The sequence below is a fragment of the Cyprinus carpio genome, chromosome A1, assembly GCF_018340385.1.
Source record: "Cyprinus carpio isolate SPL01 chromosome A1, ASM1834038v1, whole genome shotgun sequence".
NCBI classification, from domain to species: Eukaryota; Metazoa; Chordata; class Actinopteri; order Cypriniformes; family Cyprinidae; genus Cyprinus; species Cyprinus carpio.
Window position 1 is genome coordinate 16,867,341 of NC_056572.1, and position 121,896 is coordinate 16,989,236.

General features: G+C 39.5%; 2 protein-coding genes, 1 long non-coding RNA gene and 2 pseudogenes across 4 annotated transcripts in view; 1 reads left to right on the top strand and 4 right to left on the bottom strand.

Annotated features, from left to right (window-relative positions):
• The window catches only part of LOC109064624 (vitamin K-dependent protein Z-like), a 38,206-nt gene extending 4,346 nt beyond the window's left edge, over positions 1 to 33,860 (bottom strand). Inside the window, 7 exon segments of the mRNA XM_042751789.1 lie at positions 1 to 39; positions 3,493 to 3,624; positions 3,744 to 3,857; positions 4,183 to 4,207; positions 32,529 to 32,613; positions 32,615 to 32,687; positions 33,854 to 33,860. The exon segment at positions 1 to 39 is cut by the window's left edge and continues 26 nt beyond it. Of these exon segments, the coding sequence (XP_042607723.1) occupies positions 1 to 39; positions 3,493 to 3,624; positions 3,744 to 3,857; positions 4,183 to 4,207; positions 32,529 to 32,613; positions 32,615 to 32,687; positions 33,854 to 33,860 (475 nt within the window).
• An 80-nt stretch (positions 33,861 to 33,940) lies between these two features.
• Positions 33,941 to 36,919, bottom strand: LOC122142294 (annotated as a pseudogene).
• Positions 36,920 to 41,008: 4,089 nt separating this feature from the next.
• On the bottom strand, positions 41,009 to 43,565 carry LOC122142448 (annotated as a pseudogene).
• Positions 43,566 to 51,680: 8,115 nt separating this feature from the next.
• LOC109065585 (coagulation factor VII-like) lies at positions 51,681 to 118,286 on the bottom strand. 2 transcript variants are annotated; one of them, XM_042753537.1, is made up of 8 exons: positions 118,160 to 118,286; positions 55,765 to 55,928; positions 55,407 to 55,431; positions 55,192 to 55,311; positions 54,823 to 54,963; positions 54,531 to 54,655; positions 54,285 to 54,405; positions 51,681 to 52,444 (listed from the first exon to the last, which is right to left on the bottom strand). In XM_042753537.1, exons 1-8 carry the CDS (start codon positions 118,242 to 118,244, stop codon positions 51,885 to 51,887), a joined length of 1,341 nt encoding a protein of 446 aa, XP_042609471.1. In that variant the 5' UTR covers positions 118,245 to 118,286; the 3' UTR covers positions 51,681 to 51,884. The 2 variants fall into 2 exon arrangements, with proteins under 2 accessions (XP_042609471.1, XP_042609555.1); XM_042753621.1 differs by lacking the exon at positions 118,160 to 118,286 and adding an exon at positions 56,036 to 56,182.
• Positions 102,694 to 103,576, top strand: LOC122142520. Its single transcript, XR_006158652.1, has 2 exons — positions 102,694 to 103,103; positions 103,332 to 103,576. It is a non-coding gene; the product is annotated as an uncharacterized LOC122142520 (long non-coding RNA).
• Positions 118,287 to 121,896: the final 3,610 nt, after the last annotated feature.

Consider the following 121,896-nt stretch of genomic DNA (forward strand, 5'->3'; position numbering starts at 1 on the left):
AAAAGCTGGACATCTCTGTCGTCCCACATGGATTCTGAACTGAGAGTGTGGACGATGTTTACGTGTACTGTACATTTATGCATTTAGCAAACAATTTTATCAACAGTGACTTACAAAAAGGGGAAAAAAAGCAATTAATCAAAGAGCCAACAATATTTGTAATATACAAACACTGATTTATTATAGAGCTGGATTATGAAACAAGCTAGAGAAGGGGAGAAATGCAGAGAAGAACTGTGCAGTGAAGAGTCCAGTGAGAGATTAAATAGCCATAATGAGTGCAGTGAATGTGTGAGCTTCAGTGATTTAGCAGCCATCAAGAGAATGTCAAGCTGTTATCTTAAAATATTCCAAGCGTTACTCATTCTAATTGCATTTTTACTAGTAACAATTCAGTTAGAGAGCTCTACAATTACATTCTTACTGGTAACAATGAGAATTAGAGAGCCCTCTAAATCTATTTTACTAGTTATAATTACAATAAGAGTCTTTCTCTCTCTCTCTCTCTCTGTCCGACATTAAGCAAAAAAATAATAATAATTGTGACATTATTTTGAGGTATTTTTTTCATGAGCTTATAGGGATACTCCACCCCGAAATTAAAATTTTGTCATTAATCACTTACCCCCATGTCGTTCCAAACCCGTAAAAGCTCCATTCGTCTTCGGAACACAATTTAAGATATTTTGGATGAAAACCTAGAGGCCTGTGACTGTCCCATAGACTGCCAAGTTAATAACATTGTCAAGGTCCATAAAAGGTATAAAAGTCATCATCAGAATACTCCATCTGCCATCAGACATGCAATCTGGGATATATTAAGTGACGGGAACACTTTTTGTAAGCGAAGAAAACAAAAATAACAACTTTATTCAATAATTCCTTTGTCAACAGTCTCCTCTGTGTCTCTCCATATCACTGTATGCTTGACAGAGGGGTCTCATCTGCATATCATTTCCATGCTTATTCCCACCAAGTGACACCATGTTTAACACCGAGACATTAAGGAAATATGAGATAGGGACTATAATGCCATTTGTGCCATACACATTAATTTTAATAGCTAAAAATTATCCAGTATCATTGTTATATTTTATAATAAATATATGAAAATATCCATAAAAAACAAAATGGTTTTGTTTAAAGTTGTTCTCAGATATATTTTAGAATAGAGTTGATATCATTATTTTACACTGGCCAAATAGTATTTCAATTGTTTTAAACAATTCAAATAAAATTAAATGTACGCAGTTTTGCTGATGAACATATTTTAGCTATTTTTGTTAGTGCAAACAGATAGGCCCATATTTAATGCAGTGTAAATACAATTGTCTGATTCAGCTCGTCACTGACAAAGTATTTTAAAAAGGAAACGTGCAAATCTTACCCTTTGCTCCTAGTTATATCCTTCAAACATAGGCTAGTGGTATTTTTCATTATGTTGTTGAGATGCATTCACACGACATCAACACCTATGTGCAGCTGCGGTTGTACAGTAAGTTATTATCATTGGTCATATATCGGACAATGGACCGTTCGACCACTGAATCCAACACTGTCCACCATAATATCTAAGTAAGTGGGCATCATTGATCATTGTTCTCACTAAAATATTTCTCATAACATGTGATCTGTAGTTTAGTTTAAAGATGAATTATTGTGCACCTATAGCACTCCTCGTTGTCATTAAAACATAGCATACCACAGGAAAATTATGTAGCCTATTGTTAATAAAATTATGTAATTATTTTTTTTGTAAAATTATGTAATTTTAGTGTTTATCTTCATTAATGCGAGTGGAGTATTTGATGTAAATGTGTATATTTTGTGCGCATGCATGTTTCTATGCCCATTTTGTGCGTACGCAACATTTATAAATGAGACCCCTGGAGCTGAACACTCTTAAAACAGTGGAGATGATAGTGGACTCCAGGAGAAACCCCCCTGCACTCCCCCCACTCACCATCATAGACAGCACTGTGGCTGCAGTGGAGTCATTCCTGGGAACCACCATCTCTCAGGACCTGAAGTGGGACAATCACATTGACTCCATTGCTAAAAAGGCCCAACAAAGGTTGTAATTCCTTCGCCAGCTGAGGAAGTTAAACCTGCCACAGGAGCTGCTGAAACAGTTCAACTCAGCCGTCAATGAGTCTGTCCTGTGTACTACAATAACTGTCTGGTTTGGTTCAGCTACAAAATCAGACATCAGAAGACTACAGAGAACGGTTCGGACTGCTGAAAGGATTATTGGTGCTCCCCTGCCCACCCTTCAAGAACTGTATACATCCAGAGTGAGGAAAAGGGCTCAGAAAATCACTCTGGATCCCTCACATCCAAGTTACCCCATCTTTGAACTTTTGCCATCTGGCCGGCGTTTCAGAGCCGCAAATACCAGGACAGTCAGGCAGAAGAACAGTTTCTTCCCCCAGGCAATCTACCTCATGAACAGTTAAATGTTCCCCACTCATGCAATAAAAATGTGCAATATCCTTATATTTATTTGTTACCCTCCATCCTAGCACATCCCTGCATCTTACTCAATTCTATTCCATTATCATCTATAGCACAACTGTTTACACAATTAATTCATTTGCAATTTTTTTTTTTATTATTATTATTTTATTTTATTTTTGTCTGTGTTGTTGTGTACTGGAAGCTTATGTCACTAAAACAAATTCCTTGTATGTGCAAGCATACTTGGCAATAAAGCTCCTTCTGATTCTGTAATAAATAAATTAGAGAGCTCTCTAATTCAGTTTTTACCAGTAATAATTCCAATTAGAGAGCTCGCTAATTTAGTTTTTACTAGGAGGAATTCTATTTAGAGAGCTCTCTAATTCAATTGTTACTAGTAAGAATGGAATTAGAGAGCTCTTTATTTCCATTACAGAGATCTGCAATTAAACATATCTTCAATTATAAAGCTCTGTAATTGCATTTTTACTAGTAAGAATTTAATTAAAGAGCCCTCTAATTGGAATTGTTACTAGTAAACATTGAATAAGAGAGCTCTCTAACTGGAATTATTACTAGTAAACATTTATTTAGAGTGCTCTCTAATTGGAATTGTTACTAGCAAGAATTCAATTGTAGAGCTCTGTAATTGTAATTCTTACGAGTAAAAATTTCATTTGTAGATCTCTGCAATTAAAAATGAATGGAAGTAAATGGAGACAAATGACTAGAAAAAATTAATTTGTAGAGGTCTCTAACTGGCATTGTTACTAGTAAGAATTTAATTGTAGAGCTCTCTAATTGAATTGTTACTAGTTAAAATGCAATAGCGACCAGTAATGCTTGGAATATTTGAAGCTAAAATGGCTTGCCATATGTGCGAGCTTCAGTGATTTCTCAGCCATTATGAGTGCAGTGAGTTAGCTTCAGTGATTTACCAGCCATCAGGGGTACAGTGAGTGTGTGAGCTCCAGTGATTAAGCAGCTGCCACAAGTGCAGGTGCAGTGAATGTCTGTGCAGTGATTGTCAGGTACCGTGAGGTGAGCAGCTCCTGCCGTCACTGTTAAGTGTATATCCCCTTGCACATAAGCAGCGGTATGAATCAGTCATCGGTTTGCAGAAGTGCTCACATGCTAAAGTCCCAGCTGACGGACACTGGGATTTATCTGCAAAACATCATCATGAAGCATCTGACATATGACCCTCAAACACACTGAATGTGCCAAACACAGCATATCTCACATCAAATGTTTATCACTCTCACTTATATAAATATCACATTCACCAGTTTGACAGTTGGTGCCGCTGTACATCTCTGCACATGTGCATGTGTAACCACCGATCCCATCCCTGCATGTGCCGCCATGTTTACATGGGTTTGATTGGCACTGATCTCCATCTGACAACATAAAGAAATATTCATATTTATTACAACTACAATAATACAGCAGCTCCAGAAACACAGAAAAGAGAATGACAAAATACATGTAAAACTTTGTAAACTAAGAGCAATTAAAGAAAGAAAATGCAATAATGTACATGTACGAGTAAAGGATTAAACAATCAAAATAGTGTAAAAAGGTAAAAAAGGTAAAATAAAGTAATATGTGCTATTAATTATAAATAATATGAAAAGGTTTGTAATTATTTATAAATTCATTTATAAAATGATAGTTTCATTAAATTCAGTCATAGTATAATTAAACTTTCTGAAGGTCACTTACCATAGTATTTGGTCCAGAAATCATTCTTTAAAGGGAAAAAAAGATTTTTAATGAGTGAGACTGATAACATTTCAGCTGCATTTAGTTAAATATTTTTAAACTGTGAAAACGTCAAATATTCCCAGAAGAAACACATGTGATTAATTTATATTTAATGTCTGGATGTTCATGTGATGAAGATCTAACAGTGTTCATAAATACTCATTCAGTTTCGACGGGAGAGAAGGGCTTTCTGTGGCATTATATTTTGCATGGCACAGTGCTCAAATATTTCCTAAAGATTTTTTGTTTGTTTTTTACTCTCAATGTCGCTTTCATTACAAATGAAAATAAAGTCAAACTTAAAAAAATATTAATAAGGTTAAAACGTGTATATGTTTTAATGTGTCTGCAATCACATGATTTTGATGACACAAAATTCACATGGAGAGCAGGAAGTGAAAAGCAGAATGGATGTGTTCAAATTCCCTCTGTGTGCGCAACTTGAGAGACTGACTTGATCGGCACATGGGAACATGGTGAAGGAAAGACACAGTGGCGGGTTTAGCGACGACTGTGGTGTGAATGAAGAGAATGAAAGACGTAGCATAGAAGAAGAAGATGATTTTGCAGATTTGAATTGCGGAGAGTGGAATCAGGTAGAGCTGACATCTCACAAACGAAAAGACAGGCTCAGATTCGGAAGAAATCGGGGGAGAAGGAGGAAGGAGTAAAACAATGCAGACGGAGGATGAGTACATACATTGAGTTATGTTTACATTCGCAATGGCCAAAATGAGTAATCCTACGCGATTATCCAAGGTTCTCAAAAAACATTTGGAAACATTAAATCTGCAAAATACCTATCAAGCAATCGAGTGCTTGTGTTCTGTCTAAACAAAAAGCAACAAGAGATGGCTATTAAGATAAAAGAATAGGGAGGAATAGGAGTGAAATGCAATGTGCCATGTGAGGAGAACAGAATTAAAGGGGTGATATATGGGGTTCCAGTGTCACTAACTGATGAGGCACTAAGAAATTAGATTACAGGCATAAAGGTAACAGAGGTTAAACGGTTGACATCAAATAGGAATGGGAAAAGAGAAATGAGTACAACTGTAGTGATAGATATGAATGAGAAAATTCTACCAGTAAATGTTAAAATCGGATTCCTGAGTTACCCTGTGCGCCCTTACATAAAGCCTGTACTGAGATGCTTCAATTGTCAACATTTAGGACATGTGGCAAAAGTATGTAAATGAAAGAAAAGATGTTGCAAATGTGGAGGGGAACATAACAATGGAGAATGTGGAGTTATAGTTTGACCTAAATGTTGTAATTGTGGAGGCTATCATAGTGCTGCATATCTTGGGTGTATAGCACAAAAACAAGCAATGGAAGCAATGAAGTATAAATCAGTTCACAATATATCTTATGCACAAGCAGTGAAGAAAATCCAAAATGATCAAGGAAACAAAATAATTGATGGAAACATCAATGAACAGGAAATTACAAGCAAAGGGACAGACTAGAATATAAATAATAAAGATGCAAATGTGCTTATAATCAGTAAAGTAAGTTTCATTGCATTTATTGCTGAAGTAATTAACTGTACAGTGCAAACAAACAAAAGGACTGAAAAACTGAAAATTATCATTTCTGCAGCTTCACGTCATCTAAATATAACTGATATAACAGAAAATTCAAGCTCTTTTAGGTCAGTCTGAGAATAATGCTAATTCTCAGGAGGCACCAGACAAGCAAAAGCTAAACAAATAAAATGCCCTTTAGGATCATACAATGGAATGCTAGGAGTTTATGTGAGAATAGCCAATAGTTCAAAAGAATGATCCATGAGCTAATAAATCTCCCAAATGTCATATGTGTTCAGGAGACTTGGCTTAAACCGCAGTTGGACTTTGTCATTCCAGGGTTTATATCCATTAGGAAAGATAGAACACAAACAGCTGGTGGGGGTTGTGCAATATTTGTGAAGAAAGGGGTATCACATAGGGAAGTAAATATAGATACACAAGATGAAACCATTAAGGTGGAGGTTTGGACTTCAATAAGAAAACAAACAATAATAAATTATTATAATCCTTGTGGACAGTTATCCTTGTTAGAATTAAGCTAAATTTGGAGTAAGGAAGAAGGTATAGTAATATGGTGTGGGGATTTTAATGCAAATAGTGTTACATGGGGAAGTTCAAACACAGATAAAAATGGCACAGTGGTGGAAGAATTTATGGATGATAATTTTTTAGTATGTGTAAATGATGGGAGTGGAGCAAGGTTCAGTATAAGGGATCAATAAAAATCATGCATAGATCTAACATTAGTGTCAGCAATTATAACAGATAAATGTCAATGGAAAGTACTAGATCAATCGACAACTGGGAGCGATCACTATCCAATAATTAGTACAGTAGGAGCAGAAGTACAAAGAGATATGGTATTTGAACAGCAAAGATGGAAATTTGAGAAAGCAGAATGGGAGAAATTACATTTTATATGTAAGACAGAGCTGTTGGGATTTAATATGGAAGAGGATATTGAAGAGTGTTCAGAGAGATTGAGTTAAATTTTAATCAGAGCAGCAGAAGAATCCATTCCAAAAGCAAAAGGAAACACAAGGGATAAAATGATTCCATGGTGGAATGAAGAATGTTCAAATGCTATTAAAAGTAGAAATAAAGTTATTGATCCCTATTAATGTCCCTCAGCCAGACATTAATATGGCAAGCCCGCCAAATGTTAGTGTTGCCCAAGTGTCGGTTCCAGCCCCAGTGTCTGCTCCTCATAAGTGCCTTCTAGAGCACCCTCCAGTGCCCGCTCCTTGAAAGCACCTTCCAGAGTTTGCTTGTGTGTTGGCCGAGGCCCCAGAGTTTGCTCCAGTGTTGGACCAGACCATGCCTTTTCCCCCGATTGTCCTAAGGGACCTCCAGAGTGCCCCCCCCCTGTTTGATGTTATGTGGCGTGGGGTCATGCCTTCCCAAGGGGGGTGTTATGTCAGACTCTGTCCCGTGTTTTGTGTGTGTTCCTGTCCCCATTGTGGTGTTTGGTTTCATTCCAGGTGTTCCTAGTGTGTTTCCATTTTATCCCAGGTGTGTCTCGTCTTCCCATTGTCATGTCCTGTGTATAAATAGTGTTCAAGTTGAGTTTGATTGTCCGCTGTTAAACGTCATCCTGAGTTTGTCTCCCTTGGTTTATGGAATTAAAAGTCAAGTTAAAGTATTCTCCAGCGTCTCCTCATTCCTCTCTGGTGTAGCATGACACCAGGAAAAGATGCATCAATAGCTGGGAATTACAGGCCAATAGCACTTGCATCTAATTTTTGTAAAATAATGGAAAAAATGATCGTTAATAGGATCACGTATTCGAGAGTAAGGGAGTGTTAGCACCTTATCAATATGGTTTTAGACAACGTTGTTCAACATTGGATGCATTAATAAAGCTGGAGACAGATGTCAAGAAAGCTATAATAATGAAAGAGGATTTAGTAGCAGTTTATTTTGATATTGAGAAGGCATATGACATGATGTGGAAAGAAGGTTTACTACTAAAATTGGGGAAAATTGAAGAAAGGAATTTATAACATTTTTTTTTTTTTTATTAGAACGGTTCAGGTGGGAAATAAATTGTCACAGAGAGTGTGGAGAATGGGACACCTCAAGGGAGTGTGATAAGCCCTTTATTATTTAACATTATGATTAATGATGTTTTTGAAGAAGTGCCTCCAGGAATTAATACGGCTTTATATGCTAATGATGGAATAATGTGGAAAAGGGGAAGAATTTTATCTTTTAATTTGGATAGAATTCAAGAAGCAACAGAGATAGTAGAAAGGTGGTCTTTAGAATGGGGGTTCAAATTTTCATTATCCAAAACATATTACCAGATATTTACCAGGAAGAAAATTAGAGAAAATAAGCAGCTTAAACTATATGGGTCTACATTAGAAAAAGTATCTAAATTTAAATATTTGGGAATGTGATTTGATAATAAATCTCGGAAAGTCCACATAGATTATATTTTAAAGAAATGTAGTAAAGTATTAAATTTAATTAGAGGGGTTGCAGGATATATTAATATTGGGGTGCAGATAAGCAATCATTAAAGGGTATTTATATTGGACTCATGAGATCAGTTCTCGATTATGGATGTATTATGTATGAATCTGCATCTACAACGTTATTAAAGAAGCTAGATATTATGCAAGCTAAAGCACTAAGATTGATTCTAGGAGCAGTTAAGACAACACCAATTGCAGCATTACAAGTGGAGTCCTAAGAAATGCCTCTATAATTAAGAAGACAAAAACTAGCCATGCCATATTGGATTAATCTTCAGGGCCAAAGAGAGGATCATCCTGTAAGAGAAGTACTTAATGAAAGTTGGGAAACAGTAAATAAACCAGGTAAAGAATTTGCATGGAAAATAAAGAAATTGATTAATATAACTGGAATAGAATCAAATAAATTTGCTTCGGTAATAGTAACTCCTCCAATTGCACCTTGGTTATTAGAACAACTTGAAGTTGACATAAACATACATAAAGAAATTAAGCGAATGGGGGAGGTGTTTAATTTAAAAGCATATGTTAAAGAATACATAAATAGTAAGCATTATTCATTTCTCCAAATTTACACAGATGGATCAAAGAACATAGAAACTGGAAGGACAGGTGCTGCATTTTTCATTCCAGAATTTCAGGTTAGGAAGGCTGGAATAATTATGGATGGTACTTCTGTATATACAGCAGAGATGGTAGCTATCCTTATGGCATTAGATTGGGTATATTAAGTAAGACCAGATAAAGTAATTATGCTCTGACTCGGTCCATGTATGTTTGGTCATTTGATTTTCTACTTAAAAAGAAATAAAGAGAAATGACAAACGGTTTGACTTACGTTTTTTAAGAAATGGAAAACGCTTCTCTCCTGTTGAAAATGAACTGTGCTCGCGGTTTGCCGTGTATTGGTGCAGTACAGAAGGGATGAAAGGGCCATTTCAGCACCGCCCACACATTCAAAACAAATATTAAAGCATAATCTCATTTTTTACCCATAAACAAAAATACAAAAAATCCAGTTAAATTTTTCATTTTCCGTTTCTTAAACAAAACGAAAAACGAAAATCAAACCGTTTCCCATTTCTCTTTATTTCTTTTTAAGTAGAAAATCAAATGACCAAAAGGTACATGGACCTGACTCAATGGCAGTTCTTATGAGTTTACAATCATGGCAATTAAATAGAAAATAAATTTTATCAGAAATCATGATTACACTATATAATATTAAACAGATAGGGATAATTACTCAGTTTATATGGGTACCTGCACATGTGGGAATTCAAGGTAATGAAGAGGTAGATAAAATGGTTAAAGAATCCTTAAATATGGATGATCCAAGTATAAATATTGCGCTCAGCAGAACAGAAGGGAAACAGTTAATATTAAATGCATGCAATATTGTATGGCAAATATAATGGGACTCATGTCAAACAGGTACAGTAGGGCATTATCACAAAGTACAAAGGAGTATAAAGAGAAGAAAAATCATTCATTGCATAAGTAGAAGGGAACAAGTCATTTTAACACATATACAAACAGGACATACAAATCTTAACCAAACACTATACATTATAGGGAAACATAATACTGGTCTATATAATGTTTGTTTAACAGAGGAATCAGTGGAACATGTTATGATGATATGTACAGCATATGAAAGAGAAAGGGATTAACTTAAAGATGAATTACAATCCTTAGGAATTAAAGAATTTTCAATAAGTTGTATTCTGAATGATGGTCCAAATGCAGGAAAACAAATAAGTGCAATCATGAGATTTCTTAAGAATTGTGGAATAATGAACAGAGTATAAGATTTAGGTGAGAAACAGTACATTCCCTTCACACTCCATGCACCTGCAATGTGTTTCGTATGCACCTATGAAGTTGGTTCGCAACCCACCATAAAACCAAAAGAAGAAGAAGAACTCGAGAGTGCGTTCCAAACAGTATATATTGCCCTCCAAAGGGCACTTCGGAGTGAAAACAATCATAGCTGCCATATTGAAGGGTTGTTCCAAACCGAAGTGCTCAAAACTGGACACTTCAAAGGGCCCTTCGGAATGAAGAATTTCGAAGGGTACAACTGATGGACACTTCGGGCTCCAATGATCCTTTGCCTAGATTCTTTGCATGGTGATGGCACCTCCAAATGGGCACATGATGATGACGCAGAAGGGGACTTCAAGAAACAGTTTGGTCCTCTACACCCTTCAACCCTTCAACCCTTCAAAGCGCTCACTCTATAATTTGGATTTAAGAATTACAGTAGAGTAATTATGGTGAAAACTTAAGTAAAGATTTATTATTTATTCATAATTATCATAGTATTTTACTATAAAAATTATTATAAATATATTTATGTGGGGTTGGGTTCACTTCTACCATTGCTTCTACCACAAAAGACTGCTTTGTAAGTAATCTTCCTGATGTATCCCAATTCCTTAGCATATCCAAAACCTCAGAACAACTTGATGGTGTAACAGAAACTATGGACTCTCTCTTTTCTAGCATTTTAAATACAGTTGCTCCTTTACGCTTAAGGAAGGTTAAGGAAAACAGTCTGACACCGTGGTATAATGAGCACACTCCCACCCTAAAGAGAGCAGCCCAGAAAATGGAGCGCAGCTGAAGGAAAACAAAACTAAAGGTATTTCGTATTGCTTGGCGGGAAAGTAACCTATCCTACAGAAAAGCATTAAAAACTGCTAGATCTGATTACTTTTCGTCTCTTTTAGAAGAAAACAAACATAACCCCAGGTATTTATTTAATACAGTGGCTAAATTAACAAAAATAAAGCATCAACAAGTGTTGACATTTCCCAACATCACAGCAGTAATGACTTTATAAACTTTACTTTACTTCTAAGATCGATACTATTAGAGATAAAATTGTAACCATGCAGCCATCAACTACAGTATCGCATCAGACAGTGCACTATAGATCCCCTGAAGAACAGTTCCACTCATTCTCTACTATAGGAGAGGAAGAATTGTATAAACTTGTTAAATCATCTAAACCAACAACATGTATGTTAGACCCTATTCCATCTAAGCTCCTAAAAGAGGTGCTTCCAGAAGTCATAGATCCTCTTCTGACTATTATTAATTCATCATTGTCATTAGGATATGTCCCCAAAACCTTCAAACTGGCTGTTATTAAGCCTCTCATAAAAAAAAACACAACTTGACCCCAAAGAACTAGTTAATTATAGACCAATCTGGAATCTCCCTTTTCTGTCCAAGATACTAGAAAAGGTAGTATCCTCACAATTATATTCCTTCTTAGAGAAAAAATATATCTGTGAGGATTTCCAATCAGGATTTAGACCGTATCATAGTACTGAGACTGCTCTCCTTAGAGTTACAAATTACCTGCTCTTATCATCTGATCTTGGTTGTATCTCTCTATTAGTGCTATTGGATCTTAGTGCTGCGTTCGACACTATTGACCACAACATTTTTGCATAGACTAGAAAACTTTGTTGGCATTAATGGAAGTGCATTACCATGGTTTAAATCATACGTATATGACCGCCATCAATTCTTAGCAGTAAATGAAGAGGTATCATATCGATCACAAGTGCAGTATGGAGTACCTCAAGGCTCAGTGCTAGGGCTGTTACTCTTCACGCTTTACATTATACCCTTGGGAGATATCACCAGGAAACACAGTGTTAGCTTTCACTGTTATGCTGATGATACTCAGCTCTATATTTCTTCGCGGCCTGGCAAAACATACCAATTTGAAAAACTAACAGAATGCATAGTCGATATAAAAAGCTGGATGACGAGTAATTTCTTACTGCTAAATTCTGAATAAACAGAGGTGTTAGTTATAGGACCTAAAAACTCTGCATGTAATAACCTAGAACGCTGTCTTAAGACTTGATGGCTCCTCTATCAATTCTTCATCATCAGTTAGGAACCTAGGTGTGCTATTTGATAGCAATCTATCCTTAGAAAGCCACGTTTCTAGGATTTGTAAAACTGCATTTTTCCATCTCAAAAATATATCTAAATTACGACCTATGCTCTAAATGTCAAATGCAGAAATGTGAATCCATGCGTTTATGACCTCAAGGTTAAATTATTATAATGCTTTATTGGGTGGTTGTTCTGCACGCTTAATAAACAAACTCCAGCTAGTCCAAAATGCAGCAGCTAGAGTTCTTACTAGAACCAGGAAGTATGACCATATTAGCCCGGTTCTGTCAACATTGCACTGGCACCCTATCAAACATCGTATAGATGTTAAAATCTTGCTTATTACTGATAAAGCCCTGAATGGTTTAGGACCTCAGTATTTGAACGAGCTCTTGTTACATTATAGTCCTCCACGTCCGCTGCGTTCTCAAAACTCTGGCAATCTGATAATACCTAGAATATCAAAATCAACTGCGGGCGGCAGATCCTTTTCCTATTTAGCGCCTAAACTCTGGAATAACCTACCTAACATTGTTCGGGAGGCAGACACACTCTTGCAGTTTGAATCTAGATTAAAGACCTATCTCTTCAACCTGACTTACACATAACACACCAATACGCTTCTAATATCCAAATCCATTAAAGGATTTTTAGGCTGCATTAATTAGGTAAACCGGAACCGGGAACACTTCCCATAACACCCGATGTACTTGCTACATCATTAGAAGAATGACATCTACGCTAATATTAGTCTGTTTCTTTCTTATTCCGAGGTCACCGTAACCACCAGATCCAGTCTGTATCTAGATCAGAGGGTCACTGCAGTCACCCGGATCCAGTACGTATCCAGCCCAGATGGTGGATCAGCACCTATCCTCTACAGCCCTGAAAGACAGCGGAGACCAGGACAACTAGATGAGCCCCAGATCCCCTGTAAAGACCTGGTCTCAGATGACCACCAGGACAAGACCACAGGAAACAGATGATTCTTCTGCACAATCTGACTTTGCTGCAGCCTGGTATTGAACTGCTGGTTTCGTCTGGCCAGAGGAGAACTGGCCCCCCGACTGAGACTGGTTTCTCCCCAAGGTTTTTTCTCCATTCTGTCACCAATGGAGTTTTGGTTTCTTGCCGCTGTCGCCTCTGGCTTGCTTAGTTGGGGACACTCCATTTATTGCGATATTCTTGACTTGATTGCAAATTATTGCACAGATACTATTTAAACTGAACTGAGCTGAATGATGACATCACTGAATTCAATGATGAACTGCTTTAACTGTCATTTTGCACTATTGACACACTGTTTTCCTGATTAATGTTGTTCAGTTGCTTTGACACAATCTGTTTTGTATAAAGCGCTATATAAATAAAGGTGACTTGACTTGACTTGACTCCGGAGGGTAAACCCTTTGAAGGGATTAGGGCATAGGGATGAACCCTTCCGAATGGAACGCAGGGTATTTTTGTGAATGTATGACACTGGTTGAGTTTAGTTTCCTTCTTTCCGCTGTTACTTTTTGTTTCACTCTGCCATCTCATGTAGATGTAATGTGTGTCATTGAATGTAAGTCGGTTGTTCTTACGATTATAAGAGACATATGTTCATGTTGTTATTGAATGCTCGTTAATGTAGTAGAATTTGTGCTGTTTATGATGCCGTAATATCCGATATATTATTGATTTACACGTTGATTTACGTTTGATTTGCATATGTTTGCCGTGCTAGTCTCTGTATATAGTGTTATTAATTTGTTTGTGATGCATGCCTAGCAAGTAAGCTGATGTATATTTCATTCTGTTTATTTCAGATAAAACCACATTGCTACATCTGTATCACATTGTGAATCTGGCATATTGCCCATTTGTGCCACTACTGTCTGTAGCCCCATTTCCGCATCTCTAAGCCACAATTAACGTCTGAAGACTACCTCTCAGATCCTGATCCTCTCAGATCAGGGTACTAATTTCTGGGGAGATGAGACTGAACTGAGGGAAGCCTTTAGGGAGATGAAGCCAAGACTACAGGAGCAGCTGGCTAGCTACCAGATCACCTTTAGGATGAACCCTTCCACCATGACCTTGTGTACCATTCAAATGTGCACTGGCTAAGTTTTGGCAATGTGTTTCACCATGTCTGGGAACTAAAAGGTGATATAGCAATGTTCTTCAGTACGGTAGATAAAACTGATGACTTCCCTGAATTACAAGACAGACTGTCTGGCTGACCTCGCATTTTGTGTCGACACACTTAGGCATTTGAACGATCTCAATTTGAGATTTCAGGGAAAATAGTTTTATGCGCATGAACTGTACAGCAACGTGAAAGTGTTCAAAGCCAAACTTGTATTGTTCTCCAGACAGATATCCAGCTGAGATTTCACTCATTTTCCTACACTGTCTCGCACTGAGAGGTACAGCAGCACTTTGATCGACCTGCATGCAGAATTTTCGTGCCATTCATAGACTTTGCAAAAATTGAGACTGTGCTTGAACTTGTCTCATGCTCCCTATCTTTTGAAAGTGAGAAAGCCCCACCAGACACACAACTGGAACTCATCGACATCCAGTGTGACAGTACTTTGAAAGAGAAGTTTCAGACAGCAGCAGTTATCTGGATAACAAAATAAATAAATAAATAAAAAATAAACAAATCCCAAACATTAAAAAGCATGCCCAAAGAATGCTTGTTTTATTTGGATCCACATGTGTGTGAACAAATCTAATCATAAACTACAACAAATACCAGATTGAGATTGTCTGTTTTAAATTTGACTCAATAATAGATATTAAATAAGAACTGCTGAATGTGTTAATGTGACAAATATTTCTGTGAAATAATATTTTTTTCATGCATACATCCAGTGTAAATAAAAGTTATTTTTATCAAGGATTTGGTATGTGGCCCTTCACTTGGTTTGCAAAACTTGATGTGGGCCCTCTGGTCTAAAAATTGCCCACCTCTGATGTACAGGGTATGTGGCCGTTGGTCCTGTTAGCAGCACATTAAACAAAACTTTTATTCGAATTCTGAATTGATTATAGCCTAGAAAGCCAGCAAATATCGCTTTCATATAATCACTAAGAAGATAAAATGAAGACACTCACTTCAATTTATCGCAATCTCACAATGTTCTATTATAATCAATTAAACTCTCTAAGCTGCACATATAATATCTTATTTACATTGTGTTTACGTGTGGCATTTAGCATTTAGTGAATTCTGACTGTCTCATGCTGAATGTGTGAGAGTTGTCAATCCTGTATATATTTACATATTTCTTTATTAATATCTTAATATATTATTATATTTTATATTAACCATTTGCACATACAAGCATTATTCGACTCGGCTCCTCCCGACCGCAGATGCAGGTTTACAAGCCACTTTTAGTTTTTCCTGCTTCATTCAATCAATTTCCCCCCAATCCTCCTATTATGAACAACAATTTTTTGTACATGATAAAAGCTCCTTGTTGTTTCTTGGTTTGACCGATTTGAGCATACATAAACAGCGCAAAACATAGGTATTTTGAGTTTCTGCTAGCAATTCCTATATAGAAAAAAATCACTTCTTCTTCTTCTTCTTCTTTTATGGCGAGTGGCATCTAACATTAAGGTGCATTACTGCCACCTACTATATAGGAGTGTGGACCAGAGTGACAAACAGAAACTTAAAAAAAAAAAAAATTAAATAAAAAAAATTCTTTGTATTCTATTAATTAATCCAGTTACCCTCAAGAATAAAATTAAAGAATTATAATTTCCTGTTTGACTGAGTATTTGTTTTGCATCGAATATCTCCTGTCGTGACCTTCTGAATATTTCTCTTTCTGTAATATATTTTTGGCAGTGACATAGTACATGTTTTACTGATTCCTCCTCCTGACTACATTCACACAGGCCTGTGAGATGTTTTCCAATGAGATATAATGTCTTATTTAATCTTGATATTATATTTGTTCTTCGCCCTGTCATACTTATCCTTCCCACTTCCTTCTGGATGGTATAAAGATGTAAGCTTGTGTTTCCCTGGTTCCATTTATCTTGCCATTTGCTAAAAATTTTACTTTTAATTATTGTCTTTATTTCTGTTTTGCTAAATAAAATGTCAATTGTATTTTCCTGCCTGATTGCTTCCTTTTGCTAATGAATCTGCCGTTTCATTGCTTTTAACTCCCCTGTGAGCGGGCACACATATAAATCTAACCACTTGTGAAGTCTGAAAAGAGTTTCATATATTTCATTAACTATGTCTTGCCTACTCCGGGATGAAAATGACTGTAAGGATAATAACGCTGAACTTGAATCTGAACTTGAATTTAATTGTTCTACCCAGTGCAGAGCTGTTGCAATTGCTATTAACTCAACTGTATAAAACTACCAGGTGATCTGATGTTCTCCTATTGATCGATACTTGTAAATATGGAGTGGTAAATACATATGCTGTTCTTTCTGTAGGATCTTTGGATCCATATATTGCTACATAATTCTGATACAATGTTTGAATCCTATTCTCCACCAACACTGGTAGATTTCCTGTATCTTTGAATAGATGACTATTTTCAAAGTAGATACAAATCAACGGATACTGAGAGAAAGAACCATGGAGGAGTTTTACTGTTAATGGGACTGTAGGGATGTATGTTTCTTGATCTAATCACATTTTTCTTAATATATCCACTGAGACCTATGCAAAACATTTACTATTACTCTCACTCTCCCAACATGGGAGAAGTACCTTGGTGGTTGGGTTTCTAGCCTCCGAATGTCCTTTTAAATTTGCCCAATAATTCATCATTAGCTGTTCCCATAAGAATCACATTGGCATTTCCCCATCACCAACAGGAGTCGACTTGACCACACCACAACACATCACAATATCAATGCTTGAGCTTGTACTACTTTTAACTTTTGAAAATGATGTTTTTGCTGCCGATCCATATACAAAACTCGCATAATCCAATACGGATTTAATCAATGCTGTGTGTACGTTTTTCATTGCACTTCTGCTCGCTCCCCATTCCAATCCAGATAAACACCTCATAACATTTAACACCTTCTTACATTCATTGAATATATGATTGTCCTGTCCAAATCAGTTTGGCATCAAACCACACTCCCAAAAACTTTAAATTGCTCAATTATTTGTCCATACATTCTTAACTCCATTCCATTGATTTCCTTTTACTTTCTGGTAAATATTAGTGATTAATTTTTTTTTCTACTGAAAACTTAAATCTCCATGAGTATGACCATTTTTCGACCACATTTATTTCCTCTTGTATCTTTATTTTAATGTGACCAACGTTCCTTCCCCTTTTTCCATAATGCTCCATCATCTGCAAATAAAGACAGACTATTATCAGGTGGAACTTGAAAAAAAAAAAAAAAAGTCATTTATCATGTGCAAAAAAAAAAAAGCACTGGACTAATGACACTACCCTGAGGGGTACAGTTATCTACAAATACATCCTGGACAAGGCTGTACTGTCAGAGAGTTTGTGTATAAAAAGGCGCTCGACCAAGAAGATGCATAAATCACAGGTACTTTATTTAAAGCCACTAACATAAACCCAGGAGAAAGACTTGGACTCTACAATCAAATGAAGAGCTTCAACACCAGACGAAGACTGGGGAGAAACTGAGGACTTAAATAGTGCAAGCAAACAAGAACTAAACAAGCAGCACCTGAACAGAGTACTCAATCAATTAGTAACCAAACAAAATGGAAACAATGAGCAAGGAACAAAGGGGAGCATGAACTAAGTAACAAACTAGAAAGCTGATCAAAACACACACACACACACACACACACACACACACACACACAGAACGTGACATATCACCCCCCTCCCAGAAGGCGGTTCCAGGGAGGCCATGGAGGTGCTAGCCTTTCAGGAGGCCATGGAGGAGCCTTCGTGGCCTTGTCCAGGATCCCCGGCTCAGCCACTATGGCAATGGATATACGCCCCTCCCCCCCACACAAATTTTCTTGGGGAAAACTAGGTGCTTCCATGCCCGAAGGGATTATGGAGGGCACTCTCAAGGAGCGGGCACTGGAGGATGCTTTGGAGGAGCGGAACTGGCTAATGCAGGAGGATCAAGAGACGAAGGAGGGCTGGATGGGACCAGCTGAGGCGAAGGAGATGACGGATGGCTGGGCTCCTGGTTGAGCTCTGGAGAGCATTCTGGAGCTGCCACTGGTTCTGGGCCGAGGACTAGAGTGGTTCTGGGAGCTGGAAACGGAGGAAGGGAAGCGGATCTCAGCAATGACCGGACAGATGTTAAATCCTGGGTCTGCAACTTAAGCGCTGTTGGAGTGAGCTGGCGAGGCACAGTGTTTCTCAGAAAGACATGAATGGACGGGCTCTTATCTTTTTTAACTTCCTCTACCTCAAAGTTAGAGCTGTTTAAATACAGGATAAGATTGATTAATGCGACCAAAGAGAAAATCACATAAGGGAGAACTACAACGAATGATATTCTCGTCCAGTCATAACTGAAAACAGACACATAGTGAGGCATCAGGCCAGCTCACCAGCTCTATGAATTCCTCCACATACATCTCCAAATGCTGACCACCCTGCCAAAGCCACCATAGCTAGTTCTCAGCCCAGTTCATCTTGTTTGTAGATCTGATATTCCTCCTTATAGCTTGGTCTGGGTATTCTGTCAGAGAGTTTGTGTAGAGATAGGCGCTCGGCGAAGAAGATGCATAAATCACAGGTACTTTATTTAAAGCCACAAACATAAACCCAGGAGAAAGACTTGGACTCTACAAACTAAGACCTTCAATACCAGATGAAGACTGGGGAGAAACTGAGGACTTAAATAGTGCAAGCAAACAGGAACTAAACAAGCATCCCCTGAACAGAGTACTCAGTCAATTAGTAACCATGGAAACCAAACGAGCAAGGAACAAAGGAGAGCATGAATTAAGTAACAAACTATAAAGCTGATCAAAAGACACAAACAGAACATGACATGTACCAATTCTAACTTGAATAGATCTGTCGTATAAAAAAATCTTTAATCCAATTACATACTCTTCCTTAAATTCCTATTTCATTTAACTTAATCATTAGTCCCTCCTTCCAAGCCATGTTGCATGCTTTCTCAAAGAAAACTGCCATAACCGATTCTTTGTTTACCTGTGCCTTCTTGATTTCTGTTTCCAAACATATAACTGGGTCCATAGCTCCTCCCCTCTCCTGAAGCCACTCTAATAAGGTTATAAAAGTTCTTTTGTTTCCAAATAAAATGTTCTTCTTTCAGTAATCATTATTTCCATTACTTTGCCTAAATGCGATGTTCAAGCTATTAGCCTATAGTTTACTGGTTTTGAAGGATTTTTTCCTGGCTTCCTAATAGGAATAATCACTGCTTCTTTCGAAGCTTAGGCAGTTTCGCCATATCCCACACTTTATTATATAGACCTAGGAGTTTCAAAGCTGCTAAAGTACCTAGATGTGTTAACATTATATAGCAGATTCCATTTTCCCCATGATGATGTTAAAGGGATACTCCACTCCAAAATGAAAATTATGTCATTAATCACTTACCCCATAAAAGCTTCATTCATCTTCGGAACACAATTTAAGATATTTTCGATGAAAATCGGGAGGCTTGTCACTGTCCCATTAACTGCCAAGTAAATTATACTGTCAAGGTCCAGAAAAGTATGAAAGATATCATCAGAACAGTCCATCTGCCATCAGTGGTTCAACCGTAACATTATGAAGCGATGAGAATACTTTTTGTACGTAATAACGACTTTATTCAACAAATCGTCTCCTCTGTGTCTCTCCGCATCACGTAGCACCATTTTGGAGAACACCTGCTTACGCTCTTCTGTGTCAGATGGATTCACTGACAAAATTCCCTTGTCATCCATAAATCTCAATATGATTTTGAAATCGCCCTGCCTGCTCACTTACCTTGTTTCCTTCTCCAATACCTCCACTGCCTCTTATTTTCCTTCGACCTGGCTCCTGCTAAATCATCTCCTCTCTTCTCCTTCATTCTCATACTTCCCTGGCTTATATCCATACTATCATCTCCTATATCAGAATCTCCCCACTCTGGAGTAATCAATTAGGCCGCTCAGGTATGGCCCGCATTAGCAATCATTTTTACTTCATCATCAACAGTGATCATAATCCAATAATGATGAAGCAATATTTAATATCAAGAAAAAAACTCAGACTTCAAAAACATCTCAGAGGATAAACAACAGACCTCTGCCTCTGATGAGTAGCTATTTTTGAGAATTGAAACCCCTGATGAATTGCCCAGCTCCTGAAAATGAAAAGCTCCTGATCTTTTTAAAGATTCATATGACCCCAAAAAAATAGTGATTTTAATATAAACTTTTGCACTTTGTTCACCTTGTGGGGATGGGGAAAAGACAGAAAATGTATTTTCGATCAAAACATCATGTCAAACAGCCGTCTTTGACCGTACCTCATCTGCTTTTTCAGCTTTTCGCACGGTTTTTAAATGCCGTTTACCAGGTAAAGGAAGTTCAATTAATAAAAACAGTCTCCTGATGCTTGATTTTTAAAAGCACAAACAAGTTCGGTGTGAATGACTTGTTCATTCAACGCACTGCAGTTTTAAAGCCCTCATTACTGGTTCTGGCCAGTAGGCCGTGGTGTCAGTCGACAGATTTCAATAAACCGTTATTGATTTAGAGAGCTGACAGGGTAATAATAGGCCTAAAAATGTGATCAGCAAAATTAATAACATATCTAACTTCTTAATAACTGCACATTTTACACAGTGACTTTGTAAATGTATAGTTTTGATAGAAAATGAAATAAAATACTTATTGATGCTCTCCTCCAAACTTTGCATGTCTTCAGGGCTCCTGCTGGTTTTATGAAAATAAATTTAAGAATTTTAAAGACCTTTTAAGACAAAGCAAATACATTTTAAGGAACACAACGTGTTTTGAAATCTGAAAATACAAATCCTTACAGATATCCATTACGTTTTAATTAATTTTACGAAAAATAGTTTAAGGCTTGAATGTTTCTACTCACAAAACACTGATTAGAATGTGGAAATAACTTACTGTATCTTCAAAAATTATGTTCTTCCTTTTTACTTGTTTGCAGTGCAAATCTAATACATTTATCTGTGAAGCAAAATGACATTAGATGAGAAGTCTTGTTTTTCTGAGAAATTGATCAAAGTAAAAATTGAGTTTATGATTATAACAAGAACAAATATCTGCCAGTGGGCTCAGAAAATTCAAAGGGAAACAAGTTTTCGTTCCCCATTGGCATATTTTCATTTTGCATCTCAAGTAAATGCATCTTGATTTAAGGATGATTAGATATTTGTAAAAATTAGGCAAAAATACTGAGGAAGATATATATATATATATATATATATATATATTTTTTTTTTTTTTTTTTTTGCAGTGCATGCAAAATTTAATGTTATGAATGTAAGACTTTCTGCTCTGATTTAAGACCTTAATTTGAGGAATGGCTCATTTTATTTATTTATTTATTTATTTATTTATTTATTTTTATTTTAAGATGCACAGAAACCCTGGTTCTTTCAGAAGCTGTGTTGTATAGAAAAAAAACTCTAGATTACTGAAACTGCATGTTGTTTAGATGCAGTTTAGGCATTCATTACCTACACAATTCAATTATTTTATTAGCACCCCCAACAAATTGGAGTTGCTACTGCCCTGATTCAGGAGTGGACTGGGGCTAAAAAATGGCCCTGGACTGTCTGGCACAAAGCGGCCCACCACACCGGGTCTGCAACACACCACACCATAAACTTACCAGCTCATTATGCACAGAGCAATTTTTAACACCACTTACTAACATAAAAATATAACACAATACATAGGGTGACCAAACGTGCCATTTTCCCAGAACACGTCCTGGCCAGGATTTCTATATTGCCTAAAATATCCACGTTTTGGCTTTGTTTGTGCTGCGCAGACCAATTGTTGTATGACAAAGTACCGTGAGAGTTCTAGAGAGCAGACAGCTTCTTGTGCTTTTGAATTGTTCTCACGTTACTTTGATGTCATACACTGATCGGTATGCTCATTGCTGCTTCAAGTCGAACACTAATATGTACACGTATTTGCATCGTTTGACCATTCTCTGTAGATCCCACCTTCTCACGCACCACGATTGGTCGATTGCGAAAAATGTCTGCATTTTACAGGTCAAACGATCATTACCTTCATTAAGTATGAAAACAGGAAACCAAAGCCAAAACCTGGATATTTTAGGCAATATAGAAATCCTGGCCAGGACGTGTCCTGGGAAAATGGCACGTTTGGTCACCCTAACAATACAGAAATAAAATGCTATCTATTTTTTTTTTAATTAAAATTCTTATCAACATTAATGATTAACTGGCATACTTTTTTACATTATAATTGGTCGTTCCAGGTGTATATGACAAATAGTAAATAATTTAGAGAAATCTCTTTTAGAGGGACAATTTAATATCTCTAAAGTTAAATGCCTACCATAATATAAGACCATATGACACCAATGCTCTTCTCTGCCCTAGAAGACTTCTCTGCCCTAGAGAATGTGGACTGTTTGTATGGTACCTTTCTATTGGTCCTTCAGAAATCATTCTAATATGCTGATTTGCTGCTCTAGAAAACATTTCTGATTATTATCAAAGTTGAAAACAGTTGTGCTGGTTGGAAAATGTGATACATTATCATTCAGTCTTAGGGTAATATATAAATATATAAAACAAAAACAGTTTTCAGTATTGATAATAATAATAACCAATAGTAGTAATTGATCACAAATAATAACAATTTACAATACATTTAGTCATTTAGCAGATGCTTTTATCCAAAGCGACTTACAGATGAGGACAATGGAAGCAATCAAAATCAACAAAAGAGCAATGATATACACAAATGCTATAACAAAGCTCAGTTATCTTAACGCAGTAAACATAGCAAGGGGTTTTTAAATAATATAATAAATAAAAAGAAAACAGATAGAATAGAAAAAGAATAGAGCAAGCTGGGACAAATGAGAAAATGAGACAACCAGAGTCTCTAGCTAAGGAGAAATATATGAGCACAGTGTGTGATGTTGTTGAGATGTCTTCTAAAGCTTTAAAAGAGACACATGTGAGAGATCCAGAGTCTCTTGCTAAAGAGAAATATCAAAGCACAGTGTGTAAGGTTGTTGAGATCTCTTCTAAAGCTTTAAAGAAGATAATTTTGACAGTGTGAGATTGTTAGAGTTTTTGTCTCGGGAGACAAGTTTGAGAAGCAGGAGATTCAAGCAAAAATCTCTATTTGATCTTAAAGTAACCTCATTTATGTCTAGGAGAAATATTTGAGATGTTAAAGAGATCTCACTTTTGACTTTTCTTTCCTATGGGTCTGTCTTTAACAGAGTTCTAAAATCTGAAATCAAAGAACCAGTTTGTTTTGGGGCTGATCCATACACAACACATGAGTGGGAAGCCATAGTGCTGTCATATTTGCGCAAAATAGGGATGCCAGTTGAACAACAAGCTGATGAAGTCATGAGTAGGATTATGGGGCGGGCATGTGAAGTTGTGAGGGTGGGCTTGTGCAATAAACCCTCTATTGATTTGTCCAAAAGACAGAACTTGTGTTATGATGTAGATTTTTGTGGGTGCACTCTTGTCATAAATTAATCTATTACTTTTCCTACATCATTTTTTAACAAAAGACATTGGTAAAATATCTATTTAGGAGTCTTAGACCTTTCCAACGATATATAGTTTGTCATGATTAGATTAGGATTTAATTGTAATAGTGAAGTAAACTTAGGCGTTCCACAGAGGGGACGGGTGACAGTTAAGAGGTTAAAGAGACAAAATAAGAAGACTAATGATCTGTCCCATGAGCTCACTGTAATGTTTATCAGACATTTTCCAAGATCCTTAGCTTTCACTAATTTTTAAGGGCAGACTGTTTGAGCTGTGGACAGCAGCTGATGTCCATACATGTAGAGAGAAACGATGTAGCTCTGTGTCTAGAGTGCCCCCAGTCCCCAGAAGCAGAGTGATGCCTACTTCACCATGTGAGGTGTATGGAAATATTGGCCACACCACCCATTTTCACTGCAGAGCAAATCATCTGTGTTTTCTTTGTTACAAAGCAGGTCATTCACATGTAAAGTGTCCTAAAGCCAAAGCCTGCATAGCTGCCGATAGGATGACTGAGTTGTATGCTCTTCCACGTACGGGAAACGAATAGGCCTGCATGTGGAGGGGTTGAGTGTAAGGCCAAATGATGATCCCCATCGTTGGATTGTGGAATCTGTAAATATAAGTGTATGTGAAGAGTATAGTTCAGAATGTACAGTTGTCTTGTAAAATACACAGAAACTTGAGGCATACTGTATGAGGATCTTTTTTTCCACTTCAGTGATTATTGGTGGAAAAGTTGAGGCGTAAGCATGCTTGACAGTGGGTCAATGGCTTGCCCCATTAGCTCCAAGATCTTGCCCCAACAGATGTGTTTTTAGTTAGATGTGGAGGCACCAGAAACAAACCCTTTAGGAGTGTGTGAGCTGGACATGGATATGTACAGCTGTCACGTCACTGTTTCTAGTCAATGGCCAAAGTGATGATCCAATTCTTGGTAGTAACGTCTTGAAACATTTGATTCATCAGTTAAAAACCTCTGCATATTTACTAATACGTGTGTCTGGACTGTGAGAATAACACTGAACAAAACAAGTTACTTGACCTGCTAGCCAATGTGGAGAAGTGGAAAAATGGTACTGTCCCTGATTTCGTGGGAAAAGTAAAAATCAAAAAGGCAGTGTCACTTGAGCCCATGACTGAAAACTTAGTTTGGGACAGACTGCAAAGCACTCATGACATCTCAGCTGGCAGTGTTGTCATTTTGGAGCCCACTAGAGTAAAACCAAGGCCAAGGTCAGTGCTGGTTGGAAGAACAGTAGCCTTGATATGCAAGGATGGATGGGTCCCGCTAAAAATGAAAAGTCCTTCTGAGAAAGCAGTGACTTTGAAAATAAATTCTACACTTGCTGATGCTTTTCCTTGCATAGCCTTGCAGGATTTTGACAGCTCTGAATTTCCTGATGGTTGCTCATTTGATCTAGAACAAAAAGTTCAGAGAACAGCTGATGTTTTAACTGACAGACAGGATAAGATGAGTGTATCAAATACTCTAAGCTTACCTGTCAAATCTGGACTGAATGACTCTGCTGATCGCACAGCAGTCTTACGTGACTTGGGCTTAGCTGACTTAGATGTGGAGTCTTGCGATGTGTCGGCAGACTGCAAAGCAAAACTTGTTCAGCTTATCTCTCAGTACCATTCTATCTTTTCCAGACACAAGTTGGAATGTGGAAAAGCAACAGGCTTTGTTCATCGCATTCGCCTGATGTGACGACAAAACCCCTTCGGTTGCCATATCAATACCTTGCTCCAAATCAATATGACAAACTTTTGCATGCTTTGAAAGAAATAGAAGAACAGGAGATCATATGGAAATCTAGTAGCGAGTTTGCATCACCTCTCGTCCTAGTTTGGAAGAAATCAGGAGATTTGAGAATATGCACAGACTTTTGTTGGATTAATGCTCACACATTCAAAGACGTGCATCCCCTTCCCCATCAAGCTGCGTTGGGTGGAAATTATTATTTTTCAACTATGGATCTCACATCTGACTACTATATAATGTAGAAGTTCATGAAGATGACCAGAAATACACAGCATTTATATCATCTTTTGGGTTATATAATATAATCGTTTACTGCAGGGGCTGTGTAACAGTCCAGCCACTTTCATGTGGATGATGTTGACGATATTCGGGGATCAGAATTTCAACAGCCTATCATGTTTATCTCTATGACGTCCCAGTGTTTGCACCCACCGAGGAGCTGGTGTATTGTGGTCTGGAAATTGTGTTTAAAGCATTTGAAGGCTCACAACCTCAAGCTTGCTCTGAAGAAATGTCATCTCTTGCAGAGTTTCTGTAAAATTTTTAGGGTCACATCATCAGTGTGGACAGTATTGCTTCCGATCCTGAAAAAGTCCACGCCATCGCTTCTGTCACTGAACCTAACATTGTTCAGGAGGCAGACACACTCTTGCAGTTTAAATCTAGATTAAAGACCTATCTTCTTTAACCTGGCTTACACATATCACACTAATATGCTTCTAATATCCAAATCCGTTAAAGGATTTTTAGGCTGTATTAATTAGGTAAACCGGAACCAGGAACACTTCCCATAACACCTGATGTACTTGGTACATCATTAGAAGAATGGCATCTATGCTAATATTAGTCTGTTTCTCTCTTATTCCAAAGTCACCGTAGACACCAGATCCAGTCTGTATCCAGACAAGATGGTGGATCAGCACCTAGGAAGGACCTCTACAGCCCTGAAAGACAGCGGAGACCAGGACAACTAGAGCCTCAGAGACAGATCCCCTGTAAAGAACTTGTCTCAGACGACCACTGGGACAAGACCACAGGAAACAGATGATTCTTCTGCACAATCTTACTGTGCTGCAGCCTGGAATTGATCTGCTGGTTTTGTCTGGTCAGAGGAAAACTGGCCCCCGACTGAGCCTTGTTTCTCCCAAGGTTTTTTCTCGATTCTGTCACCGATGGAGTTTTGGGTTTCTTGCCTTGCTGTCGCCGCTCTGGCTTGCTTAGCTGGGGACACTTCATTTACAGCAATATCATTGACTTGATTGCAAAATGATTGCACAGATACTATTTAAACTGAACTGAGCTGCATGATGACATCACTGAATTCAATGATGAACTGCCTTTAACTGCCATTTTGCATTATTGACACACTGTTTTCCTAATTAATGTTGGTTCAGTTTGCTTTGACGCAATCTTTTTGTGTTTAAAGCACATATATAAAATAAAGGTGGCTTGACTTGACTTGACTGAAGATGATCTTATGGTTGTAGGTACTAATGTCCCCCTGCCGGCAGAAATTAAGATCTTTTCTGGGTATGGTAGTGTTCTACCAGCAGTTCATTGAAGAGTATTCGGCTATTGCCAAAACATTGTTCAATCTTACTACTGGAACTAAAGGCTCCACGTAAAAAAACTGAAACGGCGAATGCATCAGTGAGAGTTGTCTTCTTCAGATTGGACTGAGGAGTGTAGGCAATCTTTTGTACAACTGAAGAAAGCCTTGCTTGAAAAAGTTGTGTTGTCCCATCCAAATTTTGATGAGCCATTCTTGCTTTCAATTGATGCGTCATGTAATGGATTCGGGGCAGTTTTGTCCCAGCTTCCTGCTGGTGGAACAGTAGCTAGGCCGGTTGCTTTCACAAGCAAGTCACTTACCTATGCTCAGTCATGATACCCTGTGCATAGATGGAGTTTTTTCGCCATGAAATGGGCTATCTGTGACAAATTCCACTCACAGATGGGTCTACTCGCCCCTTCAACAGTACTCCTGATACCATACAGTTAAAGTCCCCTTACCTGGCACAATGTCAAAGCAGGTAGTGGAATCTGTTCTGCACTCTTGTAGGCATAGCAATGAAAACATCAAGTCACATGCCTTGTTGCTGCCTCACCTTCTGCAAGCAATAATGCCATCGGAATCACCACACATTGATGTGCTGTCCCATGAACATCTAATTAAGGAACAAAAGGAAGACAATATCTTGATAGTGATTTGCTTTGTTGAAAGAGGATGGAGACCAAATAGGAGAGAGTGAATGAATGAGCCAACAGCTGTCTTGAAACTTATGAAACACTGGGGAAAACTACTGACGAAGAATGGTGTGTTGTACAGGGTTTCAAAGAATAGTATCACCAAAAGGAAAACCTACCTGTATGTCGTACCTGACGCAGTTAAAACCATGGTGTTGAAAGGTGTTCATGACCAAGCAGGACATCAAGGTCAGCAGCAGACTCTGTTTTGTGCTTGGCAAAGGTAATTTTTGGTATGGCCTATAGAAGGATGTGAGAGAGTACGTGAAGTGCTGTCGTTGATGTGTGATCAGCAAGACACCAGAACCGGAGGGGTCATGCACCGTTAGAGAACATCATTATGACATTGCCCCTTGAACTCATTTGCATAGACTTTTGGTCAACAGAGGACTCGGCCAGCCAGTGACTGGATGTTCTTGTTGTAACAGAACACTTCAAAAAAATGGCTAATGCCAAATCCAAATCTGTCTGCCAAAGCAGTGGTGCATAAACTGTGGCATAACTACTTTTGTGAAGTCCAAAAATAGATAACAACTCCCTATCATCTGATGGGTAACGGAGCATGTGGGAGGATGAACAAGATGCTGGGTCATATGATATATGCTCTGCTGGCAAAGACCAAGAACAAATGGCCGCAAGTACTCAAAACTCTAAATTTTGCTTATAATTGCACCATCCACAAAACCACGGTTATCCTCCTTTTCCTGTTGATGTTTGGGAGGATTCTGCGGCTGCCCATTGACCTTGTATTTGAAACTGTTCTGGACAGTCCCTGATGTTGTGAAACTATGACGATTACATCCAGGCTCTACGGAGAGATTTGAAGGAGGCAATGCACGTTGCACGGGCATCTGCTACGAAACAGCTTAAGAGACATGCTGAGAGTCAAGGGAGGACCAATTGATGTTGGTTATAGAATTTTGCTTGCCAACAAGGGAGCATGTGGGAAATGGAAGCTTGCTGACCTTTGGGAGGATACAGTATACACTGTTGTTGGATTTAATGCAGACAGTAATACCTACAGAATTCAGCACAGTCGTAGTGGTATTGTGAATACTGTACATCTTAACCTTAAAATACCAGTAAACTTTCTTCCACTTCCTGATGATGACTTGGAAGGAGATACGACCGAAACCACATGAGTGTCTCTGATAGTATTGATTATGTGGTTGCTAATGTGTCTGAAAATACTTCTAATTACAGGACACAAGAGTGGGTATCACAGCTACCTTCTGATGGCACGAATGGATGCAGGCATGGATGATGTGGAGGAAGCTACAGATGTTCTTGAGACTATACAAGCCTTTGATACGGCTCAGTCCAGTAAATTAGAGCATGATGTGATTGACAGCTCTGATACCACCCAGCTGAGAACTGAGGGTTATGATGATATGAGGGTATGAACAGGAGTGTACCTGAATCCATTGCAGAGCAAGTTAAAATATATGCTTCTGTTTTCTTGAGTGCTGCGATACCTAATGCTGCGATACCTTGTAGAAGCTAATTCAGTGTCTAATATAAGTGGTTGATACTTTCCTGCTGAATGAAGTCGTATGAGATCCAGAGTTGTAGAGACTGTTTAAAACCAATTCCGAGACTGATTGAGATAATGAACCAGCAAAAAGTCTCTGGGGTAAACATAATTATGTTGCTTGAGTTTTATATGTTATCTCATCCTTTGAAGTCTTTCTACTCAGTAACTTGTGTGCCCAAAATGTAGGAATTGTCATTGTTTAGCTAACATGTAATGGGCATGTTTGTCTAAGAGTGTCTAGGGCAGTGGTTCCCAATCCTGGTCCTGGAGAACACCCAACACTGCATGCTTTTGGTGTCTCTCTTATCTGACATACACAGTTGAGGTCTTGGAGTCTTCACTAATGAGCTGATGAGTTTAATCAGGTGTGTTTGAATAGGGAGACATCTAAAATGTGCAGTGTTGGGGATTCTCCAGGACCAGGATTGGGAACCACTGGTCTAGGGTATTGGCCTCCCTTTTTCCACTTTAATTCCTGTGGGGAATAGTGTCTACACTGAATTGAACTGACAATTTCAAGTTTTGAACAATGTTATATATTTTTTTCTTCTTCTCTCTTCCTATTACTTTATATGGTTCTTGAGGTTATGTACCTGATGTTATATTGTGGTCAGTTTTTTCACTCGTCATTGTTATAGTACAATTTTTTTTGCATATATGTTTTGGAAGCAAGTGGAAATCAGCAGGGGGAGTGTAACAGGGTCAAAAAGGTGTTTCCGCTTGCTACACTCATTTTCATGTATGGTCCCTTTAATTGCACTCTACCTGCACCCAGATAATGAACTAGTTCCGGTAGGGTCATTTAGATTCGTGCCAGCCGAGAGAGTGAATGGCTGCGGTGAGTGCTCCATGATAAAAGTATATTGTATTAATTGTATAACCATCTTATGGACTAATATTAATATATACGTGTGTTTAAATTAATATTGTATGATTTGTGTTCATGGTACATTATATTTGTGGTAACATCAAGTTTGTTCACCTCATTATAGAACATGCACAAGGGTGATTTGCAAATCTGATCACCGCTGTTTAATATGTTGTCAACAGGTACATATTTCTCAGTTGTGTTGTTGTATAACTGTTTATATAAATTTAAGTAATTTAGATTCGCGCCAGCTGAGAGAGTGAATGGCTGTGGTGAGTGAATGCTCTTTGATAAAAGTATAATGTATTAATTGTAGAACCAACTTATGGACTAATATTGATATATATGTGTGTTTAAATGAATATTGTATGATTTGTGTTCCATGCTACATTTTATTTGTGTTAACATCAAGTTTGTTCACCTCATTAAAGAAAATTATAGTGATTGGCGAATCTGATCACTGCTGTTTAATATGTTGTCAACAGAATAAAAAATCTGTCTTCAAGTGCGAATTGGTATCCCATACTGAGTTTTACACAACACAACGCAGAGATGACCCATTACATATGACGTTTTTTCACTGCATGGAATGGCTCGGTATGGTTCACTTTTGGGGGGGTTTCCCCTGGGTACAGTACCTGGTACTTGGTAATTTTTTTAGTGCCACCTCGGTTTGAAGTTCCAATGGTGCTTTTCCACTGCATGGTACAACTAGGCTTGGCACGGCTCAGTACAGTACGGCACAGCTCGGCACAGTTTGCTTTCCACGGCAGTTTAACCTTTTCAGTGGTGAGTTTAAAATATTCTAGCCGACCCCCCAGAGTGCGTTTTTTTTAAGACGGCCGTTATTTTAGAACGTTCCCCTTACTGTTTCCATGGCGACGCGTCAGGCTTGTCACGTGACACACCGCGTCTACAATAACACTGTATGACCAGATGGATCGCTTTTATTTCGTTTGTTCCTTTTTTAATTTCAAATATTCACAAACTTGCATACCATGTCATGAACAATCCGATATTCCGATTCATAAATATGTGTAAACGAGTGTGTTTGGTCGTTTAAAAAACCGTTCTAAATGATCTTGATCGTGATCTGTAATGTGAGACGGGCGCCGCCATGTTTGTTCGTGCTGCAGTTCAGAGAGTCCTGTCAGTCGGATTTACAGCACGTGAATTCATCAATCTCTCCTGAAATACAAGTAATAAGTGGCCGGTGAACTGGGTGAAGAATAGAGTGATCTTTATAGTTACTTACACTATGTGTATCTGATATGAATAAAAAACATCTGCAAATTAAATTTGAATGGATTATTATTGTTGCTTCCATAGACATATGCGTGTATTTTTAAAACTCTAAATGTATTGTTTTTCTAGTATTTATGTGTATTTAAATGTCTGAAACCTAAGATATGAATTATGTGGTTAAGAACACTATATGACAAGAGCAGTGCACGTCTGTCTCTGGCTCAGCGCCAGCCAACGCGCGAAAACGCAGTTTGAATTTGGCAGTTATGCGACGTCACCGAACGTTCTAAATCCCATATGTGGGACCATACGCCCAGGGGCACGGAAATAAGAATCCCCTATTGGGGGACCGTCCGCTCAAAAGTTTAATATCGCTTTAGAGTGGGAGGGATTATTCACTATTTAAATCTAGTTTACAAGTCACGTTTTGGTAACATTACTGTTCACTTGGAACCTCAATCGAGGTGGTACTAAAAAAAAGTACCAGGTACTGTAGCGTACCATGAAGTGGAAAAGCGCCACAATTGAACCGTACCATTACCAAAATCTGACATATAAACCCTGCTGATCACGGATTGGCCGGAGAGAGAATCATCACTACCTGCGTCACTGAATTTGCGAAACAAACACAACAGAGCCGCTAGATTTAAATCAGCACAGCCAGCGAAGATCAAACGCAACAGTTTTGAACGAGCACACCTTTTTTTAACAACCAAAAATGGCTGTTTCGTTGTCTGTTGAGGAAGTACAGACATTTCTCTCGTTGATAGCAGAGTAGCGGATCCAGCGAGAGCTTGATGGGGTGACATGGAATGGAAAAGTTTTTCACGAGTCGCGGCAGTAGAGGAGGTGCAAACAATAAGAACATGTGAATAATTCCGCCCACACTAAAGAGGGACTAAACTGCAGTGGAAACGCAAACTGAGCCGAGTCATACCACGCAGTGGAAAAGCGCAATATATACACTGAACAGTGATGTGTGGTGTGTGATGATGATCATCAGATGCCGTACTGTCTTCTGGTCGTTCTCAAAGTATTCTCTGGCCTCTTCTTTATTGCATCTTTCCTCAAAGCACTCGCGCTACAGATTCCCGTAGAATTTCCAGCAGAAATGCATTTGCCCGTCTGGAGCGCAGCAGTAGCACATTTGCCCGCTGCCGGGATCGAAACACTGAAACACACCGTGGACTTCAACAAACATCACACTGTGCATGCTTGAAAAATATTCACACCATCTCTGTGGTTTGAGGAACACTAGCAGTGAATGTCCAAATCAAACTGGTTTAAATAGAGCAAAACTAGGACCAGGAACAAAAAGTCCAGTGTGACATACAGTTGACAGTCGATATCTTACATGTGTGTTGATCTGCAGTTATGATACATGATGAACGATCAGGATAAAGAACAGCAGCCGGCAAATGAGTGATTCCATCGCAATCAATCAGCAGCAAGAAGATTCCAATGCCAGTTAGTCTCATCACAATGATCAGCTGCTTTTCTGTAGCCCCGCCCACAATCAATAGGGTCAATAACATAAGCTCCTCTCCAAAGAGCGTCTTCCTCAGGATACATGTCTAACTGTCCTGTACATGACTACAAAATTTAACACACAGGATGTTTCAGAATATGACGTCAGCGCATTGATGATTTCAGCCCATTAACACGCTGTGATTAAACACTGTTAAATGAGCAAGTCATATTTATTCATTAATGTGTTTCTATTTGATGTCTAAATGGTAAATTGCGAAAATTTCTGTGTTTGAAGAGACTGTGTGCTTAGCACTGTGTATCTGGACTCTAGACTGTCAACACGACCTCTGAACTCTTCATCTGTTTGTTTGTGAAAACCTCCACATACGGTTCGCAGCTTAATTTCTCGTCAAGAAACACATTTGACTTTATATAATACAAACATGACAGAAACAGCTTATCAAATCAAGCATCGTGTAAATTAAAACTGTGAGACATCTCATTTGGATTATAGTCAGCATGAAACAGCATTGACAAACCAGTTTGGTTAGATTGGTATATAGTTACAGTAAATTGAATGATTAAGAAGCCAAACATGTTTTTCTGTAGAATAACGTCACGATGATGAATAATCAACATGAATTAAGACAGTAAAAAGTGTTGATTTACATTGATGTCAGACTCTTCTGAAGCAGCTTTCACATTTGTCTGAGTTTTGTAGACGCTGTCAACTTTATTTCTTGTCAGGAAACACATTTGACTTTATATGATAGAAATACAATAGGCTAAAAACAGTTTATAAAATCAAGTGTCGTCTTTATTAAAACTGAAATCTCATCTGGATGACAGTCAACAGCATTGACAAACCTTCCATAATGTGACATTTTTACAGACCAAAACAAGATCTAACTAGAAATAACATTACTTTATCAATAAGGATTTTTATTATATTGTTCATAAACCAGAGTAAGTTATGGTGCATTCAAGTCCTCCTGGAAAATTTGTATAAATGAGTTGGAAAAGCGTAATTATGTCATCAGCTGCATTCATGTCACTTTGGTCAGAGCAAAATGGTGACGTACAATATAAAATTCATATTTATTTAACTAAAACATTTATTCTAAAACATTATGAATAAAAATATGCTTTGATAGTGTTTTTCTTTTGTAAGTTGTTATTCAATTTATGAAGGCTCTATAAATTCAAATATTCAAATAGTAACGTATTTTCTATCGTCATTGTCAAGGCAATGGTATTTTATACATGCAACTTAGTTTTATTGAAAACATATCAATTTGAATTTGTTTTAACAAATTTTCCATCAATACAGATGCTGCATCCAATGCATCCTAAATATTTTCTCACTGTTGACCCAACTCAGATCAAAGAAAGTTAGAGTTTTTCCACTCATAATTACAATTTTGTGTGCATTCAACTAATAAATACAAACTATCCAACATCACTTGAATGCACCATTTATACATGCATATAAAAGATTATTAAGACAAACAGAATAATGACATTGATGAATCAAAATGAATTAAGATAGTAAATAGTATTGATTTTTTCTTTCGACTCTCTCGTATGGGTGTCTTCTGAAGCAGCTCTCGCTTTGGTCTGGGGTTTTAGAGAAGCTTCCATCTGTGGCATGACTTTTGGACATGGCATTATGGATCCACGTGATGTACTTGGAGACCTGCGTGTAGACGCCGTACTTGCCCTTCCGTGCACATCCTTCACCCCAGCTCACCACGCCTGTGACGAACCATGTGTTTTTTGTAGCGTGTCACATGTGGCCCACCGCTATCACCCTGACACGCGTCTTTCTCCTCTTGGTCGTATCCGGCACAAAACATGGTGGGTGGAGATTTTAAACTTACTGGACTCAATACACTTGCTGCGGTCGACGTATGGCACCGTTAACTTCTGGAGGATGGTGGACTGAAGGCCGCCCTCACGCACGCGACCAAAACCACTCACCATGCCATCCTCCTGATGCATCAGTACACGCTCAGCGAAGTCGTGCTCTGGCAGGCAGGCAGGGATGATGAATTTGGTGAATTTGATGGGTTTTGCTGAGCTTGATGAGAGCGATGTCATTGTGGTAGGTGGTGTCAGCCATGTAGTTCTTGTGAATCAGAATCTCGTCTACATCGTGCGTGACCTCTCGACCCTCATTGACCAGCGTGTCAAACTCACCTGATAGGAAAACACAAACAGGAATATCTCATTTGTTTATCCTAGATCGATGTAAGGGTAGATGGAGACTTTTTACTGAATTCTGCATGATGTTTCTCCTGATGTCTAGTGACTCATTTGGGTATGCTTTTTTTTCTTTCTTTCTTTCTTTTTTTCTTTCTTTCTTTCTTTCTTTATAGATAAATGAAAAACCAGCATTAATTTAGTATCATTGAGATACTGTTATAGTATTTAAAGGAGTCATGAACTGAGAAATCAAATTTCCTTTGACCTTTTAACATATAACAAGTCAATACACTATAAAAAACATTCAGATCTCAAAACTTTCTTGTTAGTTTAAACAGCATTAATTTTTCACAAAATTTTTGAAGTCTTAAGGACATATAAAGTCGTACCTAAAACCACGCGGGTGGAGAGTGACTGATTCATGCAGTGAGCGGCCGACAAGACAAAGTACTCATTTAAGATGGTGCCACCACAGAAGCCAGTGTTGTCTTCATTAATAAGAAGAGCCTGAGAGAAAGTTAGATGTCAACGATATCACAACCAAACTGGCATATTTCATATTTCCAAAAAAGGTTTCATGCAAAAGAAGACTAAAACTAAGAACAACCCAATTATAAGTCTCTACCTGCCATGGACACTCTCCAGGAAGACAGTCTACACCATTCACGATTCGCGTGTTTCCCCCAGATGATTCAGGCAGAATTGGTTCCTCCTCCACTGGATTGATGATCTCCGGCTCGAAGAGGCCAAACATGCTGTTTGTCTCATTGCTGGGAGGGTTTGTGAAATCTACGACAGGCTCGACGGTGGTCACTACATGCATCTCCTCTTCATTCTCAGTGCTGTTGATGTGTATGTTGTTTAAGATGCTTCTGGTCTTCTGAAGATGGACGGTTGCCACATTTAAAAAGGATCTAAAACAGAATTTTTTTTGAACTGAGGATAATTGGTGGATAAACATCTCTCCTACATCAGAACATCATTTACCATTAGAAAGACACGACTTTCCCATTAGAGGCCAGCTGGTAGCCTTTAGCACATGAACAGGTGACGTAATTCTGCTCCACCCTGCAGAAATGATCACAGCCTCCGTTTTCACTCTCACAGAGCGCAAGAATAACTGCAAGAAGACACACAGGAGAGAAACTCAACAGCATTGACGGTTTGATGGTCTGTTGTGTGATTACTGAACAACATGAGGCTCTTTACCAATCTCACAGTTGTAGCCCTTAAACCCTTGTTGACAGAAACAAGTGTATGACCCGATCGTATCTTTACACTCGCCGGCATTGAGACATGGGTGGGACAAACACGCATCTCCATCTGAATAGACAAACACACAAGCCCTCACATCAAGACTGACTTTACCATTAAAACAGAACTGAACCAAAGGATGTTACAGCTCATCACCAAAATACACGTGCCAGAAAATCATCCTGAGATTAAAACAGAAGAACATATCCATCAGATGAAATAAACACCTGCAACATGGCTCATGCACTTTGATTTATTTGAACTGCATTAATTTTGATGTTTGTCATTCATTGGAGTAGACCCTTAGTAAGCTTAGATGCCATATTGAATTTAACAAAGATAAAAACGAGGCTGTGAGGGATAGACTTACAGTACTTATGATGGCACTTGCTGTATAAAGGTCATAGATTATGTCATTTCAAAAAACTGCTTTTATGTAGTGTTTTTTCAATTTTTGGGGAAAATTGTACCCATCACTAGCTATCTGTCCATCCAACAGTTGCAAATTTTACTTACGTGTGCAAAATTAGAATATCGCATAAAACATTTGCAAATCCCATATATTTCAAAAGAAAAGAAAATAGTCCCTTCCTGGGAAACTGGCACCAAATCTGAATCATGCTCCATCATGAGACGGCGTTCTGAATGTTAACTTTAAAACAGATCCTCTCGCGCTAATTTGTCCCGAGGACTTGTTTCTGACTCTGGATTTGAAAGACATACTTTCATATCCAGATATCCCCTACCTGTCACAGACCGTTCTTGAGGATTCACATTCAAGGGTATGGCCTATCCAATATATAGTCCCTTCTTTCAAAGTATGCGGAAATCGGCTCTTTCCCTACTGAGACAGATGGAAATCCGCATTTTGAACTACCATCAACGACTGGTTAGTACTAGCCAGTCAGAAAGGGGACCTATCACTCACAGGTCACTGTTGCCCAACCATCTGCAACACCTTGGGGTTGAGAATCAATTTAACCAAAAGTATTCTGACTCCCAGAAACTAGTCATGACAGATGGCTCCAGTTTGGGGCTGGGGAGGACTCTGTATGAGGGCAATCCGGCATTCGGCTCCTGTTTGATCCACGAGCAAACGCCTACACATCAACTGCCTTGATGAACAATGATGAACTGCCTTTAACTGTCATTTTTCATTATTGACACACCTGTTTTCCTAATTAATGTTGTTCAGTTTGCTTTGACCCAATCTTTTTTGTTTAAAGCGCTATATAAATAAAGATGACTTGACTTGACTTGACTTGAAATGATGGCTGTTTTTCTGTCCCGAAATACCTTCTGGCCAGCCTTAAAGGGGCACCACCTCCTGGTCCGTTCAGACAACACGACTGTGGTAGCCATATATCAGTCGCCAAGGCAGCCTCAGGTCACACGTCCCCTTTACAGGTGACTTGGTGTCTCCTGTTTTTGGGCACAGAGCAAACTCCTCTCACTAAGGAGGAACCAAGTTTGGTTCCCAGGGATGATTCAGCTGCTGTCAGCAGCCCAGTTGGCGATACTGCTGCTGAGGAGAGACCCTCTCTCACAAGGACAGGGGGCAAAATTTGGCATTCCCGTCAGCCATAGCTGTGGAGCTTCCATGTCTGCCAGCTCCCCGCGAGAGTCACCAATCCCATTTTAGAGGCTAGAGCGCCGTCTACAAGACATCTCTACGCTCTCAAGTGGTCAACCTTCTGTGGCTGGTGTTCAGTATGAAGCCAACACAACATGAAGTGAACGTTCGAAAGGGAACGCTCCCGTTACTGATGTAACCCCCCGCTTCCCCCTGAGAAAAGGGAACGCGCATTGCCGTGCTATAAGCTGCATGTGAAACTATGACGGTTGCTGCTTCGGTTGAGTGATTCTAATGAAATGGCGCTCTGAGCCGACTTATATAGAGCGCCACTGGTTTGTGCAGCTACACAAATGTTAACAAATCAGGCTTCAGTACCAGGCTAAACAGGCTAAACAGGAGTTTTCCCCCTACTATGCAACTCAGGGAACCGAGACTAAATCAACAAACATAAAATCACCAACCACATCATTATATTGCATTTAGATCATGTGATACAGTTCTGGAGGTGATTGTATACCAAATCATTTTTGCAACTCTCTCAATCTCTGCTCTGGTTAGTCCAGTTATCTAGTCACGGTGATCTGTTTCGGCAAACGTCACATTATGTTCTTTTATGGACATCAAGGAGTTTATTTGGTAAATTTGTTTCCATCCATAGATTATGCACGACTTCTTAAACCGACTACTGTATAAAAAATTAACCAACTTAATTGAGCGTGTCGCGGCAAGTTTTTTTTTTTTTTTTTTTGCATTTCACAATTCAGTATTTATTACATTTTTTTTTCAACTGTGATATCCAAAAATTTGCATTAAAATGTAGGTGGATAGAAACAGCTTTATGTTTGCGACCATTATGACTCTGGTATTTTTTGACTGGGTCCTAAAGCTTAGGTGTTTTGTATATTATGATTTTCTGATTGTTTTCAATAAAATTATTTGAATCTTCAAAAAATAAAACCACGCATGAAACCGAATAAGCAAGCCACTGACCGTCTTTTTCATAACATCCTCAAAGATTTCTCATGGCTTCCTCATAACTGCCAGCTTGCTCCCTCAACACCACTCAGCAACGCTCCCATGTTTCCCTTTTTCATCTCGCTCGAACATGGTGTTCACGCACCTCGCTGCGCCGGCTCAGGACCCTGACTGGCATCTTGAGTATGGAGAAAGACTAGAGAAACACATGACATCATCATTATCATCAAGCCTTCCTCTACCAGAGGACTGACAGCAGCAGACTTAGTGCCAGAATAGCCGAGTGTTAGAAATACACCAAACCCATTAATACAGATAAACTCACTCTGACATTGATTAGAGACCTTAAATAACAAACCTTCAGGTCAGAAACAGAGAAATATGAGTCATTCTGAATCTGCAGTCTGTTCATTCAAGACAACACTCACCTTCTGAGTTCACACAGTGTATTAGAAAGGACAAAAAAAGAAAAGAAAAATTCCAGAAGACCCAAGACATTGTCGTTTGTCAGCGTTCAGCGACTTTTCACATTAGAAGATCGTTCACAAAACAAACAGAAGGTCAATGAACTGAATGCTGGAAAGAGAGACACAGGAACAGGGGGAGGTAGAAACTGACACGAGGACAAAGTGAAAAAGCACCAACATTGCTCAAATAAAGAGGCAACTGTGACGTTGTTTAGTCACTCACGACCTACAATGTGTAATATTTCAGTTTAGAGCTATCATAAACTACATGAATCCTCTCTGATGAATTTCATGACGTTCTCTGACACACAAACACAGAAATTTGAGAACCACAGCCAAGCAGAAGCTTATCAGGGAATAACTTGGCTCTCTGTTTCTCACACCAACTAAACATTTGACTCGTCAGAAGACATGAGCTATAGTTTGCAAGAAAGACAGAATTTCAGACATAAGTGCGGCAGTCCCTCATCTGAACCATTTCGAGTTAATGTCAGTGATTCATAAAGTGTCTAATGGTAATGCATTTTACATTTATTTATTTAGCAGATGCTTTTATGCAAAATAACTTACACAAATGAGGTAATACAAGTGAATGATCTTAAAGAACTGGTGATGCAATGGTGGTGGTAAAACAAGTGAACAACCTGCCGTCTTTGTCAGTTTTAAAAATCAGCTAAAGATTTTCTGTCCTCTTATAAAGGTCACAGAGATGAAGATGAGCTGTTAACTTTCTTTTATTGGAATTCATCTGAACTTTATCTGTATTTATTCACCCTTATTTTTCGATGTGGTCAAGCAAGCTGTTTCTGTCAGACTTCTGCTTCATTAGCCGCGGTAGGGAAATAACAAGAATAAAAAATGCAGTAAAAGGTAAAATTGTTTGTGAGACAACCCAGTGTGTTTATAATTAAAGACAACACATAAAAATAATATGATAAGACACACCCAGTTTGCAATATTAAGCAACAAAATGAGCTGTTTTGTAAGCTAAAAATTAGCTTGGGGGTTTAGCGGATGACCACCATGACAGCCAGACATATTGAAATTTTACAAATGGCTGTGCGTGCTCTTATGGGAAAAATAAGGTGGATAGAGACTAATATAATGTAAACAAAATGTGCGTGACCCTGTGTCGGGTCAGATGTAAGATGTTCTGCACATTAGACCAGAGCAAAATCTGCACATAGAAAATCAATGCACGTTTCAGTTAATGACTAACTGTTCCTCAAACATGCCTGAAATTATCCTCTAAAATACTACACACATGAAGATCAGATGCATGAATGAGAAAGCACACGTAAAACTCAGAGTAATGGTTTTTATTTCAAAGGCTCATCACATTAACCTCTGGTAGAGACATTATTCTGTGAGTTGGATGGAAATCCACCATGATATTCAGTGGCATTGATGGGTGTTTTCATAAACCATCTCAAGCCATTTCAAAAAGTTGGGCCATATTTTTGTGGTGTAAATCCTATACGTTCCAGGGCTGACTGCAGCCTTTTACCACCCCATGACACAACACCTGTCAGGAAGGATGTTCCCTCATAGCGTGTGACGAGCGGGACTGCCCATCATGTCCTCTGCAGGACTCGTGGCTGCCCTCAGTTGTAACCCGCGCAGAACCATGTTTGTAGTGATGTTAACGCCACTCTTCACTACACACTGTGCTGTGGGAACAGAGGTACAGGCCAGCCGCTGCAGTGTGTCAGATGATGGGGTCTTTAAGGCCTTTGGACGGAGGGATGTGGTCCCCTGGAGTTTGTCGCTTTCGCTGCCCCATCCGCTAATCGTGTGGAAGCGGATGGCCTCAAGCTCATTCTGTGCCAGGTGTGGTGTGGGCAGGCAAAACAGACACGGCGTACACTGAGCGCTGGGTTCTTCAGAAAGCTGTATAAGGGGCAAAAGTCGCTATCCAGTGACACAGGGTCATAGTTCTCATGGATAATCACAGACGAGTGACATTATACGCCTCCGATCCGAGCCGTCCATAAACATCCAGGTCATGATCACCTGAGGACAAACCAACTTTATAGCTTTACAGCTGGAAAATGAAGTTGTTTCACTGTTATTTTTGCCTGTTTATTTTTTGTGAAGCTTGCTTTTAAACCCTGGTATTGTATAAAGCAGTGGTTCTGAATTCCAGTCCTGGGGACCCCTTGCTCTGCACATTTTGCATGTCTCCCTTGTTTAACAAACCTGATTCAGATCATCAGCATCAAGAGATCTGTGAACTGAACTGAGTGTATCAGTATAGAGAGAGACATTAAAAAAAATGTGCAAGAGCAGTGGGGTCCCCAGGGAAGCGGAATTGAGAACCCGGTGGTAATATAACAGCACCTAACTACAGAAAGAACACTGTACAAACTTGACTTAGGCAAACAACCATCAATTGACCAGAAAAAAACTACTTGCCATATACGCTTGTACAATAACACCATCTTCTAAACTGCTTTGTATAGTCACATTCTTTATTGAACACAGCGTGAGCCAGCAGTTATGACCCAGTTATCATTCCAGTCGCAGAGACGCGCTCGCGCTCACACAGACTCTCACCAACTTAGATGCCAATCTATTTGGCAGTTCACACCTGAGACACATAATACACTCATCAATCATTCAGTAATTCAGTAAATCAATTGATGTGCTGTGGCACATTTACAGTTCACGCCCTGCCAAGGACAGTGACCTCTGGGTTACATCATGAATTCCACCCAATTCAAACTCTTTTTGGGAATGAACGGATAGCTCTTGGCTGAAGTGGAACCTTTGGACCACTCACATGGATATTCAACTGCAGATTGATACCACATAACATGATTTGAACATAGAAATAGAATATTTGGCAAGAGAAATGTTGAATGTTGGCTTGACAAACAGCTTGGCTGTTGGAGTTAGCCTGTTGACTCAGTTTTTATACGCCTTGTATCCAGTAATTTTGAACTACTTTGCAAGTTTGGAGATATCTGAACGTCCTGTTAAAGTTTTTTGTCATTTTTTATTCTCTGAAAAATTCTCAAACGGCTCATAAACATAGGACTTGACTTTTCCCACCTTCAGTCAACACAAGACATCCCATCAGCTCCCAGAGTGTATGGGTCCTGCGGCGCATCTGCATGCACGTCTGGGTCCGGAAGCATCACAGAACTGCTCACAGCCCACCATTCACATACTGACCACTTAAGCGTCTCTCCCTCAAACCCTATTCAAAACAGGCAACGTTATATGACCTGCTTGCTTATTTCACACGTGGTCTTGATGTTCACGTACCCTTTTCACAGTATTTGCCCTCAAAGCTCTCCAGACACAGGCAGTAGTAGGTGTTGGCTAGATAGATGCATGTGCCATTGTGTCTTTGCATGGATTGGTCAAGCAGGGGCTCCTTAGCTTATTTAAACCTAATTACAAGCATAAAATTCACCAGCAAACATTTGACATGGAATCACCTACATTTGGAAAATGTTCATCATGAACTGAGCTGAAACACATAAAAGCAATAAAAAAAACTGACCGATCAGAATCCAACGTCAAAGAGATTTAGCATTTAGAGCGACAGACGACAAAACTGCAGTGCACTTTTAATAAACAGAATATTACTGTGTGTTGGTGTCGCTGGTATCATTAGCCTACAGTCAGTGGCGTGCACGTTCTAACTACCGAGGGGGACCCTCCGTGCCCTTGGAATGCGCATCTGTGCACAGCACTGATTACACATTGTTCTTAGTGTGAAAGGGCTTTAATACTGTATTATTTTAATATCGTTGCCACTTTCATCAAAACAATAATAATAAAAATAAAATGTCAGAAATAAATTTATATGACTACGTTTAATTTGACACTAAAACTCACCGGAGTAACTCAGCCAAAACTGCTTCTGCAAAAGAGAAACGGAACATTTTCAACGTTTAAAAAATAAAATATCAAATGAATAACACAGGATTGAGAATGACGTAACGTTACCGTCTTCTCGTCATCCTCGAACACCTCGCGCGCTTCCTCATAGTCGCAGATTTCTTCAATGCACTCGCGCTGAAGATCCCCCGCGCTTTATCTCCTCGAAGAAGCCGGAGTTTGCGCGCCTGACGCGCTGCAGCACCGAGCTGGGCGTCATCTTTATCAAGAAACACTGAAAAACAACAAGAACTAAACTTTGACACGCACATCATTTAACAGGTTGTCAGTAACGATAAACGAGCGACGTGACACTCACGAACACTCCCGTCACTGTGCGCAAGCAAGTTGATCTGAGCAGTTTAGCTCGTGTCGCGTCGCTCGCGGTTCTTTCAAATATTATTTTGCCTTCTTACCACCGCTTGATCCGTGAAATATCAGGACAAACACTAGCACAACAGCACGAGTTTTCATGTTCAAGCAGACGCGAGAGTGCTCAACAGTTTCCTCAGACCACTCGATTCGGTGCAAAGGGGCTTGATTGTACTGAGGCAGATGTGAGACTTCACGAGGTTCAAGACATTCAAACAAGCCCCCCACCCCCCACATTCTACTTTTCAGACTTTGATTTAAAAGTATCATATAGACATTTTTATGTTAGAAAGCATGCATTACAAATTAGTCAAAGTTTAACTATTAGAAAATTGTATTAAGTATTTTTCCGATGTCATACAAACAATAAAGAGGAGGATGATACGTGTAAACACACACACACTGGTTTCCATGTTTTATGGGGATATTTTTTATTTATACCAAACAAGGTCATAATCATATCTAGAACATTACATTATTGTTTTGAGAAAAATATTGCGACCAGATCACTATGGTAATGATAAAGGAACTAAATTAATACGATTTTTTTTGTAAAGTAGGCTAATAAATCAACTGCAAATAATATTTTTAGCCATTTTAAAATATGCACCCATTCAATTTGAGTTGAATTCCTAATATCTTGAAAGCGCAAGACAGACAAATGCTATTGTCGTCACAATAATTATGAATTACATGAATCATGTAAATGTCAGCCCAACTTTCAATTCAAAACAGCGGAATTTGACAAAAAAAAAGGAGAGAAAAAAAGAAAGTCGAATAGTTTACATCACTGATAATACAGTTTTGCCGACTGTTGCTATAGTAAGTAATTCTTACATTCAACATTAACAGCAAGTCAAAAGGGGTAAGCTTTCAACTGTACAACCTATGCATTTTTTTCTTCTCTTTTAGAACATTAAAACTGTTCAGGTAATTTCAGTGGTAGGCTATGATACATATTAATGTATTAAAATCATAAATCTCAACTCCCCGTGATAGTGCGCAAATATTTCGGCCAGTTTTCACTCGTTGTCAGCCTCTGCTTTTCTGCAACAGACTGAAGCCTCCGTGTGAATTCAGCGTGCCTTACATTCAGTTAATAAATTAAAAAATAAGCTTTATTTGCATTGGCCCATGGAAACTTTAATGAACACACTTGACTTGGCAAAAAAATCGCAGGGGACAAATTTATGTTTTATTAAAAAAATGTGCGCGCACACACATTATGTTAATAAAAGAAATATGCTGAAATATGCTGCAATTTTCTTGAGTTATTTTATGATTGTTTGGACAGTCTCAAGCTCTATCTTAAACTTCTCAAAATACAGTCAGCTTCAGATTAGTTTTAATCTATGCACTCACAAAAAATAACGTAATCTTTATCTAATTCTGATTGGGTGAGCAAAACTGATTTGCCTGGAGCCGGCCCTGGGATATTCCATAGGCGTAATGGTTTTTATACTGTACAAAGTGTATTTTATTCCCCTAACCCTACCCCCAAGGCTGGACTGGATTAAAAAAATCAATTTTTTTGGTCCAGGTGGCCCACAACCACTTCGATATACACTATACCAATCAAAAGTTTTTGAACAGCAAGATTTTTAATGTTTTTTTTTTTTAAAGAATTCTCTTCTGCTCACCAACCATTTATTTGATCCAAGATATAGCAAAGCAGTAATATTGTGAAATATTTTTATTATTTAAAATAACTTTTATATTTGAATATATTTTAAAATGTAATTCATTCTTGCGATTTCAAAGCAGAATTTTTAGCATCATTATTCCAGTCACATGATCCTGCAGAAATCATCCAAATATTCAGAAAAAAAAAAAAACATTTATTATTATTATTATTATTGAAAACAGCTGATTATAATTTTTTTTCAGGTTTCTTTGATGAATAGAAAGTTTCAGAAGGACAGCTTTTATCTGAAATATAAATTTTTGTAACATTATAAATGTCTTTATCATCACTTTTGATCAATTTAAAGCATCCATGCTAAATAAAAGTATTCATTTTTATCACCACCCCCCCCCTCAAAAAAAAAAAAAAAACTGACTCTTTTTTTGAATGGTACAGTATTTGTATAATGTTACAAAAGCTTTTTATTTCAAATAAATACTGATCTTTGGATCTTTCCATTGGATCTTTCTTACTGTTCAAAAAATTTTGACTGGTAGTGTAGGCTATTTATGTAGCCCATGTATCACACTCATATCACAACTTGTTTTGGATAAGAATAAAATGTCAAAGTACGACAATTTACCGTCTTTTTTAATTTAAAATAAGCTTTATTTGCATTGGCCCATGGAAACTTTAATGGAACACACTTGACTTGGCAAAAAAATCGCGGGGGACAAATTTATGTTTTATTATTAAAAAAATGTGCGCGCACACACATTATGATAGGTTAGATGCCTGCTTCTGTTGCGAGTCTCTATCAAGAACTTTACTGATTTAACTACTCTCTTGTTCTCCTTCTGCCTGGCTCTTTGGCCCCCATCACTCACCGCAGATCAAGCCTGTTCTTGAAAAACCTGTTGTAAAAAATGTGGGAAAAGCCGATGAGGAAGAAGGTGGGGGTGAAGCGATCTTTTTATAGGCGGAGCAAATAGGCTACTTCATCGCTCCGTCTATAGCGCATTGTGATTGGACGCTTACACTGGAGAAAAACAATAAGCCACTGGCTGCTTGCAGTCCCTGCGTGATGGTCCTTGGACAGAAAGAAGAGAAAGAAAGAAGACAAAAAACAAAAAAAAAAACATTCTGTCAGCCCCTTAGGGGCGTCGGCCCACCGGGCCCGTTATGCCTGATTACCAATTCAGCCCTGCCTTCCCCTCACACAAAACTTTCTGGATTTTTTCGATTTTCAACACTCTCAAAATGATGTGTTAACACATTTTTTGTTTTGACTATTTTAACACACTTTCAGACATACAGACTTTACTGGTAAATTACCGTAAAGAGATCATGTGTGAACCAATTCTTTTCAAAAATAGAACCGGTAAATTCTTTCCTGCAATTTACCAGTAAGTTTGCTCTGTATGAACGCAGAATGAAGATTACAGGTATTAGCACGTACAAATTCAGAATGCGCTGACTTACTGTAAGACATCTGCTCTGAGCAAACAGGCTTGTTTTGAGCTGTGGCTAGCCTCGCCTGAAATTTAAACAAAGAGTAGGTGGCTGCAGTGAGGGGTGGAGTGAAAGAAGTGCAGTCAAGATGGGTCCTGACCTCTCGAAGTGGAACAGACACCTATGAGATCAAAGGCGGATATCGCGTTATTCACACTCATGCGCTGTGTTGCTGATAAACATGAATTCCCATCATGCTTTTGTTCAGTGCAGCTGGGGGAGAGCAACTGTGCTCGACTGCACGGCTGTCGCAAGAGATTTTTACATTTAGTCATTTTGAATTACAATTGGGGGATACATAAAGCGATTCTTCTTAAAGAGGGCAAACAAACACAGGAAGTGCTTGTAATACCAAGTTTTAGACATTTTTCAAATAAGTACAAGCTAGAAAGAGAAACAAAACTAGAGGTATTTCATATTGCTTGGCGGGAAAGTAACCTATCCTACAGAAAAGCATTAAAAACTGCTAGATCTGATGTGTTGAAAACAAACATAACCCCTGGGTATTTATTCAATACAGTGGTTAAATTAACGAAAAATAAAGCATCAACAAGTACTGACATTTCCCAACAGCACAGCAATAATGACTTTATAAACTAATTTACTTCCAAGATCGATACTATTAGAGATAAAATTGTAACCATGCAGCCGTCAGCTACAGTATTGCATCAGGTAGTGTGCTATAGATCCCCTGAGGAACAGTTCCACTCATTCTGTACTATATGAGAGGAAGAATTGTATAAACTTGTTAAATCATCTAAACCAACAACATGTATATTAGAACCCATTCCATCTAAGCTCCTAAAAGAGGTGCTTCCAGAAGTCATACATCCTCTTCTGAATATCATTAATTCATCATTACCATTAGGATATGTCAAAAAACTTAAAACTGGCTGTTATTAAGCCTCTCGTTAAAAAAACATAACTTGACCCTAAAGAACTAGTAAATTACAGACCGATCTCTAATCTCCCCTTTCTGTCTAAGATACTAGAAAAGGTAATATCCTCACAATTATATTCCTTCTTAGAGAAAATGGTATCAGTGACAAATGACCTGCTCTTATCATCTGATCGTGGTTGTATCTCTCTCTATTAGTGCTATTGGATCTTAGCACTGCGTTCGACACTATGGACCACAACATTCTTTTGAATAGATTAGGAAACTTTGTTGGCGTTAATGGAAATGCATTAGCATGGTTTAAATCATACTTATGTGACCGCCATCAATTTGTAGCAGTGAATGAACTGCCTCACCCAAGATGAGTGTAAAAATAGATTTTAATTATGAAATATAATGGTTTATTTAAAAAATATATTTGCCAAATGCAAAGGCTTTTGTAGCATTAATATGATGCTACTATAGCAACAGTTTAGGACAGTCCATTTCACAAAGTCACATTTCAATTGTTACTCTGACACAAAATTGCACAAGCAGTGCAAATAAGAAAGCAGCACTAAGTAAGCTATGATGAATTCTTTTTCATGTTTAATAGAGGGCTAGATGATCATAGTTTGTTAATTATTTTGCTGTATTGTTATTGTTTGTTGCTGTTCAAGTTGTTCTAACTTAAAATGATGCTTCTGTCAAATGGGTCGCAATGAATGTAGGCTATTATGTCAGAGAATCGGTTTGCAATGAGCTTGTGTATCACTGTAAAGCAGACACAATTAAGTATTTCTGGTGGTATCAATTTGTCTATATTTATGGTAAAACTGCTGCCTAAAACTGCTCACATTTTTATTTCCTGGATGTCAGATTTTTTAAATTAGTGGCTATGCGATTTTGTTTTATTCAATACTCTACCATCTGTATTTGCTAAGTAGCTTTTAATAGGTTAACTTACTCAGAACGCATTTTTCATTCCACTGCTGTACTTTTCCATTGTATTTTAATGTAAATGCGCTAACCAAGGTCTTGACTGCTGTGCTCTCGTCTCAGGTCTTAAGCAGCTTCTCGCGCATAATTCTCGTGCATAATTGACTTGTTTGGCATTGGTGGGAATGCCCACAAAAATGTCATAACCGTTTATGCCGTGGGGGAAAACAAACCATTCGAATTAATGCGTGGAGACCTTGTTAGGTGCTTGATCTTTACATTTTTTGAAGATTTTGTTTGATTTTTGCTTGGTGCAGTGCCAAAAAGTTGCTGTGTGGCGTTCTGTACCTCTAACAAGTAAAAAAAAAAACCTGATCTGAAGATGTATATGACTGATAAACAGACGGACTACCAGAGGTAGCACTGAACGGGTAGCACAGATGGCTACACTACTTACTCTGCAATGATCTGTCATTAGTCCTGTCCCCCTGCACGGCTTACAGTAACCCTCCTTCGCATCACAATCAATCAAATCTGACTCCCTGAAATTTTGTGATGTCAAAAGCGCCTGCTAAATGACTAAATGTCATAATCTACTAAAACATTTATTTCATGTTATTATAAACAATCCTTTATGAAAATTAGCAATGGTATTACTATAGAAAATGTGTAGTAGGCTAGCCAGGTGTTTTTATTACCAGTTATAGCCTATAACCACAGTTTTACTACAAATACCATGGTTAAACTATTAAACTATGGTTAGTGTAGCAAACGTTTTTACCATGGTTTAACTAGTAACCAATAACCATGTTTTTTTCATAAAATATATAAAATTATAAATTTAATATACTTAATTTACTTCAAAAAATTGAAAAAATGATTAGGCAGCCGCAGCACACACCACATTAGAATAACGCTGCACATTTCAAGGCACTTCAGTGGACCTTAATGTAAGGCCTACCTGTTTTATCAATGTTAAAAATCTTTTTAATATATCAATAAGAAATTACGACAGGCTTTTACTCAAGTCTTTATCACTTTATTAAAATTAAGCAAAACAACAAATGTTTACTTTTCACAAGCAGTCTTGTTCTCAAAAAAGGCTTGTAGTAAGCGGTCTATTGCTCAGTTAGGTAACAGAAAATATCGGGAAACGACACCTTAGCTATTCCGTTTAAACAGTCCGACCCAATTCGGCTCAGTTATGCGTATGTTGCTCTGTCGAGCGGCAGAAATAATTTTATGTAGGCCATTCTGAGTCAATACCATGATTTTCCAATGAGGGGGAAACGATTGTTTTCCCCCACGCCGACTCCACCCACACAGCTATGACGCGACACCGAACAAGTCAATAGCCTACATCATTCTAAAACACGGCACTAAAGTTCAAAGAAATTCAGCTTCTAAAACATGTCTCTAGACCTTGAATTTATTAAAAAAAAAAAAAACCTTCCACTGACTTGCCTCGCGACCAAATCTCTATCTGTTTGAACCCTGTATTCTAATAGTTGTAGTAATATCGGTCCGACAAATACGTGAATGGGCCACAAAAGTTTTTTTTTTTTTTTGTTACTTTTAATCTGTGCTATGTCATCACCCCCTTTCGTCACCCCCTCATCAGTGCTGGCACCGGCTCTGATTATAGGACCTAAAGACTCTGCATGTAATAACTTAGAACACTGTCTAAGACTTGATGGCTGCTCTGTCAATTCTTTGTCATCAGTAAGGAACCTAGGCGTGCTATTTGATAGCAACCTTTCCTTAGAAAGCCACGTTTCTAGCATTTGTAAAACTGCTTTTTTTCCATCTCAAAAATATATCTAAATTACGACCTATGCTCTCATTGTCAAATGAATAAATGTTAATCCATGCGTTTATGACCTCAGGGTTAGGTTATTGTAATGCTTTATTGGGTGGTTGTTCTGCACGCTTAATAAACAAACTCCAGCTAGTCCAAAATGCAGCAGCTATAGAGTTCTTACTAGAAACAGGAAGTATGACCATATTAGCCCGGTTCTGTCAAAACTGACTACTTATTAAACATCATATACAGTAGATTTAAAAATCTTGCTTATTAATTATAAAGCCCTGAATGGTTTAGCACCTCAGTATTTGAACAAGCTCTTTTTACATTATAGTCCTACACGTTTGCTGCGTTCTCAAAACTCTGGTAATTTGATAATACCTTGAATATCAAAATCAACTGCGGGCGGCAGATCCTTTTCCTATTTAGCGCCCAAACTTTGGAATAACCTACCTAACATTGTTCGGGAGGCAGACACACTCTGTCAGTTTAAATCTAGATTAAAGACCCATCTCTTTAACCTGGCTTACACATAACACACTAACACATTTCTAGTATTCGAATCCTTAAAAGGATTTTTAGGCTGCATTAATTAGGTAAACCAGAACCGGGAGCATTTCCCATAACACCCAATGTACTTGCTACATCATTAGAAGAATGGAATCTACGCTAATATTAGTCTATTTCTCTCTTATTCCGAGGTCACCGTAGTCACCAGATCCAGTCTGTGTCCAGATCAGATGGTCACTGCAGTCACCCGGATCCAGTACGTATCCAGCCCAGATGGTGAATCAGCACCTAGAGAGTACCTCTACAGCCCCGAAAATCAGCGGAGACCAGGACAACTAGATGAGCCCCAGATACCCTGTAAAGACCTTGTCTCAGATGGCCAGTTGAGTCCTCTGCACAATGTGACTTTGCTGCAGCATGGAATTGAACTGCTGGTTTCGTCTGGCCAAAGGTTGACTTTATTGCACAGATACTATTTAAACTGAACTGGATGATGACATCATTGAATTCAATGATGAACTGCCTTTAACTGAAAAATTAGTGTTTACTAGTTTTTATTTAGTTTTTAAATTAGTGGCCAAAAAAAGGACCATTGTCAATATGTATGAAACACAGAAGTTATTTTCAAACTAAGCGAATTGTGAATTAGTATGACCAACATGAACATTAGTGAAATATGCAAGGGGGTACATTTTTGCATTTTTGTATTTTGCAGCAGTAAATACAATTGCACCTTTAAACACACGAATATAAACCCAATAAGCATAGATAATTTACATACTATGGAATTATTGTTTTGTTAATGAGGTAATGATGGATAAAAATATCAAACATATAGAAGAAAATCAGACATGATCAGACATAAATAGAGGATTCGATGTGTTTTAACACTTCATTGTGTTGCAGCTGTAGAATTGGCCGTTAGTTCATGGATCCATTGCAGGTAGTTGGAGACACGCGTGTAGATGCCATAGGATCCCGGGCGGGCACAGCCTTTCCCCCAGCTCACGATACCCAGCAGGAAGGTGGTGTCCCTGTAGCGGGTCACCAGCGGCCCACCGCTGTCACCTTTACATGAGTCCTGCTTACCCTCGATGTAACCGGCACAAAACATGTTGTTGGTGAGCGTCACTTTGCTGCTCTCGACGCACTCCTGTGTGCGGATGCGGGGAACCTGCAACCGGCGCAGTAAGCGTGATGTGGGCCCATCCTCGCTGCGTTTGCCCCAACCACTAACCGTGTGCTTGCTAACTGCCCACAGCTCGCGCTCTGCCATGTCTCGCAGTGGCAGACAAACAGGAACGGCATAGGCACTATAGACGATGGGCTTGTGTAGATGCAGTAGGGCAATGTCATTATCTGAGGTCTCAGAGACGTAGCCAGGGTGCATGAGCATCTGTTCCACCTGGATGACCTGTTCTGTGCCTTCATCCACCTCGATGTCATGCTCACCTGAGTCACAGGACAACAGACAATACACAATTGAGCTACACATGTAGAGCTGTCACTAAATAGAGTGCTTCAGCCGTGACATTCACATATAACTGAATGTCAGGGATTTGGCTAAGAACGATGCACGATATATATTTTTTCATCATCGATATCGCGATGTGCACTAGTATAGTGATCGTTAATCCATATGGTCCAGGTACCAGAGTCGTAACGCAGGTGATTCTTGGATTTATTGCAAAGTTTAACCATTATACAATGAAGGTTCATCATTTGCAAGTGTTTTAGGTCTTGTCGGTTTTAAAACATTCAAGCGATATTAATCCATTCGAGTGAGCAGGGCCGGAGTCGAATAAATTTTCAGCCCTGGAGTTTCATGCCTTAGACCGGCCCACTGTTTTTTTTTTCTTTTTTTTTTTTTTTTTTTCATCTATTATTCGCTTGCATATCTCCTAAAACTGAGGTTTTTGTTTTTGTTTTTTTGAGCAAGGTGCCACTGTCAGGGGAGTCAAAAGATAATTACATCATCATTAGGGTTGCCAATTAACTTCAGAAATGGAAAATAAGGGCTAATTGTGATTTTATTCTTTTATTCTTTAATAAAATAGTGTTTATTCTTGTAGAAAATAAGTGTTTAATCTTTAAGAAAAAAAGAGACAATCCAAATATTTGTACTGTACATTAATGTAGGCTCATATGTGCCTGCATTTAAAATGTTCTCAGAAATATCACATTTACTTTGCTTAACCCATTTATGTACAATTATTCAATAAATAAATAAATAAATAAATGCCATCATCCTGAGTTAATTTTACCATTATAGAATTGTAACTTTACAAGGGTAGTAATTTAGGAGTTGAAAATACTGTGAAATTACAAATGGCATGGAATTTGAAAGCATAACAACTGAAGGTCTATGAAACTATAAAAGGTCCAAGTGTAAGAATAGGCTACACTAGGTTTTTTTTTGTTTGTTTGTTTTTTTTAATGTATTTTTTTCTCTCTCTCTATTTAACAGCATTAACTGCAATGAAATATGTCTTCCTTCAGGTAGACTAAAAGTTTTCCTGCCTTGCTAAATGTTGGGCTCATGATCAATAAGTTACATTGACCCAAACTGGTGGACCAAAACATGGACGGTGAACCAGGGTGCAGTTAGCGTGAGTCGCGCCTGCTGTGAAGCGGGAGCAGCCGGCAGAGTATTCCGCTTGGACTTAACAATGATTTCAGGCAAAAAGAATGATTAATTATCAATTGAGAATTTGTTATTATTGTGGTCTGGTGAAAATAATAATATGGCCTGCGAGAAAAAAAAATTATACAAAAAAATCTTTGCTCTCTTATATTTATCTATGCTTGTAATTTGTTTGTTATTTTCTATGCTGATTTACTCACCTACAAAATCACCCTTATTGATTTTTTTTTCTTTCAAATAGAGCTATTCAAATCATCTAGTGATTTTTTTTATTATTGTTATTTTAAACATTTTAATATTGCAATATATATTGCAGAAAACAAAATATCGCAACGTGAGCCTTAATTTGGTTACACTTTATTTTGATAGCCCACTTTAGACATGCTACTTTTACAATTAACTAACTGTCAACTAACTCTCATTAGAGTTTTTAGTAGACCGTTAGGTTATGGTTAGTGCTAGCAGGGTAAGCTGATGTACTTGAAAAGTTACATATAGTTAGTAGAATATCTAAAGTAGACTATCAAAAACAAATAAATTATGCTCACATTAAATTTGGCACGCCTTGAAGCTGCAGTTGTTGTGATCTCATGATGTTTGCATACGTATAATATATTCATTCACAACCTGTTCCTGAAGTGACTGTACCTGCGACTATCTTGAGAAACTTGACATTGAGTTTTTCTAAACAGTGTGCGGCTGTGAGGATCCATGTGGGTTTGTAGATCACACCTCCACAGAAACCCTTCTGCCCATACTTCAACAACACCTGTCCATCAAAACACACACACACACACACACACACACACACACACACACTCACATACAGATAATTGACAGTAAAGTCCAAAATAACTCAGGAATGGTGGACTCTGTGATGGTAACTGCTAATACCTGCCAGGGACAGTGTCCTTTAGGACATTCGGCTCCACCAACGATACGAGATCTCACATCGACCTGAAGGTTCGTAGCAGCACCTCCACCCTGAAGAAGAGGAACCTTCCCACACGGAAAAGCCTCTGTAACAATGAGCTTGAATTGATTAGCATACAGAATGCATGCTGAAGACATTATCTGACTACATAGAATGGTAAACACATATTTTGCCTATATTGATGGTGAATTATTGTGCCTAGCTAGCTTTCACCTGATTCACAATTATCAATGTGTTTAGTGATATTCTCACCAATTGGCAGGCAGTTCTGACCATTTGACCCTAAGAAATATCCATCAACACAGGAACAGTTACGCTGACCATCCTCCTCTGTGCAGAAGTGCTCACAATGCCCGTTATCATGCAGGCAGGAGTCAGGAATGTCTTTAATCACTGAGGAGTAAAAGCCAGAAAATGTTCTTGATCCTGAATCAGGAATTAGTTTGTTCCTTAACTTCAAGGACCTGGCTATAATGATACTCTTTATGAATGTCAAATTCTGTTCATAATAGGCACTACTATGAAAAATGTAATTAATTAAAAAAATAGATGAATTGACTAAATAGCAGTACTATTGTGTGTAAAGTTCCATTAATGTTGCATTTGAACTGATGCTCTTACCCTGCTCACAGTTGCGTCCGCTGAAGCCTGGCACACACAGACACATGTAGGAAGACTCTCCGTTCTGGGTTCTGCAGAGCCCGTTATTCTCACATGGATTTGATTTGCAGTGATCTTTAACTGCATACAAGCACAAAGATTCATCTTAAACTATGCAGAATGAAGGACAATGTCATGAAGATATGGCTTTATCAAAAACAATTTCAAAATCTCACCATTGTAGATCTTCCAGAACTCATTCTGTATGGAAACATTAGTTAGACATTAGAAACATTATGTATATATAAATACACACACATACATTGTTATTAAATATATGTATGTGTGTGTATTTATATATACATATAAATATACACAGTACACACACACACACACACATTATTTTGGATGCGATTAATCATGATTAATCAATTTTACAGCACAATAAAATACATAGACTTGTGCAGTTTAAGGTCAAGTTTACCATCACATTCAAATAGAGAATATTAGTTTTCTAGACATCATATACTATATATCAAACCTGGTACAATACTGTCAGTCACTGAATGTGTGTTTTTCACATGTAATACTGACTGTAGCCTCTGTGTGTTCAAACACCTCCCGTGCCTCCTCATATGAACACTTCTCCTCCAGACACTCCCTCTCCAGATTACCCATCTTCAGCTCTTCAAACCAGCCAGAGTTTGCCCGTTTGGTCCGGAACAAAACCCCATGAGCCTCGTCCTTCCTCACGAATACTGACAACAACACGCACACATAAGACTGCATTATAATCAACAACACTACCATTATACATGTTACTGGATTTAGTTGTATAATGTGGATCGGTAGTTGGTTTAGTTACCTGTTGCTGAATGACAGCAGTAAACACCAAAGAAGATAAAAAGCACTGACAGGAGATGCATGTTGACCAGTGGTTTCGTTTATCTGATCATGTCTTCTTTTGCAGGTTCAAAGGTCTAAAGTCTAAATATTCTCCACCTCTCAAAGTTTGAAAACCCTCCCTTACTGAACCACAAATATGCCAGGACACAGGACAACATTTTAAAAAACTTATGCCAATATATGTGCATATTCCAGTGATACATTATACAACTTTCATAATTTTTTGCCATCCTTTATCATATATATTCACTTACATGTGTCTTTAAGTGTCCTTAAAGGTAAAGTGTGTTTTTTCTGCACCAAAATGAATTGCACATTTTCTGGTGTTTACCAGTGCCAATGGCTGTTTCTCAATTCCAAGAACGCAAAGAACGGACTTGCGTTCTCGTGGAGACCGGTCTTGCTAAGCTTCCTTGGAAGACACGAACTCGGAAGGACGCGAGAACACACCATTACGAGTATTGAGATGTGCTGTGTTCTTGCCTAACGGACCGCATAATCACAGCATAAGCAGCGGCCAATGAACCATAAATATAACATAACATTACAAACAAATTTCATAACTTATTAAAACATTTATACTATTATAGATATCATTTACATATAATTGTATAACGTTTTATTTTACAGTGTTATTTGTTTAACTATGACTATGTTAAGATTCATTTTATTGTGCCAATAAAAAATACTGCAGACTTTCTCCAGGTCTCATATCTTTATTAAAATTAAGTAAAACAAAACGATAAATGTTTATTTTTAAGAGCCGTCAAGCATTTGCGAGAGCGAGTTTAAAGCTTACAGGCTTTCGTACACCGGCCGCGCGCAGCGTCTTCTGTGATTTCTAACGGCTCGATTCTATCAAGTCCGCACTCGATGCATCCTCTATCAAGAACCACATCCGGGCACTTCCATGCGTCCTCTGTACTTGCGTTCTTGAGAATTGGAATTGAACTTCGACGGTTAATGATGACGTATAGCGAGAACACAAGGACGCAAGATCGCTAAAGAACGCATATTGAGAAACAGCCAATGTTTTCTCCACAATGCTATCCACGTTATTTTCTCCGTAAGAGCAGGTGCAGCCATTTGTAAATTTTAATGTGTCTGGCTTCTGGTGTCATCCGCTTCCAGCTATTTTAAGCTGCAAACTGGTGTTTCTTACCATTTAATTTTAAAGGGGTCATATGATGTTGCTAAAAAGAACATTATTTTGTGTATTTGGTGTAATGAAATGTGTTTATGCGGTTTAAGGTTAAAAAAACACATTATTTTCCATATACTGTACATTATTGTTTCTCCTCTATGCCCCGCCTTTCTGAAACAAGTCGTTTTTTACAAAGCTCATAGGTCTGAAAAGCGAGGTGTGCTCTTATTGGCCAGCTATCCAATGCGTTGTGATTGGCTGAATGCCTCAAGCGTGTGACGGAATGTTACGCCCCTTAGTATACTGTGATGCATGTCCCGGTTAGAACACTACGTGACAAGACAAAACCGGTACAACCCATTACAAACAAGTCATTTGTTGCATCCAGTGGGGACATAATTATGCATTATAATGATTTACAATGTGTTTTTACGTGTTGCGTTGCATCGCGCTGCATAAACATAAAACCATGTCTGCATTTCTGATCGGAGAAAGACAAACAACAATTGCTACTCTACACTGCTCAAAACTCGCATTTGAATCATCAGTGGCAAATCCTTTACATGTGTAAATGTATTTACAGACTGTGAGTCAGAACAGCCGGCATTGTATTCTTATCTCCCAGGATCAGGAAACAGTCCTCCATAAAATGTGCTGCACACATCTGAATATTTGGGTTGAACTGTTCTGGAACAGTGTTGTAAATACACCTTAAACACTGATTTCTAGTTGTGTACTCTTTTGGAAGGCCAAACAAAGTATTTTCACTTTCAAAACGAAACAGCGTCTTCACGACATGGCGCCGGCGGCAACAGCGAGAATCAAAGGTTACGGCTTTTTTCTTTGCATGAACATTTGCCACTTTATGCAAATCTTCCCACATTGTGATGTAGACATGTGGGGGCGTGTTTAAACAAGGAGGTCATGGACGAGTCTTAACTTTTATAAAGAATATCTATTTGGGTTTGGGACTTTAGCCTTTGCAACTTTACAGATCTTCTTTATGCACCAAGAGCTTGTAACATTTCATAGAGAAAAGAAAACTTGAAATCGCATCATATGACCCCTTTAATGTGTTGTCTTAATTATAAACACACTGGGTTGAAGCACAAACACAGAGAACAGGTTACTTCCGCATGGAAAAATAAGGTGGATAGGGTGAAAATCATAAGTCTAGCCCCAAACACACGATTGGTTGAGACAAATGTTCACATGTTGGGCTGTGCAAAAAAATCATGTTGTCACAGTGTTTCACTTTTCAGGAAATCAAACTAGCAATGATTGACTTAGGGGCCATTTACACAGAACATGCTTTTGCATTCCACTGCGCTACTTTTCTGTTGTTTAAACAGAAATGGAAGTGTCAGCGCAAGTTCTACTAGGAAGACTTAATGCCACGTCACATTACAATTAGATCTAGCCAATCGGCACTTAACACGAGGAATATAGAAGCCCTCTACTCACATTTCATTGTGTTTGCAGATACTGCCGCGAAGTTTCTTGCTCAAACTGTCTCTTGACTTATTGCCTGACTTTCCCTGGGTTACTTGCATATAGTCAAGTTTGTCTTCTGCAAACTATTGCGATTTTGACATTCGAATGTCTTAAGTCTCTCCTGTTGCGTAGACCATTTCTGCAAAGAGGTCTTCTCTGTCTATTTCTGCATGAGCTTCCTCTGAATAAGAGCATGAACGTAAATGGACACATTTTCTTGCTATGCTCAAACACAAAGTTTTCCCAATACACAATATATTGACTAACTAAGAATTTCATCATACTTTCGTCTAATCTGTTATTCTTTTACTATTCTCAGGACATATTTAAGGTGATTAGCTCTAGCTTAGCTATGTGGCATTAGTCTGTTCTATTAAATAACTAGCTGGCGCTCTTTCTGTGTGGTGAGCATTAAAGTATTCTATCTTGGAACTTGCACTTGTCAAGGCCTTCTATAGTCTGATGTTTTTATGTACTTCCTATCTATAGATGACTTCCCCTCTGGATTTCCTTGTAAACTTCATCAATGTTTGGACTTGGGAGGTTATAATTACTACTATTCTGTTAATTTAGTTTGTGCCCCGTGACTTTAATGTCCTGGACAGTGTATGCTCACTCATAACATCTGCTTTAAAGTTCTGCAAAAATCTTTGTGTAAGGACTTTATGCTTTTACAGGATTCAATAGCTATTGAAATTGGCTAGTAAAGCATCATTGTTCATCATGTAAAGCGTTCTTATCCTTCTGCAAGGGTAATGTATCAAGATTTATTTTTCTATCTTTGTCCTAGTTCCATACATAACTACTATTTCTTTAACTTGTATTTCATGCAATCTGGTTTCTTTGAAGGTTCACTCGTCGGGTTCCCGTGGTTAAATGAAGTCTATCAAGCTTTTGTGGGAGATAAGCTAGAGAATAGTTCTGTTTTACAGTTCCGATATTAATGCTTGTGTGTTTTTACGCTTTCTGCATAAAACTTTATTACCTTATTTGATCATTTTACTAACCTTGGCGTTTCATTACAATGCAATCATTTAGATTTCACGGCTGCAGATGCAAAGAACCGTGACTCTCACCTCATCTTTACACAGCTCACTCTTTGAACTGGCGCTATTATGAACGCAGGCTCCATCAAGCGGATGTATATGTGGTCCTATTGCATTTGCGTTCTAGGTAAGATTCGGCTCAAAGCTCCGCAGGCATATTTAAAGTCAAGGAAGTTGCTGTATTTTCAGCTGAAACGGAATATTGAATAGAGGTCATGGGTTTTGTTTGCGCTCCTGGTCTCTGTCTCTCACTCATATCAAACTAACGGCTGGAGGGATGTGTTTAAGGATATTCTGCCCAAGCTGTCAAACTGCTCCATCAGAAAAGGAATGCCATTCCAGAGCGAAGTAAATGTTCAGATTTTGATTAAAGATTACGAAGACAAACAATTTGATTAATTGTTTACATCAAGACTAGCAATGTGCGCTAGTAAAGCAAAGTCAATTTTGGATTTCATGCAGACTTTAAGTTATAATCAAGGCTTGTTTATTTTGTGCATCTACTGGTGTTGTCTCATTTCGTTTCCTCATACCTATTGACTTCATCCTACTTGACTGTTGCGGCCTTCACATTACACAGACTATTGTGGCACTTTGCATAACTCTGCTATGGTGGTCATCAGGTAGGTTTGTCCATTACTGTTTATGAAGTTCGGCCTATGGTGGCCTTCACATATCACAGCCTATCAGGGACTTCACTTAACATTTGAGTATCTTTTCTTTTTATGGTCATGCTGATCTGGCTCATTTTTTATTTTTGGGGGGAATAGGTTCCTCTGTGGGTTCTGGTGTGCAGGAGTCTAGCCTAAATAATGTTTATGTATCGTATACATGCTCTTAAGTCACTGCTAGAACCGTAATTCTACCTCTATCAATTAACCTAAACTAATAACCTTTCTTACTCAATGCAGTGGTTTAGATTTCCTGTAATCTGCCATCAAGCTGCTATGTACATGATCGTCCTCATCAGATGTCCGTCAAGATCAGACTCTAAACTATTTCAAGTAATGCTCAAAGTACAGTATAATACTCTTAGCAAACTACTAGTGCTGATTACTTCTCACATGCTCTCCATGTCCAGTTTATCATGGTTTTTTTTACATACAATGGCCTATCGTGGTCATCTACACACAAGGCTTTCACATCACATAGTTTATAGAAATGTACGTTGCCTATCAACGTATTTGCAGCCCATCAGGCCTTCACTTTACATGGCCTATCGAGGCTCCACATTACTCGCCCTATAGCGGCCTTTGCTCAATTCGGCCTATTGTGACCTTCAGGTAAGTGACTATTATTGTCCTTCACAAAATTGGCCTGTGATGGCTTTTCTCATTACATGAACTACGCTGTCTTTGCATTAAATGGCATAATGAGGCCTGTCATTAGATGGCTCATACAGTCATTCGTTTATAAATATGTATGCATTTTGTTAAAAAAAAAGTGTTTAAAGTAAATTAAGCAAATACTGGTGGTGGTGTCACACCTATTCATTACATCTATTCTTTCACCGCTTCTTGCAGGCTACCGTCATGGCCTTAGCAGCTATACTCCCTACAGCCTCTTGCAGCCGTTCTCTCATGGCCTATCAGGGCCTTTCTCTCTGCGGCTGGTTCAGCTCCATGTAGTCACCTTTAGAAGCTGCGGTCTGTCACCGCTTCTATACACCGGCCACTACTGCTGTTGGACTTGGAGTTCAAACATCAGATATCAAGCTACTAGGAAGATGGTCATCCTCCGCATTTGAATCCTACATTAGACCTGAACCACTAAACATCTCAAGGAATATCAAGCTGTCTTCAAGGTAATCTATATGCAATTAATGGTGGTGGTACAATACCTCTTCATATAACTCCCAACAACCTCTATGATTTACTGTGGCTTAACTTGGCCTTTCTTTCTGTGGCCTGTCTTTTGTGGCCTTCCCCACTGTTACCCATCTCGTGGTGTTTCCCACCATGGTCTAATTATATGGCCTTCCTCTCTGTGCATACTGAGGCATTTCATTCTACGGCCTCTTGGCTTTCTCACTATGGCCCATTTGGGCATCTCCATCCGTGGCCTAGCTAGGCTTTTTCTCTGCGGGTTTCGTGGCTTTTCTTTAAGGCCTATCAGGGCCATTCCCAGTGTGGCCTTTTCTGTGACCTAGACTCAGCCTCAGATGTCACGCCCATGGACCGTTGGCTAAACGTCTGATGCATATGGGACATAAAAGTGGAAACACTTCAGGAGTGTTGAAGTCATCATCGGATTGGTTAAATTCTACAGGTGTTCTGCGAGACGTGTGTCAGGTTCTTTAATGTTCCGCTGGAAACAAAGATTACCGTGGTGCCAAACCCCCCTACAAAAGAAGGCCCCCATGTTAAACGCTGGATTTTTAAAAGTATGTGAAATTATTTAAAGTTCACGGCATAGAATCTTTAATGTCAAAGAGTTTTACACACCAGTATGTTATTGTGGTGACATTTCCATGCCTCGAAACGTGACTATAAACAAAACAAACCGTGATTGGTTGTTTGAAATGTTGGTCAAATGTCCTCACGGGCGGGCCTTGTCGAATGAAAGCTGCCATGAATTCCAGACCTTCAGTCTGGCTACACGAGACTAATCGTGGCTAAATCTCAGTATGGCCTATCCAGCCTCTATCACTGTCTGGCCTTTCATGGCCTCTATCCAGCCTATTGTGGTTCTATCTGGCCAATCGTGGTCTCTATCAATATCTGGCCTTTCTTAGTCTCTATCACTGTCTGGCCTGTCGTGGCTCTATCTGGCTAATAGTGGTCTCTATCAATATCCAGCCTTTCTTGGCCTCTATGACTACCTGGCCTATGGTGGCCTCTATCACTGTCTGGCATTCTTAAATACTTTAATAATCACTTTAATTTTGACTGATTAAATCTTATTGTTTTTGTCCATATGTTCTAGGATCTTGTAAGAAGTACTTCATCTGGTGGGTATTTAATTTTCTTCTTAAAGACCCAACTTTGTCCTACACTCATCTAAAGAGACCCACGGCACCTCCAGCCTCTGAAGAACCAGAGATGGCAGACCGGGTTGTGCAAGGCGACCCCATTCGCTGAATGTGGACATGCGAATGGCTCCTATGGTGCATCCAAATGTGCCATTAGCAGGAGGAAGGCTTACAGGAATAGCAAAGGGGTCGAGTGTGATGGGGCTGAGCAGACGCAGCAATGCAATGTCACTGTCAGTGCTGGAGTGGTTGTACCATGGGTTGATGAACACTTTAGACACTTTCCTTATTTGTTCTGTTCCTTTGTCTTTCCCATGGCTATGTTCACCTACAGCAGAAGACAAAATGAGACTGAAAGGAAAGTTACAGAGAACTACAGAACACTTGACATGGACAATGAAAAAATGAAAAAAACTCTGGGAAAAAGTCAACAGAAACAGCATTATATGAACAACAACAACAACTCATAGTTATGACATATTACTATGAGGTTACTTCCTGAATTTACAGAACAGCAAAAGAGTGAAGAACAATTAAGAGATCAAACTAGGATAGGTTGCAACACAACTACCTGTTGAATCCACTGCCATTTTAGTTGTTTTATTATGACATCACAACTGTCAACTGGTCAACAAGTCACAGCATTATTCCAGTTTCTTCCCAGTGCTAATTCAAAGTTTCTCTTTGCTCTGAATTATTCACAATTATTTTTTGCAGCAGAACAGACTTAATTTAATTACTACTGATGTGTTGTCGACTGGTCGGCATAATCATTTCCCCCCTCGTTCAAAATTTTACACACATTTTAACTTAAAAAAAAAATTGGAATAGCCAAAAGTGCAAACTAGGCCTGAAATGGTTTAGACTTTAATTGAAAATATTTAAATTGCAGGCTGAAGTTGGCTTAATGGAGTGGAAGTGCAAGTTGTGTTCTGCAACTTCAAATACCCGTGTCAGTACGAGACTTGGACTCAGTTGCAGGTGCCCAAAAAGGTAAGTTTATTTAACAGGCTTGAATTTCAAAAAGGGAAAAAAATAAAATAAAAAAAAAATAAACAAAAAACTATCCAGGTACAGGGCAGCCCAGAGCAGATCAATAAGTGCCTCCTGGACGAATTCCACTAGGAAAATTCACCAAAGCAAGGCCAAGATAAACTGGTGGTGCACTGGCAACAAGGACGAAGAAGAGCCAGTGACAGCGATCGGTGATTGTGAGCAAGGAAAGGGCTGGAGAATTAGCTCTGTCTGAAACCGGGAGAAAGAGGGAAAAAAAACAAAACTAAAGGATGAAAACAAAACTGGCACGATCTCTGTGCAGGCAAAACATGAGATGTGGGCGGAGCTAAGACATCAACGAGCACAACACGACGATCTGACAACAGACAGCACACGTAAGGAGACTAAATAGAGAAGGAGTGATTAACATAATGCAGAGCAGGTGATTGTGGCCAATAATAGGATAATAGTGAAACAAGAGGGCGGAGACGGGCACCACGATGACACAGAAGCACATGGTAAGTGTAAACAACCACACACACACGCAATAAGAGAAAAAACAGACAGGTCAGCCCGGGGACGTGACATTACCCCCCTCCCCTGGAGGGTCCCCTGGCGCTCCAGGGAAGGAACCTCCACACTGCCGGTAGAAGTCCTCGATCAGTGACCGATCCAGAATATCCCGAGCCGGGACCCAAGTCCTCTCATCCGGACCATATCCCAACCAGTCCACCAGATACTGAAATCCCAGACCTCCACGTCTGACATCCAGCAACCTTCTGACAGTCAAGGCTGGGGAACCATCCACTAGACGGGGAGGGTTAGTAGCAGATGAGTTAAGGTGAGAATGAAACACAGGCTTGACCCGAGAAACATGAAAGGCTGGGTATACCCGACCAAGTGTGGGAGGTAACTTGAGCTTTACCGCCACCGGACTCAAAACCTTGGTGATCTGATATGGCCCCATGAACCTGGGGGCTAACTTGCGAGAAGCCACATGGAGAGGAAGGTTCTTGGTAGATAGCCATACTCTCTGACCACATACGTAGCGGGGAGAAGGAATTCGGTGACGGTCAGCCGCTGCTTTGGTTAATCTGGAAACCCGAGCCAAGGTTTTCTCAGCCTTCCTCCAGGTGCGGCGACACCTGCGGACGAAGGCTAAGGCAAACGGAACAGCAGCATCGGGCTCCTGTGAGGGGAACATAGGAGGTTGAAAACCAATGGAGCACTGGAATGGGGACATACCTGTGGCAGCCACTGGCAAGGTGTTATGGGCATATTCAATCCAGGATAACTGTTGGCTCCAATAACTCGGATTATGGGACGTCAGGCAGCGGAGAGCTTGTTCCAGAACCTGGTTTGCCCGCTCGGACTGCCCATTGGTCTGAGGGTGAAAACCTGATGACAGACTCGTAGAGGCCCCGATCTGTCAACAGAACTCCTTCCAGAACCGGGAGACAAACTGTGGCCCCCTATCAGAAACCACATCCACCGGAAGGCCATAAATCCGGAAGATGTGGTCAACCACCACTTGAACTGTCTCCTTAGCTGAAGGCAATTTGGGAAGGAGGATGAAATGGGCTGCCTTAGAGAAGTGGTCCACCACCGTCAATACAACGGTGTTGGGGCAGGAGGGGATGGGTAAGGGGTGAAGCAGACAAACAGGAGGCTGATTAGAACTCTTGTTCTGGGCGCAAACTGGGCAGGCAAACACAAACTGCCTGACATCCTGGGCCATGGATGGCCACCAGAATCACTGGCGGATGGCAGCCAGTGATCTCCGAAACCCAGGATGACAGACTAACTTGGATGAATGCCCCCACAGGAGGACTTCAGGGCGCAGCACAGCCGACACGAAAAGTCTACCCTCTGGGCACCCCCTTGGCACCTCTCTCACTCGTATGGCCTCCTGTACTCTCCTCTCCACATCCCAGGAGAGGGACCCCACCACAATTTCTTTAGGGATAATGGTTTCTAGTCAAGTCAAGTCAAGTCATCTTTATTTATATAGCGCTTTAAACAAAAAAGATTGCGTCAAAGCAACTGAACAACATTAATTAGGAAAACAGTGTGTCAATAATACAAAATGACAATTAAAGGCAGTTCATCATTGAATTCAGTGATGTCATCATGCAGCTCAGTTCAGTTTAAATGGTATCTGTGCAATAATTTGCAATCAAGTCAACGATATCGCTGTAAATGAAGTGTCCCCAACTAAGCAAGCCAGAGGCGACAGCGGCAAGGAACCCAAAACTCCATCAGTGAGAGAATGGAGAAAAAAACCTTGGGAGAAACCAGGCTCAGTTGGGTGGCCAGTTCTCCTCTGACCAGACGAAACCAGCAGTTCAATTCCAGGCTGCAGCAAAGTCAGGTTGTGCAGAAGAATCATCTGTTTCCTGTGGTCTGTCCCGGTGGTCGTCTGAGACAGGGTCTTTACAGGGGATCTGTCTCTGGGGCTCTAGTCCTGGTCTCCGCTGTCTTTCAGGGCTGTAGAGGTCCTTTCTAGGTGCTAATCCACCATCTGGGCTGGATACATACTGGATCCGGGTGACTGCAGTGACCATCTGACTTGGATACAGACTGGATCTGGTGGCCATGGTGACCTCGGAATAAGAGAGAAACAGACTAATATGAGTGTAGATGCCATTATTCTAACGATGTAGCAAGTACATCGGGTGTTATGGGAAGTGTTCCCGGTTCCGGTTTTCCTAATTAATGCAGCCTAAAAATCCTTTAACGGATTTGGATATTAGAAGTGTATTAGTATGTTATGTGTAAGCCAGGTTAAAGAGATGGGTCTTTAATCTAGATTTAAACTGCAAGAGTGTGTCTGCCTCCCGAACAATGTTAGGTAGGTTATTCCAGAGTTTGGGCGCTAAATAGGAGAATGATCTGCCGCCCGCAGTTGACTTTGATATTCTAGGTATTATCAAATTGCCAGAGTTTTGAGAACGGAGCGGACGTGGAGGACTATAATGTAACAAGAGCTCGTTCAAATACTGAGGTGCTAAACCATTCAGGGCTTTATAAGTAATAAGCAAGATTTTAAAATCTATACGATGTTTGATAGGCAGCCAGTGCAGTGTTGACAGGACCGGGCTAATATGATCATACCTCCTGGTTCTAGTAAGAACTCTAGCTTCTGCATTTTGGACTAACTGGAGTTTGTTTACTAAGCGTGCAGAACAACCACCCAATAGAGCATTACAATAGTCTAACCTTGAGGTCATAAACGCATGGATTAACATTTCTGCATTTGACATTGAGAGCATCGGCCGTAATTTAGATATATTTTTGAGATGGAAAAATGCAGTTTTACAAATGCTAGAAACGTGGCTTTCTAAGGAAAGGTTGCTATCAAATAGCACACCTAGGTTCCTAACTGATGACGAAGAATTGACAGAGCAGCCATCAAGACTTAGACAGCGTTCTAGGTCATTACATGCAGAGCTTTCAGGCCCTATAATTAACACCTCTGTTTTTTCATTTAGCAGTAAGAAATTACTCGTCATCCAGTTTTTTATATCGACTATGCATTCCGTTAGTTTTTCAAATTGGTATGTCTCGCCAGGCCGCGATGAAATATAGAGCTGAGTATCATCAGCATAACAGTGAAAGCTAACACTGTGTTTCCTGATGATATCTCCCAAGGGTAACATGTAAAGCGTGAAGAGTAACGGCCCTAGTACTGAGCCTTGCGGTACTCCATACTGCACTTGTGAACGACATGATACCTCTTCATTCACTGCTACGAATTGATGGCGGTCATATAAGTACGATTTAAACCATGTTAATGCACTTCCATTAATGCCAACAAAGTGTTCTAGTCTATGCAAAAGAATAGTGTGGTCAATAGTGTCGAACGCAGCACTAAGATCCAATAGCACTAATAGAGAGATACAACCACGATCAGATGATAAGAGCAGGTCATTTGTAACTCTAAGGAGAGCAGTCTCAGTACTATGATACGGTCTAAATCCTGACTGGAAATCCTCACAGATGCCATTTTTCTCTAAGAAGGAATATAATTGTGAGGATACTACCTTTTCTAGTATCTTTGAAAGAAAAGGGAGATTCGAGATCGGTCTATAATTAACTAGTTCTTTGGGGTCAAGTTGTGGTTTTTTGATGAGAGGCTTAATAACAGCCAGTTTCAAGGATTTTGGGACATAACCTAATAACAATGAGGAATTAATAATAGTCAGAAGAGGATCTATGACTTCTGGAAGCACCTCTTTTAGGAACTTAGATGGAATAGGGTCTAAAATACATGTTGTTGGTTTAGATGATTTAACAAGTTTATACAATTCTTCCTCTCCTATAGTAGAGAATGAGTGGAACTGTTCCTCAGGGGATCTATAGTGCACTGTCTGATGTGATACTGTAGCTGATGGCTGCATGGTTACAATTTTTATCTCTAATAGTATCGACTTTAGAAGTAAAGTAGTTCATAAAGTCATTACTGCTGTGATGTTGAGAAATGTCAACACTTGTTGATGCTTTATTTTTCGTTAATTTAGCCACTGTATTGAATAAATACCTGGGGTTATGTTTGTTTTCTTCTAAAAGAGACGAAAAGTAATCAGATTTAGCAGTTTTTAATGCTTCTCTGTAAGATAGGTTACTTTCCCTCCAAGCAATACGAAATACTTCTAGTTTTGTTTTCCTCCAGCTGCGCTCCATTTTCCGGGCTGCTCTCTTTAGGGTGCGAGTGTGCTCATTACACCACGGTGTCAGACTGTTTTCCTTAACCTTCCTTAAGTGTAAAGGAGCAACCCTATCTAAAATGCTAGAAAAGAGAGAGTCCATAGTTTCTGTTACATCATCAAGTTGCTTCTGAGGTTTTGGATATGCTAAGGAATTGGGATACATCAGGAAGATTACTTACAAAGCAGTCTTTTGTGGTAGAAGTGATGGTTCTACCATACTTGTAACAAGAAATGGAATTTACAGTTTTAGCTATATGAAGTTTGCACAAAACTAAATAATGATCTGAGATATCATCGCTTGGCTGCATAATTTCAACACCATCAACATCAATTCCAATGTGATAGTATTAAATCTAGAGTATGTTTTCGACAATGGGTAGGTCCTGAGACGTGTTGTCTAACCCCAATAGAGTTCAGAATGTCTATAAATGCTGATCCCAATGCATCTTTTTCATTATCAACATGGATATTAAAATCACCAACAATTAAAACTTTATCTGCAGCCAGCACTAACTCGGATGTAAAATCAGCAAACTCTTTAATAAAGTCTGTATGGTGCCCTGGTGGCCTGTATACAGTAGCCAGTACAAACAACACAGGGGATTTGTCATTAACATTTGTTTCTCTGGATAATGTTATATTAAGCACCAATACTTCAAACGAGTTATACTTGAAGCCTGCCCTCTGAGAAATCCTGAAAACATTGTTATAAATTGAAGCAACACCTCCCCCTTTACCTTTGGGACGTGGCTCATGTTTATAACAGTAATCTTGGGGTGTAGACTCATTTAAAATAATGTAATCATCAGGTGTTAGCCAGGTTTTCTGTCAAACAGAGTGCATCTAGATTATGATCAGTGATCATATTATTTACAAAAAGTGCTTTCGTAGAAAAGGGACCTGATATTCAATAAGCCAAGCTTTATCATTTGTTTATCCGTATTGCATCTGTTTTTTATTTGTTGAACCTCAATTAAATTGTTGCTCTTAAATTGGTTTGGACATTTTTTGTATTTTCTAGCCCGGGGAACAGATACAGTCTCTATAGTGTGATATCTAGGTGAAAGAGTCTCTATGTGCTGAGAATTAACTGACTTCTGTGACTGGAGGCGGCTAGCAGACGGTCGGTTTAGCCAGTCTGTCTGCTTCCTGACCTGGGCCCCAGTTAGTCAAGTACAAACTCTAAGACTATGTGCCATATTTCTAGAAAGAAGAGTGGCACCACCCCAGGAGGGATGAAGACCATCTCTTTTCAACAGGTCAGGTCTGCCCCAAAAGCTTGTCCAATTGTCTATGAAACCTATGTTATTCTGTGGGTACCACTTAGACATCCAGCCATTGAGTGATGACAATCTGCTATGTATCTCATCACCACGGTAAGCAGGGAGGGGACCAGAGCATATTACAGTGTCTGACATCATGCTTGCAAGTTCACACACCCCTTTAATGTTATTTTTAGTGATCTCCCACTGGCGAAGTCGAACATCATTAGCACCGGCGTGAATAACAATCTTACTGTATTTACGTTTAGCATTAGCCAGCACTTTTAAATTTGCTACGATGTCAGGCGCTCTGGCTCCCGGTAAACATTGGAGTATGGTGGCTGGTGTCTCTATTTTCACATTCCGTACAATAGAATCGCCAATAACTAGAGCACTTTCATCAGGTTTCTCAGTGGGTGCATCACTGAATGGGGAGAACCTGTTTAATGTTTTGATCGGAACAGAAGAGTGGTGTTTAGACCCACGACTATGCGCCTCACAGTCACCCAGTTGCCCTGCTGCAAAGGCCCTGTTACCGAAACCGAACAATGTACAGGACTCCCTTAGCTAGACGCATCCAAAGCTGTATCTAGAGCCCTCACATTCTTACTGTCCTCAATTAAAGTTTGGATGCGTGTCTCTAAATTCTGAAATCTTCTCTGTCAGCCTAACTATTTCCCTGCATTTATCACATGTGAATCCCTAATCACCGACAGAGATAGATAAACTATACATGTGTTAAGCAGTGCAAATAACAATAGCAGGAGAAGCCATTACTCACCGTGCTTGATGAAAGGTTCTTACCACAGTTGTTTGATGAACTTGTGAAAACCGGAGAGAGAGAGTAACGAGAGAGAGGAGAGGAGGAAAGAAAACAGCGATAGGCACAAATGGAAATGCTAATGACAAGCTAACGAGTGCTAACGCGATGCAGGTGCACTGCACTCGCGGATTTAAAATAAAAGTGAACGATCAAATTAATCAGATTAGATTGATAGATAATATCAGAAATATGGTGGGAATTAAGTTATATTTTATCACTTTAAACAACAGAGATTGATAGTAATATAAAGATTCTACAGAAAAACAAAACTACACGGAGCTACGATCACAAAACAGCAGCACGGCAAGCAGGAAGCAGGAATAACACTGTCCAGGAATAACACTGTTCTATTGATGCACCTGTTCTCTTCTTATCCCTGAAAAGACGGGAGAGGGCATCGGGCTTTACATTTTTGGAGCCTGGGCGATACGAGAGAGAGAAGTTGAACCGGCCAAAGAAGAGTGCCCATTGGGCTTGGCATGAACTCACCCTCTTGGCTGAATGGACGTATTCCAAATTCTTATGGTCCGTCCAAACCAAGAAGGGCTGTACTGATCCCTCCAACCAGTGATGCCACTCACCCAAGGCCAGCCCGACCGCCAACAGCTCCCGATTCCCTATGTCATAATTCCGTTCTGCTGGGCTCAGGCGGTGAGAGTAGTAGGCACAGGGATGTACCTTCCCATCTCTGGGGGACCTCTGAGAAAGGACCGCACCTACTCCAATCTCCGAAGCATCCACCTCCACAATAAACTGACGTTCAGGGTCTGGAAACGAAAGAACAGGAGCAGAAATTAATTGGGACTTAAGGTCATTAAAGGCCTCCTGAGCTTTCAAATTCTACCTAAATGGTACCTTAGTGGAGGTAAGAGCTGTCAAGGGTGCAGCAACCTGACTAAAGTTTCTGATGAAGCGCCTGTATAAGTTGGAAAATCTCAGAAACCACTGCAGTACCTTGCGTGACTCTGGAGGTGGCCACTCGGCTACGGCCCTTACCTTAGCGGGATCTGCTTTGATTCCCTCTGCCGAAATGATATAGCCCAGGAAAGGAACTGACTTGGAGTGGAAAACGCATTTCTCCGCTTTAACATATAGCTGGTTCCCCAGCAGCCGTTGTAGCACCTGGCACACATGTTGGGTGTGTACCTGAAGTGAAGGAGAAAAAATTGAGAATGTCATCAAGGTACACAAAGACAAACTTGTTAACCATGTCTCTCAACACGTGAATGCTGGGGCATTTGTCAGGCCAAAGGGTAGCACCCGGTACTCATAATGTCCCGAAGGAGTGATGAATGCTGTCTTCCACTCATCCCCCTCTCGAATCCAAACCAGATGATAAGCATTATGGAGGTCCAACTTACTGAAGACCTTGGCTCCCTGCAAAAGTTCAAAGGCAGATGACATTAAGGGCAGGGGGTACCTATTCTTAATGGTAATGTCATTCAGACCTCTGTAATCAATACAAGGGCGCAAGGAGCCATCCTTCTTCTTAACAATGAGACTGGCATCAAGGGACTCTCTAATTTATTTGTCCATAGCCTCTCTTTCTGGACCATATAGGGAATATAACGATCTTGACCATCTTGAGATGATCCAAAAATTTTCAATCATACAGATATTCTGGACAAAATTAAAGAAACAAAAGTGGCACTAAACAGCCATTATGTAAGCCACCAAGATGGTTTGTACTTCAAAGAGAACACATTCTTGTCTTCAGATGAGTTAAAGATAACACTTATTTTGTACACTGATGATTTCGAAATAGCCAATCTACTTGGAACATCACGCAAAATACACAAAATCTTTTCAGTATGCTGGACGCTTGCTGATCTTCCCAGTAAATACCGATCAGCCCTGTATGTGATACAGCTTGCAGCTTTATGTAAAGTGGATGAAATAAAGAAATTTGGCTATGAAAAAGCACATGGTCCTTTGTTGAGAGACCTCTGTATCCTTGAACCTTGGTAAGGTACTTCAAGGTCATGTGTGTGATGTCTGATAATCTTGCAGCCCATGATTTGGCAGGCTTTTCAAAGTCTTTTAGAGCAGAATATTTTTGCAGATTCTGCACAGCAACACAAGCTAAACTTCAGACTCACGAAGTTACAAGTGGGGAGTTCAGTCTCAGCATAATAGTGATGTGCATGCTGTAATGCATGGGGATAGTCAGAGTCAGAATGGTGTTCAGGCAGATTGTGTCCTGAGCCAGCATCTAGAGCATTTTCATACTGTCACCGGCTTTCCACCTGATGCCCTCCACAATCTTTTTGAGGGCATTGTGTCCGTAGAGCTCGCCCTGTGTATCGGTGAGATGATCCGTCGCAAATACTTTACCCTTGAATATTTGAACGAGAGAATTCTATCGTTTCCATACCAGCACACAGACAAGCTTGACAAACCTCATAAAATACCACAGACCTTCGTTGTAAAGAAAAGCATTGGTGGTAATGGCCATGAAAATGCCACATTGCTTAGACTGCTCCCTTTAATTATTGGGAATGCAGTTCCTGAAGAGGATGGAGCATGGACTGTGCTAATGGACTTAAAAGAGGTAGTAGAGTTATCGCTGTGCTCAGAATTCACAGAGGAGTCCATCCAGTATTTAGAGTCCAAGATACAGGATTATAGATAGATGCTGAAAGAAGCCTTTCCAGATTTCAAACTCCGTCCTAAGCATCACTGCATTGAACACTATCCTGACCTTGTACGCCATTTTGGGCCCCTTGTAAACTTGTGGACAATGAGGTTTAAGGGTAAACACCCTTTTTCAAGAGAGTTGTACACGACACACAAAACTTTAAAAATGTGTTGAAAACACTTGCAGACAGGCATCAATACATTGTTGCATACCATCTCAGTGCCTCAGGTCTCTTTAAACCTCAAATGTCAAATCAAATGTCTCTTCTGTAGGGGTATCATTGCTTCCAAATTTTGCCAAGACATACATTGAACAAATAACAGCAAGCAATGTTATTTACAGCACATCAAAGGTCTGCATTGATGGAACTGATTATGATGTAGGAATGTTTTTGTTTTTGGGACAAGAGGGAGGATTGCCTAAGAGCATACATCACACTACATTGAACACCTGAGATCTTACGAACTTTTCCCAAACAATATGGCTGTTCACACCCCATCAGAGCTAAATGACAAAACACCTCTCTGCGCTTACAACATTGATGGACAATTGCTCCTGACACCCAAACATTTCATATTATTGAACTGAAGATTGGTTCAAGCAGGTAAACAGATGACTGCAACATTCTCTTGGAGCTGTGCGGACCAGTAGGTCCATAAATAAACTGCCCCACTACAGCAGCTGGCCTTCCATACATCCCTTCGTTCAAGTGGTGTCCCAGTATTTGTGTTGAACAAGTGAGTATGTGGACATGTATATGTTGTGTATGTCACCTTCACTCTCCATGAAAATTTATGTGTTTTTGTCTTAGGAACCAAAAGATGGCTGCTGCCCAGAAGCATGTACTGCATGTGTATGTTGCTTGAGACACTGCCCTGAAACCTACTCTACTCGAGCGACCAAAGTCAGTGGAGGAGCTGAAAGAAAAAATGCAAGAGAGGTTCAAGCCGAGGCTGGATGTGGACTTTAGCCTGCACTATGAGGATCCGGACTTTGATGGTGATCTTTGTCTTCTTTTGGACATCCAGGAGTTACCAGAGAAGAGCACATTGAGAGTCTTCAGACCTGAAGGTGACACCTCATCTACTGCATCTACTGACACAGACATACTCCCACATGTATCTGCGTTACAGCGCCAGAAGAGTTGGCCTGATCGCTTTGTTATTCCTGGTTTTGATTATGAAATGGAGCGTATACTAGAAGAAGGAAATCATGTTTATGAAGAATCAGGAAAATTGCTGAAGTTAAAGAGGTCACAGAAGAGTGAAATCCTTAAAAAAAATGGCAGAAACGATCTACAGTTTTAAACCATACCCACATGAAAAGGAATTGGCAATGGCTGCTAAAGCTTTGATTACAGCTCATCTATGTCTCAGAATGACGGCTGGTGAAGACGGGGAGTTGGGATGGAAACGTCACATAGGGTACAAGGTTGCGTCTTACCGTAAAAAAAAGCCCAAGGCTGGGGTTGCAGAAGTAGCCATCAAAACAGGGAGGCGGAGCTGAAACAACCCCGACAATGATCACCCCCATCAAAACATAAAGAAAGCTCGAAAAGCTGAGGTCAACTACATCATCAACATACCGAAGGATCAAACCCCAGCCACTCTGGAAACAATGAGAAAAGAAATCATACATGAAGTCGAAAAGACTGAGAGAAACCAATTAGTCATAGGCAAGCTCATGAACACAACCTATGCCCTTCGTCGCCAAGAAATCGTTGGAGCTCTTGTAGCTCCACGGGTGAGAGATGTCGTGGATAGATGGCCAGCCCTACTTATGGAGTCACAGGTAAAAAAAAAAAAAAGAATCTTTCTTTATCATTATTTTACTGTTCTCCCTGTTGAGAGCAATTAATCAACATGACTCTTTAGCATGTCCACTTTGAACATGATTGATTTTTCCAATATTTAAATGGTTGTTTTAAAAATCTAAATTTTCAATAAATTCACCAAAAAGCAAATGGCAGATGTAAAAGTTGAAAACACATCACGCTGTGACGTATTTTTGCCATTCACAGTAAACAAAGTAAATATTAATTTCCTTTAGATAACATTATACAGCCTGTTTTAAATGAATGACAATTAACTTTCTATTTTGACCTTGGTTCTGACTCATCCCTAATAGAATTGCCCTTGGTTTTGCTACCTGTCAACAGAAAACTTCTTTAAAATACATTCACAATTCTGTTCCTAATTCATCTTTGTGCATTTCTGTTTAATTCTGTCCATGTACAGGTGTTTGCAGAGTTCCACCGAATAAACAACGTTAACCTGCACAATCAATTCTACAAGGAGCTGGACAGACACACGCCTAAACTCATCACCTTGTTCAGAGACAAGGCCACCAAGACTGGCAAGATAACGGAGGAGCTAGCCAAGCTCATGAGGATTTATGACCTTCAGGTGAATTTTTAACTTTGCATGATTCATAAACAGATTATTAACAGATTGTTTGCAGACAACTGTAAGAAGCCATAATGTGAATTGCCTCAACTCAAATTGTGCCCCGAGGTTAAGCGATTATGCCATGAACACAACATTGTCATCTCATCAGAGATAGACGGCTTGACACGGTATATTCTATCAGAAAGAGGAACCTTAAAAAGATACTTTATCAGCTTCAATTTGAAGAAGTCCAAATAACTACTGTTTATGTGAAATTTGATTTACAATTTTAACTACAATTTTAACTACAACTACAAAACTACAATTTTAATTTTTTCCTTTGAGTTAAAGTATTTGCAACAGAAAGTTATTAATTTTAAAAATGTTTTACTGAAGAACTGGTGACCCCAAAATACTGAATCTACCATCTATAGCAATGACCAACATAAGAATATGGAGCTATTTAACACTTTGATAAAGTATTTGCTCTGCACTTGTGTAATTACTATTGTAATGGATATTTTTTTGTCCATCTAGGAACAACGTGATGTAAATATGAGACGGGCCCTCGTCCTTCGTGCACTTCCTGTGTACCTGCGTAAAGATGCCTTCAAGTTCTTCAGGACCTGTAATGTAAGTGTACTGGCCTCACTATCAATCCCTTTGCCTAGCTATTCAATCAGCTTAAACATATGACATCACTCAAATAACTCTAGGAGAACCAGGGGGTATTCCAGCAAGTAGGTTAAGTGAAAACTCAGAGTGAACTCTGAGATGAGGGAAACCAAGTTATCCATTCCAGAGGGAAACCCTAACCCAGGACCAGCTGCTCTGAATGTAGCTTAGTTGTAGTCTATGTCCAAAGTGCTAAGTGAGAGTAATGTCTAGACATCATTAGCATGATTTGTATCCTTGAGGGGCTGAACTCATTCTTGTATTATTTGTGTTGTATAGTCAGCAGATGGTCCAGACCTCACTGACACTCCGGTGGCTCTCCTGACAGTCGTCACGGATAACACTATTGATGCGGCCCTCTTTAGCCCTGAGAGCATCTGTTTTGTCGTGGAGGATGAAATACTTGTGAGTGGTCCCACAACTCTGGCTGACTCATTTCTCCTGCTCTTTGTACTAGACCTACAGTACCCAAAGTATCTCAAGCTTACATTCACATTTATCCAAAAAGTTGTGATGTGTCTTGAGGACAACAAACCACTGAAAGGGCGTCTACTGACGCTGAAGAATGATTTGTTTAATGAGTGAATCACTCAGAATGGATTATTTGTTGAGTTGAGTATTGAGGAAGTTTTAGTTTTTTCCCCCTCTTTACAAATGTAATAATTTGCCTCTTCAACCTCAGATTTAAGATCTGACACTGTTTGCCTGTTCTTTACATTACATATACATTTATGAATTTAGCAGACGCTTTTATCCAAAGCGACTTACAGTGCATTCAGGATATACATCTTTATTTTTTACCTAACATGTGTTCCTCTGGGGGATCAAATCCACAACCTTTTGCGCTGCTAACGCAATGCTCTATCACTGAGACACAGGAACACTTCCTCAGTAGATCTTCTACCTCAGATTTAAGATCTGACACTGTTTGCATTTTCTACCTCAGATTTAAGATCTGACACTGTTTGCCTCTTCTACCTCAGATTTAATACATTGATTGCCTATACCTTGATGCACTAACTTGATGTTGCCAGTTGAAGTACAACCAGTACTTTATTTGAATGTTTTATTATTAACACTTATTGTACTTTAAAAAAACATTTTGTTTTTATGGGGTCGTTTTCTTTTTGTTTAAATTTATCACAAGCACTTTATTTTGACTGCTGCTCCTTTGATTCATGCCTTTTAAAAAGCGCAGTGTTAAATAAAAAAAGTTGTTAAATTGTCACTGTGGTGTCACTTTCATGTTTTCTAACGGTATTAGCTGATTGAAAAATAGTGAAACATTTGAGTGTATTTCCCACATTATATGAGTTGAAAATATTGAAAATTTTTAGTGAATTACTCCCTAATTATAACTTGAGAAATATCAATATTTATAAGATAACATTAAGATAATTTAAGGCAACTGGAAGTGTAATTTTTATTTTATGTAAACTTAAAACATTTAAAAACATCACTTAAATGTTTTTGTGTAATCTGTTACAAAAAATTTTGAGTTATGTGAACTTATTAGGGTTTACAGCGTATTATTTCATTTATTGTTCGTAAATCATGAACAAGTCGCCATCTGTTTTTGTTTTTGATTTAATTACGGGCATAATTGGAGTGTTACAGTAACTTGTAGTTTCTATTAATACTCCTGCCTTCACTAAACCTTCAATAGTGTTTTTAATTCCTGCTTCAGCATCCAGATGTGAAGGGTATTGTGCTTTTTTGGGCAGACGTGCATCTGGTTTAAGTTGAACTCTCACTGGATTTGCTGATTTTATTAATCCTATATCTGTGTCATGTTGAGACCATAGTTCAGGTGGTACCTGACGCTCCATTTACTTAAATAACTCTGTCTCAGTTTTGTTTATTACTTCAGATGTTGTAGTCATCTGTGTCACTTTCTTTTGACTGATAACTACTTCCTTAGCAATTCTCAGCAAACTGGTTGCACACAAAATTTTGATGTAATTTTTGTCAGCTGAATGAACAATCAAGGGATGTTCAGTTGGTTCCCACTTGCTTTGTTCCACCTTTTTCATCATTGGTCCTAAATCTTTTGGTTCCCAATTTTTTCTTACATATACTGCAATATGTGTGACAGAATTAGTTACACTGAACCATTTTTTAACAAATTCACCATCTGGTATATTTAAAGCTGCTCCCTGTTTACCTATTATGATGTACTGGGAGACTATCTCAATTTGCTGTCCTTTTGTTTCTTCTTGCCATTTTTGTTCTATTTTTTTTTTCATGTCTCTCTGGATCATATATCATTGTGCAATGAAATTCTGATTTTGGTAGCTGTGCTTCAGGAATTTGTGCTTCAATAAACTTTCCCCACTTATTGACTGTCTGTCTTACATCTTGTTCTATCTGTCCTATCCAATAGACATCTGCTTTTGGCTCTGCAACTACCATTTGTGTTTCTGTTCCTATTGCGTCAATATATGTTCCTTCTGGAGAAAGAACACACTGGAGGTGTCATTAGAATCAATTGCATTTTTCCCGAGAATCCTATTGTCTTTGCAAATTTTCCTGACAAAGGGAGATGTGAGGCATATTTTAAATTTAAACAGGTATAGACAGCACCTGTGTCTAAGATCATGGGTGTGTTTTTTCATTCTATTTTAATCCGCATAATAGGCTCTTGAACGGCTTTAGTTGTTAAAATAGGAAGCTGACTCTCCCCTTTAGGATTCTCTGGGCACCCCTAATAGCCTGGTTTGGGACCTCCCCAAGGGTTTACTGGGCCCTGTAATGTAGCTCGGTTAGGCTGTTGCCAGCTCTCCCCCCTTCCTCCCTGAGGGTTCTGTTGCCATAAATAGGTGGGACAGTCATTTTTATTATGTCCGGGCTGTCCACATGCCCAGCACACACCTGGAGGACCAGTTTAAGGCTTGCCTCGTCCTCTCTGGCCTCTCTGTATTGTTTTTTTTCTTCATTCCATTGGTCCTGGCTGTTGAGTATAAACATTAATTATGGGTACAGGGATGGGGCGTGCGTTTGGAGGGATTGCCGTAAGTGGGCTTGTCTGAATAGTTGGTTGCGAAGCACTTACTGGAGACATCATTGTCATTTATTCTGTCAATTCTTCTTTCTTTATTGAAGCTTGGATCTTTTTCTTATTTTTCTTTGTTAGGTCTTCAAACTGTAATTGAGTAAATTTTTGCTGTAGCTCTTTCTCTTGGCTTTTGAGCTTTTGTTCATTTTTTTCTGTACTGTTCCACTGCATGAGACACATGGTCAAAACTCTTTGTCTGTTTTAGAGTTTAAACTGAACACATCCTCCAGCCTGCTCTTTATGGCTGGCGGCATAGCATCAATCACAGAATTTCTAAACAGTGTTGCCATTAATAGGTCTCCTTCTGGATTCCCTTCAGTCTCTTGCTTCCACCTTTTCAGCTGTCTCTGGACATATGTGGTTGGATTTTCTGTGTCCCCCAGCTCTTGTCCCTTTAATGATTTAGGGTCCAGTCTGATCAGGTACTCCGCACGCAGTGCCTGCCACACTGCTGGATGGAATGCATCAAAAACAATTCTATCCATTCTATGAGAGTTCACTGCTCTGTCCAGAGCAGTTGTTTGAAGGATTTCATCCATCTTTGCCCCTCTTACAATTTAAGCCAGCAAAGCTTTAATGTCTCCCACAACCAAAAGTTTGCCCATAGTTTATTCCTCAAACACCCTGATCCACTTTCCAGCCCCCTCATGAATATCTGGGAGGTGAGTGACCAGCCCTTCGAGGTCCTGTGAGCCCCAGGGGACATACTTCAGTGCCCTGCGCACCCTTGATTAAGATTTGGAGTTGTGCAGCCAGGGGTCTGAGTCTCCCCTTTTCTCTGCCCTGTTCCCATTTTCCATGATCAAATAACTCTTCTTCCTCATTCACATCTTCATTACTGTCAAACAACTTACTTATCCCTCTTTCTAATTTATTTACCTCTTATATCTTTTTTGCTGATTCTTAAATTTTTTTTCTTTTATTTCTTCTTCCATAGCCACTACTTGTGCTTCAATTTATCTATATTTTCTCCTAATTTTTTCTAACACTCAAATCTTGTTTTATCTTCCTGGTTTGTTTTAATTTTTTCTAACGCTATGTGTGCCTGTTTATAACAATCCATCTGTAAATATGCTTCACTTTACTTTTTCTCTTGCCTCTTTGTTTTCATAACTGGTTCCTTTTTTCCATTCAATTCTACCTGCCCTTCCATTTCCAGTTCCCCTGTTACTTCCACTGTTCCCTTGAGAATTGGGAACTTTCCCTCTGAGGGCAAATAGGGGGTGTGTAAGGACGCTGAGGCGGCGTTAGAATCCATGTGCAGTGTTTTAATGAAATCCACAGCAAACTAATACAAAACAGCAGACGAATCAGACAGTGAATCAGAAACGTGAGGCAGGCAGGGGTACATACACAGATAGGCAGTCCAATCCAGGCAACAAAACAGTGGGCAATCCAAAAGGCAGAAAACAGGGTAACCAGGCTATCCACAGGTCCCGTGTGGAGAGCCAGACCCTTTGTCCAGGTTGGTAGGGAGGATGTGGGCGATGTCGTCGATTAGCTTGAATCTCCTGATTCCTGACAGCTCTTTGCAGACGTACATGAGCGCTGTCCCACACCCTCTCGCTACGGCAAATCCAGTCGTCGACTGCAGGTACTAGTGATGGTTCTCCATACCACGGGAACATGGGGGGTTGGTATCCTAGCACACACTGGAACGGTGTAAGACCAGTGGATGAATGCCTCAATGAGTTTTGCGCGTACTCTGCCCATGGAAGGAACTCTGATCACCGATGCTGTTCACGTCCACAGTATGACCTGAGGTATCCGCCAATCTCCTGATTCAGCCTCTCCACTTGCCCATTCGATTGCGAGTGGTAACCTGAAGTTAAACTTCCATTAATGTCCAATTGTTTACAGAATGCTTTCCATACCTGGGACGTGAACTGGGTTCCTCGGTCTGAAACAATGTCTTCGGGGATACCGTAAATCCTGAAGACGTTGTGGAACATCGCTTGAGCAGTATCCATAGCTGTGGGAAGACCTTTCAGAGGTATGAGTCTACAAGGCTTGGAGAAGCAGTCAATAATTACTAGGATTGTGGTAAATCCGTCAGATGGGGGTAGATCAGTGACAAAGTCTACTGACAGGTGTGACCAAGGTCTCTGAGGTATGGGCAATGGTTGTAACAGACCAGATGGAAGTTCTTTGGGGGTTTTTGACTGTGCACACACAAAACATGACTTGACATAATTTGTTACATCTTTAACCATAGCTGGCCACCAGAAGGAATTTTGCGTGAGATGTAGTGTGCAAGAGATACCTGGATGCCCGGAACAAAGTGACGTATGGACCCACTGCATGACACATAGTCGAAGCCTGAAAGGAACATATTGTTTGTTAGCGGGACAACCCTGAGGTGCGGGTTCGTTGCGTTGTTCTCTCTGAATTTTATCCATCAAGTCCCAAGTGACTGTTTCCGACATCATAATTATGCTCAGCGTCCGTGAGTTTTCTCGAAAAGTAAGCACAGGGAAAAAGCTTGCCTGGTTGTCCGTGGCGTTGTGAGAGCACTGCACCTATTCCGCAGTTGGAGGCATCAACTTCCAGCACGAATGGCAAGTTGGGGTCAGGGTGTTTTAGGATTGGTGCAGTGGTAAAGCTGTGCTTGAGGTTAGTGAATGCTTGTATAGCTCGGTCAGTCCAATACAACCTTTACAAATTACCAAACAATAGTGATGTCAGAGGTGCTGCTGTGATGCTGTAGTTCCTTATAAAGCGTCGGTAGAAATTGGCAAATCCCAGAAAACGTTGAAGCTCCTTGACTGTGGGGGGTTGTGGCCATTCGGTGACTGCCGTGATCTTAGATTTGTCCATCTCCACACCTTGACGGCTGACGTTGTAGCCTAGGAAAGATGTTCGTTGCACATGGAATTCACATTTCTCCGCCTTGACATAGATATGATTCTCTAACAGCCTGGTAAGTACCGTTCTGACATGACCCTTGTGTTCCTCTTCTGACTTGGAATAGATCAAGCTCTCATCTATATAAGCCACCACAAATTTGTTCAAGACGTCTCTGAGAATTTCGTTAATGAAGGACTGGAATACCGCAGGTGCATTCGCCAGCCCATACGGCATAACCTGGTATTCATAATGCCCCCTAGTGGTCAGAAATGCAGTCTTCCATTCATCACCCTCCTTGATTCTAATGAGGTTATAGGCACTTCTCAAATCTAATTTGGTGTAAATCTTAGCTTCTCTTAGCTTCAAGTGCTGCAGGAACTAGTGATAGTGGATAACGAAACTTGACTGTGACATTGTTCAAACCTCGATAATCGATGCATGGGCGTAGTCCTCCATCCTTCTTCTACACGAAGAAAAATCCTGCTGCACCTGGGGAAGTGGATGGATGGATGAAACCAGAGCTGAGAGTTTCCTCGATGTATGCTTCCATAGCTTGACTTTCTGGACATGACAGTGGATAGACTTTACTTTTGGGTGGCATGGAGTTTGGTAAGAGATCAATGGCGCAATCTCAAGGACAATGAGGTGGCAGTTCAGTGGCTTTGGTTTTGCTGAATACTTCTTGAAGGTCTTGATAATGGAATGGTATGGTGACGGGCTTGCACTCTGGACTTTCGATGCTGGTAGTGAGACAAGGCTTAGAAATGACGTTATTAAGACACTTAGAAAAACAGAATTGTGACCAATGTTTGATCTCACCACTCTGCCAAGAGATGACTGGGTCGTGAACAGATAACCAGGGATATCCAAGGATGATTTCATGGCATGGAGAGTCAGTGACATAGAATGTGATGGTTTCTCAGTGAAATAGGCCTACTTGCATCTTCATGGGTTGAGTTTGTTGAGTTATGCCACTTCCAATGGGTTTGTTGTTCACAGCGTTCACCTTGATAGGAGGATCACATTGTAGTACGGGAATGTTGAATGTTGTAACGAGGTCTTGATGAATGAGGTTTAATGCTGAGCCAGAGTCAATCAGCGCTGTGAATTCAAACGAGTCATTTTCAGTAGTAATCTCGACAATGGTAGTGAGAGATTTAGCGTTGGTAATGGAGATGTGATCAACACTCACCCGGCTGCTGTCAGCGAAGTCTCTCCGGGCCTTGAGTGGACACACTGCGTTGCGGTGGCCTGCACTACCGCAGTAGAAACATAAATTCTGAACGACTCGTCTCGATCTCTCTTCAGATGACAGCCTTGTAACTCCTAGTTGCATGGGCTCGGGACTAGCATGATCATTGGCGTGGCTTGATTCAGACATCTGGGTAACTTGAGGGATATGTATGACGCTTGTTGACTTGCTTTGAGGGCGGTGAGTATGTATGAGATTATCAATCTTGATGGCTAATGTGACAATCAGAAAAGGAATGATCCTCTTCCTTACAAGTGAGCTCTGCCTGTAACTCCATATTCAAACTGCGATGAAACATGGCCATGAGTGACACGTCATTCCAACCACTCTGAGCAGCAATCGTTCTAAACTCAATAGCATGTTCAGCGACAGATTTGCGGCCTTGAGTTAGTTGCATCAAACGAGTGGAAACATCCTTACCCCCTGCCAGGTATTCAAACACATCTCTGAGTTGTTTTACGAAATATGGATAGGATGTTTGAAACAGACGGTCAGTTTACCAAACTGCTGCGGCCCACTCAATCGCTTTGCCTGTTAGCAATGACATGAGGAAAGCACACTTCTATTCATCAGAGTCAAAGCTACTCCCTTGATGCATGAAAAAGATCTCAACTTGGCGAATGAAACCTTTACATTGCTCAGCAGAACCGTTGATTTTGTCAGGAAGTGCAAAGTTTACCTTCGTGGGCGTAGGTGGTGGCAGCGATCGTAGATACTGAGTGAGGTAGTCATTAGCCGCTTGAGCTTTAGCCAGTTGATCACGGTACTCTTTGAGAACGTCGTTTAAATAAGCAAATGCTGCCTTAAAATCCATAACCACTGCTTTAATCAAAGGTGGCGAAGTATTATGTAAGTACGCTGAGGCGGCGTTAGAATCCATGTGCAGTGTTTTAATGAAATCCACAGCAAACAAATCCAAAACAGCAGACAGTGAATCAGAAATGTGAGGCAGGCAGGGGTAGAAACACAGATAGGCAGTCCAATCCAGGCAACAAAACAGTGGGCAATCCAAAAGGCAGAAAACAGGGTAACCAGGCAAAGATCATACACAAGAAGGCAAACAATGGCAATGGGAATGGGAATAACGCTCGGTAAGGCAGACAGGCTGGCAATACTTTGCGAAGTAACCGTGGCTAAGGCCATGCCTAAATGTCCACCAAACAGGAAATGACAGGTGAAGCAGAGGGAGCGGCACACAGTCAGTACTCGGGCGAGGGCTCCCTCTGCTGGCGTGGCATTACAGGGTGGCTCAGAAAACAACTTTCCCTTTTTCTCTGTCTCTTTGCTTCCCCCAGTATTTTTCTGGACTTTTTTTATACTTTTTGACATGTTCTCCCCTTCCTTTTTAAACATGGCTGTCACTTCTTTCTCTTTTTCCCTTTTTGTTTCTCTTTTTTGTCTTTTCTTACTGATGCTTTTAGTTTTATAGTTTTTTATCAGAGTTTCCATTTTAGTTTTATAGTTTTCCATTGTGTGTATATATATATATATATATATATAGTAAATTATTTACTATTTATTTTATTGTATTTATTTATTTTTCCCACTTAATTTAACAATTTTATTCTATTTCTCTTAATTGTAGTCTTCATTCTGTGACATGCATCTTTAAATTTAGCTTTTTATTCTATCTGATGCATTTACACTTTTTGCATGAATTGATAGTCTCAACTCTATTTTACAATTACTCAGTATGTAAAAATTTCTAAATATAATTCTTTATTTAGCTTTTCTTCTCTTTATTATTTTGTCCACATTTATAATTATTATTTTTTTCAATTAAATTCAATTCATCTTTTATTGTCACTGTAAAGAGACATACAATGAAATTATAGACTTTCCAACGTATACAGCAAAGGAAAAATAGAAATAATGCTCTTGAAAATCAAGAATGTGTGTAATGTGTTTTTCATCTCAGAGTTCAGTAGGGTAACAGCTTTTGGATAAAAACTGTTCATGAATCTTGTGGTGCGTGTTTTAATGGACCTATAGTGTTTCCAGAGTATAGCGTTTTCCTACTCTTTATACAAAGAGTAGAGAAATGGACTCAGCACACAGCCTTGTGGGACTCCTTGGCTGAGAGTCAGAGTTGAGGAGTGATGTGAGCCCATCCGTACCGACTGTGGCCGCTGTGTTAAGAGTCTTTAATCCACAGGCAGATGTTGTATTGTATGTCTAGGTCAGACATCTTGGAAAACAGTCTGCTAGGTAAGATGGTATTAAATACAGAACTGTAGTCCACAAACAGCAGTCGTGTATACGTTCCTTGATGTTCCAGGTGGCACAGTACAGTGTGGAGGGCAGTGGAGATGGCATCATCTGTCGACCTTTTCGCCCTATATGCATACTGGTGAGGGTCCAAAGTAAGTGGAAGAGCAGCCTTGATGTAATGCAGGACCAGCCACTCCAGACATTACGTGATTACAGGTGTCAGTGCAATGAGCCTTGACGGGGGTCCGAGTTGCTGAAGTGGTTCTCGATCTTCCACTTATAGGCTGCCTTAGCATCCTTAATACCCTTCTTCAGGTTATCCTGGCTGCACTGTATTGCTGCATGTTTCCAGAATGGGCCTTCAGCAGGAATTTAACGTTTTTAGTCATCCATGGCTTGCTATTTGGAAACATGCTAATCCTTTTTGCAGTGTTGTAGTCGAGTCACCAACTGTCGAGTCCGAGTCGAGTCTCGATCCCAGTGTTCGAGTCCGAGTCCAAGTCCGAGTCACCAAAGAAGAGTCCGAGTCGAGTCCAAGTCGAGTCACCACAACCATACATCGAGTCCGAGTCGAGTCTCGAGTCCCCAGTGTTCGAGTCTGAGTCGAGTCTCGAGCTCCCAGTGCCTACATGTCTCCACTCTGGGACCTTCAAAGAACTGATAAAATGTATTGAGTTGGTAGGCATTGAAGTCCATTATATGAAGTGACATCCTGAAATGTTTTCCTTAAAAAAAAAAACAATTTATTTTCCACTGAAGAAAAAAAAGCCATGGATATCCTGGATGGCATTGGGAGGAGTAAATGATTAGGAAATTTTCATTTTTGTGTGAACTAATCCTTTAACACTGTATTACAGAAATACACTCAGCGAAAAAAGAAACGTGCATTTTACAGGACACTGTATTTTAAAGATACTTAAAACGTAAAAATCAATATGCTATGCCGAGAGAGAGAGAGAGAGTGTGTGTGTATGTGTGAGAGAGAGAGAGAGCGCGTTTGTGTGTGAGACACAGAGATATATAGCGAGAGCGCTTTTGTTCAATCAAATGAATGTGTGACTGACGGCACGCGACTGGTCAGAAAACAACGTGTAACGTTAGTCTGACATGTTTCTTGTCCACGACACCACAGGATTTTAGGAGTCAAAATTGGGTCATCCATCTGACACAGTGACTATCGCAACAAACAAAAAAAATCATGTAATCTGATCTGACATGCACGAGCGTAAAGTGAGTGACGTCAGTTAGTGTGTTGTCAAGCAAAGAAAGCGAGCGGTAGCAGTGTCTGTGAGGGGAAAAAATAGATCCCTGCCGGTCTTGGGCAAGAAACAGGAAAAGTGTAACACCTTATATAATTTTTTTTTTATAACATATTTAGTCAAAAACAACGTGATGAATGCTCAAGTCCGATTTATATATCCTCGAGTCCGAGTCCAAGTACGAGTCATCAGTCCGCGAGTCCAAGTCGAGTCACGAGTCCAGACTGCCTTTTTTATGTGGTCACATTATGAATGCAGCATTTTATATAAAACAGCACAGACAATGTGTAAGTATCAATATTGTCATCTACAAATACAATCCAGTCAGTGCAATTGAAGCAGTCCCGCAGCCGGTCAGACGCACCTTCTGGCCACATTTGTATTGTTTTAATAGTTGGTTTCACCCTGTTGATAATTGGTCTATATGCTGGAATAAGAAACAATGAAATGTGGTCAGACAGTCCTAGATGGGGGAGAGGTAATGCCTTATATTCATGCTTGATGTTACTGTAGACATGGTCCAGTGTGTTTTTTCCTCTCTAGTTGGACACTGCACATGCTGGTGAAATTTTGGTAGGACAGTCTTAAGACTTGCTCTGTTAAAATCACCTGCTATTACAAAAACTCCATCTGGATGAGCCTGCTGTTGTTTACTAATGGCAGTTAGCAAGTGGCCCAAAGCTGTTGTGATGTTAGCATTTGGAGGAATGTAAACAGCAATAATTCTCGCAATGGTAAATTCTCGGGGCAGATAGAAGGGACGACATCTTACTGATAAAAAACTCCAAGTCCAGGGAGCAATGAGTGTCAGTTATTACAGCGTTTGTGCACCAGTTATTGTTAGTGTAAACACAAAGCCCCCCCTCCTCTGTTCTTACCGGAGTCTGCGGTCCTATCGGCCCAGTGTGCTGTACGTCCTGCTAGCCGAATAGCCTCCGCTGGAATAGCTGGGTTGAGCCAAGTCTCAGTGATTACCATAACACAGCAGTCCTGGATGGTTTTCTGAGTAGATGTAATAAGTTCCAGCTCCTCAATTTTATTGGTAAGAGATCTTACGTTTGTGACAAAGAGGCTCTGCAGTGGAGGCTTGTGCAGTGCTTTGCATAGCCTAGCTCGTATCCCGGCTCTGCAGCCTCCCTTCTGCTTTCTCTCTCTCCGCCGCCTCTGTTGCTTTCTGGCTGGAAGAGTAATCCACGGAGACCCCGGTGGTCTGACAAGCTCCGGTGGTATATTATGTCTAGGATCTTCCTGGTTGAAAATGCAGCCCTCGGTTATTAATCCAATGTTATACAGTTCATGACGACTGTATTTTACGTATATCTTTGCATGTGTGACACTCAATAAATAATAAACTACCAATAAACTATACAAACTATACAAAAAGTGCTGATACGTCGAGTGCTGAGCCACAGCAAGTTCATGCGCTGCCGCCATGTTGGAGTTCATCCACACACTTGTCCACACTTATAATTATTATTTTTTAATTTAACTTAATGCCTTGCTCTCACTTCTACTGCACTGATCTCAGAATATTTTCTCCCTTTCTTTCACACAGACATCCAAAATGCAAAAGCCTATAAAAGATCTTGATTAAAATTTTATTGATACTATTTTCCTAAACACATTCACTCCTTCTAGTCCCTTCATTCAGACAGGGCTCATTCTCTCATCCTTTTGTCGCTTTAATTATAGGACTCATCGACTCATCCTTTGTCCCTTTATTTATAGGGCTATTTCATTCATTCATCCCTCTGGGGTGTGGCAAGAGCTGCGTCCAAACTCTGCCAGGAGGGGTGCGCAGCTCTTACCCACCCAATACGGAATTTATTTATGCTCTCACTCTTTCACTGTTAATCGCCCTCAACTCAGTAAAAAATCAGCGGCCAGCAGGATTTATTCCCACCCGTGCAGCCTTTGAGTTCCCTTACACCTTTTTCTTTCTCAAATACTAAACCTGCTTAATGTTCACATGCTTTCTATACTATATCTGCTTCACGTTTAGTGCTGTCCCTTTTAGGCCCAGTCTACAATAAAAACAGACCATTGCATGGAATATATTTCTGCCTACACTATCTAGTTTCAAATTAGGTCACCTATCAAGGCCTTCCTAACAGTAAACCAAATATGTGCGTGCAGTTATATTTCTTCTGGAAACAAAACCCCCTTTTTATTTATTTATTTAATCATTTATTTCTAAATTTGGAAGAGAAGATTTTTAAGTGTTCCTTACCACCCAGGACCGACCGACAAACAACACAATCTAATTACATAAGCAAAAATGCGTATCTTTTTTATGGTGGCCACCATTGTTTGTGTTGCTGGTCAGTCAGCCCAAAAGTGGTCGTTCACTCTGCTGCTCCTTTCCAGTCCCATCTGGGGTGCCAAATATGAAGTGTCGTCTGCCACTGATCTGAAGAATCACACACAGTCTTGGGGTTTTGTTTCCAAAAAATAGACTTTATTTCAAAGAGAATAAAGCTGAGGTTCTCTGCAGAGAAGATCCCTAGATTGTTATTCGACTTCTCCTTTTATATAGTTTTTTTTGTTTGTTTGTTTATACAGGGTAAGGCATGTTCTATACATTTCATTTAGTTTTCCTTATACATACAATTCGATTCCTCCCTAGAGAGAAGGGGCCCCCAAGACTTGTTATGGTAAAGAACAAGGCCCACTTGTATGTTTCCAGATGTTTCCAGATGAGGGTCTGTACATTTCTGCCAAGTGGGCTTTTTCTTTTTACAAACAGGCTATATGATTATAAAGGAATAATAACTGGATATATAAATGGCTAGATTCACCTTGATTATACTTGATTAATTCATATTTTGATTATTAAAAATCTTCGACACAGCTTGTCACTGTAGCAGTACTCTTAAAAAGACATACTTGTTTTTTGACCCCTTTTGACCCCTAATAGGTAGACCTACAAATTAGTACCTTAAGTGTATGGATTACTACTCTTAAAGGGATACCCCACCCCAAAATGAAAATTTTGTCATTAATCAGTTACCCCATGTCGTTCCAAACCCGTTAAAGCTTTGTTGAAAACCGGGAGGCTTGAGACTGTCCCATAGACTGCCAAGTAAGTAACACTGTCAAGGTCCAGGAAAGTATGAAAAGCATCGTCAGAATAGTCCATCTGCCATCAGTGATTCAACCGTAACGTTATGTAGCGACGAGAATATTTTTTGTACACAAAGAAAACACAAATAACGACTTTATTCAACAATTCCCCTCCCTTGTCTCTCCCCACATCAGCGTAGTGCCATTTTGGCAAATCTGAACAGTACACAGGCGGCGTACGCTCTTCTGTGTCAGCCACGCTGCACTCATGCGCTGTTTTCTTTCAAACCAAAGCGTAAACACACATAAAAATCTTACCTTTGTGGTGCGGCTGATACAGTAGAGCTTATGCTGTTTCTCAAGCCTCCCGGTTTTCATCCAAAATATCTTAAATTGTGTTCCGAAGAAGAACAAAGCTTTTACGGGTTTGGAACGACAGGGTTTAATGTGATTAATGACAAATTAAAATTTTCATTTTGGGGTGGAGTTACCCTTTTAAGGTAATATGTATGGTGTACTGCTATGGTGTCAAGCATTTGTAACACAAAAGGTACAATTTTGTCCCCTTTTTTTCTGTGTGGCCTGGATGAGTGTGAGATTTCCTGGCCTGAAATTGCATCCCAGTCCGCCCTGCTGTGGAGTTCCGAGTGGTTGTCAAGTCATTGCTGAGGAGTTCTAAATGTGGCTGTTAAGTCATTACTAAGGAGTTCTGAGTTGTTGTCAGGGCATTGCTAAGGAGCTCTAAGTAGCTGTCAGGTCATTACTAAAGAGTTCTGAGTAATTATCATGTCATTTCTATGGGGTTCTTAGTGGTTGTCAGGGTGTAGCTAAGGGATTTTGAGTGGTTGTCATGGCATTGCTGAGGAGTTCTGATTTGTTTCAGGGCATTGCTAAGGAGTTCTGATCGGTAATTAGGGTGTTGCTAAGAAGTTCTGAGTGATTGTCTGGTCATTGCTAAGGAGTTCTGAATGGTTGTTAAGGCATTGTTAAGGAGTTATAAGTGGTGGTCAGGGCATTGCTAAGGAGTTCTGAGTGGCTGTTAGGTCATTACTAAGGAGTTCTGAGTGATTAGCCGCTTTTCCACTGTCAGGCCAGAAGCTCCGGTGCGCTTCAGTAAAACCCACCCTTTACATGCCTCTCAGGAACAACGTCACGCAACCCCATCATTTTTACCAACAAAGAAAAGTTATCAATCAAAAATAAGTCACAGGAACTAGCGCGATCACAAAACAAACGTGATAAAAGCGGCCGTTTGTTTGCATGCTTTGTTAAAGATTTAAATCCAAAAGCATCGATGTTTTACTATAATAAGTGATACATTGATCATAATGAATACATTTATCAGGATTGAAAATAAGTCACACAGAAATAAAGCGTTATGAACATAGCCGGCTATTCAGTCGCAGTCAAGTCTGTTTCTGTTTAGGCTATTTGTAGTCAAAGGTAGCCTATATATCACATTTAGAAAGAATTATAATTTCTATGTTTTTATAAAAGCTCTCGAGACAAGACTTATGACGGATAAAATATGTTACTAAATAAATACACGATTGTGATAGAGAATAAGAAGCTGACGTCTGATTTCTTCAAATGGTCGCATTTATCATGTTTACTATGGTAACGTTAATGGCAATTGTGCAGTCTTTTGCATCGCTTATAATTATTTCTGCCTCGTATGGTGATTATAATCCACATCAGATCAAGTTATTTCAAAACTCGCTGCTGACTGAAAGTGAGTTTTGAGCTGAACTTATTTTAAAAAGTATTTAATGCTGGTGTTATAGCTGTAGCTTTATGAAATGATCTGCGGTGCAGACACTCTCCAGACATGGAGAAACTCAATCAGTTCTAAATGGTTGTCAAGTCATTGCTGAGGAGTTCTGAGTGGCTGTCAGGGTGTAGCTGTAGAGTTCTGAGTGATTGCCAGGGCCTTGCTAAGGAGTTCAGAGTGGTTGTCAGGTTGTTACTAAGAAGTTCAGAGTGGTTGCTAGGTCATTGCTACAGAGTTGCTATGGTGTCTTTCAAATTTTCTGTGCAACATTTGAAAATCTTTTCTAAAGTTTTGATGTAATTTAGAGTCCAACTACTCGTGAACTGTAATCTGTTTTTATTAGATGTGTGTAAGCTGCATTGTAAGCACTTGAAGTCACTAGTTTACCTGTGTATCTCTTACAGAAATCCTCCTGAAACACAACAGGAGAATTCTGTTAGATTTCCTTCAGCTCTTCTACTGTTTCTGTGCTGTTGTTGGTTGTTTTGTCATTTTTCAAACACAAGGTTTCATTAATGTCAGGACTCGGGAGCGACACATTGGCTACGTTTACATGCAACCAAATAATTCATTTGTAATCAGATTGACGGCTCAATCGGACTGAAAAACCTTAATGTAAACACCTTAATCAATCAGATTGAGCCCGATCCTACTGATCCAGGGACAATAATTTAAAATAATAATCATTTAAAAAATCATTTAAAGATATTATAATAACGTTATGTAGTCTTTAACACAGCCAGTTTTACTCACAGAAAGATTTATTCGTCATAAAATAAAGACTTGGGGGGGGGGCATAAATGGATAAATATTAATTCTGCTGTTAAAAACAAATAAACAAACCGTGTAGGAAACTGGTTATTATGTGCAAACAGTTAGAAATATTAAGCGTTATTTAGCGTTCATGTAAACACTTCATTCCGATTCATCAATCGGAATGAATTCAGTCTGACTGAACCAAAAATTGTGCATGTAAATGTAGCCATTATTGTGAAACTGACTCTGAATTGAGGCTGACTCTGAATTAAGCACTAACTCTGAGCAGGGCTGAGTTTCCCAAAAGCTTCGTAAGCCTAAGAAGTTCATAAAAATGATCGTACAACTGATTTAATATTACGGTATGTTTCCCAAAAGCATCGTAACTTAAGTAGTACTTCTCATCATAGATCATCATAGATCTACGAGTGCTCTGGAGTAATTGTAAAGCCCTAAGTGCATCGTAAGAAGACAGATTTATGTGGTCACCTGTAGGACAATGGGCAGATTACACCTTTAACTTTATTCAAGTGCAATGTGATTATAATATAAGGATTTGATTGTACTTTATTGATTGTACTTTAAACTTATTACTCTTTTTTGTCAATGAATATATAAATTAACTAATTAAAAAGGGCAGAAAAAAAATAGAAATACACATCTAAATTAAATGACTGAAAAATAAAAAATAAAACTAATAAAAGAAATAATGTAGGAAATATGCGTCAAAGACATGGGGGGTTGGTGTCTGTCAATGACTTGCTGATGTGCACGAAAACCAGCAATGTCTTGGAGCCAGAAATAACATCTCTATATTATATACTGTAGTACTATAATATATGTATATATTTATAATTTATATAAAGTATATTATTATGTAAATTACAATATAATATAATAATATTGTATTATAATAATTTTGTATTATAGTTATTATTTCTGAGTTGTCTAGAACACAGCATTAGGTTTACTTCTCGAAAAAACGAGCGTGTAGTAGGCTACTACAATTATGAACCATTCTATAAGGTGACATTTCAGCTCTTGGTAAACGGATAGCGACTCCTAAGTAGTCCTTAAAGTACAGCTACGTGCGATTGTGTCAAGTGCATTTTTGGGAAACGCACGTGAAACATTAACAAACGATTGTAAAATGACTTGTACAAAACGCTCTTAACCGCTAAGATCAATCATTATCGGGAAACCCGGCCCAGATCTTTCTGAATGTCCTGTTTTCCTTACCAGTTGTTCTGGGATGGTGCCCTGCAAACAAGCCTGCACTGACCCTTTAGGGGACCTCTTAGGGCTAGCCTAAGCAGGTTGCCAGCGCAGGGCCTCTGAGATTTTGCTTATTGGCAAAACATTGGCCCTTTAGTGCTGGCCCTGCACGGGCAACCCTCACTTAGCCCACATTATTAATCTTCAACAGGGGTGCCCAACACTGGTCCTGAACAAACACACCAGAACCAACTAATTAGGATCTGAAGGAGCACTTGATAATTACAGACAGGTTTGTTTAATCAGGGTTGGAACTGAACTCTGTAGGAAGGTAGATCTCCAGGAACAGGGGCCCATTCTTTGTACGTCACTAACTCAGTTAGCTCGATTTGATTGTTGATGATTTGGCATGATCTTGGATAGTTTGGTTCTTTGAAGCTCATGCCCGATGCTGTTCCGGGGGCCGAGGCGGTGTTCGAGGCCGTTCCCGAGGCAGTGCCCGATGCCGCTCCTGATGCCGTGACCGAGGCGGTGCCCGAGGGGCACCTTAGAGGGGGGGTAATGTCACAGTGTCTGGTCTGTGTATCCCTGGGTGTCCACTAGAGGTCTCACTTCCCCTTATCGTCACCCCACTTCAGAACTACATTTCCCACAAGTCTTGTTGGTACTCATCACTGTTCATTGTATTCAGCTGTTCCCACTTACATTGTTTGCACCTGTCTATATATACCTGTATATTTTATAGATATAGATCTAGATATTTTGCTTACTGTAATGGGAGTGCCCTCTTTCAGGAGATGGTCCTCACTGCAGAACACAAGATCCAGGGGGCGTGGTTGGATCCAGATCCAACTCCTCTCACCTTACGTATACCTACCCGTCTCAGCCCCCTGATTTCTAAACCCACCCATCTCCACCCCTAAACCTACCCATCTCCACCCCTTAACCTACCCATTTCCACCCCCTAGATGTGGATCCAACCACACCCCCTGGATCTTGTGTTCTGCAGTGACGGACTACTGTCCTTCAGGGTCTTCCATGTAAATTACCTTTTGTTTCCACTGAGTTGTAAACCAGGGTCTGGGACCTGAGTTAATGCAAATTCCAATTGTTAGTTCCTGTCTCCATCTCAGGGGATGTTTGTCTTGGTATGAGGTACTTAAGGAAATGTTGCAAGAGGATCAGTGCGATTATGTAGCCCGTAGCCCGTAGTGTGATGTGTCTCTCTTCACTTCATACTATGTATTTTCTAAGGTCAGGCATGCATATTTTACTTTTAGATTCATCTTTGAGAATTTGAAGTCTTGTATTGACTTGATATCTCTGAATTGGCTTTTGTAATTTGCATAATACATACCTGACTGATAATAAATTGTTACATTTGATTCTATTCTGTTTTCCTCTGTAATTATTGACTCTAGTAGATTACGCTGTATCCTTGTTACCGCATTTCCTGTGTCAGGTTAGTAACGGGTTTAAATTCAGTTGAGATGGAGCATAGGGCACACCAACTGTATCTTTAGAGATCCGGCTAACACTTGGTATTAGTTCAAGTGTACTTAGATTGTAAGGGCTTACAGGGAATTTTCGTTTAGGTCAACTGGATGTTGTTTGACCAACCTAAATAGGGTGAGCCTAACCTCTGTTTATTGTAATATTACTCTAGCAAAGTGTACATGGGGAAACCATGGAATGACCATACCAAAACTACTATCAGGGAAAGTGGTTGCCTTAAGGCCAATTTATACTTCTGCGTCGAGTGTACGCCGCAGTGTACGTCGTAGACTACGCACGTAGGCGACGCCGTTGTTAGCATTTATACTTCTGCGTATGTCTGTTTTGCTCTGCAGTTACACCGCCGAAACGCTAGTTGACGCGAGCGGGTTCCACTGTGTTTACAGTCCACGAATTCGCTGCCGTCTGGCAGTCTTTGTAATCTCCCGAAAGAGGAGTCATACAGATGGCTGTATTTCCTCACTTCTTCAATTAATCGCTCGGTCACTTGGTCCATTTCCATGTTGGCTCTTCACTGAATTTCGGAATTTAAAATTCCAGAGTGCAGAAGATCATTCCCGGAAATGCGTAGGAGGTAACGTGATACTACCAAGCCGACCAATCACAGATCTTGCAGTCCGCGTCGTCGCGACGCGTAGTTACATTTTTGAGGAGGTGCGCGTCAGGGTACGGCAAAGGGTATGACGTATGGTACACGTCAACGCGTATGCTACGCCGTACCTACTACGCGCACCCGACGCAGAAGTATAAATTGGCCTTTATATCTAGTAGTAGTGGTCATGACCTCTGACTAGAAATAATGTTGCTTTATTCAAGTGTGTACAAATCTATGGGGGCTAATTAAAAGTACTTTTAGAATGAGCAAGCATAGGAGCGGCCATCTAAAGTATTATCTAATTACCTCTGTCTAATAACCAAGACTGACGAGAATGTGACCATAAGATACACTAAGGCCAAAGCGATATCTTTGAGCGACATGACCTCTACAGCCCTGAAAAACAGCGGAGACCAGGACAACTAGAGCCCCAGAGACAGATCCCCTGTAAAGACCTTGTCTAAGATGACCACTGGGACAAGACCACAGGAAACAGATGATTCTTCTGCACAATCTGACTTTGCTGCAGCCTGGAATTGAACTGCTGGTTTCGTCTGGCCAGAGGAGAACTGGCCCCCCAACTGAGCCTGGTTTCTCCCAAGGTTTTTGTCTCCATTCTGTCACCGATGGAGTTTTGGTTCCTTGCCGCTGTCACCTCTCTCATACTTAGTTGGGGACAATTCATTTCCAGCAATATCATTGACTTGATTGCAAATTATTGCACAGATACTATTTAAACTGAACTGAGCTGCATGATGACATCACTGAATTTAATGATGAACTGCCTTTAACTGTCATTTTGCATTATTGACAATGTTGTTCAGTTGCTTTGACGCAATCTTTTTTGTTTAAAGCGCTATATAAATAAAGGTGATTTGACTTGACTTTTGTACGAGAGCAAAGGAAATCCGCGTGCGAGGGGAGAGCAGTCATGTAGCGATTGTTTCCGCATGGAGTCTGTGCTGTTCTACAAGAACATTTGATATTTAGTCTAATTTAAAGGTTATAGTTAGGCGCCCTCCTCTGTTCAAAGTTGGGTACTGCATGCCAGGTTGTAGAGTCGTTATATGACAACGTCATAATTATGAGCCAGATCTCCAGCAGCAGTAGAGAATTCCATGCGGTTATGACTGCTATCATTGCCTGATTTAAATTGATCCGAAGGCACATTCCGTATGAAAACATTTCTATATTGTGATTCTATGCAGGCATGTTTAGTTAATTCTTTATGCTTTATATGCCAGATGTAAATCTTATTGCCTTTATCGTACAAATTGTGCAATATATTTCTAATGATGCGATACTAGTCATTCTCTGTGTAAAGATTTTATTATGTCTTATGTGATCACTTTATTGATTTACATGCTTATATTTCTGCGTGCTTTTTTTGTATGTTTACAGTTTTACGTTATTCCAAGACTGATAGTAAAGCTGGAGAAAAGATTCCTTGCTTCTGTTGTTATTGGAAGGCGTTATCTGTCTGCCAGATCAAGCAGGGCATTTGATAAGAGGGCAGAACAGTAAAACGAATTTCTTCAGTGAGCAACTTCCAGTTCTGATTCTACGGCGGGGAGCAAGCCAGCTTACAAGTCGATCTTCTCTCCATGATGTCTAAGTCTGGATCGCTGAAGAGGGCTTCAAATGTATCATGTTCGTCTCGACATTCACGTGGTTCATCAGCTGTTACCACAGCCACCACAATGGCGAGAGCAGAGGCGGAAGCATCTAAGGCGGAAATAGCATTTGCTAAGAAAGAAAGTGAACTGAAAATACAACAAGCACAGCTTGAAGCATCATTAGAGACTTTAAGGCTGGAAAAGAGAGCTGCTGCCATACAAGCGAAAGCAGAGGCCTTAGAAACGGCTGCAGAGCTAGGAAGCAGAGGGAAATCAAGTATATATAGAGTTACCTATAGAGGACGCAACTGATCGCACACAGGCCTACATATCAGAACATACAGATAGTGTTGTAGATTCACAAATGCCAGTGCTGCATGGGCCATTTTATGACAACAGAGGCATAAGCGTTTCAGAAGTGCAACAAGTGCAACAAACACAGACCACTGATTCGTATTCGCAGCAGGAAGGTCAGTGTAATTTTTATGCCACTCCACCCAGGTCTCAGCCTGTTGATGCAGAGAGTGTGCAGTACCCTGCCATTTCGCAATCCGCGGATGTATGCTTTACACTCCCAGTTCAGCATGAGGCATACTCCCGGTCACCTCCAGACATCTATCACCCACCATCTGCAGCGTTTCAAGGCAGTGAGGAAAGGCGCCAAGACAGGCGAGTGACACTTGACTATTCTCAGACTCAGTCAGCTACCCCCTCACAAGGCTGGACACCATATCTAGGTAATCTGTATGCAAAATAATCAAATGTCTGATGTCGTCAATTTTATCGCAAGACGTGAATTAGTGTCTACTGGCCTTCACAGTTGAATGATCAGCCAGAGACCTTTAGAGCATGGAGGGCATCCTTCATAAATGCCACTAAGGACCTTAACCCTCTCACCAAGCGAGGAGATGGACTTGCTAGTTAAATGGCTAGGGCGAGACGAGAGTCAGCAGAGCATGCGAGACGAATTAGAGCTGTTCACATTAATCATCCATTACAAGGGCTCAGTCTGGTCTGGGACAGACTTTACGAAACATATGGCTCGCCGGAAATGATAGAGAATTCTCTCTTCAAAAGATTGGAAAATTTCGCAAGAATAGCGAACAGAGATAATCATAGATTGCGAGAGTTAGGAGATGTGTTAATGGAGATCCAAGCAGCTAAGCAGGATGGCGATCTGATGGGTCTTTCCTATCTGGACACACCACGAGGAGTTAATCCGATAATACAGAAACTGCCATTCAGCTTACAAGAAAAGTGGCTCACAGTGGATCTAAATATAAAGAGGACTACAGGGTTTCTTTTCCACCCTTCAAGCTCCTAGTAGATTTTGTACGTCAGCAAGCTAAAATGCGCAATGATCCAAGTTTCTCCCTTACAACGAAACAGGAAGAATCTCGCAGACCAAACAAACCTGCATTTCTTAGAGCTGTCACGACACACAAGACTCAAGTCTCTTCTGAGAATCCATCAGCTACTAGTGAACCCAAAAACAAGGCAAACCCAGCAAAACAGTGCTTTTTGCACGATAAGCCTCACCCTCTGTCCAGATGTCGAGGATTCAGAATGAAATCTATGGAAGAGAGGAAATCATTGCTCAAAAACAACAAGGTATATGCTTCAAATGTTGCAGCTCGATTTACACATGGCAAATAACTGTGATCAGGTCATTAAGTGTCAGAATGCGGCAGCCTTACCCACATAGCAGCACTCCATCCAGGCCCCCGCACCATGGACGATTGATCCAAAAACCCCTACATTGGAGGTTCACAAAGTGAGTGAGGACGAACCTGTGGAATCGGAAGTTTCCTCAGATTGTACAGAGGTATGTGGAGGCAATCAACTCCCACGCTCATGCTCCAAGGTATGTCTTGTGAAAGTATTTCCTGAAGACCAACCAGAAAAAGCAGTCAAAACATATGTGATACTAGACGATCAAAGCAACAGATCGCTTGCAAGATCAGAATCCTTCAATCTGTTTGGTATTACAGAGTGCAATGTAGCCTATACTCTCAAAACATGTGCAGGCAGGGTTGAAACAGAAGGCAGGCTAGCATGAGGCTTTCAAGTGGAAATCCCCTTGATGGAAGCATAGTCTTACCCTTACCAGTGCTTCTTGAGTGCAATGAGATTCCAGACAATCACTCAGAAATTCCCACTCCAGAAATGATTAGTAAGCATAGACACTTAAAAAAATATTGCGAAGTACATTCCAGAGCCTGATCATCATGCTCCTATTATTCTTCTGTTAGGCAGGGACATCATCAGAGTTCACAAAGCCCACAAGCAAGTGAATGGTCCATCGGATGCCCCTTTTGCGCAGAAAAATTAGATTTAGGATGGTTAGTTTTTGGGGATATGTGCCTTGGGAAGGTTCATAAACATACCTTCGTTGGAGCTTACCGCACCAGCATTCTGGAGAAATGGTCAGCCTACATACTTCCACCCATGTCCAAAACAATTATCATGTGAAAGAGAGATCTTAGTATGTATCATGCATTAGATCTCTTATTAGGGAGAACACACCAAAATTAACAGAATGGGACGTATTCCAAACAACTAAAGATGATGAGGGAAGAGCTTTCTCTATCGAAGACCAACTTTTCCTGCAGATTATGGATAGAGAGGTTTACAAAGACGAAGAAAATTCATGGGTTGCTCCACTTCCATTCAAGCAGCCAAGACGATATCTCCCAAAAAATCGTTCACAAGCTGTAGAACGCCTTAACGGAAATTGCCCCTGTAATTAGTCCCAATGAACAGTGTTGGTATTTACCTTCATTTGGCGTATTCCATCCTAAAAAGCCATCCCAGATCCAAGTAGCCTTCGATTCGAGTGCTCCGTGCAAAGGTATATCACTCAACCAGGTTCTCTTGTCGGGTCCTGATCTCAATAACAATCTCCTCGGAGTCCTCATGCGTTTCGCAAAGAGCATGTTGCCTTGATGGTAGACATTCAACAAATGTTCCACTGCTTTAAAGTTCGACCTGCAGACAGGAACTACCTCAGGTTCCTGTGGTTTCGTAAAAATAACCCAGATAATGAGGTCACAGAATACCGTATGAAGGTACACGTATTTGGGAACAGTCCCTCTCCGGCAGTGGCCATTTACTGTCTTCGTCGCGCGGCTCAAGAAGGAGAAAAAGAATTTGGTCAAGACGCTCTACAATTTGTGGAGCAAGACTTTTATATGGATGATGGATTGAAGTCCTTACCCTCCCCAGAGATGGCAATCAACTTGCTAAAAATGACACAGGAAATGCTGGCAGTGTCCAATTTGAAGTTACACAAGCTGGCTTCAAACAGCAAGGAAGTCATAAGAGCTTTCCCATCCCATTACGCCAACTCATTGAAAGAACTGGATTTAGGTGTCAGTTCACTTCCTATGCAGCGCAGTCTCGGCCTACTTTGGAGTTTGGACACAGACTGCTTCAACTTCCATGTTCAAAATGAAAGAAGGCCTTACACTAGGCGTGGACTGCTAGCAGTGATAAACAGCTTGTACGACCCACTAGGATTTGTGGCTTCAATCACAGTTCAAGGCAAAATACTGCTAAGGCAATTAACTGTGGATACTACTGATTGGGATGCACCTGCGAACAAGCGAGAGCAGTGGGAAATATGGAGAGATTCCTTGAGGGATTAACAACATGTTCAAGTCCCAAGAAGCTATGGACCTACATCCTACAATCCTTGTTAGGTGCCAAGTTCATAGAGCTCTCTGTATTCTCTGACGCTTCTGAGAGAGTAATTGCAGCAGTTCGCTTACCTTAAGATGACTGACGCATATGGTAATAGTCATACATACAGGATTCATCCTTGGCAAAGCGAGGTTAGCACCACAACCAGAACTCACCATACCTAGTCTAGAACTCTAGTGCAGCGGTGTTAGCTGTGAACATAATGGAAACCATCACTGCAGAAATTGCTGTCAAATTCGATTTGAATGCTTTTCTGACTGGAATCGTTTGATCAGAGCTATTGGCAAACTGATTCACATTGTGCGCTCTTACAAGCGAGATCAAAATGACAACCCTCCCACATACAAGGGATGGCACTGTTGTAAATTTCCTCTGAGTGCAGACATAATACTTCAGAGTAAGGAGATTATTGTACGAGAGATACAGCAGGATACATACGCAAATGAAATGCGGTGTCTTAGACAAAACAAACCACTTCCAAAAGCTAGTATGCTTCGGAAATTAGACCCTTGCATCGATCAAAGTGGATTGCTGAGAGTTGGAGGTCGTCTGATTAAAGCGAATCTAAGCTCTGAAGAGAAGAGACCTCTTATTATACCGGGTAAAAGTCATGTAGCAGCACTGCTAATTCGACATTTTCATGAGCAAACACATCATCAGGGTCGCCACTTTACAGAGGGAGCAATTAGATGTGCCGGCTATTGGATAATAGGAGGCAAAAGACGTGTGAGCAGTCTCATCCATTCCTGTGTTGTATGCCGGAGACTCAGGAGGGGCTGTGAGACGCAAAAAATGGCGGATCTGCCTGCTGACAAACTCAGCACAGAGCCTCCCTTCACACATGTGGGACTGGATGTGTTTGGCCCCTTGTCAGTATCTGCTCATAAGACAAGAGGCGGACATGCAGAAAGCAAAAGATGGGCAGTGCTATTCACATGTCTAAATATCAGAGCCATTCATATAGAAGTGATTCAGTCCCTAAATACCTCCAGCTTCATTAATGCCTTAAGGAGGTTTTTGGCTATCCGGGGTCCTGTGAAACAAATTCGCTCCGATAGAGGCACCAATTTCATTGGAGCTTGTAAAGACTTGCAAATTCCTTCTAATGTGGATGAAAAGGTGCTAAAACAATTTCTGTTCCAATCACGGCTGTATATGGACATTCAATCCTCTGCATTCGTCGCACATGGGCGGTGCGTGGGAAAGGATAATTGGGCTTACACGCAGGATCTTGGATTCTATGCTTCTTCAGATGACATCCTCCAAACTCACGCGCGAAGTACTCACCACCTTTATGGCTGAAGTCACTGCCATTATAAACAACAGACCATTGATTCCTGTGTCAACTGGTCATCCTAACACCTGCCACACTACTTATCCAAAAGACCGGTACTTGCTCAGTTCCACCTGGGGACTTTGGAAAACATGACCTGTACAAACAACAGTGGCGTATGGTGCAAAGCCTAGCAAGTACCTTCTGGGACAGATGGCGTAAACAGTACCTTGCAACCCAATAGCATAGACGAAAATGGCAACAGCAACAACCCAACATTTCTAAAGGATGCATAGTTCTGCTTAAAGACTCCCAATCCAGATGGAATGACTGGCCCTTGGGCATCATAACAGAAACTTATCCCAGCAAAGATGGGAGAGTTTGAAAGGTTCAAGTAAAAATCATTGGAAAAGAGGGACCTAAATTGCTCCTGAGACCAATCAATGAGATAGTACTTCTCCTTCAGGAAGACTCTGAATAGAACATTCAGTTAAACTGGAGTTTATGTTTGGCATTCCCTGAATACCAGACGGGGAGTGTGCTGTTCTACAAGAACATTTGATATTTAGTCTATTTTAAAGGTTATAGTTAGGCGCCCTCCTCTGTTCAAAGTTGGGTACTGCATGCCAGGTTGTAGAGTCGTTATATGACAACGTCATAATTATGAGCCAGATCTCCAGCAGCAGTAGAGAATTCCATGCGGTTATGACTGCTATCATTCCCCGATTTTAGTTGATCCGAAGGCACATTCGGTATGAAAACATTTCTATATTGTGATTCTATGCAAGCATGTTTAGTTAATTCTTTATACTTTATATGCCAGATGTTAATCTTATTGCCTTTATCGTACAAATTGTGCAATATATTTCTAATGATGCGATGCTAGTCATTCTCTGTGTAAAGAGTTTATTATGTCTTATGTGATCACTTTATTGATTTACATGCTTATATTTCTGTATGCTTTTTTTGTGTGTTTACAGTTTTACGTTATTCCAAGACTGATAGTAAAGCTGGAGAAAAGATTCCTTGCTTCTGTTGTTATTGGAAGGCCCTATCTGTCTGCCAGATCAAGCACAGCGTTTGATAAGAGGGCAGAACAGAGTCAATTTCTGCTGTGCTGCAGTGCAAACACTGAATTAAAGTGACAGCGAATGTTTCATGTTAAAAATTAACATGGATTGACAAGGAAATGTAGTAATTACATAATAAATGCATATGATCAATTTCTACTGTTTCACAGTCTACACATGTTTTTTTGGCTATATTTAAAACAAGGAAAAGTGCACTTTTAGATAAACAAGCCAATAATAGATGCTACTCATGAGGTAGGAAAGCAAAGTTATATTTATTGAGTTTAAATGTGAATATGTCTATGAAAGATTGTATTACTGTACTGAGATAAAGTAGAATCACAATGCTGAAAAAGCATTTTCAGAAACAATGTTTGGATTTGAAATCAAAATAATGGATAAATGTTGTGTTTGTGGTAAACAGCCATGGATCAGGAGCAGACTGCAAATGTGTCCTGTGCAAAAGCAAAATGAGTTCATGCTGCTTCTGCACCGCATACACATACTGTATACACACTGCAGATGGAGTACGTGTGAAACTGGCGCAACAAATCCATTTCAGCACCTGAGGCACCACTGCAATGAGCTCTGTGACCAATGCATGGCAAAAAAAAAAAAAAAAAAATCCCTGGACACAAGATTTTTTTATTAAATTTTTTTGCCATATGTCTAGACATTTTGTCACACCTTTAATTAGTGATTATTTTGACTTTTTGATAAAGCTCTAATTGGTTTTCTTTTGGAAATATGTTTCAAATTCACACTGAATGCATTTATGACTGTAAAGCATGAATCTATGTGTCAAAATTGCTAAGTGACAGTTTAGCACAGATATATTTTCACTCGCCGAACACTCGCAAGCGAAGCGATCTGTTATATTTTTCAGTTTATATGAATGTATGTGCAATGCACCTCTATTTGACGCAGGCCTACCGTAAACTCTAGTGTGAAGGCGCACGACTCACTGTCACTTTGTCTTACACACACCCAGAGAGAGAGATAGATAGCTAGAGAGAGAGAAAGAGAGAGAGAGAGAATTGACGTGCTACTTGAAAATTATATTCTTTGTTGTATTTTCCTGTCAAAATTAGGGCTGCACAATTAATCGAAATTTCTAATCGCGATAACAATTATGGATGCCACAAATACGTAATTGTTCAAAGCGGCAATTAATCGTTCAAAATCCAACTTTTTTTTTCTTTCTACATGTTATCTTAAGGGGATTTTCCATTGTTTTAATTTTAGTTTTAGTATAACACTATAATACCATTCATATTTTTAGTTTTTTTTATAATTTAAATAAGAAACTAATCCGATGTATAGTTGACATTTGAAGCTTAATACTATATAAAAGCACTAAAAGTTTTTCAGTTGTTTTCAGCTTGTTTATTTTCATATAAAATACGGCATGCAGTTGCATCAAACAATAGTATAAACATCATTCAATGTAAATTGTGATTATTGTAATTAATAATCGCAATTACGATTTCAAGGGAATAATCGACAATTATGATTTTTGTCATAATCGTGCAGCCCTAGTCAAAATAACAGCTTTACTTTGGAATTCTTGAGCTTTTAAGAACTCCAGTAGTTGGCGGAACTAAACGCCCTGGTATACTTCAAACAAAGTTAGTTTTTGTTCTTCATTTGGGAGCAAAAAGAAGTTCGAAAAGGCTGAATTACGGTATACTGTTTTTGAACATTCCGACACCTCTGCGCTGCTGGAGGCGGGGTGTAGATGAATGAAAACATGACTCGTGACTCTTGCACGTATCCCCTAAACACAACAACAATGAAATGATGAGGTGTAGGCAATCTAGGTGTGAGACGGGCACCAATGGTCAGAATATTATAGACAAAAGAATAATGGTTAGCAGCAGTTCAGAGTCAAGTATCATGTTTGCAATACAAAAGAACCATAATCAGTCGTGAATGGCTCATAGTCTGTAAAACTTCAGGATGATGTGGAAAAAAAATATTGGAGTCAGTTTATTACTTTATTTTATTAGTGTTCATTTATTATATTAAACTGGATAAATTGTTACACCTTTTTATATTTCATGTGGTGTCATGATTTTTTTTGATAAAAACAAAGGTTTATTATTGTATGTTCGTTTGGCATTTTATTTATTGTATACCCTTTAAATTCGCTTATTGAAAAAACAGACTTCATGGGAGTACGAAAGCATTTCGAGACTGCGTCAGACATGCAGAAATTTCTCAATGACTTGGATAAATCTAGCGCCTCCTCCATGACTTCATAACTCTGACATGTATTGCATCTCTAATGGTCGCTCAAAGAGGCCTAGCAGCCTTCTGTAGATATTTATTTTTTCATGAATGTCTGTGTATGAACTAAAAATATAGGACCGATTTTCTTTTTATTTATCTTTGTTATTAAAGCAGACAAGACCACTCTGGGTAAGGTTCAAATGTGGCTAATACCAGCCTTGTGTGGTCTGGTATTTTGGCCCATATTTTGGGGTTATTTTTTTCTTTTCTTTTTTTTCTATTTTTATTCTTTTGTTTGTTTTGTTTTTTTAGTTAAATACCAAAGGGGATCCATAATTATTGTTATGTACAATACCTTGCATATTGGGGAAATTATTAGATATTTTATGCCTATGATGCAATGGCTTTACCAGTAAATTTTTGTTCATTTAATATTAAAGGGTGTAAAAATCCAGTCAAACGGAATAGGATAATTACACTTCTGAGAAAGGAGAATGTTTCAGTTGCAATGTTGCAGGAGACACATTTGACCGAAAATGAACATAAAAAACTTAGAAAAGACTGGGTTGGACACATGTACTCTTCCACATTTAATAGTAAAAGCAGAGGGGTGGCAATACTGGTGCATAAAAAATTGCCCATTAATATCAATTATGATGAAATTGATGAAAGAGGTTTTGTTGCATAGGGTTTTATATGGAGAGAAAGTCACTATCCTAAATGTATATGCTGCCCCTGACCTCGATCCTACATTCTTTACTAAACTGACTGATTTACTGTTCAAGTATCACTGTCCTTATATGATTGTTGGTGGAGATTGGAACTGTGTAATGAATAATATTTTAAATAAAAGGCCCACCATCACTAGTTTTTTATTAAACTGGCTGTTATTAAGCCTCTCATCAAAAAACCACAACTTGACCCCAAAGAACTAGTTAATTATAGTCCGATCTCGAATCTCCCTTTTCTTTCCAAGATACTAGAAAAGGTAGTATCCTCACAATTATATTCCTTCTTAGAGAAAAATGGTATCTGTGAGGATTTCCAGTCAGGATTTAGACCGTATCATAGTACTGAGACTGCTCTCCTTAGAGTTACAAAATGACCTGCTCTTATCATCTGATCGTGGTTGTATCTCTCTATTAGTGCTATTGGATCTTAGTGCTGTGTTCGACACTATTGACCACACTATTCTTTTGCATAGACTAGAACATTAATGGAAGTGCATTAGCATGGTTTAAATCGTACTTATATGACCGCCATCAATTCGTAGCAGTGAATGAAGAGGGTATCATATCGTTCACAAGTGCAGTATGGAGTACCGCAAGGCTCAGTACTAGGGCCGTTACTCTTCACGCTTTACATGTTACCCTTGGGAGATATCATCAGGAAAACACGGTGTTAGCTTTCACTGTTATGCTGATGATACTCAGCTCTATATTTCTTCGTGGCCCGGCGAAACATACCAATTTGAAAAAATCTAACGGAATGCATAGTCGACATAAAAAACTGGATGACAAGTAATTTCTTACTGCTAAATTCTGAAAAAACAGAGGTGTTAATTATAGGGCCTAAAAGCTCTGAATGTAATGACCTAGAACGCTGTCTAAGCCTTGATGGCTGCTCTGTCAATTCTTCGTCATCAGTTAGGAACCTAGGTGTGCTATTTGATAGCAACCTTTCCTTAGAAAGCCACGTTTCTAGCATTTGTAAAAACTGCATTTTTCCATCTCAAAAATATATCTAAATTACGGCCTATGCTCTCAGTGTCAAATGCAGAAATGTTAATCCATGCGTTTATGACCTCAAGGTTAGACTATTGTAATGCTCTATTGGGTGGTTGTTCTGCACGCTTAGTAAACAAACTCCAGTTAGTCCAAAATGCAGCAGCTAGAGTTCTTACCAGAACCAGGAAGTATGATCATATTAGCCCGGGTCCTGTCAACACTGCACTGGCTCCCTATCAAACATCGTATAGATTTTAAAATCTTGCTTATTACTTATAAAGCCCTGAATGGTTTAGCACCTCAGTATTTGAATGAGCTCTTGTAAAAATTATAGTCCTCCATGTCCGCTCCATTCTCAAAACTCTGGTAATTTGATAATACCTAGAATATCAAAGTCAACTGCGGGTGGCAGATCCTTCTCCTATTTAGCGCCCAAACTCTGGAATAACCTACCTAACATTGTTCGGGAGGCAGACACACTCTTGCAGTTTAAATCTAGATTAAAGACCCATCTCTTTAACCTGGCTTACACATAACAAACTAATACACTTCTAATATTCAAATCCGTTAAAGGATTTTAAGGCTGCATTAAATAGGTAAACCGGAACCGGGAACATTTCCCATAACACCCGATGTACTTGCTACATCGTTAGAAGAATGGCATCTACGCTCATATTAGTCTGTTTCTCTCTTATTCCGAGGTCACCGTAGCCACCAGATCCAGTATGTATCCAGCCCAGATGGTGGATCTGCACCTGAAAATGACCTCTACAGCCCTGAAAGACAGCGGAGACCAGGACTAGAGCCCCAGATACAGATCCCCTGTAAAGACCTTGTCTCAGACGACCACCGGGACAAGACCACAGGAAACAGATGATTCTTCTGCACAATCTGACTTTGCTACAGCCTGGAATTGAACTGCTGGTTTTCGTCTGGTCAGAGGAGAAACTGGCCCCCCAACTGAGCCTGGTTTCTCCCAAGGTTTTTTCTTCTCCACTCTGTCACTGATGGAGTTTTGGTTCCTTGCCGCTGTCGCCTCTGGCTTGCTTAGTTGGGGACACTTCATTTACAGTGATATCGTTGACTTGATTGCAAATTATTGCACAGATACCATTTAAACTGAACTGAGCTGCATGATGACATCACTGAATTCAATGATGAACTGCCTTTAACTGTCATTTTGCATTATTGACACTGTTTTCCTAATTATTGTTGTTCAGTTGCTTTGACGCAATCTTTTTTGTTTAAAGCGCTATATAAATAAATAAAAGATGACTAGTTCAAAACAAACTCCTAGACAGCGAGCTCTGCAACAAATGGTTGATGAGGTTGATTTGGTTGACGTATGGAGACATATGCACCCTGGAGAAAAGGACTATACTTTTTTTCAAATCCTCATAAAACATATACAAGAATTGATTTTTTTCTGGTTACTAAAATAATATTGGAATTAATAAAACAAAGCACCATTGGAAATATACATTTGTTGGATCATGCCCCAATTAAACTTGAGGTTACATTTACTTGTTTATATAAGAATAAAAATATCTGTCAGTGTAGGCCTAATAGATCGATATTATCTGATTTTAATTTCTGTAACAAAACTAAAACAAATTTAATGCATTTTCTAGAAATTAATAATAACGATGATACTGATCCGGCAAATGTATGGGAAACAACAAAAGCCTATCTTTGAGGCTTGATGATTTCATACTGTGTTGCTAAGAAAAGGAAAATTATTTATGAACAAAAAAGACTAGAGTCAAAATTACAAGAGGCTGAGACTAAACATAAGCACAGTCTTTCCGTTGAAAGCTGGGATCAGGTTATGGCTGCTAAAAACAGCACTCAATTAATTGGAAATTCAAAAAACAGAAAGAGAATTATTTTTACAAAAGTATAAACAGTATGATAGTCATAGATCTGCAAAATATTTAACAAGCTTAATTAATATTAAAAAACGTAAGTCCGTAATATCCAAAATAAGAGATGAAAGTGGTAAATTGGTTTATTCATCACGGGAAATAACAAACATGTTTAAAGGATTCTTTGGAGATTTGTACAAATCTGAGAATACAGATAGTGAAAGGGATATGACTTTGTTTTTTCAGAAGCTTAAGTAACCTAAACTTGATTTGCAGGATAATCTGTCACTTGGTGCTAAAATTACAGTCGATGACGTGAAAAAGACAATAAATTCTCTAAAGTATGGAAAAGCATGTGGTCCAGATGGTTTTCCAGCAGAGGTCTACAAAACCTTTGTGGATTTCTTAGCTCCTTTACTTACAAGAATGTTTCAGTATGCTTATGATGAGAAGAAATTGCCAAAGACAATGCAGCAATCTATTATTTCATTAATACCAAAAGATCACAAGGATCCAGAAAATCCTGCATCATATAGACCATTATCAATTCAAAATACAGATTCAAAGAGTTTAGCAAGTGTCTTGGCAATGTGATTAAATAATGTAATACATAAATTAGTCTCTAGCGATCAAACAGGCTTCATTAAGATGCAACAGTCTAGCGCCAATGTAAGACGACTGCTTGGGATATTACAGTATGTAGCATATAAAAAAGAAAAGGCAGTGGTCATAGCATTGGACGCAGAAAAAGCTTTTGATCGCGTTGAATGGAAGTATTTATTTAGAGTTTTAAAAGAATTTTCATTTAATGAAAGTTTCATTAACTGGATTCAATTATTGTATACAAATCCTCAGGCAGCTCTTTTGATTAATGGAACTACATCAGAGGCATTCTCGTTGGAGAGAGGAACAAAACAAGGATGCCCTTTGTCCCCTCTCTTATTTAACTTGGTTATTGAGCCATTGGTGTTATCAATAAGAATGAGTGAGGAGATAGAGGGCATTGAAACAGAAAGCAGTTCCCACAAGATATCACTTTATGTCGATGATGTACTTCTATTTTTGAAGAATCCTACCAAATCTATCCCTTTACTAACAAAAATGATTGAAAACTTCAGTAAGTTTTCAGGATATAAAATAAACTACGAAAAATCCTTAGCTTTCCCGCTTGGCGATAGAATAATCTCATTAAGCTATCAACCTTTTAAAGTGACCACAAAAGGATTTAAATATCTTGGTATATATTTTAGTGCAGATCTTTCAAATCTGATAAAACATAATCTTTTACCTGTAATAGCAAAAATAAAAACTGACCTTCTAAGATAGACTAATCTTTCATTATCTTTATTGGACCGCATAGCCATAATCAAGATGAATGTTCTCCCTCCCCTGTTGTATATTATCCAAATGCTGCCAATTTATATTCCATCCAAAATATTTACAAAAATACACAGCACGGGAGGAGTATTTGTGTGGAATAACAAAAGGCCAAGGATGGAATTTCGAAAGCTTCAACTACCAAATTAAAAAAGGAGGACTTGGCATCCCAAATTTTACATTTTAAAATGGTGGATTAAAAAAAGGAGTGGATTAAAAAAAGAATTTTTTGCTTTCCAGATTTGGAAGGTATAGGTCTGGATAGGGTTCAATTATAACACCTTCCGTTTATATGTTTCACAAAAATATATACCAAGATTAAGAAAAATTATATATTGAAAAATATCTGTAAATCTCTCAGTGCTGTTCGTAAATATTTTGGGCTTGACAAATACTTGTAGTAGTAATAATTGTTGGCTCCTATTGCTAATAATCCAGATTTTAGACATACCTGTATCGATGCTGGTTTTAATGAGTGGAGAGAAGCTGGTATCACAAGAATATTAGATGTTTACGCAGACGATGTTCTTAAGTCTTTCCAACAATTACAGTATGAGTTTAATATTTCCCAAGTCCATTTCTTTCGATATTTACAAATGAGAAGTTACCTTGTTCTATCGAATATTATAAACAAGGTGGGAAAAACGAATGTGCTTGATAGTATTTTATTAAAGGCAGCTGCACTGAAAAGTAAAACAATTACATATATTTATGACCAAGTTACAGCAAATAATAAAGGTTCAATAAATATTAAACAAAGTTGGGAACTTGATTTTGGTGTTATACTGGAAGAACCGATATGGAGCAAAGTATTAGATCATGCAAGACAAATTACCAAATTAAACAAATCATATGAAGTACAATATAAAATTATTAACAAGCTGCATGTGACTCCTTTAGCTCGAAGTAAATATGACACGTACAAAATTTAGTTTGAAGTGTAAAAGGGAAACTGGAACTTATTTCCACTTAATATGGACCTGTCCTTTAATTGCATCATTCTGGTCTTCGGTGGTTCAGGAAATTGAAAGATCTTTTGGGATTAAAGTACCACTGGATCCCAGATTGTGTATCCTTGGTGTAAACAATTGTGTACTGGAAACAAAAACAACGTCTATAATGCTTTATGCTGCTCGCCTTTCCATACTTCATGTTTGGATTAAAGAACACCCTCCTACTGTAACTCTTTGGCGTGAAAAACTCTTGGCACTGTTACCATATGAAAGACGGCATAATGTACTGGATGGAACTCTGGATACTTTTGTAAATGATTTGTTTCCCCTTAAAGATTATTTTGGATGTGATTGGCAAGCAATAACATGTATTAATATGGATTGAAAGTTTTTTTTTTTTTAAAGTTCTCTTGTTCTTTTTTTCTGTATATGGTAAGAAGAAAATATGAAAATAAACAGTTTAAAAAAAAGAAAGAAAGAAAGATTTGGAGAGTTGCCTTATTTAAAGTGATACAAAAGAAAACAAAGCTGTGCTTCTGCGGTTCATACTGTTTTGTACCTATTGATCATGACATTTGTACCCTCACAGTACTGTATCTGTCCCTCACAGATTTTTAAAACAAAAAAAAATCATACACATGTCTTTTTTTTGTATACTACCTGCCCCCCCCCCCCCCCCCCCCCAAAAAAAAAAAACAAACAAAGACCAGCAGCAGCAGTATGGTGTAACATTTATTTGGTGAAACATGTATTTGGTACTTGCTATCTTATATCTTTTCTCTTTCCTTTCATTCTTTTCATGGTTTTGGAAAACTTGTCTCGGATGTTTCTCTGCGTTGCTTTTTGCATAACTCCGGGTCATCGACACCAAGCTCCGTTGCAATTTCTTTCTAGGAATTAATGCTTTCTCTGAACCTTTAAAGTCTCTCTGCGAGTGATCGTACAGGTGCAGATATATTTGTGCCAGCTCAGCTATTTGACACTCTAGTGTATTCATGTTGCTAGTGACTAGGCCGGAAACATTGTTCTCTCTTGCCCGACCTCTGTTGAATGAAAAACGAACTGGGGAAAAAAAATGCACGTCAAAGAAAGTGGAGTTTCAGAACACACCCACCGATTACTTAACCGCCACGGAACAATGGAAACTCAAAGGTGTTTAGGAGCCGAAACAAACTACCCCAGAAAGTTTGCTTTGGTCAGCTGTTTCGAACTGCCGAAATGAACTCGAAACAAACTTTGTTTCAAATCGTTCTTCAATTTCGTTTGAAGTATATCGGGGCCTTAATGCGCAAATTACAAAATTTTTATTACAAACCCTGTTTCAAAAAAGTTGGGACACTGTACAAATTGTGAATAAAAACAGAATGCAGTGATGTGGAAGTTTCAAATTTCAATATTTTATTCAGAATACAACATAGGTGACATATCAAATGTTTAAACTGAGAAAATGTATAATTTTAAGGGAAAAATAAGTTGATTTTCAATTTCATGGCATCAACACATCTCAAAAAAGTTGGAACAAGGCCATTTTTACCACTGTGTGGCATCCCCTCTTCTTTTTATAACAGTCTGCAAACGTCTGGGGACTGCGGAGACAAGTTGCTCAAGTTTAGGAACAGGAATGTTGTCCCATTCTTGTCTAATACAGGCTTCTAGTTGCTCAACTGTCTTAAGTCTTCTTTGTCGCATCTTCCTTTTTATGGTGCACCAAATGTTTTCTATGGGTGAAAGATCTGGACTGCAGGCTGGCCATTTCAGTACCCAGATCCTTCTTCTACGCAGCCATGATGTTGTAATTGATGCAGTATGTGGTCTGGCATTGTCAGGTTGGAAAATGCAAGGTCTTCCCTGAAAGAGACGATGTCTGGATGGGAGCATATGTTGTTTTAGAACTTGGATATACCTTTCAGCATTGATGGTGCCTTTCCAGATGTGTAAGCTGCCCATGCCACACACACTCATGCAACCCCATACCATTAGAGATGCAGGCTTCTGAACTGTGCGCTGATAACAACTTGGGTTGTCCTTGTCCTCTTTAGTCCAGATGACATGGCGTCCCAGTTTTCCAAAAATAACTTTTTGAATTTTGATTCGTCTGACCACAGAACAGTTTTCAACTTTGCCACAATCTATTTTAAATGAGCCTTGGCCCAGAAAAAATGCCTGCGCTTCTGGATCATGTTTAGATATGGCTTCTTTTTTGACCTATAGAGTTTTAGCTGGCAACGGCGAATGGCACGGTGGATTGTGTTCACCGACAATGTTTTCTGGAAGTATTCCTGAGCACATGTTGTGATTTCCATTACAGTAGCATTACTGTATGTGATGCAGTGCGGTCTAAGGGCTGAAGATAACGGGCATCCAGTATGGTTTTCCGGCCTTGACCCTTACGCACAGAGATTGTTCCAGATTCTCTGAATCTTTCGATGATATTATGCACGGTAGATGATGATAACTTCAAACTGTTTGCAATTTTTCTCTGAGAAACTACTTTCTGATATTGCTCCACTATTTTTCGCCGCAGCATTGGGGGAATTGGTGATCCTCTGCCCATCTTGACTTCTGAGAGATACTGCCACTCTGAGAGGCTCTTTTTATACCCAATCATGTTGCCAATTGACCTAATAAGTTGCAAATTGGTCCTCCAGCTGTTCCTTATATGTACATTTAACTTTTCTGGCCTCTTATTGCTACCTGTCCCAACTTTTTTGGAATGTGTAGCTCTCATGAAATCCAAAATGAGACAATATTTGGCATGACATTTCAAAATGTCTCACTTTCAACATTTGATATGTTATCTATATTCTATTGTGAATAAAATGTTTTTTTTATAATTGTATAATAAATGAAAAGAATAAATGAAAAGAAAATAGATAGAATACAAAAAGATTAAAAAGGTAGTTAGTTTTTTTTTTTGTTTTTTTTAAATAGAATTAGAATAGTGAGTGCAAAAGTTAGAGGGTCAAATAAAGATGGAAGAGATGTGTTTTAAGCCGATTCTTGAAGATGGCTAAGGACTCAGCTGCTCGGATTGAGTTGGGCAGGTCATTCCACCAGGAGGGAACATTTAATTTAAAAGTCCATAAAAGTGACTTTGTGCTTCTTTGGGATGGCACAATCAAGCGACGTTCACTTGCAGAACGCAAGCTTTTAGAGGGCATATAAGTCTGAAGTAATGAATTTAGGTAAAGGGGTGCAGAGCCAGTGGTGGTTTTGTATGCAAACATCAATGCCTTGAATTTTATGTGAGCAGCTATAGGTAACCAGTGCAAACTGATAAACAGAGGTGTGACGTGCATTCTTTTCGGCTCATTAAAAATTAATCTTGCTGCCACGTTCTGGATTAATTGTAAAGACCTGTCAAAAGAGCATTGCAGTAGTCCAGCCTGGACAGAACAAGAGCTTGAACAAGGAGTTGTGAAGCATGTTCTGAAAGAAAGGGCCTGATCTTCTTAATGTTGAATAAAGCAAATCTGCAGGACCAGACAGTTTTAGCAATGTGGTTTGAGAAAGTTAGTTGATCATCAATCATAACTCCAAGGTTTCTAGCTGTTTTTGAAGGAGCTGTGAAGGTTGATGTGCCTAACTTGATGGTAAAATTGTGATGAAACGATGGGTTTGCTGGAACCACAAGCAGTTCTGTCTTGGCAAGGTTGAGTTGAAGGTGATGGTCCTTCATCCAGCAAGAAATGTCTGTTAGACAAGCTGAGATGCGAGCAGCTACCGGTGGATCATCAGGATGGAATGAGAGGTAGAGTTGAGTGTCATCAGCATAGCAATGGTATGAAAAGCCATGTTTCTGAATGACAGAACCTAATGATGCCATGTAGACAGAGAAGAGAAGTGGTCCAATAACTGAGCCCTGAGGCACGCCAGTAGTTAGATGTTGCGACTTGGACACCTCACCTCTCCAAGATACTTTGAAGGACCAATCTGATAGGTAAGACTCAAACCACTGGAGTGTGATTCCTGAGATGCCCTTTTGTCAGTAGGGTTGACAGGAGGATCTGGTGGTTAACCATGTCAAAAGCAGCAGATAGATCAAGCAAGATAAGTACTGAAGATTTGGATTCCGCTCTTGCCAGTCTTAGGGCTTCAACAACTGAGAGCAAGGCAGTCTCAGTTGAATGTCCACTTCTGAAGCCAGATTTGTTGCTGTCAAGGAGGTTGTTCTGTGTGAGAAAGGTAGAGACTTGGTTGAATACAGCTCGTTCAAGTGTTTTTGCAATGAAAGGAAGAAGGGAAACTGGTCTGTAGTTCTCTAAAAGAGATGGGTTGAGGGTGGGTTTCTTAAGTAGTGGAGTTATACGAGCCTGTCTAAATGATGAGGAGAAAACAACTGTATGAAGGGATGTGTTAATGATGTGAATGAGTGCAGGTACAACTGCAGGAGAAATGGCTTGAAGGAGATGAGATGGAATAGGATTAATCGGACAAGAAGTAGGATGATTAGAAAGGATAAGTTTGGAGACTTCTGCCTCAGAGAGTGAAGAGAAGGATTTGAATGAGTGTATGTTTGCTGGTGAGATGTGCTTGATAGATTGTGGTGTGGAAAATTGCGCACTGATGTTTTTAATTTTATTAATGAAAAACGTGGCAAAGTCGTCAGCTATTAGAGATGAAGCAGGAGGGGGAGGAGGAGGACAAAGGAGCGAGAAAAATGTTTTAAAAAGTATGCGAGAGTTAGACGAATTGTTAATATTGTTATGGTAGTATGTCTTTTTAGCAGTGGAGACATTAGCAGAAAAGGAAGAGAGGAGTGATTGGTACACATTAAGGTCAGTAGTATTTTTGGATTTGCGCCACACCCTTTCAGCAGCTCTAAGCTTAGAACGATGTTCGTGTAGAACATCAGATAACCAAGGGGCTGAAGGGGTGGTATGGGCTGGCCTGGAAGCTATATATATAGCAGTCTGGCGAGTAAACTAAAAACCGGTTCGCAGAAAAGACCGGACTTTCACATCACTACTTGCTATTGCTAACTCTCTCCACCACATGGCTTTACTTAAAAGGGTGCTATTATGCTTTTTCGCTTTTTCAACTTTAGTTAGTCTGTAATGTTGCTGTTTGAGCATTAAAAAGATCTACAGAGTTACAAAGCTCAAAGTCCAATTCAAATGGAGCTATTTTATTTAACAGAAATCACTTTTCAAAAATTACAATGAATGACTCGTTTGGACTACAACGCATATTTTCCGGGATTTGTGATGTCACAAAGATCGACGAATGGGACGAGACCTGGTTGAGCTGCACTAGAGAAGGCATCGAGTGCTATCACTATGTCAGAGACATGCTAGCTTTCCCAAGGCAGACGAGCTTAGAGTGGTTACAATTATCCGGGATTAAATCGTGGGTCAAATTGATTTTGATGCAATATTTACACTGAAGCTCACAGCAGACGGCTAAGATAAGAGGCATGACATTTCCCAACCACCCGCCGAGTGCTGTCAATCACAACACACACTGGCCCAGCTAACCAATCACAGCACAGACTGGCCAAGCTAACCAATCACAGTGCATTTTGTTTTTCAGAAGGTGGGCTTTCATTTGCTGCAGGAACTATTCCAGCCGTTCATGCCAGATTGGGGAGAGAGGTGTTGTAATAATGTAAAATACGTAAAAAAAAAAAATTGTTTTTCGAACAACCTAGTATGAGAGCCTGTTCCACACATGCCAACCCTCCCGATTTTTCCGGGAGACTCCCGAATTTCAAAGCCCCTCCCGAAAATCTCCAGGGCCGACCTTTCTCCCGAATTTCTCCCGATTTACACCCGGACAACAATATTGCTACACCATCCGTCACTGGGCGCCGTTTCAGACCGAGGCGCCGTTTCACGTCAAGCGCGGCAAATTCAGAACGGAAAAAGAAGCAGAAGAAGAAGGGGAAAAGGAAGAAAGAAGAGACATGGCGAATAAAAAGAGAAAATATGCCTGCAAATTCCTAACTGAATGGAAAAAATAATTCACGTTCATCCTGGACAGCTCGAAGGGGAAGGGAAATGCTGCCTGCAAATTTTGTAGATCAGACTTCTCCCCCCCCCTTTTGAATATCTCCCTAATTCTGAGGTCTCAAAGTTGGCAAGTATGGCCTGTTCTAGTACACCCCCAAAACAAAATCAAGACCTTGATAAAGCGCATAATAGGACCCCTTTTGGGAAATCTTACAAACCCTAGCACCCCTAGTGGTAAGGAAGTAAACTGCCCACAAAATTCTTATTAACAGGCTCATGTCTGGTCCACACTGGGCCATTTTTGGATTAATGTGGGCAGTCCTATAGTGTGGGCTCCTCACAGAGAGCCTGCAGTAAGCCCAAAGCTGTTGGCCTCACCTGGGCAAACCCACACTGGGCCTGTTTAGGTTTGGTGTGGGATGACCCTAGCCCACTGTGCCCGCAAAAAGCCAGCATGGGCCCCGCAAGGACATGTTTGCAGGGTGAAGATCTCTTTGGCCTCCTCATATGAGCAAATCTCACACTAAGTCTGAATACTTTTTTATTCTCTGGTTTAACATGTAAACATGGATGAGAAACACAAACACAATGACACATTGCTGATTGCCTGTTTTTAAATATCTGAATGCCTACCTGATGAAAGCCCAAAGCACACTGGGACAGCGAGCAACGTCAGGATCATATGGCAGAGCTTCATTCTGTTCAGGTTGAACTCCATGATGTTTTAGCTTCAAGATCAAAGTCTGTAACTCATCTGCTGTGGTCTGAACACATGGTGAACATACAGACAGCAGATTATACAATACTGTGTAACTGAAGCTGCTCTTTAAATCACCAGCAGATGGAGCCACTTATACAGTCACACACTTCATTCATGCAATGGGTGATATTTCCCTCAAGGCAAGGGCTGACACTATATTAGCAAATTAAATAAAATGACGTTAGATTAAACTAGACACAAATGTTTAATTGTTATTTGTAAGTTGATGCTTAAAATAAACCAAAACATCTGTTAGTATTTTAATTAATTCTTCTTCTTGACATTGTTCTTCCGTTCATTCAGCACAGACTGCTCTAATATTCAGACTGTAGTTTGTACAATAGATGACAATTTCAGTTAAAGGGGTCATATGATGCGATTTCAATTTTTTGTTACACTTTGAAGTGTTACTACTCTTGGTGCATAAAGAAGATCTGTAAAGTTGCAAAGACTAAAGTCTCAAATCTAAAGAGATATTCTTTATAAAAGTTAAGATTCACCCACTCCTTCCTAAAATGGCTCATTCTAACATGCTCCCACATGTCTACGTCACGATGAGGGAAGATTTTGCATAACGCTGCCCAAATGTTCACACAAAGAAAGAAGGTGTAACTTTTATTCTCAATGTTGCCGCTGGTGGCATGTTGTGGAGACACTGTGTTTCGTTGTGAAACCAAAGCTACTTTGTTTGGCCTTCCAAAAGGGGACACAGTGGTTAAGTGGTATTTACAACACCGTTCCAGAAAAGTTCAACCCAAATATTCAGATGTATGCTGTGCATTTTGCAGAGGACAAGGACTGTTTCCTGTGAGAGTAGCCTACAATGCCGGTGTCTGTTTCTATAAAAGTCGGGCAATTCCAACTTTGCAAGGACAGTCTGGCGCTTCTGACACACAGTCTGTAAGTAAGTTTTCATATGTAAAGGATTTGCCACTGATGATTCAAATGCAAGTTTTGAGCAGTGTAAAGTAACTATTAGAGCTTGTTGTTTGTTGTTTCTCCGATCACAAATGCAGACATGGTTTTATGTTTACGCAACGCATAAGCAACGCATAAAAAGACAGTATCATTATAATCAGACAGAAAGTCATTATAATCAGTAATTATGTCCCCACTGGATGCAACAAATGCCTCGTTTGTAATGGGTTTTATTGGTTTTGTCTCATCTCACCAGGACACATGGCATCACAGTGTTAAGGGGCGCAACATATCCGTCACACGCTTCATGCATTCGGCCAGTCACAACGCACTGGATAGCTGGCCAATCATAGTACACCTCACTTTTCAGAACGATGAGCTAGGAACGTTTCATGAAGGCGGGGCATAGAGGAGAAACAATAATGCACATTATGTGGAAAATAATGTGTTTTTTGAACCTTAAACCACATAAACACATTGCATTACACCAGATACACAAAATAATGTTCTTTTTAGCAACGACATATGACCCCTTTTAATTCAGTTATCGCAGTTTCTCATTTGCACTTTATTTTGGGTTTTTAAAAACGTTATACCCTTTAAAGGGGACATCAGATGCAAAATTCACTTTTATATGGTATTTGCATGTAAATGTGTCTTAGCAGTGTTTGGACACAACCATCCTAGAATGATAAAAATCAATCCACTCCTTTTTTTTTACATTTCCAAAAAACCTAAACAGTCTCAATGAACTCTATGCATGGCATGTAGCTTATGTATTTCTGGTGAAATCTCAGGGTGCTTAAATGGATAATTCACTTACTGTACTTTTTGTGTGCAAAAAACAAAAATAACGACTTTATTCAACAATTACCAATTAAAAAATAGTTGCCATCTACCGCCATTATGAAGAGTACCACAACGCGTGAGAGTGTTACTCTCGATAATGGTGGTAGATGGTAACTCGCGGGAGAAGAATTGTTTAATAAAGTCATTATTACTGTAAGGATTCTTGTAGTTTTGTAAAGTTATGGTTGAACCACTGATGTCACATGAACCTTTTTAAAGATGTTCTTACTACCTTTCTGGACCTTGAATGTGGAAGTTACCTTGCTGTCTATGGATGGTCAGAAAGCTCTCAGATCTCATCAAAATATCTTAATTTGTGTCCCGAATATGAATGAAGATCTTATGGGTTTAGAATGACATGAGGGTGAGTAATTAATGACATAATTTTCATTTTTGGGTGAACTATCTCTTTAAAAGCTTCCGATTTGTATTCCGTCATAGCCTGAGTGCATTACCTGCCACACTATATTATCAATGAACGATTAATATAAAATAATATTTATACATTTTATTGCTATAATATAACACATTAAGTATACCACAGTAATATAATATAAAAATTATTTAATGAAGAGTTCCATAATGTTTAAACATCCATGAGGGTGGTTTGTACCATTGTTGCTGTCCCATTTTGTGAGGCTTCCCAAAGGTTTTTCCTTACTTCTCCCCTGGATGAAGAAACTCACAGTAAAAGGATTAACAGTATTAGATGTAATGATTTTAACATCACTTCTGATACTAGAGTCTGCAGTACCTGCTTCAAGAATGATGACAACATACACTTTCACACTAGGTTAGATCTAAACCCTTACATTACTGTAATTATCTAGCATATAGGCCTATGTCACTGTGATTGTCTGTTTATTTAAAAACCTCTTCTGTGGGTCTGAGCAATAGTTGTTAACGAGCTAACAGATTATTCACCCAAAAATAAAAATAAAGCTGTCATCATATACTCACCTTCCTGTTGTTTTAATCCCATATGGCTTTTTTTCTTCACTGGTATACAGAAATGTTGTAAATAATATTAGTGTCAGTCAGCTACCCAGATATTTCCCCCCACAGAAGTAATTCATAATGATTTAGAATGACATGAGGGAGAATAAGCTAAAAACTCAGCCAAAATAATTTTTTCATAAGAGTACGTCAATACATTACAACCATATGTTTAAGTTACCTTCATGTACGTTCTCCTTGTGTTTATAAGATCAGGATTGCAACTGTCAAGCCTCAAGAGATGATCAGAGATTTCTGCATTATGGACCCAGTGTTTTATTAACTTAATTTGGTAATCTTATTTATATCTGTAGACTAAACAAGTAATTTATAGTAAACATTTATTAAAAGATTGGTGTGTGTATTTTCCTATGATTTTATAAATATCTGTTTTGTGAAAATGAACATCTGTTGCATAAATCATTATCTGTCTGGTGTCTATAAGCAGTGCATACAGTATATTTTTACAACTTGTTTGCGTTAATTAAAAAATATTTAAATTAGTCATAACTATTTATTAATTTTCTTTTTACAGCCTACTTTTTAATCTAAAAAATATGTTTGATGCAAAGATAACTGTAAATGTAAAATCTTAAAATATGTTGATGTAACTGACGTATGTGCAGAACACTGTATGACCTATCGGTAAGCCCCTCCCCTAGAACATCTTTAGGTTTCAGTGCCATATATTCGGACGGGACTAGTTTTCTAAACGACGTTTGAGTTTCGATTCTTATCACCTGACGTCTGCAATTTTCGTGTATCGGATGTGACTAACATCTCCGTGTTTATTTCAGAGGGGGGAAGGTCTGTCACAGCGATCACGCTCTGTATGCACGCATTAAAG

Bases quoted from the DNA above. Each gene is read 5' to 3' on its own strand.
- LOC109065585 (XM_042753537.1), bottom strand. From the start codon at position 118,244: ATGGAGTTCAACCTGAACAGAATGAAGCTCTGCCATATGATCCTGACG. The intron at 55,929-118,159 runs GTAGGCATTCAG...TGTTGTTGTCAG, and splicing joins GTGCTTTGGGCTTTCATCAG to TATTCGTGAGGAAGGACGAG. The intron at 52,445-54,284 runs GTACAGTCACTT...CCTGTGACTCAG, and splicing joins GTTTCTCAAGATAGTCGCAG to GTGAGCATGACATCGAGGTG.